General features: G+C 66.9%; 14 protein-coding genes across 31 annotated transcripts in view; 5 read left to right on the top strand and 9 right to left on the bottom strand.

Annotated features, from left to right (window-relative positions):
- Positions 1–2,362, bottom strand: part of TNFRSF18 (TNF receptor superfamily member 18) — a 2,785-nt gene extending 423 nt beyond the window's left edge. Inside the window, exons 1-5 of the mRNA XM_036307609.1 lie at positions 2,163–2,362; positions 1,330–1,449; positions 424–511; positions 107–309; positions 1–36 (exon numbers count right to left, since the gene is read on the bottom strand). The exon at positions 1–36 is cut by the window's left edge and continues 423 nt beyond it. Coding sequence (XP_036163502.1) covers positions 1–36; positions 107–309; positions 424–511; positions 1,330–1,449; positions 2,163–2,319 — 604 coding nt within the window. The 5' untranslated portion in view covers positions 2,320–2,362. The remainder of the gene's footprint in view (positions 37–106; positions 310–423; positions 512–1,329; positions 1,450–2,162) is intronic.
- A 5,513-nt stretch (positions 2,363–7,875) lies between these two features.
- TNFRSF4 (TNF receptor superfamily member 4) lies at positions 7,876–13,994 on the bottom strand. The gene is made up of 7 exons (XM_036307524.1): positions 11,599–13,994; positions 11,238–11,360; positions 10,795–10,896; positions 10,500–10,566; positions 9,880–10,076; positions 9,629–9,754; positions 7,876–9,553 (listed from the first exon to the last, which is right to left on the bottom strand). The coding sequence occupies exons 1-7, from the start codon at positions 11,975–11,977 to the stop codon at positions 9,483–9,485; spliced, it is 1,065 nt and encodes a 354-aa protein (XP_036163417.1). The 5' UTR covers positions 11,978–13,994; the 3' UTR covers positions 7,876–9,482.
- Positions 13,995–14,184: 190 nt separating this feature from the next.
- SDF4 (stromal cell derived factor 4) lies at positions 14,185–24,896 on the bottom strand. The gene is made up of 7 exons (XM_036307507.1): positions 24,773–24,896; positions 22,263–22,613; positions 20,646–20,782; positions 19,872–19,985; positions 15,768–15,926; positions 15,295–15,470; positions 14,185–14,597 (listed from the first exon to the last, which is right to left on the bottom strand). Exons 2-7 carry the CDS (start codon positions 22,565–22,567, stop codon positions 14,421–14,423), a joined length of 1,068 nt encoding a protein of 355 aa, XP_036163400.1. The 5' UTR covers positions 22,568–22,613; positions 24,773–24,896; the 3' UTR covers positions 14,185–14,420.
- A 33-nt stretch (positions 24,897–24,929) lies between these two features.
- On the top strand, positions 24,930–27,075 carry B3GALT6 (beta-1,3-galactosyltransferase 6). The gene has a single exon (XM_036307508.1). The coding sequence runs from the start codon at positions 25,075–25,077 to the stop codon at positions 26,068–26,070; it is 996 nt and encodes a 331-aa protein (XP_036163401.1). The 5' UTR covers positions 24,930–25,074; the 3' UTR covers positions 26,071–27,075.
- Positions 27,076–34,406: 7,331 nt separating this feature from the next.
- On the bottom strand, positions 34,407–38,994 carry C1QTNF12 (C1q and TNF related 12). 2 transcript variants are annotated; one of them, XM_036307511.1, is made up of 8 exons: positions 38,339–38,994; positions 36,344–36,460; positions 36,156–36,267; positions 35,924–36,075; positions 35,447–35,555; positions 35,060–35,159; positions 34,807–34,885; positions 34,407–34,629 (listed from the first exon to the last, which is right to left on the bottom strand). In XM_036307511.1, the coding sequence occupies exons 1-8, from the start codon at positions 38,504–38,506 to the stop codon at positions 34,531–34,533; spliced, it is 936 nt and encodes a 311-aa protein (XP_036163404.1). In that variant the 5' UTR covers positions 38,507–38,994; the 3' UTR covers positions 34,407–34,530. The 2 variants fall into 2 exon arrangements, with proteins under 2 accessions (XP_036163404.1, XP_036163405.1); XM_036307512.1 differs by having other exon boundaries at positions 35,060–35,144; positions 38,339–38,991.
- Positions 38,995–42,330: 3,336 nt separating this feature from the next.
- On the bottom strand, positions 42,331–58,587 carry UBE2J2 (ubiquitin conjugating enzyme E2 J2). 3 transcript variants are annotated; one of them, XM_036307513.1, is made up of 7 exons: positions 58,435–58,587; positions 52,780–52,910; positions 47,789–47,829; positions 44,386–44,488; positions 44,166–44,304; positions 43,520–43,600; positions 42,331–42,956 (listed from the first exon to the last, which is right to left on the bottom strand). In XM_036307513.1, exons 1-7 carry the CDS (start codon positions 58,447–58,449, stop codon positions 42,672–42,674), a joined length of 795 nt encoding a protein of 264 aa, XP_036163406.1. In that variant the 5' UTR covers positions 58,450–58,587; the 3' UTR covers positions 42,331–42,671. The 3 variants fall into 3 exon arrangements, with proteins under 3 accessions (XP_036163406.1, XP_036163407.1, XP_036163408.1); XM_036307514.1 differs by lacking the exon at positions 58,435–58,587 and adding an exon at positions 56,697–56,867; XM_036307515.1 differs by lacking the exon at positions 58,435–58,587 and adding an exon at positions 53,103–53,930.
- Positions 58,588–59,846: 1,259 nt separating this feature from the next.
- SCNN1D (sodium channel epithelial 1 subunit delta) lies at positions 59,847–66,186 on the top strand. 3 transcript variants are annotated; one of them, XM_036307497.1, is made up of 13 exons: positions 59,847–59,961; positions 61,600–61,973; positions 62,847–63,054; positions 63,137–63,327; positions 63,507–63,595; positions 63,679–63,842; positions 63,948–64,046; positions 64,198–64,315; positions 64,524–64,602; positions 64,684–64,741; positions 64,883–64,947; positions 65,067–65,142; positions 65,290–66,186. In XM_036307497.1, exons 1-13 carry the CDS (start codon positions 59,944–59,946, stop codon positions 65,602–65,604), a joined length of 1,854 nt encoding a protein of 617 aa, XP_036163390.1. In that variant the 5' UTR covers positions 59,847–59,943; the 3' UTR covers positions 65,605–66,186. The 3 variants fall into 3 exon arrangements, 2 of the variants coding, with proteins under 2 accessions (XP_036163390.1, XP_036163388.1); XM_036307495.1 differs by having other exon boundaries at positions 59,873–61,973; XR_004967293.1 differs by having other exon boundaries at positions 59,874–61,973; positions 64,549–64,602; positions 65,290–65,430.
- Positions 66,187–66,615: 429 nt separating this feature from the next.
- ACAP3 (ArfGAP with coiled-coil, ankyrin repeat and PH domains 3) lies at positions 66,616–82,294 on the bottom strand. Of its 2 annotated transcripts, none has more exons than XM_036307489.1 (24): positions 81,697–82,294; positions 78,251–78,308; positions 77,314–77,433; positions 77,126–77,179; positions 75,769–75,827; positions 74,905–75,088; positions 74,394–74,438; positions 74,192–74,287; positions 74,032–74,106; positions 73,590–73,601; positions 72,924–73,036; positions 72,785–72,836; positions 72,511–72,611; positions 72,328–72,439; positions 71,894–72,102; positions 71,749–71,818; positions 70,901–70,995; positions 70,625–70,827; positions 70,381–70,485; positions 68,990–69,097; positions 68,682–68,902; positions 68,349–68,458; positions 68,114–68,224; positions 66,616–67,972 (listed from the first exon to the last, which is right to left on the bottom strand). In XM_036307489.1, exons 1-24 carry the CDS (start codon positions 81,741–81,743, stop codon positions 67,825–67,827), a joined length of 2,508 nt encoding a protein of 835 aa, XP_036163382.1. In that variant the 5' UTR covers positions 81,744–82,294; the 3' UTR covers positions 66,616–67,824. The 2 variants fall into 2 exon arrangements, with proteins under 2 accessions (XP_036163382.1, XP_036163383.1); XM_036307490.1 differs by having other exon boundaries at positions 67,825–67,972; positions 68,990–69,088; positions 81,697–82,293.
- A 177-nt stretch (positions 82,295–82,471) lies between these two features.
- PUSL1 (pseudouridine synthase like 1) lies at positions 82,472–85,413 on the top strand. 2 transcript variants are annotated; one of them, XM_036307510.1, is made up of 9 exons: positions 82,472–82,633; positions 82,828–82,885; positions 82,994–83,181; positions 83,334–83,483; positions 83,587–83,757; positions 84,412–84,466; positions 84,544–84,715; positions 84,830–84,934; positions 85,045–85,413. In XM_036307510.1, the coding sequence occupies exons 1-8, from the start codon at positions 82,557–82,559 to the stop codon at positions 84,931–84,933; spliced, it is 975 nt and encodes a 324-aa protein (XP_036163403.1). In that variant the 5' UTR covers positions 82,472–82,556; the 3' UTR covers position 84,934; positions 85,045–85,413. The 2 variants fall into 2 exon arrangements, with proteins under 2 accessions (XP_036163403.1, XP_036163402.1); XM_036307509.1 differs by having other exon boundaries at positions 84,827–84,934.
- On the bottom strand, positions 85,410–97,082 carry INTS11 (integrator complex subunit 11). Of its 2 annotated transcripts, XM_036307498.1 has the most exons (17): positions 96,926–97,082; positions 93,567–93,664; positions 92,978–93,051; positions 90,822–91,050; positions 88,949–89,047; positions 88,837–88,871; positions 88,471–88,609; positions 87,994–88,058; positions 87,589–87,778; positions 87,253–87,336; positions 86,909–86,998; positions 86,670–86,832; positions 86,447–86,554; positions 86,289–86,350; positions 86,016–86,158; positions 85,800–85,929; positions 85,410–85,679 (listed from the first exon to the last, which is right to left on the bottom strand). In XM_036307498.1, the coding sequence occupies exons 1-17, from the start codon at positions 96,951–96,953 to the stop codon at positions 85,605–85,607; spliced, it is 1,812 nt and encodes a 603-aa protein (XP_036163391.1). In that variant the 5' UTR covers positions 96,954–97,082; the 3' UTR covers positions 85,410–85,604. The 2 variants fall into 2 exon arrangements, 1 of the variants encoding a protein (XP_036163391.1); XR_004967294.1 differs by lacking the exon at positions 85,410–85,679 and having other exon boundaries at positions 86,675–86,832.
- A 63-nt stretch (positions 97,083–97,145) lies between these two features.
- Positions 97,146–100,388, top strand: LOC118655573 (ceramide-1-phosphate transfer protein). Of its 2 annotated transcripts, none has more exons than XM_036307517.1 (3): positions 97,146–97,231; positions 98,905–99,079; positions 99,163–100,387. In XM_036307517.1, the coding sequence occupies exons 2-3, from the start codon at positions 98,907–98,909 to the stop codon at positions 99,683–99,685; spliced, it is 696 nt and encodes a 231-aa protein (XP_036163410.1). In that variant the 5' UTR covers positions 97,146–97,231; positions 98,905–98,906; the 3' UTR covers positions 99,686–100,387. The 2 variants fall into 2 exon arrangements, with proteins under 2 accessions (XP_036163410.1, XP_036163411.1); XM_036307518.1 differs by lacking the exon at positions 97,146–97,231 and adding an exon at positions 97,356–98,072 and having other exon boundaries at positions 99,163–100,388.
- On the top strand, positions 100,368–106,098 carry TAS1R3 (taste 1 receptor member 3). 6 transcript variants are annotated; one of them, XM_036307488.1, is made up of 8 exons: positions 100,368–100,603; positions 102,144–102,387; positions 102,469–102,769; positions 102,857–103,639; positions 103,762–103,965; positions 104,111–104,231; positions 104,435–104,985; positions 105,074–106,098. In XM_036307488.1, the coding sequence occupies exons 1-8, from the start codon at positions 100,396–100,398 to the stop codon at positions 105,452–105,454; spliced, it is 2,793 nt and encodes a 930-aa protein (XP_036163381.1). In that variant the 5' UTR covers positions 100,368–100,395; the 3' UTR covers positions 105,455–106,098. The 6 variants fall into 6 exon arrangements, with proteins under 6 accessions (XP_036163381.1, XP_036163380.1, XP_036163378.1 ...); XM_036307487.1 differs by having other exon boundaries at positions 104,435–104,991; XM_036307485.1 differs by having other exon boundaries at positions 104,435–106,098.
- Positions 106,065–118,208, bottom strand: DVL1 (dishevelled segment polarity protein 1). Of its 4 annotated transcripts, XM_036307493.1 has the most exons (16): positions 117,938–118,208; positions 112,414–112,483; positions 112,196–112,317; positions 111,961–112,064; positions 111,608–111,746; positions 110,844–110,937; positions 110,704–110,773; positions 110,477–110,616; positions 110,314–110,390; positions 110,143–110,210; positions 109,847–109,999; positions 109,104–109,235; positions 108,803–108,970; positions 108,524–108,727; positions 107,901–107,939; positions 107,275–107,412 (listed from the first exon to the last, which is right to left on the bottom strand). In XM_036307493.1, exons 1-15 carry the CDS (start codon positions 118,105–118,107, stop codon positions 107,929–107,931), a joined length of 1,722 nt encoding a protein of 573 aa, XP_036163386.1. In that variant the 5' UTR covers positions 118,108–118,208; the 3' UTR covers positions 107,275–107,412; positions 107,901–107,928. The 4 variants fall into 4 exon arrangements, with proteins under 4 accessions (XP_036163384.1, XP_036163385.1, XP_036163386.1 ...); XM_036307491.1 differs by lacking the exon at positions 107,901–107,939 and having other exon boundaries at positions 106,065–107,412; XM_036307492.1 differs by lacking the exon at positions 107,901–107,939 and having other exon boundaries at positions 106,065–107,412; positions 109,922–109,999.
- A 3,466-nt stretch (positions 118,209–121,674) lies between these two features.
- On the bottom strand, positions 121,675–126,194 carry MXRA8 (matrix remodeling associated 8). Its single transcript, XM_036307499.1, has 10 exons — positions 126,056–126,194; positions 124,756–124,776; positions 124,344–124,643; positions 124,115–124,216; positions 123,548–124,018; positions 123,149–123,307; positions 122,939–122,978; positions 122,763–122,839; positions 122,547–122,627; positions 121,675–122,440 (listed from the first exon to the last, which is right to left on the bottom strand). The coding sequence occupies exons 1-10, from the start codon at positions 126,192–126,194 to the stop codon at positions 122,415–122,417; spliced, it is 1,416 nt and encodes a 471-aa protein (XP_036163392.1). The 3' UTR covers positions 121,675–122,414.
- Between the last annotated feature and the right edge of the window lie 2,512 nt (positions 126,195–128,706).

Below are 128,706 nucleotides of genomic sequence, written 5' to 3'. Positions count from 1 at the left end.
GCAGCTGGGCCGGTGCCTCCGGGAGCAGCTGGGTCTCTGTGGAGGGCTGCGGTCAGTGGTCAGCGGGCAGGCCAGGGCCCGCCCCCTGCCCCAGGGCACAACTGACCTGGGGGCCACACACGCTGCCTCCTCAGCTGCCAGAGGTGCAGGCCGAGCTGGGCCACCACCAAGACCAGGACGCAGGCGGCCACGGCCAGGACGGCCGTCAGCGGGCAGCGCGGCTCAGCGGGCGGCGGCAGCCCCGGACTGCACACGGCGTTGTGCGTCTTGTTTCCAGGGAACGCGGTGCGAAGGCCAGCCCGGGAGCAGCTGGACACACGGACACAGAGCTCTCGTCAGCCCTCAGCCGCCCGGGGCCACTGGGCCGGGAGGGACAGGAGCCCCCTGCCCCCAGGACCGCCCGGAAGACCTGCCAGCACTCACTCGGCCCACGGAGTGCAGCGGCCCTCGCGGCCCCCAGAGAAGGTCCCGGCGGCACAGTCGACACACTTGAAGCCGAACGTGAAATTGCCTGGAGACAGACAGATGGACAGGAAGACAGGTGGACAGGCTGCGGGGCTGCCGGGGGGTGTGGACCCCGACACGCATCCCCCAGACAGAGGGCTCCAATGCCCACGGGACCAGGGCCTGGAGAAGCAGGGCCGGTGTGTGCTCGGCTTAGGGCAGGCATCTGTCGGGGAGGCAGTCTTGGGGGGACCCAGAGGCCGTGGGGGGACCGTTGGGGGCTGCGTGGAGGTCCCCTGGGGGGACATGAGGAGGAGTAGAGCAGCGTGAGGTGGGGCCAGAAGCAGGGAAAGCAGGGGCCTGGCCAAAGCCAGGCCAGGCAGGCCTTGCGCTTGGTCCAGCGGCCAGAGGGCAGGAGGGGAGGGGAGGGGCTGAGGCTGGCGCCCCAGTTGACTCAGACCCTGCCACTGTCCAACCAGCAGGGCTCCCCTCAGTCTGCACCCCCAACCCCTCCCATCAGGTAAACTGGCCCCAATAGGGTTTGAGCTGTTCCTCCCCAAAAGGGGCTGACCCCAGATGGGGCTCAGGGGCAGGCTGTCCCCACACAGATGGTCAGGGTGGGTGCAGGCCCTGCGTGTGGTCAGAGCCAGGCCTGAGGACCGACAGCCCCTGGACACCCACAAACACCGCCCCCCCTGCTCCTTGGACCCGCCTCGAGGGGCCCAGGCTGGGCGGGGGAAGGACTCCCTGAAGTGCACTGACTGGGGCTGTGACAGCCACACAGGACGCTGGCGCCACCCCCCAAGGACATGCCCACGCCCCCCGTGGGTGAGCTTCCTTATGCCACTCGAGCTCCCACGCTGGGCTGGAGCGGCGCAGACTTACCGTAGGCCTTCGCCCCCTGGCCGGGCGGGCAGGGGTGGTGCTTGCAGGTTGTGCAGTCGGGGTCTGCACAGTGGAACTCGGACTGGATGCACGTGCAGCGCCCCTCCGGGCAGGCCTCGGCTGGGCAGGAGACAGGACAGCCCTCTCAGCAGCGGGGCCGAGCCCCCCTCCACAGGGCGCCCCACTTCTCCCGCCCTCCAGGGCCAGGGGGATCAGGGCAGGGCAGCCCCCACTGTCCGACACCACCAGGAGGCAGAGGGCACCCGGGACCCTTGCTCCGTCCGTCCAGCTGGGTCCCTCCCTCCTGGACACCCACTCCTCCTAGGAGGCCTGGCTGCCCCCCCCACCCCCTCCCGCCCTGAAACTGCTCACCCAGCGCGGCCAGGAGCTGTCCCTGCTGGACAAGGGAGTCGCCCCTGCACTGCCCCAGCGGCTGCCCCACCAGCCAAGACCCCTCAGGGGGTGTTTTCCCTTTGATATCTGACCCCAGGCTGGCGCCGGCCACCTGCCCCTGCCCCTGCCCACAGCCCAGAGCCACAGGTCCGAGTCAGGGGGCGGGGCAGACAGGGCGGCCGCGACCCCAAGGGGGACAGGAAGTGTCCTGGGTGGTGACCAAGGACCCAGTGCGCACTCATAGGAACCGGGACCCTCGCCCCGGGCCCAGCCTCAGCCACCGGCGGGAGCGGCGCACTTGCTTCCTGGGGATCGCGCTGGGGCCCAGGCTCCCGACCTGGGAAGGTGGCCCAGCGCCCGCCGCGCCTCTGCGCCCGGAGCCGGCAGCCCCCTCCCGGCCCCCCGACCTCCCCGGCCCCCCCCCCACCCCCCCGCCTTACCCGAGGCGCAGGAGCCGCAGCAGCGCGCGTCCCTCCCGGCCCCGTGCAGGCGGCGGCCGGGCCCGCAGCTCGGGTCCCCGGGGGAGCTCCGGCCCAGGCCCAGCGCGCAGAGCAGCGCGACGCCCCACAGGGCGGCCCGCGCGCCCCTCGCGCCCATGGCCCCCAGCGCCGCAGCGAGGCGCGGGCTTTGAGGCGCCGCCCGCCCCCACGGGACACGCCCAGACCCCGCCCCGCCGCCCGCACGTGGATGGAGGAGCCCTGGTGCCCGCGGGACCCTCAGCACCGAGACCCAATCCCCGGGGCGGCCCGCGCGGACCTGGCAGGGGCTGTGCAAACGGAAGGCGCGGCACCCAGTGACCCCGACGTAGCGGGGACCCTGGTGATGAGGGCGCGGGGTGCAGGCTCTCGCTGGGACGTGCGCCCCGGGGTGGGGGTGGCGGTAGTGGGCAGGCTGGGCGTGGGTGGGGGCAGATCTGTCCCTGCCCCTCAGTTTGGCTGTGAACCTAAAACTTCTCTGAAAAACAGTCTCTATTTTTTTCTTGTTTAGAGAGAGAGTGGGACAGAGAACATCGATGTTAGAGAAACACATGGATTGGGCGCCTCCTGCATGAGCCCCGACCGGGCCCAGCGGGGAGGAGCCTGCAACCAAGGTGCATGCCCTTGACCGGACTCGAACCCGGGACACTTCCGTCTGCAGGCCGACGCTCTAACCACTGGGCGAAACCGGCCGGGGCACAAAGTCTATTTCTAAACTATTTAGTAGAGCCCGCCAGTGTGGCTCAGTGGTTGAGCGTCGACCTATGAACCAGGAGGTCAGGGTTCGATTCCCGGTCAGGGCACATGCCCGGGTTGCAGGCTCCATCCCCAGTGTGGGGCGTGCAGGAGGCAGCTGATCCATGATTCTCTCTCATCAGTGATGTTTCTCTCTCTCCCTCTCTGAAATCAATGAAAGTATTTTTTTTTAAAAAAGAGAAAAATTAAAATTAAAAAAAATGTAGTGGAGCCCTCGCTTGTTTGGCTCAATGGATACAGTGTTGGCCTGTGGACTGAAAGGTCCCCAGTGGGTGTCGTGCAGGAGGCAGCCGATCAGTGATTCTCTCTCATCATTGATGTTTCTCTCTCTCTCTCCCTCTCACTTCCTCTCTGGAACCAATAAAAATATATATTTTTTAAAAAATGTAGTGGAGCCCAGCACCTGACCACTTGGAGTCCATTGATTGAAGCTTGAGGCTCGTGTGGGGGTGACCTGGGGGGGTTCCTAAGTGTTTGTGCCCTTTAGCCCAGAACTGCCATGCAGGCAGCCCCAGCCGGGTGTGGGCAGGGCAGACAGAGGTCTGAAATGTTATCTATGCAAAACCTGTGGCCACCAGGCCTGGAGCGATGAGGTGTGAGCAGGAGGGCGACAGGGAGGGCTCCGGATGTGGGCGGCAGATGGAGCCCTGAGTCATGGAGGGTGGGCAGTGTCCAGAGGTGGGCTCAAGAGGGGACCCCCATGCTCAAGACGGACCTGGCCCAGGACTGTTCCCTTGCTGCACCCCTTGGCTCCTGGCTGAACCCCTTCCCACCTCCCGCTTCCTGGGGAGAGGGATGGGCAAGGGCTATACATATATGTATTCCTTGATTCCAGAGAGGAAGGGAGACGGAGAGAGAGAAACATCACTGATGAGAGAGAATCATTGATCGGCTGCCTCCTGCACACCCCACACTGGGGATCGAGCCCGCAACCCAGGCCTGTGCCCTGACCGGGAATTGAACCGTGACCTCCTGGTTCATAGGTCGACGCTCAATCACTGAGCCACTGGGCGGGCACAAGCACGGGCTTTTAAAGCTCTCCTGGGTTCCCTGGAGGGAGTGGGGTAAAGTCCCTGGTCCATGAAGCCTCCAGTCCCCAGAGCCCACACCTGCCCTGGACATGGCCACACGCACCAGGCGTCAGCACTGAGCTCAGCACCCAGCAGCCTGGGAACCCGACTGTGGGTCAGGACGAGCACCCACACACGCTTTCTGGGAGTTAGGAGGAGCCTCCTCCCCGGCTTGGCCAACCAGATGCTTGGTGGGGTTGCAGCAGCTTGGGTGCCTCCACACCCTGTGGGCTGTAGCTGCAGACACTGCCCGTGGCATAGAGCCCCAGGGAGCCGGTCACCCCTCCCAACCTCAGGATCCTGTGGGGAGGGCTGGAGAGGAGAGGCCAGGCACTGGTTGAAGCTCGAGGCACCTGAAGCCTGGACCAGAGGCCTGTCTGGTTGCAACTCTGACTGCTGAGCAGTCCAGCCCAGATCTGCTCAGACAAACCGGGCCATCCTGGAGGCTGCGGAAGGCTAGCCTCAGTTTCCCCCAGTGGACTGAAGGGGTCTGGGGCCCCACCTCCTCCGGGAAGCCCGCCTAGATTGCTCAGCCTCATTTCCCAGCCCTTCAACTGAAGCTCAGGCACAGGGAGCAGGTGAAGGCTGCTGGGGATGCTGGGGCGGAGCAGTGGGGTCTCAGGAATGTGCCCCGGGCGCACCCCCAGGCTGGGGTGTGGCTGTGACATGGGCAGAGCCAGGAGACCTTGTTCAAACCCCCCAAGCTCAGCATGGGGCAGCGGTTCCTCTTCTGGGGGAAATGATAGGCTCAGCTCTTGTTCCCAAGTCCCAGGATGCATGAGCCCCTCGGAGAGGGGTCTCTCGGGAAGCATGTCAAACTCGCGGCCCGTGGGCCACATGCAGCCCACAACACATATTTCTGCGGCCCAGCCAATATAACGGTATGTAAGAAACGCTTTAATAAAAATTTCATAACTTGCCCTGACTGGTTTGGCTCAGTGGATAGAGCATCGGCCTGGGTTCGATTCTGGTCAAGGGCATGTACCTGGGTTGCGGGCACATCCCCAGTGCGGAGTGTGCAGGAGGCATCTGATCGATGTTTCTCTCTCATCGGTGTTTCTAACTCTCTATCCCTCTCCCTTCCTCTCTGTAAAAAATCAACAAAATATATTTTAAAAATTTCATAACTTAGTTTTTACAATATCCTGTTATACATAATCTATATATATAAAAGCCTAAGCAACCGGCCAACCGGCCGACCATTCGCCCATCCGACTGGTCGCTATGATGCACACTGACCACCAGAGGGCAGACGCTCAACACAGGAGCTGCCAAGCTGCGGTGACTTGGCAGCTGCAGTTCTCGAGGTGACACACCAGCCTGATTCCAGGGTGAGTCACCCAAGAACCGCCCTCTCGCAATCCAGGACCCCTCGGGGGATGTCAGAGAGCTGGTTTCGGCCCCATCCCTGCAGGCCAGGCCGAGGGACCCCACCGGTGCACGAATCTGTGCACTGAGCCTCTAGTTATTAATAATGGACTACAACATCTGCTAAGGACTGATGACTATAATTGTGCTGCATTCATTTCCCTTACCCACAGGATCACCATTTCTCTCCACTAACACCAGCAGCGAATGTTCTAGCAGCCGATGGCCACGTTATCCGTCTTGGACTGACGTGTTTGGTGTGAGCAACAGGAACTATTTCACTTTCAGAGAACAAGAAAAAGAGGTTTATTTGCGTGACGCTTATTAATTTGTGCCATTATTTAGTGTCTGGTAAGAATGTTCAAGAAAAAATATTAATTTTAATTTAAATGTTCTATTATTTTATGTTAACAATCACTCATCTACTTCAGCCCTTTGTATTCAGCATGTCTCTATCGAAATAAACCTACGTTTCTATGAAAATTAAAGGGTTTTTTTGCGGCCACATACACTTAACCCTTGTTTGTTTGGCCCGGGTTAGCCTTTGAGTTTGACATGCTTGCCCTAGGGCAGCGGTTCCCAACCTGTGGGTTGCGACGCCTTTGGGGGTCGAACGACCCTTTCACAGGGGTCGCCTAAGACCAGGGGTCCTCAGGCTACGGCCCGAAGGCCACATGCGGCCGCCGAAAACATGTATCCGGCCCGCGGGTGTCTTTGCCGCTGCTGCCTGTCCTGCGTAGCAGCCGACGCGTCCCGGGCCCGCAGTGCGCATGTGTGGGATGCCTGAGGGGCAGGGAACTGGCCCCTGTTTAAAAAGTTTGAGGACCTCTGCCTAAGACCATCAGAAAGCACATATATAATTACATATTGTTTTTGTGATGAATCACTGTGCTTTAATTTTGTTCAATTTGTAACAATGAAATTGGGGGTCACCACAACATGAGGAGCTGTATTAAAGGGTCGCGGCGTTAGGAAGGTTGAGAACCACTGCTCTAGGTGACTGTGGTCCCAGCTGCCAGAGGCTCAGAGGGGAAGGCGAGGCCAGGGGTCCGGGGAGCCCTGAGATCTCTGTTCAGCGCTGGTGGGGGTGGTCTGAGGGCTGGGACGGAACTCGGGGTGCAGGTGCTCCAAGTGGGCCTCCTGCCTCTGCTCATTCTATTCGCCCAAGGATATTTCTCCATTGATTTTTAGAGAGAGTGAAAGAGAGAGGGAGAGATCGAGAGAAACATCGATGTGACTGGTTACCTTCTGCACATGCCCTGACCAGGGCCCGGGCCGGGGAGGAGCCACAACCAAGGTGTGTGCCCTTGACCGGAATCGAACCCGGGACCCTTTGGCCTGCAGGCCGACGCTCTATCCCAGTGATGGCGAACCTTTTGAGCTTGGCGTGTCAGCATTTTGAAAAACCCTAACTTCACTCTGGCGCTGTGTCACATATAGAAATTTTTTGATCTTTGCAACCATAGTAAAACAAAGACTTATATTTTTGATATTTATTTTATATATTTAAATGCCATTTAACAAAGAAAAATCAACCAAAAAAATGAGTTCGCGTGTCACGCGTGTCACAGGTTCGCCATCACTGCTCTATCCACTGAGCCCACTGGCCAGGCTGCCCATTCTGAAGGCACGAGGCCAGGTCTGCGTGCGCACGCCACTCGGTTCTGGGAAGCACCCGTCCGCTGTGGCCCAAAACCATTCGGTAAATCCCGGCGGAGGGTGCTTGTTGGACCAGGGGCTGGACTGCGTCCTTCGGTCCTTCTGGAAGCAGGGACGGTTAGAACCTTCTGGAATGGGCTCATGGGGGAGGGGGAGGGGGCAGGGCGAGCTGGGCTGGGCAGAGATGTGCAGGGAAAGAACAGGCCCACTAGAGAGGCGGGCGGGGCCGAGCCATGCCCTCACCTGGGCCCCACGGAAACGCAGGCGGGTTACGTGACTGCACGGCGGGGAGCGCAGCCCTCAGCGGAGAATGACGCCAGAGCGCGGCAGTGCCCGCAGCTTCCTTCCTGCCGCGGCCGCGGGCCGGCCTCCGGGGCCTGTGGTTTCCCAGGGGCAGCAGGGCACTGCTTATGGCTCATGAGCAGTCATATTTTCTCGCTTCACAGAAGTCGCCGTGTTCGTGGCTGAGAGGGCCCCACGGGGGAGTCTGTCGTCACCAGAAGGGCTGGGGGCAGGGAGAGCGGGGCCTGGTGGGGACACGCCAGGGGGTGCCCATGGGCCCCGGGATGGGAGGGCACAGCTCAACACCCCGGCCTGGGACGCAGGCGGGGCCCGGAGAAGAGCAAGTCAGGGGTTGTCAGCAGAGCCAGGCATGGACCAGGGTGCGCAGAGCAGTGGTTCTCAACCTTCCTGATGCCGCGACCCTTTAATACAGTTCCTCATGTTGTGGTGACCCCCAATTTCATTGTTACGAATTGAACATAATTAAAGCATAGTGATTATTCACAAAAGCGATATGTAATTATATATGTGTTTTCCGATGGTCTTAGGTGACCCCTGTGAAAGGGTCATTCGACCCCCAAAGGGGTCGCGACCCACAGGTTGAGAACTGCTGGCGTAGAGCCATGAGAAGCTAGGAGTAGCTGGGCTGGGGCGGGTTTGGGGAGGACCCCCAAGGTCTGGCCCCTCCTTCAGGTCCCACTTAGGAGCCACTGTTCCCCTTTCTCACTATGGGCGCTCAGTGAGCTGCCGGGAAAATGATGGCTCCCTCCCTTTGCAGCCAGAGGTTCCAGGGAGGAGTCAGAGGTTTGAGAAGAGAAAGGACAGAGGCCAGGCCTGGGGGCAACTTCTGGGAGAAAGCTGGCCCGGGTGGGGCGGTAGGGAGGAGGGGGCACTGAGGCTCCGCCAGCGCCAGAGCGAGTCCTCCCAGCTGCACGCACTGCGGCCAGGGCCTGTGTGCACCCCGAGGTCCCTGCGGCTCCCTGGCAGGACACCCAGCAGATGGCAGTCCTGGTCGGCGGGACTGGGAGGGAGGGGGCCACGGGGGCCGAGCAGGTGTCCCTGAGCCGGTCTCTGCCAAGTGCACCCCGTGGGCTCCCTGGAGGTCTGGCCTCCACGCCCCCACAGGTACTGGGGCGTTTCACTTCTGATTCCCTCTCGGCAGCTCCTACGTGTTTGCGATGCCCACGGTCGGCCCCACCTCCCGCCGCGGCTTGTGGTCTCGCTCACCTCAGTGTTTCCACGGCCGGATCCCGGCTTCCTGTCACGTTCTGCCTCCAGTTCAGCGGAGGCGGCGCACACAGGAGGGACGCTGAGGGGGGCGCCTGCACCCCCAGGACGCTGCCCAAGGGGCCACACGGTGGGCGGTGTAGCCCGTGCCCGCTGCGTGCGCGAGTGCCGGCCGAGTGCTGCCCGCGGTCCCTCTGAACGCCACACCGTCTCCATCCACCTGCCGCCCGTGGAGGCCTGGGTTCCCCTTGGGGACCTTCCACTCGCATCCCCCCAGCACTCGCTTCCCTCCTGCAGGACTGGCAGTGTGGCCCCACGAGGACCTGGGTGGCGTGGCCCTGGGGTGGGAGGGGTGCGGGTGCCCACACACTCAGGCCGCAGGCGTGGTCTGCGGGGCCAGGAGGAGGAGAGGGCAGGGGCTCTCAGAGGAGCAGATGCCACCTCTGAGCCCTTTGGGACTCGCCAGGACCCCAGCCCCACCCCTTGCACTGGGGCCGCAGGCCCCTCGCCCTCATTTAGGATCTCGATGTCTGACTGCCAGTCCCCCACAGGTACTGGGCTGGCTCACCAGAGCCCCTCCCACACCCCGGCCTCAGAGGCTGCCAGCCAGGGTGGTCAGGTCCCAGGCCCCAGGAATGCCAGTCCCAGCCACAGGCACCCAGACAGAGACCCACATTTGCCAGCAGCGTTTATTGGGGTTACCACCTGGGTGGGGAGTATGCACGGCATACATAGTGGGCCCAGGTGCCGGCCCAGAAGCACCGAGAATGGTGCGGGCAGGAACAGGCCCTGGGAGCCAGACACAGGGGTGACGGGGGGATGAGGTGACAGCGATGGGGTGATGTGTACCATGGGGGGCGGCCTGCGCCTGGGGATACCCCACCACCTGGCCTGGGAGGGCGCAGCCGCCCCAGGGACGTGCTCAGAGCTTGGCCAGCGTGGAGTGGGCGTCCGAGTGCTCCTCCTGGATGGGCTTCCGGCAGCTGTGGCCTCCTGGGCAGAGGAGAGGGCGGAAGTGAGGCCCTCGGCCTCGGCCTTCAGGGGTCGGCTGGGCCGCGCTGCACTCACCGGGGGGCTTGGGGGCGGCGGGCGGCCTCCAGACGCTGTAGTGCAGGAGCAGGACCAGTGCGGCAGCCACAGGGGCCAGCAGGCCCAGGCCCAGCGCCAGGCCCAGGACAGCAGCCAGCTCAGGGCCTGCGGGGAGCAGCGCTGTAGTGGGGTCCACCGCGGAGGCCAGGGCAGCCCCACCCACCCCCACGTCTCCACCCACCCGCCCTCCCACCCCTAGGGCCCTGCTGGGGGAGGCCGGGGGCTCTTACCCCTGGGGGGCTCTGTGGGGGGGCTGGTGGGGGGCTGTGAGGTCAGGGTCCAGGGGGTGGAGGGCTGGGTGGTGGAGGGCCGGGCCGTGGCACCCCGGGTCCCCACGGGCTGGCTGGCAGGGGGTGTCCTGTCCTCACAGACGGCGTCAGAGCTGCTGCTGGCGGCGCGCAGGGTGTGCTTGCCCTCTGCGGTGCAGCTGAGGGCAGAGGGGTCGTCAGCCCGGCCCGTGCCCCCTCCTCCCGATGGATCCCACAGGCCCGGGGCTGGGCCAGGACTGTGGAGACTGCGTCCCTGCCACCCCCAGCCTGGCCCCACCCTCAGGGTCTCCAGGGCCTGCTCACCCCACATCCCTTCGCTCACTCTGCTTCCCACTGGCTCCTCCCAGCCCTTCACCCCAACCCCTGCCCCACCATGAAGTCCTAATACAGCTCCCAGCCGTGGCGAGAGGACCTCCCACAGTCCCGGGTCCTGTGCTGGTCTCCCCGCTCCCTGTGCAGCCCAGCAGGGAGGCCCGAGGGCCCGGATGAGGCCGGGCCAGGGCTGAGCAGGGCGATGCCACCATGGGGGATGTGGCTCCCAGGTCCCAGGGGTCCGAGCCGTCCAGTCCCAGGACACTCACTTGGTCCAGGGTTTGCAGGCCTCGTTGTTGCCCGGGGAGAAGTGTCGGGGGGGGCACGGGGCGCAGTCTGTAATGAAGACGAAGATGAAGACGGTGGCGGCCGGGCTGTGCAGCTGGGCTCCCCCCCCTCAGCCCTAGAAGCCTTCCTGCCTGCGTCCCACCCACTGGCCCCGGCCCGCAGCCCCCACCCCGCACCCCATCTTGGCATGGCCTGTGGGGCGGGCACGGGGGGCGGTCAGGAGTGCGGGGAGTGGGTGCAGCGTGTGATGGGGACATGCCCGCCTGCCCAGCTCACCGACTCCTCGCTTGAAGCCCCCGTGGGGCTGGGTGCCGGGCCGGCAGCTGCACACGGTGTCGTTCGTGGTGGTGCACGCCCGCTTGGTCTCACTCCCACTTCCTGGAGGCACAGGGGGGGCTGCAGGACCGGCCAAGGCCCAAAGCCCCTCCCTCAGGTCCGCAGCCCCAAGGCCAGTGGCTCCTCATTCCCTCGGCCCCGGACGCTGCGTCCGGCCCGGCCACGTGGCGCGAGGCCCGTGGCTGCCTGGCTCCCTGCCCACCTCGTCCAGCCTCCAGGACTCCCCGTCGCCACGTGGCCGGCACATTCCGCCCCCCTCGGTCTCCGCCCCTGGGAGGAGGGAGGTGCCCGGGGACCCCCGGCAGAGCACCCTGCTGTGGTTTGGGGTTTGTGGCTGGGGCTGGGGCCCCGGGGCCCCCTCTGTCTGTGGTTGGGGGGCTCACGCTGGTTGCACTGCGTGCAGGGCTTGCAGGGCTCGTAGTTGGTGGCCTCGTTGTAGTGGCCGGTTTCGCACTTGCTGCACCTGGTTTCCTGGGTATCAGTGCAGCGGCTCTCCATCCCGAACCCTGTAGGCGTTGGGCTTGCGAGGCCTGGCTGGTCCCAGGTCCCTCACCACCCTGAGCGTCACCCACCCTGTCACCCCGAGTCCACGGTCCCACAATACCCGCAGCCCTTCACCTCCTGCGTGTCTGCCCCACATCCCCATCCCTGTGTCCACGTCCTCCTCAGGCCCCTGCCCTCACCCTCCGCCCCATGTCCTCCAAGTCCCCGTCCCCGTCCCCTGCCCCACGGCCAGCTGCTCACCTGGCGGGCAGTCTTGGCAGCACTTGCTGCCCCGAGGGTAGGTGTTCCCAGGGCAGGCGAGCTTGGCCGCGGCGCCCAGCGCGAGCCCCAGGAGCAGGAGGGCGGACGGAGGTGCCCGGGGCCGCTGAGCGCCCACACACATCTTTGCCTCGGCAGCTGGGCAGGAGTGTGTGTTTTCCTTGCAGGATGTGGCTATAAAGGCTGGGGGAGGGGCGGGGAGGAGGCGGAGAGGGGACTGAGGACACCCCTCAAGTACCTCAGGCTCAGCCCTCCCAGCCCGTGCAGACCTGGCCAGAGGACCCCAGTCTCCGACCCCCCCAGGGCAGGTCGGTCCCCGCCGTCTGGTCTGCACCCACCCGCACACCAGCCCTCCCAGCATGCCAGGCCTCACTCTCACAGAAGGTGCCCTGAGCACACCAGGAGCCAAGGCACAGCCAGGAGACAGGCCCCGGTCAGGGCCTCCTTCAGCCAGGGCTGCGGGAGGGATCCCGGCTCCAGGGCTGGAGTCCTCGGCCAGCGGGGCGGGCAGTGGCCAGCAGTGTGGCTGCAGCCGCGGGAGCAGGTGCCTGTGTGCAGCCCCGTCTGGGCCCGGAGGTGTGAGAGGCTGGTGTCCCCAGGTCCACACGGGAGCCCTGACCCCCAGGGTGGCTGTACTTGCAGGTGACTGAGGTCAGAGGAGGCTGTAAGGGTAGGGCCTGGCCCCACACGACCGGCCTTGTTGCAAGAGACCCCAGGAGAGCCACAGAGGGACGGCCGGCCACGTGAAGACATGGCAGGTGGCCGCCTGCCCGCCAAGGACGCCACGGGACCAGCCTGGCTGACACCCGGGGGGGGAGCCCCGACGGGGCTGGGGCAGAAGCACCTCATCCAGGCCCCATCCCTGCTCCCGGGCTGGCCGGCCAGACCCAGCCGTGCCGCCGAGCGGGCCCACCCTCTCCGGGCAGCAGGTACAGCCTGGGAGCACGTGTGGGCTGTGTCCCTGTGTGCGAGGCGTGTCCCTGGCCCACGTGCTAGAGCGTGTGGCTGCTCCGGGAGCCCTGGTCGAGGGCGCGCCCCAGCTCCCCAAACAGAGAAGACGGACGGACCAGCCAACTGTCCCGGGAGCCTCAGACAGGGCCTGGGCAGCCCCAGGACAGGTGGGCGCCAGGTGTGTAAACGTGGAGCACACACATACACATGCATGCACACGTGCACGCACCACGCACACGTGTGCACACGCACACAGGTCTGGCATTGCTGGGCGCCGGCGGCTGGGGCGGCACGGCTGGTTGTTTTTGTACCTTTTAAGTCGTGCCGTGGCCCAGGCTTACCTACTCGACAGCTAATTTAAGGAGTTTCCCAGAGAGGAGCCTCCCACAGGACGAGAGGCCCGGAAAGTCCCTCCTGCCGGCAGCTCAGGTAGCAGCAGTTCCCGGCCCACCTGCGGGAAAGTCCCCAGGCCACGGCGGCCACGCAGGCTCAGCCCTCCGGAGCCTCTGAGGGAGAAGGTCCCCACGGGAGAGGGCAGCCTGGTGGGTGTGTGCGCGTGTGCGCGTGCCCCATCTCCTGGGACGGTGAAAACGCCTTTTTCTTGCCAAATACAGAAAACCGTGGCCTCCAAAGCTGCTGTGACTCGGGGTCTGGGGCAGCACCCGCTCCTTCCCAGGGGCCTGCATGGGGCCCTGCCCGAGGGTCTGTCGCCTGAGGTCCCCACGCCTGGCCCATGTGTGGGGCGTCTGCTCACAGGTGACCCGTGGGCACTGACAGCGGCCCGTCACTGCTGGCCCAGCCTCCAGCCCGGGGTGCAGCTGATCGGGTGCTCACACCTGCTCCCCCCGACCCACCTGGGCCTGGCCCCCACCTCCCTCCACATGAGCTCCCCCACCACCACCTCCTTCCTTCCACCACGAGCTCCCAGCTCCCGACAGATCTGAAAACAGCTTCTGCTTTGTCTGTCTGCAAACCCAGGTGTCAACTCGCCCGTTCCTCGGTGGCAGCCCCAGCCCCAAGCTGCTCAGAAGTGGGCCGTGGCAAGGGCTGGTCACACGGCTGCTCCGGCGCCCTCTGCTCTGAAGTGGAACCTTCACAGGCCAAGCCACCCAGCTGGCCAGAAAGCTGTGCCCTGAGGCACCACAGCCATGAGGAGGGGCCAGCGGTGGATGGGGTGCCAGGTGTGTGGGCTCGGGGGCCCGCAGTCACAGCCTCACAGCCTGATCCCCCCACACACACACACCAGCCAGAGCACGGGGCACGCTGACCCTAGCAGGGTCTGGACAGCTAGTGCCACAGGGTGGACTGCAGACGACAAGCTGGCCCATAGCGGCCCGCAAGGCCCCCCACTCCCCTAAAGCAGAGCCCAGGGCTCAGCCTTAGATGTCCCCACAACCTGGACTCCCATTTCCTCCTGGCCCCTCAAGGGCAGTTCCCAGACCTGCTTCCCTCTCCCTGGCATGGCCCCCATCCTGTCGTGGTTCCTGCACAAGACACCCCACTCAAACCCAGGGTTCTAACCAACCCCACCTCAAAGCTCAAGGGAAGCCAGCTGGCTACAGATATTCCAAGTTACCATTTATGCGTTTTTGTCCCCCCAAAAAATGAAGCTGGAAGGAAGAGAGACTACACTTTAAATAATGCATGTGGCTCTGGCCGCAGGTCCATGACTCTTGGGGACGGAGGGCAGCTCTGGCCGCGCTGATCCCCACGGAACAGGTCACCGCACCCGGCCACGCAGCCCCCAGGAACCCGGAGCTGCTTCCACGCGGGTGAGCTGCGGCCCGGGGTCAGTGCCCTGGCGGCTCCAGTTCTCGGAAGCGAAGAGCAGCGGGTGGGCGGCCGGGCCCCGCTCAGAACTCCTCGTGCACGCTGCGGGCGTAGTCCACCAGCTTGCTGCCCGTGAAGAACTCGCTGTACTTGAGCACCTCCTCGGGCTCCAGGTGCTGGTTCTGGTTCTCGTCCGCGATGGCGATCATCTGCTTGGCCTCGTTGAGGGCGTTGTACTCGTTCATGGGATCCATGTACTCCTGCAAGGACACCGCGTCAGCACCGGCCGCACCTGCCCGGCCGCCGCCCAGTCCGCACCCGAGGGCCCGGGAACAGCCAGGCGTCACAGCCACAGTGAGCTCCGCCTTCTCTCCAACACCCTGTGGACTGGGCTGCAGGACGGGTGCGGGAATGTTCTGGAAGACGGACACAGGTCTGGCGATGGCCCAGGCCATGAGGGTGCGGCCTCTGTGGGCTCGGGGAGAGGGTGGGGAGGGGAGGCCCTGCCAGGATGGAGCAGGGGCTTGTTGGTCACATGGACGGGGCCTGAATGGTCACAGGACCCCGAGCTGCCCCAGCATCACAGGGAGCAGAGAATTCTCAAGTAAAATGAAATGACTCATCACAGTGAAGGAGTGCTCACAGCACGTACACCGCAGGTTCCAGCCACACCGTGCCCGTCCACCGAGCCCCCGACGGGCCGGCTTCTCAGAGCCAGGACTGGCCATGTCACCCGGGACACCCAGACCCAGGGACGGGCACGGCCGCCTTCTGGGAGTGAACGCTGGCGATGCTGGTTGGGCCCCCCGGGAGCCCATGGCCTCCGCTCAGGTTCCACCCAGTGACCAGTGACCAGCCACGGGAAGCCACACCCACGCTGCCTCCTGCTCAGGACCATCTTGCAGGTGGCTCGCTGGCCACGGGCAGGCCCCCAGCCCCCACGTCCCCCACGCTCACCTCCAGCTCTGCCATGGTCACGATTCCGTCGTGGTTGGCGTCAATCAGCTCCTCAAACTCCTTCCGCCTGTCCCTCACCCAGCTGTCGTCCATGTCCTGGCCACGCTGGTTCTCCACGGTCCCCACGGGCAGGGAGATGAACTCGGACAGCGAGAGCTGCTTGTCGCCGTCCTGGTCTGGGGAACAACGGGGCGCTCAGCCTCGGGTGGGCACAGGAGCCCCAGGGCCACGAGGAGAGCCAACCAAGGGGTTGTGCTGCCGGATTTTCCGTTTGTGACGTTTCAGACTGAAGCTGAACAGCCGTGCCTCCCGGGGACTGGGGACCTGGCTGAGGCCATGTGGCGCCCACCAGGCTGTTTTCCTTCAGAGCCCAGCCCGAGACCACCCCGGCCTCCCCGGCTCAGACAGCAAGCCCCCCCGCGGGGCCTGGCCGCCAGCACGAGGGGCTGTGGCCTGGGCAGGGCCAGCCTCACCCAGGTCCCGCACGATCTCCTTGACCATGAAGCGGAGCATGCCGCGGCTGTGCTCGGGGTGCAGGAAGGACAGGAACTCCTCCTCGCCCAGCAGCAGGTCCGGCGGGGGGTTGTCCGCCTGGTACCAGCGGTCCTTGAGGTTCTCCAAGACTTCCTGTGCTGCGAGCGAGAGGCACCCGTGAGCATCCCGGCACAGACCCCGCATGCGTCACCCCGCATGCGTCACCCCGCACGCTCCCAAGTCCCGAGACGCTGCCTGAGTGCTGAGGCCACAGGCCCTGCCCCTCAGAGAAGAGTTCAGCCCCAAACTCCCAACACAGATGTCCTCCCCAGACACAGCCCCGAGTCTCGGACACAGACACCCCCACATGCAGGGGCAGCCCCCCATGGGCACAGGCCTCCACCGATGCTGGGGCAGCCCCCAGCCTGCTGCTAGGCCACGGGACACACCCTGACGAGGGCACAAAGCAGGACTCTGACCCTTTCCCTCCTTCCCAGGGGCCGGGCGCTCTGCAGCCCCACCGGGCCCCAAGCCCGACCCGTCTCTGTGGGACAGCGGGCACCGGGCGAGAGCGAGGAGTGCACGGAGGGCCTGTGGGTCGGTGACCATCTGGCTCCAACAGCAGGAAGCGGCCGGGCGCAGGGGTCCCCCGCCCCAGCCCCACCGCTGTCAGCAGGGAGCAGGGCCGCCCACACGCCCGTCGCTGGCGTTCACTGCCCTCGGAGGACAGGCCCCGAGCCAGAGCAGCTGGCGGTGCCGCCGGCCCCACTGCGGGGAGTGGTGGGCGGCAGGCTGCACGTCTCCCTGGAGCCTGTGCTGCGTTTAGGGCTGAAGACAAGCAGGTCACACCCAAAGCCAATGCGGCCAGCACACAGGCTCCCGTGGATGTGGCCACAAACACGACGCTTCAACTTGCACAGAAACGCAGGCTCATTTCCACGGAGACAGGCCGCACACAAAGGGCTGAGGGAGACGGGTCATCGTTCACATAAAATAACAGGACCTTTTAATAAGAATCAGTACTTCTTGACCATTAACCTACCAGGCACTGCATAACTGCACAAATTAGTAAGCGTCACGCAAATAAACCTATTTCTCCTGTTCTCCAAAAGCGAAATATTTCCTGTTGCGCACACCAAGCAAGTCAGTCCAAGACGGACGACGTGGCCATGGGCTGCTAGAACATTCGCTGCTGGTGTCAGTGGAGGGAAACGGTGGGCCTGCGTGTGAGGCGCGTGGGGAAACGAACGCAGCACGATTATAGTCATCAGTCACTAGCGGACGTCGTAGTTCGTTAATAATTACATATATCAGGATATTGTAAAAATTAAGTTACGAAATTTTTATTAACACGTTTCTTACACACGGTTATATTGGCTGGGCCGCAAAAACATTCGTTGTGGGCGCCTGTGGCCCGAGGGCCGCGAGTTTGACACACGTGCTCTAAGATGAGATCCCTGGGGCTGGGGTGGCCTGACGCCCAGTGGCAAGGCCCTTATGTGAGAAGACACACTAGACAGACTGACGGGGCCTTGAGCAGGGACGCCCACATCCAGAGCTGGAAAGTGCCTGGGACTGGCCTGCTCCGAGCGCGAGGGAACGGCCCTGAGAGGCGCCCCCACCCGGCCAGGTGTGACCGCAGCCTCAGGAACCCAGCGGGGGCCCACCCCCTTCCCAGGGCCCGCCCCCCCCCCCCCCCTCCATTCCCTCCCCGACCGGAAGGGAAACAAGGGACTTGTCGAACAGGCAGGAGAGCAGAGAGGAGAGGAGCGTGAGGGGCAGGCAGGGGGCAGAGTGTGGAGCTCGCAGGCACCTCCAACCCAGCTCCCTCAGCAGGGGGGGCCTGGACAGGCCGCCAGGGCGCTCCCCACCCCTGGGCTCCCCACCCCTGGCGGCAGCAGCAGCAGGAGAGGCCCCACGACCCAGGTGCCTTCGGGCAGGGCCTGAGCCACAGGACACACGAAGGGACACAGTCCACGGGAGAGACGGACAAGCACCAGAGAGAGAGCACAGACGGACCCTGGACCCGGGTGCGGGGCGGAGCTGGGAGACCAGCAGCAGCCGGGAGAGGGCGTGGCCGCCGAGGGGCTGAGCAGAAACAACACAGGTGTGAGCGTGAACCCCCGCGTCGGAGGCCCGTCTCTAAGTCTCACCTCAGCAGAGGGAAGCGGGAGGAGGAGGAAGAAACGGAAAGGTGGGGGGGCTTCACCTCGCTTGTTACGAAGATGCGGGCTGGCTCCCAGAACCCGCCGTGAACAGACGCTTCAGCGGGCCGCGCGGCAAAGGTTCGCTGGCAAGCCCGCCGGATGGAACGGGAGGATCCCACCAACGCTGAGGCCTCCGCGGGAGACAGAAACGAGGGGGCACCTTCTCACTGACCTCAGGGGCCGGCTCCACCCCCACCCGCACCCCCACCAAACAAACGCATTACAAGGGAAGAAAAACTGCAGACCAGCATCTCTATAAACACAGGTGCAAAATCCTCAACAACCATCAGCCACGTGACTCCAATGGGGTACGGAGCAGTGATGGCGAACGTTTTGGGCTCAGCCTGTCAGCATTTTGAAAAACCCTAACTTAACTCTGGTGCCGTGTCACATGTAGAAATTTTTTGATCTTTGCAACCACAGTAAAACAAAGACTTATGTTTTTGATATTTATTTTATATATTTAAAAGCCATTTCACAAAGAAAAATCAACCAAAAAATTGAGTTCCGTGTCACCTCTGACACGCGTGTCATAGGTTCACCATCACTGGTCTAGAGAGTCACCCCCACAGCCAGGTGGGACTTATCCCAGGTGTGCAAGGTGGTGTGCACCTGAAAGTCAGCCCCGGCATGCTCACGGGACACTGGAAGCTCTCCCGCCAGGGGCAGGATCAAGAAGACAGCCTGTCCCGCCTCCTCAACACCACCCTGGAGCTCAGCTCACACATCAGGGCAGACAGGGAAACAGAGGCCGGGGTTGGGGAGAGGACACAGCTGTCTGTTCACGACGTCACAATTGCCTGTCAGCACCTAGACCAGCGCACGGCCGCAGCAGGGCCGGGGGAGGCTGACACTCACGTCAGCTACTTTCCTGGCACCAGAAGGCAAGCCAGGCCGCAGGGCTGATGGCAGAGGGCCTGCCAGGAACAGCAGTGCCCAGGTCCATGGGGGGCAACAGTGGCCCCGGCAGCCTCCTCAAAGCAGAGGATGGAAGAGTAACAGGGATACCACCGAGGCTGTAACACGCTCCACCCACAGCCAGGGCCCACGCCGGCAGGGACAGGGCGGCAGGGACAGGGCCGCAGGGACAGGGCGGCAGGGACAGCGCCGCAGGGACAGGGCCGCAGGGACAGGGCGGCAGGGACAGGGCGGCAGGGACAGGGCCGCAGGGACAGCGCCGCAGGGACAGGGCCGCAGGGACAGGGCGGCAGGGACAGGGCCGCAGGGACAGGGCCGCAGGGACAGGGCGGCAGGGACAGGGCCGCAGGGACAGCACCGCAGGGACAGGGCGGCAGGGACAGGGCCGCAGGGACAGGGCCGCAGGGACAGGGCCGCAGGGACAGGGCGGCAGGGACAGGGCGGCAGGGACAGCGCCGCAGGGACAGGGCCGCAGGGACAGGGCGGCAGAGGTGCCTCTGAGGAGCATGCGCGTCCGTCCAGGGAAGACGGCACCATAGCCCTGGGGCCACAGCGGGTGACGACCCAGCAGTGAAGAAGGAACAGGGCCGACAGGCACCACACGGCACATTCAAGGGTCCCACAGCCCAACATGAGCTGCGGACACACCCAGGGGGGGAAGTGGGGGGAGGCAGCGGCCAGTGAAGGGTGCAAGCTCAGACCCCCATCGCAGTGAGACGAGTTCAAAGGGATGGCCCTGACACCTGAGGGGGGCGGGTCTGTCCCCCCAGCTCCCACCAGCGTCCACGCCCAGGCAGGTGCCCACCTGGTATTGGGTTCTGACCCCACAGCGTCCCCCCCTGGTTCTGACCCAGTGTCCCCTGCACAGCGTCCCCCCCCCCGGTTCTGACCCAGTGTCCCCTGCACAGCATCCCCCCTACCCCCGGTTCTGACCCAGTGTCCCCCCCCCCAGGGCGGCGCCCGGGGCCTGGCACTCACTCTCCTCGTCGACTTTCAGCTCCTGGTTGCTCTTTATCTTCTCAGCAACTTCCCTCTCGTCGTGGCCTTTGCTCACCAAGAACTTCACCTTGTACTCATCCCAGGACACGCGGCCTGAAAACGCAGGTCGTCCTGTTAGAACGTCTAACAACACACACTTTTAAAAAGATGCTCTATTTCTTAAAAACATTTTTATTGATTTCAGAGAGGAAAGGAGGGAGAGAAAGACAGAAACATCGATGACAATCAGCAGCAGGCTGCCTCCCGCACGCCCCCTACTGGGGATGGAGCCTACAGCCCAGGCCTGTGGCCCCAGGTTCAGTTTGATGCTCAACCACTGGCCTCGCCGGCCAGGCTGCGAGAGGATCTTAACAGACTCGTAAAAGACCTGTCTATCCCGGCCCGCGTGGCTCAGTGGGTGAGCGTCGGTCGACCTATGAACTGGGAGTCATGGTTCGATTCCTGGTCAGGACGCGTGCCCGGTTGTGGGTGACCCGCAGTCGGGGTGCATACCGCAGGCCACCGGTGGTTTCTTTCTCACATCGACGTCTCTCTCACTCCTTCCCTGTCTCTCAGAATCGATAAAATCCCGTGCACGCATGTGGAGGCAGACGCACGCAGGCGGCCGGTTCCAACCTCTCCCAGGCCCTCCTGGCCAGCAGAGCGAGCTGGGAAGTGGCCTCTCAGGCAGCACCCCTGGGGCCCTTCCGGCTCTCCCGTCCTCCGTCCTGGGCCCCCAGCCCCAGCGGGCTCAGGGCTGGGTGAGGGCAGTACCGTCGCCGTCGGGGTCCACCGCGTGGAAGTGCGCCCTGCTCTCCTCCACGGCCTCCTGGAAGTGCTCGGCCGTCTTCTCCACGATCCAGCGCTGCATCTCCTTGGCACTGATCCTCCTGTCGCCGTTCACGTCCACCCTGCGGCAGACGGGCCGGGTCAGACCGGGCCTGGGGCCCTCAGCCAGGACAGAAGGACAGAGGATGGCGGGGGCTCCACAGGCAGCTATGAGACCACCACGAACAGGGACACTGCACCCAGTGGGAACGTTGGGGACGGGGTCGGGGAGGATGCCGGGGACAGCGGGCGGTCGGGGACGCGGCGCTGTGTCTGCAGCTCTGCGTCACCCCAGCAGGCTCGGGCCCTGGGCAGGCGAGTGGGCTCCCCACGTGCTGCTCGATGGTAGACTCACACCCAGCTCCACAGACACAGACCCTGGGATGGACCAGAGTCCCGGGCACAGGACTGGAGGTGAGACGCCAAAGCAGGTGGAGGACAGGTGCTGATGCACCAGCTGGTGACACGTGTGCGCGGCTGCACACGCGTGCGCACACACACACACCCAGAGCAGTGCGCACACGCACCCCCACGGCAGCCACCCTGGACAGCAGCACCCTCTCTTGCAGGAGAGACCAGCTCCCTGGAGACAGCACTGAGGCCGAGGCAGGGACAGACGACCTGGAGCGCCTGGTCGAGTGAACTGAGTCAGCCTGTTCACATCCCTGAGGGGGCCGTCGGGCAAGGCTCACCGGGGTGGCTGCTGTCCCGTCAGCCCCGACTCCTGGCAACTCCTCTCCGCCCTCCCCCCCCCCCCAGGCCTCCTGAGCACTGGACCTCGAAGGCCCTGGTCTGGCCGTGGCCCTCTCCCCAGCGTTGCACCGAGTGCCCAATCTTCCCCTCGATGCCCAGGGCAGCGCACGATGGCCCGGCTCCTGCTGTCTCAGCTCCCTCTCCTGCAGGGACTGCAGGCGGCGTCCAACCCCCCTTCAGCTGCTGGGCCCCCATCAGTCTCCCAGTAATGAGCCAAACCTGCCCGCCGCCTTCAGCAGGCCCAGCCCGGCCCTCCTGTGTCTGCAGGCCGGGGCCCCATGCCCTCCATCGTCTCCACCCTTGCCAGCCCCTGCGCCTGGTCCCGCTGCTTGTGGAGGGCATGGTGTGCGCCAGGCCTCACTCCCTATCACAGGAATTTCCAGGCACACGTGCCCAGCACCAGCTCGCAAGCCCACTCGCCGTCAGCTCTGTGCACCCGCAGAAACTGAAGCCTTCCCCACACCTCCCGGTCGCTGAGGCCTCATCTAACTGGACTGCGACCTGCTGTGACCACTCCCATGACCTTTCACCACCACACACAGGGCGCACGGGGTGCACGGAGCGCACGGGGTGGGCCCTGCTCCAGGCCATCCCACAGCCCTCCCAGCTGTCAGGCCTCTCGCTCTGGCCTCTCGCCCCTCCTGGCCCAGCCTGCTGCTCAGGCTCACGTCCTCAGCTCGACCCCTGTGACCCTGCAAACTCTCCGAGCTGTCAACCAGGAGCAGTCACGGCCTCCCTCCGGGGCAGTCAGGATGGACCAGCAGGGCTGCCGGTGCCCCGCCCCCAAGGTGCCCCGCCCACGGCACCTACTTGGAGAAGATGACCATCAGCTTCCTCCTGCTCTTCCGAGGCTCCGCGTCCTCCTCGAACCCGTCCGTGTCCTTCCCCAGGAAGACCTCCTGGTGGAAGTCCTTGTTGAGGTGCCCGTCCATCTCCAGCTTCACCCCGTTCAGGTGGTCGGGGGGCAGGATCTCATTGTCCTCCCTGTGGCCGCCTCTGTCCCGGGCAGACGAGTGGTTGGCAGGCCGGGCAGACGTGTCCATCAGAAGGACGAGGCCCAGGAGCCAGAGGCAGCGAGGAGCCAGGCCGCAGCCGGGAGCTGGCCTGGACGCCATGGCCCGGGGTCCGGCCCGCGGGGCGGCCTGCGCGTGTGGCCAGGAGCTGGGGAGAGAGGAGAGGCAGGCGAGGAAGTGAGACCACAGTCCACGGCCACAGGCCCCAGCGAGTGCTGACGGCCCTCAGAGAGGACGCAGAGCCGCTGCTGGACAGACCCCAGCAAGAGCTGGACTGAAGAGCCGGCCTCTAGGCCACGCAAGGAACGGTGCTCGCTCCCACCTCCCACTCCATGCCGTCGCCATCCCTCCCGGCATCGAGCTGACCCCACAGTCCGGGGAGCCCCCTCGAGATCCCCACTCAGCCCCTGTGAGCTCTGCGACCCCGGCTAAGCCGCCTGGCCTCCTCGGCCTCCTGTCCCCGTGAGAAGGAAGCCCCCCCCCCCCCAAGGCTCTGTGAGGAGGGGCCTGGAGCCAGCAAACACCCAAACCGCCCGCAGGGCACCAGCCCCTTCCCACCTCCCACCACGATGACCCCTATGCGTTCTCTCTCACTCACACACACACACACACACACACACACACAAGCACACGAGTGCGCACGGGCACACCCAAGTCGGGGACAGAGCCCCCCTGGACCTTCACACGTCACCCAAAGGGAACTCCAGCTCCTCCTGCCCCTTAACCGGCTCCTCTGCCAGCCTGCCCACCTGGCGAACACCTACTGGTCCCTCCAGGTGCGGTGAGGCCCCGCCTCCTCTGACAGGTTCCCAGGGAGGAGCAGGGGGTGGGGGTGGGGTGGCCTGGGCACACTCCCCTCAGGCCTGGGTCCTGCCAGCAGCCAAGTCGGGGCACGTGGGGTTCAGGAACCAGGGAGCCCCCCCCCAGCCTGAGGGCACACGGGACCGGAAGGCCAGCGGCTGCCCCCCCGCCTGGCCCCGCCACCACTTGCTTCTCGGACGCCTTCGCCACCTGCTCCCGACGCACCGAGGGCCTGAGCCTCTATGTGCACCTTGGACCCGAGCGCCACGGGGCCTCAGCTGGGTCTCGCTCTGAGTCATTCCTTCGAGGGAGCGAGTCCCCGAGGGCAGCCTGATGTCCCCTTCCCAGGTCGGTGGGGCCTGCGCCCTCCCCACCCACCGAGCCCGCCGGCTGCCCGGGTGCCCTGGGCGTGACCAGCCTCGAGCCAGTTACTGGAACTTGTGTTTGTCCTGAGGGCATGGGACCCCATGTCCCCCAGCTTCACGCCCAGCACCCGTCTCGCCGTCCACGCACAGAGGGCACCCGTCCCGCTGTCCACACAGAGGGCACCCGTCCCGCCGTCCACGCAGAGGACACCCGTCATGCTGTCCACACACAGAGGGCACCCGTCAAGCCGTCCACGCCCAGCGGGCACCCGTCCCACCGTCCACGCACAGAGGGCACCCGTCCCGCCGTCCACGCACAGAGGGCACCCGTCATGCTGTCCACGCACAGAGGGCACCCGTCCCGCCGTCCACGCAGAGGGCACCCGTCATGCCGTCCACGCACAGAGGGCACCCGTCCCGCCGTCCACGCCCAGCGGGCACTCAGCCAGGCCGAGGGGTAAAGGCTGGAGTTCCAGCTACACCTGCGCCCTGCAAAGTGCACCTTGGACACCCCAGGGCCTGGGACCCAGAGTGTAACCCGAGCGGAGGCCCGACAGCCGGGCAAGCAGCTGGGGCACAGGCGCCAGGCCCCCCAGGGGGCGGCGGTCCGGGGGGGCCCCAGGCAGCCTCCTTCCCACGGGGGAGGCCCCCGCCCGGCGCTCCCCGTCCCCCCCCCCCCCCCCGCTGTCCTGGCGGTGACAGCCCCGCCCCCTAACGGGCTGCACTTCGCTCCCGACAAGGTCAACCCGCCGCGACCGTCCCCACGGGCGGCGCCCGGGCATCTACACGGCGCTTCGCAGAGTCGCCCGGGGACAGCGGCGCAGACGCGGGGAGGCCGGCGAGGCTCCCGCCCTCGGCTCCAGCCTTTCCCGGTGCCCCCCGTCCCCGCCGGAGGCGACAGGCCGCGGCCGCCCCGGGGTCCGTCCCGCGAAGCGTTTCCTGTCGCCCAAACGCCAGCGCTGGTTCCACGGCTGCTCCCCGCTCGGGAGGCGCCGGCGGGCGTCAGGTCTTCACCGAGCCCGACAGCGGGCGTCGCGGCCCCCGAGTCGCGGACGAGGACGGGGAGGTAGCCCCGCGCCGCCCGCGCCCCTCGGCCCGTGTCCCCGACACCCGGCCTCCGCGCCCCGCGCCCCGAACTCACCGCCCGGGAGCCGCCGACGCTGTGACGCCTCCAGCCGGACTCGGCTAGGCCGCGGCCATCTTTCTTCCGGGAAGGGACGGGGCTCCGGGCCGGGGGCGGTGCGACCTCGCGCGAGGACGCCGGCGCCGCCATCTTGCCTCCGGGCGGAAGTGGCCGAGCGGTCCTCCCGGAGCGACCAATGAAAAGGCTGCGCGGGGTCACGTGACGGGCAGCCGGCCCACGTGACGGGCGGCCGCCGGGCCCGCAGCCTCGCCGCTGTGGACCGGGAAGCCTCCGCGCGCTCGCCGGCGGCCCGGCGCGCCATGAAGCTGCCGCGGCGCGCGTGGCGGCACCGGACGGCGCTGGGCCTGGGCGGCCTGGCGCTGTGCGGCGTCGCGCTGCTCTACCTGGCGCGCTGCTCGGCCGAGGGCCCCCGCCCACCGCCCGGCCACGGTCCCGGGCCCCCGCCCGCCGGCCCCGCGCGCGACGCCGCCTTCCTGGCCGTGCTCGTGGCCTCCGCGCCGCGGGCGGCCGAGCGGCGCAGCGTGGTCCGTGGCACGTGGCTGGCGGCGGCGCGGCGCGGCGGCCCCGGCGACGTGTGGGCGCGCTTCGCGGTGGGCACGGCCGGCCTGGGAGCCGAGGAGCGGCGCGCCCTGGAGCGCGAGCAGGCGCGGCACGGGGACCTGCTGCTGCTGCCCGCGCTGCGCGACGCTTACGAGAACCTCACCGCCAAGGTGCTGGCCATGTTGTCCTGGCTGGACGAGCACGTGGCCTTCGAGTTCGTGCTCAAGGCCGACGACGACTCGTTCGTGCGGCTGGACGCGATGCTGGCCGAGCTGCGCGCCCGCGACCCCGCGCGCCGCCGCCGCCTCTACTGGGGCTTCTTCTCGGGCCGCGGGCGCGTCAAGCCGGGGGGCCGCTGGCGCGAGGCGGCCTGGCAGCTCTGCGACTACTACCTGCCCTACGCCCTGGGCGGCGGCTACGTGCTCTCCGCCGACCTGGTGCGCTACCTGCGCCTCAGCCGCGACTACCTGCGCGCCTGGCACAGCGAGGACGTGTCCATGGGCGCCTGGCTGGCGCCCGTGGACGTGCAGCGCGAGCACGACCCGCGCTTCGACACCGAGTACAAGTCCCGCGGCTGCAGCAACCAGTACCTGGTGACGCACAAGCAGAGCCTGGAGGACATGCTGGAGAAGCACCAGACGCTGGCGCGCGAGGGCCGCCTGTGCAAGCAGGAGGTGCAGCTGCGCCTCTCCTACGTCTACGACTGGTCCGCGCCGCCCTCTCAGTGCTGCCAGAGGAAGGAGGGCATCCCCTGAGGCCGCTGCTGGCATGGAGGGGTGGCCGGGACCAACGCCACCCCGGCCGGAGTCCCGCGGGAGCTCCGCTGGTCTTACACCAGGGGAGCTGACCGGTCCGGCTGGCTCTCTGGGATGAGTCCAGCACTCGAGGGGACCTCGTTTGTGTGGGCACTGGTGGGGCTTCCCAACAGATGCCATGCAGCACGGACAGCTCCTAGACCCCAGGTCCAGTCTGCACCCAGGGGCGCACACCTCAGTGGCTGTACCTACCGTCTTGCTCAAGAGCCTCTTGTTCTGGGGCTGGCCAGGGCGAGGCGTGTCCAGGTAGAACCGTCCTGCCCCTGGGTTCCGGCCAGCATTTCGCTGGACTGGGAAGATGCCCAGCTTTGGGTGTGAGTCGGGAAGAACCTCCCGGGTCTGCAGGGGCTTAGAGACCATCATCCCCCCGCCCCCCTTGCCCTGTCCTCCTGCTCTCAAGTCCCACCAAAGGCTGGAGCTGACCCGCACTTGCAGGCACAGCCCTGCGTGTTCTGGGTGGACAACATCCTGTCCTGCATCCCCCGTCTGCACCGTCCACCTCGGAAGTCCCTGACCGGAGAGCCGTGACGGCTGTGAACTGACCCCCCGCAGGCCCTGCCAGTTGCGACTCGGCCGCGTGTTGCAACCCAGTGGCGGTTGGAGAACTGCGGTGGGTCCCTCCCTCTTGTCTTCTGTCTGTTGGTGTCGCTCGTGTGCAAGTCCCAGATCGAACCTCGTTTTATGTGAATTAGCTCTGGCCCGTGTCTCCCGGCAGTGAGTGTGTGGTAAACGCGGCTCAGCGCCTGCCTGTGACGTGTTTATAAATATCGTGCGTGTGTGTAGATGGGAGCGTCAGCTGGGAGTGTGTGGTCTCGGTGTTTTTTTAAGTTATTTGAGAAGCTGTTTCTATCAGAACTTGGAATTCGTGGATTAGTCTGTTTTGACAGCTGGAGCTATAGACCCGTGGCTGCATGTGTGTTTAAACACGGAAGAATTTGAAAACTGCCCATTTCTCTTTTCCGTTTACACATAAGTCAGTCCTATTGTCTCTTTCTGAAAAGACTCCTTTTAAGGCCTCCCTGTGGCCGGCTGCACGGGGGCAAGCGCTTCTCACTCTCGGGCTGTTGTTGCGCCCGTTCCGGGAATCGGAGCCCCTGGAATGCTGAGGTTTCCCGAATCCTGTCTTAAGGACACAGGCGGTCTGGCCGGCATGCGCTCTTGGAGAAGGCGATGGTGTGCACCGGCCGGTCGCCTCGCACACCCCACCATCCTGGGACTCCAGGCTTCCCGCTTCCCGGCAGTGGCTGGGATGCCTCCTCCAGGAATTCACCGGGAGAAGAGGTCACAGGCCGCCCGCTCCCATTTCTACGAGGTTCTTGCACCAACAAAGTCCCCGAGATGGGGACAGATGGGTGCTGCCAGGGTCGGGGAGGGGAGCGGTGTTGGGGGGGGTACCTCCGAATATCGGCCCGAGTGACATTGTCCTTCGGCTTTGCACACTCCACCCTCGGGGGGCCTGGGCCAAGGGGCGCCCGTCTCCTTGCATCGTTTCTCACAACTGTGTGGGCGTCTACAGTTACCTCAAAGTTAAGCGTTTAACTTTAAAACAGGTATCACATCACCAAGTCTAATAAAACAGGAGACAGCGTGTGACGACGGGTGGAGGTGAGGGATGCAGCTGGGAGCGGCCAGGAGGGTTCTCCCCAGAGTCTCGGGCGCGGCCTGCCGAGCCCGCGTGTCCTCTTCTGGCCCCTGGAACTGCAGAGGCGACTCCGTGGCCCGTGGCCCTGCCGTCGTGGCTCTTTGCTCAGGTGGAGCCCTAGTCCCTCCAACTCTGGGTGCTGTGGGGACTTCCTGGGGCTCAGACCCCGCAGCCCCTGGCCGGGCCCAGCTCCTCCTCTTCCCCGGACTCAGCACAGACCTGTCCAGCCTCTGGGCTGGGAGTATGGGGCCCTGTTGTGGCCACTGCCCAGCCCCTACGTCTGTAGGTCGGGCCCTCGCTCCCCGCTGGCTGGGTCACTGCCCAGGACCTGAAGGGTCCGAGGGGCGGCCAGTGCTCCTCTCCGCCCAGCCGCCGGGCACTCTGTCCACAGTGTGATGACTTTTGCCGTCCGGGGCCCAGGACGCACATGGTGGACAGGCCTCCAGCAGGGACCCAGGAAACTCAGGTTCAGGCGCGGGGGGCGGGGGGGGGGGGGGGCGGACCAGGGAAAACAGTTCCGAGTCTGTCCATGTGCTCGCTTGTGCCGGCACCTGGTTCCGGGGCCGGGAGGGGCTCCGGTGGTGCTTCCCCCATCAACTGGGTTCACTGACATCTCACCCCCACCCCCACCCCCATGCGTCCAGGGAGCAGGGGAAAGGCCTCCCTGTCCTGGCACCATGGCCGCCCCTCTGTCCATTCCCCAGGCCTGGCCTCGGAGCTAAGTCAAACCCAGTGGGTCTCCTTGTCTGAGACCCTGAGGCGCTCCCCTCCTCGGGGTCACCTCCCAGCCCCTGCACGGGGACTCCCCGCAGCCCTGGGAGCTGGAGTAGGTCGCTTTGTCCATCACCTGGCCCTTGTGGCCACACCCCCTTTTGGGGGGGCCAGGGTGGGCTCACACCCTTAGCTCTGCTTCCACAGAAAGTGCTCCTCACAACCTCACCCTTTCTCCACTGTCCCCCCCACCCCAGCGCCCTCCTCACTCCCAGCCCTCCCTGACCCCACGCCATCTGTGTGGGCCCGGCTGGCTCCCCCAGCCTCAGGCCTTGAGACGCGCAGCGTGCACTGGGCAGGCACCCCAAGCCTGTGGGTGCTCCCGCTCTGCCCCGGGCCAAGACGGGCAGGATTTCAGAGGCCCATGGCCATGGCGGGAGCCTCGCAGCCCCACTCCCTGGTGTCCCCTCGACCCACATGGGAAGAGGTGACTCAGCAGCTCCTGTGAGGCAGCGGCAGGGCCCCCAGACCCGGGCCGAAGTCTGGGCAGCGGTGCAGCCCTGGGTCCCGGCACCAGCAGGCACCCAGGGCCGGCCAGCCCCACCCGGCTAGCAGGGTCCTGCAGAGAAGGAGGCCAGGGAGGGGCGGGTCTGCCCAGGCAGCTCCTGGAGACCCAGCCTTGGCAGCAGCTAAGGGGGGGCGAGAAGGCTTCTGCCCTCCCCTGGACACACTGGGGGTGCGCGGGGCCATCTCAGTAAATGTGGGGGCCCCCGGCAGTGGGGAGCGTCACGGGTCTCCACAGAGGGGTCTCCCCTTGAGCCTGGAGATGAGCGCCACCCCTGCCTGGGATGGGGCTCTGTAGCTGGAACCCCGGGGGGCTGGCAGAGAGGGGAGGGGGCCAGCGAGGGCAGCTGGTGGCCTAGCCTCTCCGCAGATCACGCCCCCCCACACACACTGTACCCACGTAATAGGTGGTGCCCCTATGGCTCCGGCCCCAGGTCCCTGTACTTTCCCTGCACAGGGTCCCAGTGCCCGCCCCCAGCCCGCAGGGTCCACCAGGGGCTCAGTGGCCATGGCACCGGGTGAGCTGAGGCTGGGAGCAGCTGGGCCGCAGCGGGTGGCCTGGGAGCCCAGTGGTCAGCGCCCTCCTCCAGAGCAAACACCACAGGCAGTGACCGACCTCGTGGCCCAGCAGCAAACAGGAGCCCAGGGAGGCCTGGGTCCAGCTCCACCTCCGCTGACCCAGGGCTGACCACCCTGGGACCCGAGGAACAAGAGACCCAAGCCCTGGCCCCTCCTTCCAGTGGTGGAGGCTCTCGGCAGCCCAGGCCCCTCTCCCCCAGGGCCCTGCTCCCCCTGCCACAGCTGCCCACCTGGTCCTGACGGGGAGCAAGTGAGGGGCAGGTGGCCAGAGCTGGGGGACCCAGAGGAGGGATGGAAGGCGTGAAGCATGTGCTGGGGCCAGGCCTTGGCTGTGGGCAGGGGGTGGAGGCCAGGGAACTGCCCCTGGAGACACTGCTTCACCCTCTGATGCCTGTTCTTGTTCCCGCCGTTCCCACTGCCACCCCCTCCTACACCCGGTTCTGGCAGAGCAGCCTGGAGGGGCCCCGGGCGCAGGCGGGGGTCCCGCTGCCCTCGTTGCGCCCCAGGTGCGTGTGTGACACGCCGGCTGTTGCAAAACTGATGTTATCGCACCAGAAGAGCCCGTGAGTCACCGCCTGAGAGCGGGGCTGCACCCCAAACTCTCCCGAACAAAAGCCCTTTGTCCCTAAGCCCCCCCTTCCTCGCCAGCCGCCTGTGCACCATCAGACACGCGGGCGAACGTGGGCAGGACCAGCTCCTCATGCCTCAGCCCAGCTCCAAGGGTCGGGCCTCAGAGACCCTGGGCTATGGAGACGCCCGGCTGCGGGAGACCCTGGGCTATGGAGACCCCCGGCTGTGGGAGACCCCGGGCTGCGGGAGACCCCAGGCTATGGAGACCCCGGGCTGCGGGAGACCCCTGGCTGGGGGAGACCCCGGGCTGGGGGAGACCCCAGGCTATGGAGACCCCCGGCTGTGGGAGACCCCGGGCTGCGGGAGACCCCGGGCTGGGGGAGACCCCTGGCTGGGGGAGACCCCGGGCCTCAGAGACCCCAGGCTATGGAGACCCCCGGCTGGGGGAGACCCCGGGCTGGGGGAGACCCCAGGCTATGGAGACCCCCGGCTGTGGGAGACCCTGGGCTGAGGGAGGCCCCGGGCCTCAGAGACCACAGCTCCTGGGTCCGCTCAGGTTGGGGGGCTGGAAATCAGCTTCTCATTGACCCTGGGCAGTGCCCTGAAGCCATGCAGAGCTCGGGGCCAGAGTGCACACTGGCCCAGCCCGGTCAGTGAGTGAGGGCCCTGAGCCACAGCACCCCTGCTCCCGGCCACAGCCCAGACCTGTCAGCTCTTGGCACAGGGCCCGAGGCCTCAGGCACCATCATGCCCCTGCTGCCCCTGGGAGCTCCTGCCAGGGCCCCCCTCTTCCCGGGCCCCTCCACCAGGGTTCCCCAATTCCCGGCCCTTCTGCCAGGGTTCCCCACTTCGGGGCCCCCCAGTTCTGTGGCTGCCAGCAGGTCACCAGCAGGATGGGCAACTTGGCTGGACCAATGCCAGTGGGTCCCCCTGATGCGAGAACCCCAGCTCAGCTAAGAGCCAGGTCTCAGGGGGAGACAGAGGGGCTGGGACCCACCCACATGTCACACAGGCAGGCAGGACCCTGCAGCTCTCTGAGCCGAGGCAGCATCACAGCCCCCAGGGACGCGTGGGGTTGGCACGGGGAGCCAGAGACACAGGCCCAGAGAGAGGAGCATGGACACATCCGCCCAGGCACCCCGCCCCCCAAGCCCCTCCTGCCCCCAGGCCATGCTTAGTCCTGGGCCCAGGTCACAAGAGTTCAGGCTGGTGTGGGTGTGAGAACCTCCTGGCACAGACAGCCCAAGGGGTCCTTGGAGCAGACTCCCCTCCTCCTGGTCCCAGACCCAACCCAGGAGGGCAAGGTCGGGCCCGACACCCAGCTCTGGCCACAAAGGGCCTGCCTGTCCTGGTACAGGTACCCTAGGGCCAGGCCCCATGGACAGTCTTCTGCAGGCCTCGCCCCGACCTGTGCCAGCCCACAGCCCAAGGGGACCATGGGAGCTGGGGCCGGGCAGCCTCTTGCTCCCAGCTGGGACCCCCCCCCCCCCACCTCCCCGCTCCTGCCACAGCCTGGCGTGGGGCCTGGCGGTTCATCCTCGGCTGCTCCTGCCCGAGAGGACGTTCCAGCTCCTGAGCCAGACGCCCACAGTCCTGTCTGCACTCAAACCGGACAGCCGCCGAGGGTGCTGGGGGCAGGCTCCAAGCCAGTACAGACCCCCTGCTCCCAGCACCCCAGGGCCACCTCGGGGCGAGGAAGGGCCGATCAGGTGCAGCCTGGCTGCAGCCCCAAGACCAGGGTTTGGGGAGCACCTGGCCAAGGGCCTCCCCGAACCCCTAGCAGCAGCCCCTCAGCCCCTGGCAGGTGGCAGGTCAGACGGAGGATCTGGGAAGGGAGCCCTGGGAGGGGTCGACAAGGTCAGCCAGGCTCCTCCCGCCGCTGGGGGGAGAGCAGACGCCGGTCAGGGGTCAACCTGAGGCTGGCTAGCTCTGTTGACCACGTGGCTCTACCACAGCCAGACGCTGGGGCCGCCCCACAGCCCAGTCCACAAGCAGAGGCTGGCCAGGGAAAGAGCCCGCCCCAGGCTCCCCACCCCGGGGCCCCCAGCACACCCCTGCCTCAGCAACAGCAGGTCGGACCCCTGCTCGGGCTGCGTGGGCAGGACCCCGGGCCCAGGCCCCCTAGGGGGCTCCAGACCCGCTCCTGGCTCCGGGGAGCTGTCAACACCGCAGTTTGGTTGGGCCTGGAAGACGGTGGGACTTAGATGGATGATGAGGTGCAGCTCAGGGTGGGGCCTTTGGGGGCTCACCCCTTGTCTGCACTAGGGGACCAGCCTGTGTCTTTCAAGGCTGGTCTGAACCTGGGGCCCAAACCCCAAGCCCTGGGCCTCCCAGTTCACACCCCAGGACCTCCCTACGGCAGCAACAACCCCGCCTGGTCCCCCACCCCTCGGCCCTGCACCCCAGCTGTGGGGGCTGGAGATAGCACATTCCAGGGGCGTCCCAACGACGACGTGGTAATGACCTGCGATTAGGGGCCAGAGACCAGAGACGAGGATGGAGGCGAGACAGAGGCAGGTGGAGTCGGGCGCCAGGACGCCGCTCCCCGACCTGGCCACCTGCCCGCCGCGAGCTCCTGGGGCGGCCTGGCCTCGCTGCCTCGTCTCTCGTCTCCTCGTCTCTCGTCTCTTGTCTGTCTGCCGCTCTCTGCAGGCCTAGCCGGCCTCCGGGTCTGGGTCTCCATCTCTGTCATCACAGCCCCTGCAGCAGGTCTGGATGGGGAGGCGAGACCTGCCCCGTCCCGGGCGAGGTGGGTCGGGGGCCTGGCTGCCGCTGATGGACGCAGGAGAGCGCCCCGGGGCGCCAGGACGCCAAGAGGCCCAGGCGGCTGAGGGTCTGGCTGGTGCTACCCACGGTCCCTCTGCACCCCCATCAGCTGGCAGCCCAGGGCAGCCCCTCTGTAAACAGGCTCGCAGCCCCTATGATGGGAAGTGGGGGCAGGGACCCACTCCCCTGCCTGCCCTGCACGCCCCTCCTCTGCACCCCTCACAGGGACCACAGCCCCACGCCCCGTCGCAGGCTGCAGGGCATCCCTACTCCGCCGGCCAGCCGGCCGGCGCCTACAGTTGCTATGAAGCAGAGACACCCCCCCTGACTCCCCCAGCCCCTGACGCCACCCTGGGGGGACCAGGGAGAGAGGTGGGGACGGGTCAGTGGCCAAGCCTGGCGCGGCACAGACCAGCAGCGCCCGCCCGGCACCAGGGCTCTATTGCCTCATTACCCAGCCAGGCCAGCAGGATCTGGGGGAGGGGCTGGGTAATGGCCTTCCGACTCCAGCCTCTGAGCCTCCGCCTGCCCCCCTCCCACGCCTGCCCCCTGAGCTGCAGACGGACAGAACCCCCGCCCAGGCCCTCCCCCCGCCCTGCCCCCATCTGCAGGACCAGGATGCCTTCTCTGTCTGCTCTGCCCTGGAACCAGGGTCTCCAAGCCTTGCTGCTGTGGAGCTGAGCTGCCACTCCCCCCCCCCCCGGGGTGTCTCCTGTGGGGTCAGGGGTCAGCCTCATGCTCCAGGGGGAGCTGCCTGCCGGGGCCCAGGTGCCAACCAGAGATGGTATCTCCACGGCTTTGCCGGCTTTGCCGAGGCCTGGACATCCCAGGACCAATTTACATTCTTTGGTCTCGGTTTGCTAGAGCCAAAATGGGGTGGGGGCAGGGCCCTAAATCCACAAGACCGGAGGCCGGGTCATGGCTGCCCAACCTGGGGTGGTTCTGGCCCCATCTTTGAGGTGGCGGGGGGGGGGGGGGGTTATCCACCTGGTGTGGCCACCACCAAGGGGAAGGTGGCAAGAAGCTCTGTGCCCCGCTGGTCTGGGCCAGACAACCTGCACGCAGCCCCCCGCACGCAGGTCCACTCAGGGTGCAGTCCCGTGAGTGGCCCACACACCGCTGCTCCCAGACCCACAGCACGTGCACTGGCTGCTCTGGGACACCTCGTGCCCAAGGCTGGGCCCATCTGCGCCCAGGGCCCTATGGGTGCCCGCGGGCTGCCTCCAAGGCGGGGCCAGACCCGGGTGACGAGCAGAGGGGTGGTGTCAGGCAGCAGGCCGGCCTGAGCGGGGACCTGGACGGACACCTGTCTTTGTCCACCGGGTACGATGGACCCCAGCAGGTGCAGAGGCTGCGGGACCACAGACTGCAGGACACTGAGCCAGACCATCCAAAGCAACGCCCCCCTACGCCACCCCCCATCCCCATGAGGACACAGGCGGCAGAGAGGGCTGGAACTCTTTATTGTGTGACCACACTTTTAACAGAGGGCAGAGGGATGGGCCACCGGCAGCTCCCATGGCCCCAAGGGGCCTCTCCATGCAGCTCCCCTGGGGCCGGCCGTGTCCTCACGTGCCCAGGAGGAGGCCGGAGAAGCTGGAGCCGCTCTGGACGGTGAGGGGCGCCCCGGAGCCATTGTCCACGAAGACGGAGGCGTACTGTCCAGCCTGCAGACACCCCACAGTGGACGTCACCACCCACAGGGCCTGCCCACCCACGGGGAGCGTGAGGAGCTCCCACCCCGGGCTTGTGGCGTCCCGGGGTCCTGAGTGGCCACATGGCCCGTGTCCATCTACGTGCTGAGGCTCAGAGGCACGGACCCCTCCTGACCGCCCCCCCCTCACCTGCAGCTGGAGCAGCCCCTGGACCAGCACCGTGAAGATCCTGCCGCTGCCTTCCAGGCCCGAGATGGCCTCCAGCGACCTGGACACGGGGCCCAGGGTGAGGGCACCGCTGGCCCGAGGGCCTGGACCCCACCCCGGGCTCAGTGCCGTCCCGTGTTGGGGGGGCCCCTCCACTCTCCACGGGCAGGACGGTCCACACTCAGGCACCCACCCAGCCTCCTGCGACCCCCGGCATCCAGGGGGCCCCGCTCACGTGTGACGATGGCACAGGCTCTCGATGCAGATGAGCACCCGCACTGTGTCCCGGGCCCGGGCCCGGCCCTGCAGGCCCCTGCGGTCTGTGGAGACAGCGGCTGCAGCCCTCGGGGAGGACGGAGCGGAGAGGCAGGCTGGGGGCGGGGCGGGGGGGGGGGGGGGCAGGGGGGAGAGGGGGGCTTCGGGGCACACTGCCCAGGACAGGCCCAGGAGTGGCTGCTGGTTGGGGGCGGGTGGGCGTGGGGCCCTGTCCAAGCCCCCAGTGGGGGCCGGGTTTGGAGCAGGAGGCAGCTCTGCGATGGGACCCAGGCCTGGGACTGCGATGCCAGGGCCCACCTGGGTGAACCAGCCCCCCCCCCCACACCTGCTGGCCCGCCCCGCTCACCCACGTGCAGGTTGGCCGAGAACTGGAAGATGGCGGTGACCGGGGCTGTGAACCGGCCGGAGGCCAGGCTCAGGCCAGAGCCCCGCAGGAAGGCGCCCGGGGCAGTGGGCTGCAGGGACAGCAGGGGAGTGTCTGGCTGCAGGGCCTGGAGGAGGCGCCTGCAACCCACAGCCCCAACCAGAGCACACCCAGGTGGGTGGGACAAGGGAACTGCCATGCCTCTGGCCTCAGGTCCCGGGGGCGGAGGGCACCCAGGGAGAGACAACCCCCGCCCGGCACCTTGGGCCCCACTCACACGCCTGGTGCAGGAAGGTGGCCTGGGCACACAGGTCCTAGTCCTGACCAATGGTGGCCACTCCCCCAGCCCCCCCCTGCGTAGAAGTGGGGGCCGCCCCAGCATCCTGCCCCCAGCAGGGTCCCCAGAGACACCCAGGGCTGGGGGACCCCGGGCACCCCCCCCGCCCCCCGCACACTCACGGCCTGGAAGCCCTGCAGCTCCACCAGCGTCTTCTTGTCCACCTGCACCGGCCCCTTCAGCCGGCAGTGGAAGGCCTCGGCCACCAGCTGCCCGCCCGGCCCCTCAGGCAGCAGCGAGCCCCAAGCCCCCGAGAACCGACGCTTGGTGGCCTCTGTGGGGACAACAGGAGGTCAGCAGGTTGGGGTCACCCCCAGAGCCTGGGGGACCCGCCTGAGCCTCGGGGCACCTCACCTCTCAGCATCTCCTGGAACTCCCGCAGCAGAACCTCCTGTGTGACTTCCGCACCAGCGGGCCCAGGAGGTCCCGGGGGGCCGGGGGGGCCGGGGGGGCCGGAGAGGCCTCGCTGCGGGAGGCAGGAGGCTGTGAGGGTCCCAGCGGGAGCCACAGCCCCCCCGCCCCAGGCTCAGACCCAGGCTCACCGACTTCTTGTCCCGGCCCCGGCACCGTTTCTTCAAGGCCCCGTCATCCGGCCGCCGGACAAAGTTCAGCCACGTCCTGTGGGCGTCTGAGAACTCGGGCCCCGAGGCCTCGGGCAGCTAAAGGGCCAAATGGCAAGGCGAGTGTGCTGACCTGGGCCCCACGGGGTCCTTCCTGCCGCCCCAGGGCAGAGCGGGACCCTCAAGCCCAGGCCGCCTCAGGCAGCACTTGGGACGAGGGAGCAACGAAGGCCATTCCTGGGGACTCGGACCAGGACTCAGGCAGGGAAGGGCTTGGGGCCTTTTGAAAGCCAGGCATGGCGTCCGGACACCTTGGCTCTGGCTCTGAGGGGTGACCTGTCCTCTCTGTCCGCCCAGTTCCCAAGCGGAGGGCACGCCATGCACACACAGGGCAGCCTCGTGTCCCAACAGGGGCTGGGCCTGGCCAAGGCCGGCGGAGGACAGGAGCCCGTTTGCCAGTGTCTTTCTGAGAGGCCCAGGGCACCCGCTCAGCTGGGGAGCGGACGGGCCCTGCTCCTCAGGCTCGGACCCAGGCCCCACTGCCGGCCTCGGCCTCCTCGCTGTTGGAGGAAGGGCTGGGAGGGGCAGTGCGAGCGGCCTGAGCCCCGCCCTCTAACCACCTCGGAAGCCCAGGCCAGTGGGAGCAGCGGACACCCCTGCCCGCGTCTGAGGAGACCCACGCTCGGTGGAGCGTGGCTGGAGGGAAAGCCTCCGTCTCCCAGAAAGTCTGTGCGGATGCAGACAGGAAGCCCAGGAAGTGAGCAGACGCGGAGCAGACGCTGGCCAGGGGGGCAGCCCCTCCCACACCCCCGGGAGCCGTCCCAGGCAGAGCCCCAGATCTGGGCCCCAGGGGGTCCGGCCCCAGGTCCCATCGTCCACCGTCAGCCCTCAGCGCCAGACCCAGCAAGCGCCAGGCAGCGCAGCCTCCGCACAGGCTTAGGTGGGCCCTGTCCTGGGGGGCTGGGAGGGGCAGGTGGAGAGGGATGCCGCCCACCCCGACCTGGGCCACAACCAGGAAAGAGAGAGAAGCCAAGAACACGCCAATGTCCCCCGATTTCTGCCTGTGTCCCTGGCCACCACTGACCCTGGCTGTGCCTGTGGTGCCCAGGAGCCTAAAGGGTCCAGGGAGAGCAGGGGTCCGAATGTGGGGAGGGCCAGCCTGGGTCCCGGGCCACCTGGCGAGGAGGCCCCCATGGAGGCCCCACCCGGGACAGAGGTCCACCTGTCTGTCCCCAGGCCGCCCCGTGCACTGGCTGGGCGGCAACCACTCTTCCCCGGCTGGCGGGGCCCAGGGACTCAACGGGAAAACGGGGCCTCGGGCTCCATGGGGCGCGTGGGCTGAGAGCAGCCAGGCTGGCCGCCACAGAGACGCCCTTGGGCGGCAGGAGGCCGGGATCAAAGGCAGCGGGCTGGCGGGGGGCCTGTCCTGGCAACCGCCGCTCCCCGCCCAACCCACGGCCCAGGGGTCAGCTCCGAGACCCCTCAGAGGTCCTCAGCTGAAGACAGAGAGGCTGGGGCTGAAGCAGGTGCGGGGCTTAGGTCCGAGGGACAGACTCGGGCAGTCCAGGGCCAGAGGGCATCCCACCCAGAGGCCGAGGTGGGGGGTGGGGGTGGGGCAAGGACCCCCGGGTGCTCAGGTCCAGGCTGGCCTTGGCCTCTCCACCCGGAAAGGTGGGGCAGGTTCCCACCAAGGAGCTTGGGCAACCCAGGAACCCCCCCACCTCCTGACCGGGATTACACCCAGAGGCAGCGGGAGGCTGGTTCAGCCCCACTGGGAAGGCGCTCCCCTCCCCGCCCCCCTCCCAGGTCAGCGGAGGGCCAGGTGGCCGAAGCCCCACCCCACCGGACGGGAAGGGGCCGGAGAGCCCAGCGGGCAGAGCACGGGGTGGGGGGCCGGCGCCCCGCTAGGCGAAGCCCCCACGCGAGCGGCGCCGCAGGGGTGCGCACGCCCCAGCCCTGTGCGCCGTCTGCGCGTACCTTGGGGGAGCCGGGCAGCCCCTCGCCGTTGGCCACGGTGGCGTTGCGGGGTTCCGCGCGCGGGCCGGGCTGCCGCAGCCTCTTCTGCTCCCGCCGGGCCCCGACGGCCCCGAGGAGCGCGAGCTGCGGCCAGAGGAGGCCCACGGCCGCGGCCCAGGCCCAGCGCATGGCGGCGGCAGCGGCTCAGCGCTTCGCGCAGGGGCGCCCAGGCGTGCTCATGGGGGCGGCCCGGCGGCTCAGGGCCCCGGCGCAGAGGAGGCGCGGCCGCGGGGGCCGCCTGGCCGCCGGGACATGTCTGTGCGGATGCGCCGGGCGCGGTGGCAGGACGGGCGGGCGGATGGCGCGGACGAGGCGGCCGGACGGCTCCTGTCCCCGCAGGTCGCCCGCGCGGCTTCCCCTCCCGCGCGCAATGCCCTCGCTGCCCGCGCCGCCGCCAAATAAACCCTCCCTCCTCCCCAGCTCGCGGGCTCCAGGGGGAGGGCTCACACGGTGATCCGTCAGCAGGCTCCCAGCCGGCCCTGGGCGTGGACGGGTCGGGCACCCCCCTGACCACGCGCTGGTGGCTCCCGCCTCCCCAGACCCTCCCACGCGCTTTGGAAACAGCCTGCACCCCCTTCCCAGGAGGCGGACTCACCCTGGGAACCGTTAACAAGGATCCGCCCTGCCCCCCACGGAGCTAAGCTGCTGGCCCCGCACAGCCACCCCGTCAGGGCGGGGCGAGGAGCCCAGGGTGGAGACACCCCCCCCCCCCCGCCCCCGCCCCAGCTCACAGCCCTGTAGGCTCTTCCTCCGACCCCTCAGGCAGGCTCTGCGAGGTGCTCTGGCCCTGCTGGGTCCTGGTGGTGCCCCAGGGAGAGGCAGGACCTGGGAAGCAGGGCCGCTGGGTCAGCGTTGTGCAGCCTGGATGCCCTATGACCCTATGACCCTGGGTGCTGCTTCTCCAGCAGGGAGGGGCTGGCTGACCTCAAGGTGTGACCAGTGGCCCCTCCTCTTGGGGCTCAGAGCCAATCCTTACTGCCCAGGGGTCTGCACTCACCCTGCTCTCCCCCAGGAGCTGCTTGCCCTCCAAGCCAGGGGAGGCGGGAGACTAGTCCCCGGTCAGGCCCCGTGGAGGTCAGCACCTGCCAGAATAGCCCCTGGCCTCCACGGCCCTCGGCCCAGGAGAGAACGATTCCCTCCAGCTGCACTGCGCACCTGGGGGGGCGGGGAGGACAAGGGGGGCCTGGGTCCTCCCCTCACTGCCCCAGGAGCAGGCAGGAAGCAGGGGCCAGTTCAGGGTCACAGGCCCTCCCTGGGGCTGTCACTGCACAGTGGCGGCCAGGGGGGCTGGAAGCCTGAGCCCGGACCCCACTGGCAGCCGTCCATCAGGTGGTGCAGACCAATGGTCAGAGCCCGGCTGGCCCCAGCCACGGCTGAGTGCAGCCCCGAGGAAGGGGGAGCACACGGGGCCCGGGGACCGCAGAGGCCGTCCCAGACCCTCTTCAACTTCCAGCCGTCTGCCAGGAGCCAGGGAGGCAGCCCAGCAGGAGACCCAGCCCGGCCACGCCCACGATCAGCCCTGGTCACGCCCATGGTCAGCGCCAGGCCACGCCCATGGTCAGTGCCAGGCCACGCCCACGGTCAGCCCTGGCCACGCCCACGGTCAGCGCCAGGCTGGGCCGCGCCAGGGACAAGCTGCCGGGAAGATGTGAAGCTTCTGCCCAGGGGCACCGTCTCCCTCCTGCTGGGGCAGAGGTGGTCACACCTGGACAACAGCCGGGTCCTTTTTCTTTTTTAAATCTATTGCTTACTGACGTCAGAGAGGAAGGGGGAGGGATATGGGTATAAGATCCACCATGAGGGAGCGTCACTGACTGTGCCTCCTGCACGCCCCACACTGGGGATCCAGCCCACAACCCAGGCCTGTGTCTGACTGGGAATCGAACCGTGACCTCCTGGTTCCTAGGTCAACACTCAACCACTGAGCCGCACCGGCCGGGTGCAGCGCAGGTTCTGTGACCCCTGAGCGCAGCACTGAAGCCTCAGCTCCCTCGTGTCCAGCTCAGACGCCTGGGTATGGAGGAGGGCCCTGGGGCCCCGCCTGGCTGCACCCCAAATGTGGGTGGCACCAGCACGGAGTCAGGAAAGGCAGCCCAGGAGACCCCTCCCCGGAGGCTGGGCACCTGCGTCCCGGGGGCCCGTCCTTCGGAGCCTGCGTGTCAGCGGTGCGACTGGCAATGAACCTGAACTGGACCAGCAGCCCATGCGGGCGGCTCTGCCGCTGGACAGGGAGCCAGGTGGTGGGGGCGAGAGGCCGGGCCTCGAACAGGCCCCGCCCACCGGAGCCCTAGGTCCAGCTCTTGGCTCCAGGCCCTTCACAAGCTGGGAACAGGGAGCCCTCCCTGATCTGTGGGTGTTGGCCAGACCAGCTCAGCAGTGGGGGCGCTGGGCCCTCGAGCTGGGGATTGAGGGTGCATGTCAGAGTTCCAGTGCCCCTCCCCCACGCGGAGGGTCCTTCCAGCCCCCAGCACTGGCGCCACCTGGAAAAGGGCCAGAGGGAGCTGCCAGACCTTCCTGCCACAGCCACCAACTGCCCCCCACCCCCAGGCGACGCTCAGGCCACTGCTGGTGTCCTCACCCACCCAGCTCCCAGCCCAGCCCAGACCCCGGACACCCTGATGCTCGGGGAGGACAGGAGCCCCAGGCACAGCCCCACAGCAGGCCGTCCACCCGGCCCTGGAGCAGGGGTCACTCCAGCCTCAGACCGAGACCTCGGGGAGTCAGCCCCAGGGAGAGACGCGGGAAGCACTTCTCCACGGCCTCGCTCCCCACGAAGACGCCTCACAGCTCCGCGCAGTTTTGGTTCTTCAGGCTTTGCTCCCTCGAGGAGCTGACGGCTGTGCCGACGGGCGGGGACACAAGGTCCAAAGAGGAGTCTGAGGACAGGCAGCTGCCCGCCAGCAGGGACTGCACACCAGACCCAGGGCCGGACACCGAGGGTCAGATAGCTGGGCCAGAGGCACCACTGACCACTGACCGGGGCACAGGGCCAACCCCCCCGCCGAGGGCCTCGCAGGAAGGAAGGAGTGCTGTCTGCTGGGCAGTCCGCCTCCCGTGGGCCTCAGGGATCTCGAGTGTGGAACAGGCACTGACCCCGACTCGCCCTCGAGCGGCTGAGGATGGAGGGCGGGCCCAGCAGCGTGGCCTTCCCACCAGCGTCCACTGTCGGGACGTGGCCTCTGCTGCAGCCGCAGGGCCAAGCCCACAGCCCACCCACAGGCCAGCAGGTGCACTTCCACCCACACAGACACAAACAGCAAAACGTTTAGGAACAAAGACATAAGGAAAGAGCTTTTCACAAGAGCAGGTTAAACACACAGCGGCCGACCACAGGGCGCTTTAAAATAAACGGTCGAACAGCCAACGGGGAGAGTGCACGCCCCCGCGGCTCTGGAGCGGCTCAGTGTCACCGTGGATCCCGGGAACCAGTCAGCACAGATGCAGACGGAGGAGGTCCAGGCCTGTCAGGCCCAAAACGGAGGCAATGCCCGCAGGCTCTGCCCCTTCCTTCCGCGATGCCCGTGCCCATGCGACCTTCCAGCAGGGCCAGTACCCAGTGGACCCGCCCTGAAGGGGGCGGAGAGCCTAGCTTTGGGTCAGCCCAAGGTTTGGACCAAGTGTGAGGGAGCTCCCAGGTGCAGAGCCCGCCGGTCGGTGGCCTCAGCCTCCACAGCCTGGGAGGGGCTCCTGGGCCACCCGGACCCCAGGAGTTCAGAGCAAGGGCTCTGGGCACCCGGAGCTGGGAGGCGGCCCCAGAAGCCAGGAGGCAGCTCTGTCCTGGGTTCCCAGCCGCTTCCAGTACAAGGCGACACCTTGTGGTCACAGTGAGAGGCTCTCCGGCTCCTCTAAGTGAACACAGCCGGCTCCCGGCCGCAGACTGTCTCTGGACAGCTGGCCCGGCCCCACCCGGTGGGTCAGAGCCCAGGGACCAAGAACGCAGGCAGAGCACTTCGTAGGCATTGAGTTTTATATTTTAAGTGATCAAATCTATAAAATGAAAAACAGGTTTACTAAAACATGTCCAAAGACAATGCAGGAGATGAGGTACAGAACCACAGCGTGAGGCCCCTCCTCCGCCCCGAGCTCCACAGCCGAGACCAGGGCGCGTGGGCGGGACTCGTGTCTACGCTCCAATCCGAGCCCCTCACTCTGGTTTTTGTTTTCCTCTTAATGGTTTTAAAAAGCTAACCCCAGGCGTTGGGCGGGTCCGCCCTGTGCGGATGGTGCGTCCAGCCAGCCAGCGTCAGGCTCGGCCGTCCCTCGCTCTTGATCACCTCTGCGTCCGGCGTGCAGCTCACTCCTGTGCTATGCTTCTCAGCACATACTTGACCGTGTAGGCAAAGGCTGCAAACCCAACTATAACAAACAAGTTCGCCAGGGCGCCGCCCAGGAGTCCGTGGTGCCGGTTGGCCTGCTGGAAGCCCGCGAGGTGGGGCCCGGCCCCTGGCGCGTGCCCGTTGAGGAGCTGCAGCCCGTGCTGGCCGTGGTGCGTGTCCCCGTCGGGAACCACGTCGGGTAAGGGCAGCGCCTGGGGTCTGCTGCTGAGCTCGTCCTGTGCTTTTTGCTTCTGTTTAATCTCCTGAGAGAAGCAGGAGACAAAGGGGTCTGAGCAGACCAGCTCCTGTCGGGCCAGGAGGGCCCTGCCCCCCGTGGAGACCGAGACGGTGGTGGCTGTGGGTTTAATCCTGGCGCCCACCCAGTTACAGATGTGGGGGCCAGTGACTTGACAATCACCCAACCTGCTCCTCAGGGCCCAGGACTGAGCCAGGTCCAAGTGACCTGGTCACTGTGGCCTGAGCGAATGCAGCCCAGCCTTCCGCTCACGGCCACCAGGACCAGGGAGCATTCCCAGCTCTCACGCAGGGCCCTCCCCACTCCTGGCCCCAAGACCCCAGCACCCCACGCTGGTGCTCAGCTGGCCAGCTCCACACCTAGGCCCCGTGCCCCTGGCCGCTCCCCAGCTCTGCCCTCCCATCCCTGCGGTCCCGGAGCCTGAGGGGCAGGCCTGCTGCCCGGAAGCAGTGCTGTGAGCTCCCTCGTGCTCTCGCCTGCAGCTGGGATGTGCAGGAGCACACAGTTTTTCTGGAAACAACTGAATCCCGAACCCAGGGAAGCAAAGCTGACAACCACTGCCACGCTCACCTCCACAACTTCAGGAAACAACTCACAGAAGACTTTGTCTTTTAAATTAAACACTAAACTCTGTGCAGCCAGTTGTCTTTTCTAGGAAGAAAGAGAAGGGAAACGTCAACCCAAAGGTTAACTTCAATCCTCGAAAATCCCAAAAGCAGGTGATTTAGTCAAGGGCTGCTGCCCTCACGTTGCTGGACACCCCGACAAGCTGTCCTCCACAGTCAGCTCAGTTACAGTCCCAAGGCTTATCCAAACAGAGAGAAACAAAAACCAGGCTACAGCCCTGGCCGGTGTTGCTCAGTGGATAGAGCATCAGCCTCCAGACTGAAGGTCCCGGGTTTGATTCCAGTCAAGGGCACGACCTGCCCGACCTGCCCGAGTTGCGGGCTCGATCCCCAGCAGGGGGCGTGCAGGAGGCAGCCAATGAATGGCTCTCTCTGATGTCTCTCCCTCTCCCTCCTTCTCTGAAATCAATAAGCATATATTTAGAAAACAAAACAAAGAAACAGTCCACAAGAGGAGTCTGCAGGAAGCTCAGCCGAGAACAGGGGACTCCAGGGCCTATGGTCCTTGGGGAGCAGGGACATGGGCGGAGCCCCCACCAACCAGGCCCTCGCCCCTTCCCCCTCCCCCTCCCCTCCCCCTCCCCCCTCACCGTGAAGTCCGAGGTCTCTATGCTGCCCAGGGTGGGGCCCTTCTCCACCATGAAGCTCAGGAGCCCCGTCAGGATGGTGGAGACGGACCAGGCCGGGTTCCAGGTGTCCGGGTGGAAGTCCGTGATGGACAGACACAGCCTGCAAAACAGGGGCCTTCAACAGAGTGCCCGTCACGGCCGCGGTCTCGCCTCAGCAGCAGGGCAGAGCAGAGCGCCTTACCTCGTATTGCACTTAAATCTTCCATTGGGGGTTATCATATAAATACTAGGAGGTTTAAAGGGGAATTCTCTGGGAAAAATTAGTTTTCCATGGTAATAGCCACCTGCACAGACACAGAGAAAGACGGGTCATGGTCTACAGAGCACCTCCTAGTCTTCACTCGCACCCATCCACCCAACCACATGCTCACAGCCCCCACCTGCTCCCTCCCACCCACCCACCCTCTCCAGGCCCCACCTGCACCCACCCCACCCACCTGCTCACAGGCCCCCAGCAGTGCCCACCTGCTGACCATCCCGGGAACACAGGCGGCCAGCCCCACGGCTCCCGCATGCCCCTCGCCCCCTGCACCCACCCACAGCGTGTCTGCTGAGGTCACCTCTCCAGGCCCCCTCCCCACCCACCTGTTCCTCCTCCACCAAACTGCACTCTGCAGCAGGCAAGCCTACCCTCCCTTCCCACCTTAACAACAACAGAAGACAAACTCTGACCCCCACACCGTCCAATTCCTGCCACCTGCCCCCATCTTGTCCCTGGGAGCATGTCCAGGCTGCCATCTCCCCAGATCACATTCCATCATGGCCCCCCCAAGACCTGACCTCGAGGTCACAGGCCTCCCCACAGCACGGGGTGAGACCACGCCTGACCCTGCCTCCTCGAGCCCCCCCCACCCACTTGGCGCCCCCCTCCTCTCCTCGCCCGAGGTGCAGCGCCCAGCTCTCTGGCGCTCTCCCCTGGGGCCTCACCTGACTCACGTGACACGGGGAGACCGTGACGGCTCTCCCTCCGACTGGCACCTCTGCCTGGAACCTGGACCCCGGACCCCTCTCCAAACCCAAGAAAGGTCCCAGACGGACTTCTGCCCCTTTCCTCAAACAGCAACCCCATCTCTCAGCTGTTCAGACCAAAATCTGGGTCCCCTGCACCCACCACTCCCACTCTGTCAGCAAACCCTGCCAGCCCCCCTCCAGTGGGTCCAGAGCCGGCACTTGGCTGGCCTCACCGTCTCCACCCCCCCACGCAGCTCGAGATCCACCCGTCCACCCCCCGGGGCCTCACCCTCACTCTAGGGCAGCCCCCAAGAGCCTGTTGGAAATGCCGAGCCTGGGCCCACCCCGAACGGGATGTGTGCGCGTGTACGTTCACTGTGGTTTGAGGAGCGCTGCCTGTCCTCAACCCAGGCACGGTCCCGCCTCCAGGCCTGGCACACGCCATCCCAAACAGCCAAGGGCTCTGCCCTAAGGCCAGGCTGGGGTCAGGCCTGCACCGCCCTGTCTGGCTGCAGTGCCCCAGCCGCCTCACGCGACTGTCCTTCGCCCCCGAGGGCCATCTGTGGGGCCAGCTCCACAGGCAGACACGCCCGCCCACGAGGCCGCGCGACACGGCACTCACACTCACACCCACTAGGAAGGCCCTGCCCCCCTCAGGAAGCGACCTGACGGCGAGGACAGCCCCTGTGAGCGCAGTGGAGGGCGTGAGGGGCCTGCCAAGAAAACTGACCTCAAAGCACACACACCAGCCCAGCTCCTCCCCATCGCCCACCCCATCGCCCACGGAGAGACCAGAGCAGCCCAGGGCCCTGAGAACCCCCAGTGAGAGCTGGCCACACCGCTGTCCTCAGAGGCCGTGCAGGGAGGGGACAGCCCACTGCAAGGCCACACGGTAATCCCTGAGCCTCCACACACGCTCCACACCACACAGGGAGCTCCGGGAGAGCCTGGCTGAGGGGAGCCTGAGAGGGCCTCCGGGGCGGGAAGGGCAAGGCGGGGTGCCAGACGTGGACCCGTGCCAGCAGCTTGCACCCTGCATTCCAGTGTCGAGGGCGACCAAGCCACAATGGGAGGGAGACTGTGGGGGCAGCTTCGACTCCCTTTGCAACTCGGTCAACAGTCTGTGGGCCATGGACTCGCAGACGCCTGCGGCCCCACCCAGGCCTGTCCCCACGCCTCTCCCTCCAGACACACGTCATCGGGCAGAGGGACTCCTCCCACTTTCTTCTTTTTAAAATTGTGAGTGATCTACCCTCGAGGTCCTTTGCCTTCCGTGTAAGTTTCAGAGTAAAAACTTGAGAAGAAGCTTGTGTGTGTCTGGGTTTGACGGGAGGGGTGAGGTCTGCAGACCAGCCCGGAGATTCTGTGGCAGCGCCAGCAACGGGCACACAGGTGTTGACCGCAGGGCTGGCTGTGCCCAGAGAGAGCAGGACAGTGGGGCCCGAGACAGGGATGGCGTAGATATGGGAGACGGGGAGCACGGTCAGAACGCCCAGGAGCCAGAGGAGGAGCAAGGGAAGGACAGTCACCCCCTCAGGGGCCACAAAGGCCCGACTCAGAGCCCAGACAGCTGTCCCTCCTGGACGGACGGACTGAGGCAGCAACTCGGCTGGTCCCATGGAGACCCTACTAAGAGCAGTCAGCAGAGGGCAGCCCTGAGCTGAGCTGAGCTGAGCTGAGCTGAAGGGACTGGCAGCTCATTCTAGCCAAGCTCATTAAAAACACACTCGGGTTTAATCAGCATCTTCACACGGCCGGGCACTGCTCCGAAGCCCATCTTTCCAGAGTTCCAGGAACCCCACCTGGCAAGCCATCAGTGAGCCACACCGCTGCTGGGCACTGGGATGTCCCCCTGTAACCCCAGCAACATGCCCACCCCACAGGTCTGCTTCTGGACACGTTTCCTGGGCAAACCCTCCCAGAAGGGGACCCTGGGCCGTAGAGAGCCTCCCTCCCGCTCAGCTGCCCATGCCTGACGCCAGCATGCTCAGACCTTCTCTACAGCACAACTCTTCTCGAGTGGAATCTCATACAAACCCCACACAGTGCTCTAGCCAGGACCTAACAGTGAGAAAGCGAAAGCTCTGCCCACCTGGGCACAGCTGTGCCCTAGTCCCAAGCTGATGCTCCCAGACACAGCTGACAGCTGCAAGGTCTGCGCTGTAAGTGACACCGGCACCCTGATGGCATCAGCAGGAGCCAGGAGAGAGGCAGGCCCTGCTGACCAGGCAGGTCCCAGGGCCTCTCTATGCCTCAGTGCCCTGTCCACACAAGGGGCCACCCCTGAGCCCCAGGACGGGCCAGAGAGAGCGGCCAATACACCTGTCTTCCCCTCGACAACACCCCCTTCAGAAACAGCAAGAGAACCGGGCAAACTGTTCACCTGGCCCTGACCCCGCTGACCCCGGAGCCTGGGCACCACCCCACCACGGACAGACGGTCCCTGGGACATGGTCCCTGAGACACGCACAAAACCACACTCTGAGCAAACTCCCCAGGACTCGGAGAAACACGAGCATGAGCTCCCAACGAGACCACGTGGAAAGAGGGCCATTTACAAGGGAAGGGCACTGGCAGCAAGAGCTGCCCAAACCGCACTCCCCTTCTCCAGCCCGAGCAGCGGCTCGACTTACCTTCGTAAGGAGTCATCTCAGGGCCTCGGACCACATAGTGCCTGAGGGAGAGAGAAAATTAGCTGGCTTTGGGGTGCCCAACTCCCCCCATCTGAGCCACCCCAAGGCCAGGGTTTGCAGGGCCACCAAACCAGACACCCGCAGGCAATCCATCAGTGACACTGAAGGTCAGGGGCTGACCAGGGAGGCCCTGCGAGGCCCCCAGGCTCTGGGGCAGCCGGCCCTTCGTCACCCATCTTCTAGGTTTCCACAAAGCACTTTGCCTCCACAATACAACGTGAGAGTAATCCTCTCTGACCATTAACGTCAACTGACACTTTTAAAAACGTAATTCCCAGCCTCCGTGAGCACCACTGAAGGTCCGTGTTCCTTGGGTGCCCATATCCCCGCAGAAGGCGAGACGGGACAGCCGCTCAGGAGCCGGCTCTGCTCAGGGTCCACGTCCCACAAGAATCGGACTCCACCGCAGAGGAGCTGCCTCGAGCAGAAGCCACGGGACAGCCTGCCATCACCACCGCCTGCACCTGGAGCCCGGGCTGCGCACACGTCCACTCCCCAGACCCAGGGGAGGCTTCAGCTCACACCAGAGGGGTTTGGACTTAAGACGCTCAGACGGCAGAAAAGCACGAAGGAGAAAGTGGAGGTAAGATAAGCAGCAATGCCAGAGCGGACAGACCTGCCTCCAACCACCTCCTCCCCCTCCACACACAGCCTGTTACCACCACCATCAGACACCTGCTAACTCCTGGCTGATACGATAACACACTCACACACACTGTGATCCTACGTCAGAAGACCAGGAAAAGCCCTCAAAGCTAAACACATGACACGTCCAGGAGTGTGGCCTTAATGCCAGTTGCTGCTCCAGTTCCTGGCCAAGCTGAGCACAGGGAGAGGAGAGAAGCAAGTGCAGGGAGAGCCCACAGCACTGGGTGGAGGGAGGGCCGGGCAGCACTGGGTGCAGGGAGAGCCCACAGCACTGGGTGGAGGGAGGGCCGGCAGCACTGGGTGCAGGGAGAGCCCAGGCAGCACTGGGTGGAGAGAGGGCCCGCAGCACTGGGTGCAGGGAGAGCCCACAGCACTGGGTGGAGAGAGGGCCCGGGCAGCACTGGGTGCAGGGAGAGCCCACAGCACTGGGTGGAGAGAGGGCCCGGGCAGCACTGGGTGCAGGGAGAGCCCACAGCACTGGGTGGAGGGAGGGCCGGGCAGCACTGGGTGGAGGGAGGGCCGGCAGCACTGGGTGGAGGGAGGGCCCGGGCAGCACTGGGTGCAGGGAGAGCCCACAGCACTGGGTGGAGGAGAGGGCCGGGCAGCACGGGGTGCAGGGAGAGCCCACAGCACTGGGTGGAGGGAGGGCCCGGGCAGCACTGGGTGCAGGGAGAGCCCACAGCACTGGGTGGAGGGAGGGCCGGGCAGCACGGGGTGCAGGGAGCGCCCACAGCACTGGGTGGAGGGAGGGCCGGGCAGCACTGGGTGCAGGGAGAGCCCACAGCACTGGGTGGAGGGAGGGCCGGGCAGCACTGGGTGCAGGGAGAGCCCACAGCACTGGGTGGAGGGAGGGCCCGGGCAGCACTGGGTGCAGGGAGAGCCCACAGCACTGGGTGGAGAGAGGGCCCGGGCAGCACTGGGTGCAGGGAGAGCCCACAGCACTGGGTGGAGGAGAGGGCCCGGGCAGCACTGGGTGCAGGGAGAGCCCACAGCACTGGGTGGAGGGAGGGCCGGGCAGCACTGGGTGCAGGGAGAGCCCACAGCACTGGGTGGAGGGAGGGCCGGGCAGCACTGGGTGGAGGGAGGGCCGGGTCAGCACTGGGTGAGGGAGGGCCGGGCAGCACTGGGTGAGGGAGGGCCCGGGCAGCACTGGGTGCAGGGAGGGCCGGGCAGCACTGGGTGCGGAGAGCCCGGCCAGCACTGGGTGGAGGGAGGGCCCGGGCAGCACTGGGTGCAGGAGAGGGCCGGGCAGCACTGGGTGGAGGGAGGCCCAGGCAGCACTGGGTGGCAGGAGAGCCAGTGCAGCACTGGGTGGCGGGAGGGGCCGGGCAGCACTGGGTTGAGGGAGGGCCCGGGCAGCACTGGGTGCAGGGAGGGCCCGGGCAGCACTGGGTGCAGGGAGAGCCGGGCAGCACTGGGTGGAGGGAGGGCCCGGGCAGCACTGGGTGCAGGGAGAGCCGGGCAGCACTGGGTGGAGGGAGGGCCCGGGCAGCACTGGGTGCAGGGAGAGCCCGGCAGCACTGGGTGGAGGGAGGGCCGGGCAGCACTGGGTGGCAGGGAGGGCCGGCAGCACTGGGTGCAGGGAGGGCCCGGGCAGCACTGGGTGCAGGGAGAGCCGGGCACACTGGGTGGAGGGAGGCCCGGGCAGACTGGGTGAGGGAGGGCCGGCAGCACTGGGTGCAGGGAGCGCGGGCAGCACTGGGTGGATGGAGGGCCCGGGCAGCACTGGGTGCAGGGAGAGCCGCACAGACTGGGTGGCAGGAGGGCAGGCAGCACTGGTGCAGGAAGCCACAGCACTGGGTGGAGGAGGGACGGGCAGCACTGGGTGCAGGGAGGGCCCGGGCAGCACTGGGTGCAGGGAGGGCCCGGGCAGCACTGGGTGCAGGGAGAAGCCAGGCAGCACCTGGGCGGAGGAAGGGCCCGGGCAGCACTGGTGCAGGGAGAGCCGGGGCAGCACTGGGGGGAGAGAGGGCCTGGCAGCACTGGGTGCAGGGAGGCCCACAGCACTGGGTGGAGGGAGGGCCGGGCCAGCACTGGGTGCAGGGAGGGCCGGGCAGAACTGGGTGGAGGAAGGGGCCCCGGGAAGCACTGGGTGCAGGGAGAGCCGGGCAGCACTGGGTGCAGGGAGGGCCGGGCAGCACTGGGTGGAGAGAGGGCCTGGGCAGCACTGGGTGCAGGGAGAGCCCACAGCACTGGGTGTAGGGAGGGCCGGGCAGCACTGGGTGCAGGGAGAGCCGGGCAGCACTGGGTGGAGGGAGGGCCGGGCAGCACTGGGTGGAGAGAGGGCCTGGGCAGCACTGGGTGCAGGGAGAGCCCACAGCACTGGGTGGAGGGAGGGCCGGGCAGCACTGGGTGCAGGGAGGGCCGGGCAGCACTGGGTGGAGGGAGGGCCCGGGCAGCACTGGGTGCAGGGAGAGCCGGGCAGCACTGGGTGGAGGGAGGGCCGGGCAGCACTGGGTGGAGGGAGGGCCCGGGCAGCACTGGGTGCAGGGAGAGCCCACAGCACTGGGTGGAGGGAGGGCCCAGGCAGCACTGGGTGGAGGGAGAGCCCACAGCACTGGGTGCAGGGAGAGCCCACAGCACTGGGTGCAGGGAGGGCCCAGAGCACTGGGTGGAGGGAGGGCCCGGGCAGCACCAGCTCAGAGGACGGACAGGCCTCATCCAGGAAGTGCTGCTGTTGTCTGCCGAGTGGCCGGCCACTGCAGTCTTCCCACGCCTGGGGCCTGCAGCCTGGGACTCTGGGGTGCCAGGCAGAGGTGCCCATGAGACCCCCAAGCTGGAAACACTGGGCGCGGGGTCTCTAACGGGCTCCCGGGTGGAGAGTGTCCATGAGTCCACGGGGACAGGAAGCTGTGCCTGGTCTCCTATGGACTCTGCCCTGTGCTTTTTCACTGTAATAAACCGTAACAGTGGATCCTCTTAGCAAATGATTGAATCTGGGGACCCTGACTCGATGGGGTGAGGGGTCCCTGCATCTTCTGTGTCCTGGGGGCCACACTTGCTTTTGGCCATTATTTGGGGGCAGGGAGAGCCCTGCGGGGACACTGCCTCCCCACTCACGCCGAGGCCATCACCCTGAGAACCCACACCCCACCTGCCAGCGCCCCCTCATCTGTAAGCCAAGGAAGGTGGGCCAGATCCCCTGGACACCTGTCCCATCTGGAAATACTTTTTTTCTTTAATCCTCACCCAAGGATATTTTTCCCACTGATTTTCAGAGATAGTGAAAGGAAGGGAGGAGGGAAGAGAAAAAGAGAGAAACATGGATGCAAGAGAGACATCTCGACTGGTTGCCTCCTGCATGGGCCAGGGATTGAACCTGCAACCAAGGTAAAGCCCTTGACCAGGAACCGAACCCACAGCCCTTCAGTCCACAGGCAACAGTCTAACCACTGAGCCAAAGTGCCCAGTTGGGCCTTGGCCAGTGTGGCTCAGTGGATAGAGCGTCGGCTTGCGGACTGAAGGGTCCCGGGTTCGACTCCGATCATGGGCACATGCCCGGGTTGCGGGCTCGATCCCCAGTGGGGGGTGTGCAAGAGGCAGCCGATCAATGATTCTCTCTCATCATTGATGTTTCTATCTCTTTCTCCCGCTCCCTTTCTCTGAAATCAATAACTTTACAAACTGCCCAGTTGGAAAATACTTGTTTTTAACTTGGTTAAATCTCTTTCCTCTGGATTTTTTTAAAAAAGTTTTAGTTCCTTTTTAAGATTAAAATGTAAAATATTCTTCAAACAAAGAGAAAACGCTTCTTAGCATTTAGCCCTACACCTCATTTCTCAAAATCCCCAGTCACCCTGCTAAGGGCAGCCTTTCGTAGAGGCGTGCAGCCTCCTGACCCACTTTCACACAAGGAAGGATTCCGAGGAAGGCGTGTGCAGAGGCACACAGCCCACAGCACCTGCAGGCCAGTGCAGGGCCCGCCCCTCTGTCCCACTCCCCCGGGCAGAGCAGGCTCCTCCACAGCCAGGAGCAAAGGGCAGAGGAGACACGAGAGAGGAACTCCCCCAGCAGCTGTGAGCTACACCAGAGCCAACCGTGGGTTCCCAGACGCAGTCCTCTCCCGGAAGGACCCTTTCTAACCCCCGCGGCCGGGGTCAAGGACAGCCCGCCGTGTCCCAGCTGCCGCCATGAGGAATGTCTGCAGGCCTCCCGACGTCCACCAACTCTGCCGATGGGCGCAGGAGCCCCTTTCCGAGCTCCGGGATGGGAGTCCCAAGCCCCCCACCAACGGCGGGAACCTGGGTGTGTCAGGGAGGGTGACTGACCACGCAGGGCCTCACCATTCAAGAATATTGGAAGGGAGGGGCTCGGCACAGATGTAAGGCACTGGGTCTTTCTTGATCCGAAGGTAGTCCTGTTTCAGTCGCTGGGTGGCTGTGGTTGGAGCTCTCTTATTGCTGTTGCTGCTCATCTGTGGAAAGTAAACACGTGTATTCACCTGGGACCAGGACACAGCCCACGGTGCCACTGCCCAGAGCCCAGCAGCCATCACTCGTGCACGTCTCACACGGCCCCAGCTCCAAGGCTGCGGCTGTCCCGACTCACCCACCCCAACAGCGCAGGCCACTCGGTCCTGTCCCACCTGCCCTGCCACAACGCTCACTTAGCAGCCTCAGGTGATCCAATTTCAAGCAGCCGCCGGTGGGTGTCTGAAGCCGGACCGGACCCGGGTCACTGCACACATCACTCAGCTCTGTGCTCCATGACGACACAGCACTCAGGACGCACCCACCAGCCCCTGCAAAACCCCCCTTTGCACCCCCAGCACGGGCAACAGAGGAGCAACGAGCCTCTCTGGTTCTGGAGAGACGGGACCCGTGAAAGACTCAGGTGCATGTGCTGGGCAGGGCAGAGGCCTGAGGAAGCCCTGTGCCCAGGACGGCCCGGGTCACGGCGTCAGGAGCAGAGACGGTGGCGAACAAGGTGCCAGGGAGGCCAGGCCAGGCCTGCTCCAGAGGGTCTCAGGCCCAAGCGTTCAGGTGCGTCAGGATGGACGGGGCAGCAGGGACAGACAGGACGGCGTGGGAGAGGCAGGACGTGCAGGGCAGCACCAAAGGCAGTCACTCAAGAGAAGAGATGGCCTGGGGCAGGGAGCCCTGGGACACCACAGCTGTGCCCCAGAGATGGGGAGACAGGGCGCCCCACGCTCACCGGCACCAGAACAGCTCCAACCCAACTGCTTCATCTACTAGAGTTTCTCATAACATAAGTGGAAAGGCAGAAAGTCATGCTGCTAAAAATGAAGTGTGAAAGCCGCTGGTCCAGAGTGTGACCGACAGCAGGGGCACAGGGTGTGCAGGGCAGGAAGGAGGGAGCACCGGGCTCGGGGTGGCAGAGTGGATGTGGCAGCGGAGGAGGAGCCTGCCCTCCCGCTCACCCCACTCCACCGCCCTCTGCCACCCGGTGTTCCAGCTCATCTGCCACAGCACTGGACAGCGGTGGCCGGGCTCTCTCCCCACTGGACCTCCCTGTCCCTACAAACCTGAGGTCACCCACCCCCACCATGCCTGCCCTTCCAGCCTCCAGCCTCCACACATGTGTTCCCTAGGGTCAGCCATGGGCTTGCTCCCTCCCTCCCTCCTGCCTCCGCGTCACCTCATCAGAGCTCGAACCCGCCCCAGAGCACCAGCCCCACAGACCACAACCAGCTTGGTGTGCTCGCTCCACACCCAGGGCCTCCAGCAGGGCGCCCCAGGGGTCCTCTGCGCGCACCATCACCCACCCCTGCTGCTGGCTGAGGTCCCTCGCCCTCAGAACCCTGCTTCCCTCCCTTCCCCTTTCCCCCCAACTCACCCTGGCCTCCTGGCTTCTCGTCCCTCCATTTCAGTCCTGCCTGGACACGAAGTCAGGCTAACTTGGTCACCGCAGTTCTGACCACAGTCCTTGAGGACCCCCTACAGCCAAGCAGATAAGCGCCACGCCACCCCTCCCCTGCCCACCAGCCCCTCTAAAAGCCTCCAGCCCCCAACTCCCGAGCTCCCGAGGCCACGGAACCGCCTCGGGTCCAAAGCCCTTCTGATGAGCACACGGCTGCCCGGGAGCCCCGTCTCCTGGCGGAAACTCACCTTGGCCCTGCCCGGTGCAGCTCAAAAGCCCAGTCCCTCAAAAGCCTCCACTCTCTCCTTCACTGACCACCCCCGGCCCAGCTCCATACGACACAGCTGCCCGCCAGGCCCCAGCAGACAGCTGTGTGCCAGGCGCAGCCACAGACCAGCCTGGAAGGCGGCGTTGCCCACACGGCGCTGCTCCCAAGCTTCTGCCCGGAGATGCCCAGGGCCAGGTGGCTCACCTGGGCCAGCACCTGGCACCAAGCACAGCCCCCACAGGGTCTGCTCGGCTCCCTTCACGTTCGCCCTGAGGTCGCACTGTGTGCACAGAACTACGCACGGTGGCTCCAGTGCAGCCGGGCCTGCACCCGGCGAGGGGCCGCGCCGGACACTCCTGCAGGCTAACAGGCGGCCACCAGGCACCACTGGCCATGCCTGCCCAGCACAGGCTGCCCTCTCCCTGCTGCCTCCACAGCCCTGAGCTTCCAGGTCACGTTTATGACCCAACTGCTCAGCTGGCACAAGGAAGGGCTCCCGTTTCCGTTTCCGCACACAGAACAGTGCTCTCCGGACCCTCCAGGGGCTGCCGGGAGACGGCTCCCACTGTCCCCTCCGAACAGGCGCAGCACCTGCCCACACCCTGGCCCGTCTCAGGCTCCCGCACACCAAGTCCCCCAGACCGAGCACGTCAGGTGTGTTACAAGGAAGGAAATCTCTGAAATCAATAAAAATATATTTTTAAAAAAGAGAGAGAGAGGAAGGGAGAGAAATAGAAACATCACTGACGGGCTGCCTCCTGCACGCCCCACACTAGGGAGGGAGCCCGAAAACCAGGCGTGTGCCCCGACCGGGAATCGGACCGTGACCTCCTGGTTCCTAGGTCCACGCTCAGCCCGAGCCATGCTGCCTGGGCCTCTCGCTCTGGGAGAGGGAGGGAGGGAGAGAGAGAGAGAGAGAGAGACCGACCCAGTATGGGCTGCTCAGGAGCACAACCAAAAGCTGAAGGAAGGCAACCACCTGCAGGACGCGAGTCCCTCAGTCGCACTGGACGGACTGTCCAGCATCTGTTCACCTGCTCTGCTCCCGCCCGCGTCCACGCAGCTCAGGTGACAGCGTGGCATGAGACCTTGGCCCGACAGCCGGACAGGCACGTGACCTGCGGGCCCCGGACTGGGAGGGAGGTCTCTCCGGTCGCCACCGGGATTGCTTCAGGGCTGGCGGGGAGCCCAGGCCACGGAGGCCGCTCCGCCACCACCCGCGGACCTGCCCGCGGACGGCGCTGCCAAGACGCGCAGGTTGTCAACCGCAGGTTCTGGGCACCGAGACCCCACCCGCCCGGCGCCTGCACACGGGACGCTCCCGCTGGGTGACACCCGCGGGTCCCTCTCCAGACGCCGGAGGCACCGCCTTTCCCGGCCGGCCGCGCGCTCGGGCACCTGTTGGCGCTCCGCCCGCCGGGCTGCTGGGTGCCGGGCCGCTGGGTGCCGGGCCCCGCGCTGAACGGCGGGGAACGGGCTCTGAATGGGGACCCGCCGAGCGGCTTCCGGCGGAAACGCAACTAGAAGTGGACGCCGGGCCAGCGTCCGGGCCGGCACCGGCCACTCGCCGGAAAGGAAAGCGAACCCGACACAGACGAGGAACTTGTCCGCCGGGACCGAGTCCCGCTCCCGCCCGCACGGCCGCCAGGTGCCTTCGAGGGGCCGGGCCCCGGGACACGCCTTCCGGGGGCTCAGGAGGCCGTGGGGCTCTCGTCGTCAGGGCGGCGGCGGCGGCTGAACGGCCCCCTGTGGCCGCCCCAACGGATCCCGGACACCCCGACCCCAAGCGCTAGGGCGGCTCGTCCCGCGGGGCCCACCGGCGCGCCCCGACCGGGTGCCTTTCTGAAAGGGACCCACCGTGCGGCCGGCCAACCAAACGCCAAGTTTCCCGCAGGACCACCCCGGCCGGCAGCCCCGGGCGCCCGCCGTAACCGACCTCGGGTTCCGCGCACGGACGCCCCGGGCGGAGCCCCGCGAGCGGCAGGCCGGGCGGGGGTGGGCACCCCGGGGCCCCGCGCCCCTGCCCCCGCGCCCCGGCCCCCGCGCCCCGGCCCCTGCTCCCGTGGATGGACGCGCGGCCGAGGCCCCGCCGCCGGTCCGCGGCGCACTCACCTCTCCCCGCCGCCGCGCGTGGGCCGCCGCCGCGCTCAGGCTCGCCGCGGTCGAGGCCGGAGCAGGAGCGGAGAGGGGGCCCGCGCCGGAGAGCCGCACCGCCGGACCGAGCCCACCGCCCCGCCACAGCGCCGCCGCCGCCGCCTCAGCTTCCAAGATGGCCGCCCGGGGGCGGGGCCGTCCCCGCTTCCGGTTCCGGTGCGCGGCTCGCTCGGCGGCCGCTCTAGGCGGCCGGGAGGCCGTGGCCCGCGTCTCGCTGCTGCCACCCTCCCGGCGGGGGCGGGGACTCGGCGCGTGCGCACTGCGGCGGCTCCGCCAAGCGGCCCCCGACCCCCGGGGCAGGTGCGGTCCGGGCGCCCTCGCCCTCCCGGCCTCCCTCCGCCAGAGCCCCGTCCCGCGGGGCCGTCATCGGACCAAGGGGTCCCGGACCCCCCTCTCCGTACGCTTCTCCCCGGGACTCCGGCCCAGGAGGACGCGCCGTCCGAGAAAGACAGGCCCAGATACAGGGTGACCCCTGAGACCCTGGGGCCCGGCTTCCCACCCGCCGCCTTTCCAGGGTCCCCCCGACCCCGCCCGGCCAGTGTTGCTCAGTGGTTGAGCGCCGACCCAGGGGCCCAGAGGTCGCTGTTCGATTACAGGTGAGGGCACGGGCCTGGGTTACGCGTGATGTTTCTAATCGATGTCTATCCCTCTCCCTTCCTCTCTCTCTAAAAATCAATAAAAACATATTAAAATCTTCCCCTGGCCGGTGTGGCTCAGTGGATAGAGCGTCGGCCTGCGGACTGAGGGGTCCCAGGTTCGATTCCGGTCAAGGGCATGTACCTTGGTTGCGGGCTCATCCCCAGGAGGGGGTGTGCAGGAGGCAGCTGATGGATGTTTCTCTCTATCCCTCTCCCTTCCTCTCCTTAGACAATCAATAAAGTATATTTTTAAAAAACACATATTAAAATCTAAGAGGGAAAAAAGGCTCCTCCCAGTCGGCTGGGGCCCAATTCTTCTGCCCACTGAGCAGAGAAGGGCCAGGCGTTGGAGGGCCCTGGCCCATCCGTGCCCCAAACCGGCCCACGGCCCCTGAGAGTCAGTTCCTGGGTGCCCGCGTCTGGCCCCTGCCGGAACCTGTGCCAGGTGGGGTCCACTGTGGGCACATCTGCCCGGCCCCTGCCCATGGGGAGAGCTGTTCTCATAAAAATACGTCCACTGTTCCCGACCGAAGTTTCCACCCAGCCCATGAATAGGGTCTTTATGCACCGTGGACAGGCACAGAGGCTCGCTTCCGCTCCCACGGTCCCCTCCCTGGCCCTGGGGGAGGGGAGGCAGAGCCGGGCCACCCCAGTGAGTGGGTCGAGGGGAGGGGAGCCCCAGACGCAGGGCACCCTCGCCACCATGGGGAATGTTCAGAGGGTGGCAGACAGGTGGCAGGGGAAGGTTGTCTGGACAAAGTGGGGGCTGGGTGGCAAGGCCAGCATACTGCCCACCACACCCCCTCAAGGGGCAGCCAGGAGAGGACCATGTGGGGGATGGGGTGCCCCCCCACAGGTTGTGCCTGGGAAGATGCTGCATCCTGACTGTGAGGCAGAAGGTAGTCGTCGGCTGGGACAGATCCAGAGGGGCCATTGCTGTGCAGGGCCACATGGCTCTCGGGGCAGGCTGACTGACCCAGGACAATGAATGGTGGACACCAAGCACCGACGGGTCCAGCCCTGTCCATGGGCAGAGGGTGGGCGGGCGGGCAGCTCACCTGAATCTGGTGCATCCAGGGCCCCTGAGGCAGGACCTGAGTGGCTGCCGGGACTGTTCGTCATCCCTCAGCCGTGGGAATCAGCTCGCTCACCTCCTCTCCCTGCACCTCTTTCCTTCTGGGGAGGCTGGGGGTTCCCCTCTGCACAGGGAGAGGCACCTCCACGTGGAGAGGAAATGGGCTCCGAGAGGCTGAGTAATTTGGGAAAGATCACAGTGTCATGGTCATGATTCGCACCCACACCCCATGAGTCCAGGGCCAGCCCTGCCCCCAGCACGACTTCCCTCTCCCAGGCGTCACCGGTAGCATCCACCGCCTTCCAAAGCCATGAGGCCGGTGACCTCCCCCTCCCCAGAGCCAAGGGGCCCAGCACGGCCTGGCAGGCCTCAGCACTGATTTGGGGTGCGGTGCCAGGGACCCAGGGCCTGCCCTGGGGAGGAGGAAGCATAGGGCCTGAGCTGATCCCTCAAACCTAGGCCCAGGCTGCAGTTCTGGTCATCTGGGACGGTGAGGCCTCTGGGTCATCCTGGGGTTGTGTTGGGTGCCCCAGTGGGAGCACAGATGGTGGGTCCCCCTGGGGGTGGGGCATTGGGTTGTCCTACCTGCAGCACCCCACCTGGCCCCACACGTCCACACTTGGGCCCAGGATTTCAGCCTCAGAGACAGTGTCATTTGGGCCATGAATGTGGTGTGTGTTGTTAGCATGTGGTGTGTGGTCTTAGCATGTGTGTGGCCATGACGTAGCATGTCTCCTTCATGGGTAATAGGGCATGTCAATGCACATGGTGTGTAGTCTCAGTGTATGGGGTATGTCCTTAGCGCCTGGTGTGGCATCGTAGTGGGTGGTGTGGTCAGTGTTGGCCTCAGTGTCCGATGGGGAGGCTGAGCCGGGTGCCTTGGGACACCAAGCGCCATCTCCACACCCAGGCCCCAGGTGGTCCCGTAAGTAGGGCCCGTCCCAGTGGCTGGCTGGCTAGCCCTGGGGGACACCTGGATTCTGGTTACAGAGGCCCCTGCCCAGCAGCCCTTGGCCACAAACACCTGTGCTCAGACCTGGCGGAGTGAGCCGGGCCGGCCTGGCAGGAGGAGAAAGCAGGGAGTTGAGGGGCCAGGACACACATGGTCTGCAGAAGCAGGAAGAGCAGGTGTCTCACCTCAGGGAGATCTGACCTTAAGGACCAAGAGGTCTGCTCAGGGGGTGCAGATCTGGCATCCACGCGGGTCCCACGCCAACGCAGGCCTCTCCCCTCCCGCCAGAAACCTGAACCTCCTCATTCCCAGCTGGGGTCAGGGTCCCAGGCACTCACCCAGGGGAGGGACCCCATCTCTGTTCCCAAAGGCTTCCCCTTCCGTGTCCAGAACAGGCAGGGCTGCCCCCGGCAGCTGGCCCCTCCCCAGCACCTCGCCCCATGCAGCCTGTTATAAATAGGAGGCAGCCCAGCCAGTGTTGGGCCACATCCCTCTGTCACCTGCCGGAGCTGCCGCGGTCCAGCCACCTACCCCGGGAGAATGGAGGCACCTGCACAGGTACCTGATGTGGGGCCCTCGGGCAGCGTGTCCTGGGGTCTCCCCAGCCTGAAGTGGAGGGAGGTGTCCCACGTGTGACCCTGAACCCACACGCATGCACACGCACACGCGCGCGCACGCACACACACACACACACACAGGGCGAGGGCAGGAGAGCCACGGAGCCCCCACTGACTGTGGGCTTGGTGTGTGTGTGGAGCGTGTTTGTACACATTCGTGTACATGTGTGACCGGGGAGCCCCCTGCTCCTACTGTATCTGAGGTGTCTCGGAATTCGTGCCCATGTTTGCCCAGTGCATCATGGGCAAACCGTCTCAATCCCCAGAGCTCCCCTCTGCCCCGGGAGGCCCGTGGGGGTGGGAGTGGGCGGGGCTGCAGGGAGGAGGGAGACAACATGGGTGCTGGAGTCAGAAGCCCCTTCCGGAGTCCTCTGCCTCACCTGCAACCCACGGCTGAGGGCTCAGCATGTTCGTGGAGAGGGAGACACAGGTGTGGGCAGAGCTCTGTGCCGTGTGGCTCCCACCAGCAGGACCCCCGGGTGGCACGTGCTCCTGGTGGCAAGGCAAGTAGGGGGCCCACACACCGAAGGCCACAGGAGGGGGAGGCCCACCCACCCCACCCCAGCTGGCTTGCTGGGACACGCATGTTCTCAGAGCACATGGGAGCAGCCCGCTCGGCATACCTGGCAGCCGTGTGCTGGCTGAGCCCCAGCAGCCGCTTCCCTCGGCTCAGCCCCCTCCCCAGGCAACCCCAGCCGGTTGGTGGAAGGGCCCAGAGCCCAGACGCCTGCACCCAGTCACTGGAGGCCTAATGATTCAGACCCGATGGGGACAGTGCGGAAAGTCCGCTGGAGGCCTGCGCCGTGACTCAGTGTGCCCAGGGCAGCAGGTCTGGCCCGCTCCGGCCTGCGTCTGTGCACTGGGGTGTGGGTCTGGGGACACGGACCTCCGGGGCAGGACTGGGGCCAGGCAGGCCATGGCTCTACTCCCGGGGCCTCAGGTCACGACCACTGGCTGGCCCCTGCCCACTTTTCCTGAAGCCCAAGGCCCAGCTGGGTGGACCATGCCCCACCCTCGGCCCACAACCCTGAGCGGCACTCAGGCCTGACCCTTGGCCCAGACACGGCCGACCTGCCTGGCTCCGTCATCCTAGCACAACGCGGATGTGGGGAGTTGGGGGAGGCCATCGAGGCCCAGAGTCAAGCCTTCCAGGTCCCCCCGATATTGGGCTCCTGGCCCACGGACAGGACACAGTCTCTCCTCTGAGCAGGTCACCTGGCCTCCTCCTGCCCACAGGCCCTGCCCCACCTGGGGGAAGGCAGGCAGACCCCCGTGCCCTGCTCTCTCTGCCCCCACCGCCCAGCTCGGCTCTGCCCTGATAAGACACGCCTGGGGAGGCGGGGTGGGGCCATGCCAGGCATTGTGGGCATGGCTGCGGGTCAGTCCCAGCGTGGACAAGCCTCAGATGGGGCCTCTTTCGAGCTTCAGCAGGTGGGGCCCTGCCCCTGGTGGCCGAGGGGCACATCTGTCCTGGGAGGTCCCAGGGACAGAGACTGGAAGCCCGCCTGGCCAGGGTGGAGAGGCCTGGGTGGGGATCCGGCTGGGTCAGGCCCCGCTGAGGCCCGCTTCTCGGACGCAGGCTGGCGCAGTGGCCCAGGCAGCTGGTGTGGGACCCAGGACCTGCAAGTGCCCCCAGGCCCCGCCACCGCCCCCCATGGAGGAAGGGCCCGGGGAGCCGCTGGTGGAGCTGCCCGGCTCCTTCAGGGAGCTGTTTACCTTCTTCTGCGCCAACACCACGGTGCACGGCACCATCCGCCTCATCTGCTCCAGCCAGAACCGCCTCAAGACGGCGTCCTGGGGGCTGCTGTTCCTGGGTGCCCTGGGCGCGCTCTACTGGCAGTTCGGGCTCCTCTTCGAGCAGTACTGGCGCTACCCCGTCATCATGACCGTGTCCATGCACTCCGAGGGGAAGCTCTTCCCGTCCGTCACTCTGTGCGACATGAACCCGCACCGGTGAGGCCCTGGGGGGTGCGCTGGGGGCCAGGGGCCGGGGGCCGGGACCAGGGTTCCTGCATCGCCCTAGGTGTGCCTCGGTTATTATTTTTTTAATATTTTTTAAATTTTTTGTTAATCCTCACCCAAGGATATTTTTCTATTGAGTTTTAGAGAGAGAGGGAGAGACAGAAAGAAATACCGATGTGAGAGAAACACATGGATTGCTTGCCTCCTGCACGTGCCCTGACCGGGGCCTGGGCTGGGGAGGAGCCTGCAACTAAGGTACGTGCCTTTGACCAGAATCGAACCCAGGACCCAGAATCGAACCCAGGACCCTTTGCTCTGCAATCCAACGCTCTATCCACTGAGCCACACTGACTAGAGCTTAATATTTTTTTTTTTATTGATTTCAGAGAGGAAGGGAGAGGGAGAGAGGGAGAGAAACATCAATGATGAGAGTCATCTATCGGCTGCCTCCTGCACGCCCCATACTGGGGATTCAGCCCACAACCGGGGCATGTGCCCTGACAGGGAATCGAACCTGGGACCTCTTGGTTCCTGGGTTGACGCTCAACCACTGAGCCACACTGGCCAGGCGGGTGCCTGGGTTACTGATGACTCCACCTCGCCCACCCTGTGTGCAGCCAGGACCTCTGAGACCTGACGCAGGGGTGGGTCTTAAAAAGGAGAAGGAAGAAACAGGCACAGCTTGGTGTGATCCGTGCCACCTGGCAGGCACCTGGGCCGGGCAGCCAGGAAGCATGAGGGGAGCTGGGCGGGGTCTCCAGTCTGGGCATCCCAACACAGGAAGGGGCTGCTGTCTGGCCCCAGCGGCGCCCTGGGACTCATGTGGGGGGCCTGGGGGTGACCGACCCGGCTCGCCCCTCTCAGGCCCAGCCCAGTGCGCAGACACCTGCAGGCCCTGGACGCGTTTGCCCAGGAGAACATCTACGCCCTCTATCAGTTCAACCTCAGCACGAGCGGGGCCATCCCCCCCGTGGAGGATCCGGGCCCGGTCCCCGCCTTCCAGCTGGACCGCAGGGTCCGCCTGGAGCGGCTGAGCAGCCCGGGCAGCCAGAACAAAGTGGGCTTCCGGCTGGTGAGTGTCCCTGGCGGGCGCAGGGGTGGGGAGAGCAGGGCCGGGGAGAGTCTGTGCTGAGCCGACCCCCCCCCCCCCCCAGTGTAACAGCACCGGCGGCGACTGCTTCTACCGCGCCTACTCGTCGGGCGTGACTGCCGTCCGAGCCTGGTACCGCTTCCACTACGTGGACATCCTGGCTCTGCTGCCCCCGAGCCCCGAGGGCGGCCACCAGAGCCACGGCGGCCACTTCGTCTTCTCCTGCCGCTACAACGGCCAGGACTGCCAGGCCCAGTGAGTGGGCGGGGCGGTGGCCGTCCTCCAGGCCCCACCCAGCGGGCAGGGGCGCCACCCGTGGGCCCCGCCAGCGGCAAACAGCTCTGGAGGGAGATAAGGCAGGCCTGGCCCTGTGGGCCACAGGGGATGGGTGGCGGGGGAAGGGGTGTGCCATCTGAGTGTGGCCCTGGTTCCAGGCACTTCCAGACGTTCCACCATCCCACCTACGGCAGCTGCTACACCGTCAATGGCATGTGGACTGCGCAGCGCCCGGGCATCACCCACGGTGAGTGCCAGCCCAGGGCGGGAGGGGGGGGGGGGCGGCAGGGTGCCCCCCGGCCTGGCCTCACCCCGGCCTCCCTCCCGCAGGGATCAGCCTAATCCTCAGGGCTGAGCAGCAGGACGACCTCCCGCTGCTGTCCACCGAGGCGGGCATCAAGGTCATGGTCCACACGCGGGACCACACGCCCTTCCTGGAGCACCGGGGCTTCAGCATCCGGCCCGGGACGGAGACCACCATCGGCATCCGAGAGGTGTGTATGGGGGGGGGCGGCAGGCAGAGGAGGGCCAGCCTCCCGCGTCCCTGCCCAGCCCTGGGGTCCAAGGGCGGGCGGGTGGAACTGAACCCCTCCCCGCAGGACGAGGTGCACCGGCTCGGGAGCCCCTACAGCCACTGCACGGACGGCGGGGAGGGCGTGGACGTCCCGCTGCTGTACAACAACACCTACACCAGGCAGGTGCGCCCGGGCTCGGGGTGGGAAAGGGCTGGGGAAGGGGGCGGCCGGTAAGAGGGAGGTGAACCGGGCCGAGGCAGGCCCTCGGGGAGGGATGGCTGCTCCCCCCCCCGCCCCCTCGGGACCCCAGCCCCGGTGCCCTGCTGCCCCCCAGGCCTGCCTGGTCTCCTGCTTCCAGCAACTGATGGTGAACACCTGCTCCTGCGGCTACTACTTCTACCCCCTGCCGGCGGGGGCCGAGTACTGCAGCTCCGCGCGGCACCCGGCCTGGGGTGAGCCCGCCCCGCCCCACAGCCCCATGGCCCCGCCCCAGTCCCGCCCACAGCCCTGCTGCCCCGCCCACAGCCCCCATAGCCACGCCCACGGCCCCGTCCCGCTCACCTGCGCTGGGCCGCACACCGCAGACCTGTCAACCCGCACACCTCCGTGGCGCACCCCTAGGTCTCCCCTAACGGATTCCCCTGTGACCCCGCCCCCCAGGCCACTGCTTCTACCGCCTCTACAGGAAACTGGAGACCCACCGGCTTCCCTGCTCCTCTCGATGCCCCCGGCCCTGCAGGTGAGCGAGGAGTGCTGGGGTCAGAGGTCACGGCCTGGGCACCACAGAGCGGGCGTGACGTGACGGGTCTGTCTTCCCTAGGCAGTCTTCCTACAAGCTGTCAGCGGGGAGCTCCAGCTGGCCTTCCTCCAAGTCAGGGGTGAGCCCCGGAGGGCGGGTGGGGTGAGGGCTGGACAAGCAGGCTGGACCCGCCTCCGCCCCGGCGGTCCCTGCCCTCCCACCGGCCTGCAGTGCCTCGGGGGCTGGGAGGAGCAGCGGTCACAGGGAGCCTTCTGTGCAGGACTGGATCCTGGCCGTGCTGGGCGAGCGTAGCCCCCGGAGCCCTGGCCGGAGCCCGAGACCCAGGTGGGTGCCCTCCTCCTCCTCCGGAGGTCAGGTCATGTCCTGGCCCCTCCTCCTGCCAACCTCACCCCTCGGTGCCCCGAGGTCCAGGGCCCAGCCCCTCCCATCTCTGCCCCCCCCAGGAGCAACGTGGCCAAGGTGAACATCTTCTACCAGGAGCTCAACTACCGCACGGTGGACGAGACGCCTGTCTACTCGGTGAGCCGGCAGGTCCGAGGGCTGGGGAGGGGCAGCAGCCGGCCAGACACGGGGTGCCCGCCAGGCGTGGGGTGCCGAGCGGCATGGCCCCACACAGGAGCGCGGGGGCGGAGGCGCCTGTGCAAGCTCATGTCTGTGATGCCACAGGTGCCGCAGCTGCTGTCGGCCATGGGCAGCCTCTGGAGCCTGTGGTTCGGCTCCTCCGTCCTGTCCGTCCTGGAGCTGCTGGAGCTGCTGATCGACGCCGTGGCCCTGGCCGTGCTGCTGGGCTGCCACCGGCTCCGGCGCATGCAGGGGTCCCGGCCGCGGGCGGCCCACACCAAGCCAGAGACCAACCAGGTGCCCGGTGACTGCGGGCATGACGCCACACGCCCAGGGGCCCAGCCGGTGATGCCTCCCGGGGTGCTGGCTGGAGTCTCAGCGGAAGAGTTAGGTCAAGTGTGGGTCCCCCAAGACTCCTGACACCTGAACCAGCCGGAGCTGAGTCTGATCCTGGGGGCTGTGGCTCAGTGGGCTCTCCTGGCTTCCCAGGGGGGCCTGCCCAGCACCACAGGGGTCCCCTGGCGGCCAAGCAAAGCCTCGGGCCCAGGAAGCAGCAGCGTGGAGCCCAAGGGCTGGCTGGCTGGCTGGCAGGCAGGTACGAGGGCGCCCAGCACATCAGGGCCTCTCACTGGTGCAGCCACGTGCCCCATGGAGGCCTCGCGGTTCTCAAGAAGCCCAGGGCAGGGAGGAGGAGTGTCCCCACCACTCTGATTCCTATGTTCCAGGAGGGACTGAGCACCTGTGCGTGTGTGTGTGTGTGTGCACACACTCATACATGTGTGTGTGCATGCATGCATGTGTTTGCCTTCATGTAAATGTACATGTAGGGGGTGCCTCCACATGGGAGCGTGTCTGTGTTTGAATTACATGTTTGCCTGTGTCAGCATGTCTTCCCACACCTCAGCTCGCGGCAGGTGGGAGGGAGGGCAGGGCCAGGCCGAGGCCTCGGTGAGGCTGGGCTGCTTTGTAATAAAACTGGGAATTCTACCTGGTGCTACAACACGCGAGGCCTCCCCGTCACCTTCTGGGGTGAGCTGACCCCTCGGACTGCACCTCCACACGCCTGGAGCCACAGACACTTTGTGGGCTGGGGGACAGGAAGACTGAGAACGGGGCCACCTTCAGGGCTAGGGCTTGCCCAGGGGACAAGACCCGGCCCAGACCATCCCTGCCAGGTGGCATCCACCCTCACTCCTACCAGGAGCCACAGTCCAGGCCAGAGAAGAGCAGAGGGGCCCGGGATGGGAGCTGGGTGTCAGGAGTCAGTTTTCATCAGAGAAGACCCCCATCAAGCCCCTGGGTTCTGCTTATGGCGACCTTGTGGGGCTCTGGTCCTACCCTACTCAGCCACCCCTCCACGAAGGCAGGGGACCCAGAGACCCCCCTCCCCGGCTGAAACAGCGGAGTGAGGCAGGTGAGCCACTGACGGCAGCGGGTGCAAGCGGCATTTATTACTGAGTGATCTGGAGTGGGCGGTCCCAGCAGCCTGAGGCCCAGGCGAGAGGCACTGACAGGCAGTGGGTGGGGCAGAGCTCAAGCAGGAAGAGAGGAAGGAGTTAATTCTGCTCTTTAGGGTCACAGCCTGCAGGTGAGGGTCGGGGGGGCCGGTCAGTGCCCGCCTGGCCACCCATGGAGCCTCCTGGGCAGCCTTTGCATAGAGACCAATGGGCTGGCCTTGGCCCGATCCGGGACCCAAGTTGGGGAGAGGCCCAGCGCCACCCCAGGGCTCCAGGAACGGGGACACAGAAGGCAGTGTGGGCCCTGGGGAGTGAGCGGAGGGACCTGGGACCCATCAGAGGGCCTTGCCCGGGCGGCAAGCTGGCGAGTGGGGGGCAGAGCTGCAGGGGCCTCCCCCGGCAGACAGAGCTAGGTCAAGGTGTCCTCCCGAGTCCAGAGAAAGAGGCGAGACAAGCGAGAACACAGGGCCGCAGAGAGCCCCTCCGCCCACGGGAAGCGGCAGATGCAGGCGCAAAGTGCCAACGTCCTTTATGCACCTGCTCCGGGCCCAGGACTTTGGAGGAGGCAGGGCCGGTCTAGGGCTGCCCGGCATGAGGCTCGCGCGGCCAGCCACACGGCCTCGGGACGCCTGCGTCCAGCCAGGGCTGAGACCCCCTCCCACCCCCAGCACCCGAGAAGCCCAGCTGGGACGCTGGGGTTGCTAAGTGAGGTACACGGGTTGATTCCCTGGATGGGCTGCCCCTTCTGCCCTGGCATGGGGCTGATGGCCAGCCACCAGCCTCAGGGGGGCCTGGTGCAGGGGCTCCGGGGGTGGAGGGGGGACCCAACTAGCAGGTCAGTGTCTGGGGCAATAAAGGGGGGCACACGGTGACACAGGCCTCTGGACAGAGGGACACAGGTGCCCTGGGCCCCGGGTCAGAGGGACACAAAAGGACATGGGCCCTGGGGACGGGGTGGTAGGGGCACCGGAGCCTTGAGAGTGGTTTGCGACAGGAGCAGCCCAGGCCCCGAGGGAGTCACCTGAGGACATAGGGTCAGCACCTCTGGGGAGACGTGGGGCTTCAGGAGACGCGGGGCTAGGGTCCCTCCCCTGCCCATCCGAGGAGGACAGAGCAGGCTGCGGGCCGGACGCTCCGGAAATGGGCCAGGGGGCCGGTCTCACCGCTCCCAGGCCCGCCCGCCCTAGCTCTCCTCCAGGTGGAGGCTGATGAACTCCTGGATGCACCTGCGGTACTGGAGCTCCGTGGGGCTGCTGCCCGCCAGGGGGCCGGGCTGGCCCGGGGACGCCTCCGCCTCCCGCATCTCCTCTGCCATGCGCGCCAGACGCAGCCTGAGGGCAGCGCAGAGTGAGGGCCCCCGGTGCCCCCGGCGCCCCGCCCCCTCCCCCAGGCGGCCAATCCCCTCTAAGACACCAAACCCCGCCTCACTGCGCCCCGCCCCCTCTAAGACACCAAGCCCCGCCCTCGCTCACAGGGTGACGATGTCCGCGTTGGCCTCCTGGATGGCGATGCTCAGCGGGTCCTGCTGCTCGTGGTCCAGGGCGTGTTGGTCGGCGCCCCGCTTCAAGAACAGGCAGACCTGGCTGCGGGGCAGAGGAGATGAGCTGGGGTGCACCCAGGCCACACGCCCCCCCTTACCCCCCACTCACCCCTACCTCCCACCACCCACCCCCCGCCAGGGAAACAGGACGTGCACCTGCGACTCACCCGGTGCGGCCCAGGAGCGTGGCGTGATGCAGGGGCGCCCGGCCCCGGCTGTCTCTTTGGTTCACGTCCGCCCCGTTTTGCAGGAGGAATTCGCAGACGATTAAGGAGCCCTAGGGAGCGGGGAAGGCCATGCTCAGCCCAGGGGATGGTTGCTAGGAGGGTCCCGGGCACCCCTGCCGGACCGGGCACCCCCACCGGACCGAGGACTGAGGACCGAGGACCGAGCCCGGTCTCCAACAGGGGCCTGGGTACAAGCCACCAAAGGGGTAGAAGCTTGAAGAGGCCAACAGGTTGGCGCGCACCTGTGTCCGGCGCCAGCCCAGCCCTGCTCACCCCCAGCACGGCCTGCACCAGTGGCGTCTTGCCCTCGTCCTCCGTGTCGGCCCAGTTGACCTCAGCCCCGTGGGCCAGCGCCGCGGCCAGCGCGGGAAGATCACGAGTGCGAGCCGCGCGGTGCGCCAGGAGCCCCGGGTGCAGCTCGCGCACATCCGCCAGCCCCCAGGCCTCCGCCTCTCCATCCGCCTCGCCGCTGGAGTCCTCGGACTCTGCGCCTTCTGCCAGGAGAGGGGTGCGGTCAGGGCGGTGACTAGGCCACGAGTGGGCGAGGGGGAGGGGGAGGGCTGGGGAGGCATGGCACCCACCCTCCTCAGCGACGCTGTCCACCACGGAGCCCACGCCGAAGGCCAGGACGTCGGAGCTGCCATCGGAGCTCCCCCCTAAGCCACTGTCGCTGCTCAGACCTGCGGGATCCGTGGGCAGAGGGGGTCCTGAGTATCCCTGACTCCTCCCCAGACCCCAACCATCCTCCAGGGGGTGCCCCGGGGGGCAGGGGGCGTCCTGCTAGGATGGGAGGAAAGGGGACAAAACAAGCCACGGGCAGGCCCACATGCACCCGTCCTCAGGCAGGTCAGCCCGGCAGGATGGGGGGGGCGTGTGGGGCTGTGGGTGCTCAGCCCTCCTTGTGGCCAGTGCATGTGAGGAGGTCACTGCTCAGGGATGGGTCTTGGCCAAGCCCTGGAGGCGGCCCCAGGCAGCACCAACCGCCTCAGCCCAGCTCAACCAAGGGCAACCCCAAGAGCCCCAGGCTCAGGGATGGTGAGGCAGCGCCCCCTGCTGCCCGCGGTCACCCAGCCAATTCTTGGCCAAGGGCCCTGCCTCTGCCCACACTGCCCGGAAGCCTCCACGCGTGCCAGGAGGTGCTGACCACCCGTTAGCAGGCAGCCCTCAGGGGAGAACTCCAGGTACGGCAGTTGCCCCCCAACCCCGAGAGGGGTGAGAAAGATGTGTGTCCAGAGTTTTCCAGGCCCCCAGCACACAGGTGCACACAGACACACACAGAATACACCTGTGTGCTCACCCTGACATACACCTACTCCTGTGCGCGCGCACACTCACACACACACACACTCACACACACACACACTCACACACACACACACACACTCACACACACACACACACTCACACACACACACACTCACACACACACACACACTCACACACACACTCACACACACTCACACACACACACACACTCACACACACACTCACACACACTCACACACACACACTCACACACACACTCACACACACACACGCACACACACTCACACACACTCACACACACACACGCACACACACTCACACACACACACACTCACACACACACACGCACACACACGCACACACACACTCACACACACACACATACACACACACACTCAGGGGTCATAACCTTCGTCTCCAAGTCGATGCCCTAGTTGCTCCCAGCCCCTCAAGGTACTATCCCAGCCTTAGGCCCGCTTGACCCCGTTCTCCCCATTCCAGACCAGCCTCCCACGACACCACCTCCAAGCCCTGTCCCTCCTGACAATCCCCCAGCAAATGGCCACATGTCCACCCTCCCAGGGAGCCCTGCCTGGTGCTGCCCTGCAGCCTGGCCAGGGGAGGGCGGGCAGCGGGGCCGGGGGAGGGCGGGCAGCGGGGCCGGGGAAGGGGTGGGCAGCAGGGCTGGGGTGCTTGCAGCACTTACTGCGTGGACCAGCCGCAGCAGCCCCTGCATCAAAATAGGAGAAGAGGGAGTCCAGCTCGTCGGGGCAGAAGAGGGAGTCCCGCCGGAACCTGCGCTCCACAGCGCCTATGCACAGGGAGACCAGGCGGTCACACTGGTCCCGTCTCCTGCCCGCCCGCCCTGGCCTCCCTGGGGTCTGGCCTGGACCCTGCTGCAGCCCTCCCCCAGCCCCACGCCCGTCCAGGTGAGCCAGAAGCCCGCCCACCTGAGGACAGAGCCGCCACAGAGGGCAGGACAGGCTCCATCCGGACCTTGCGGCGGGCAGTGGGGGGGCGGGGCGAGCTGTGGTGGCCGGGGCACTTCAGGGCCCGCCAGCGCCGAGGGGCCTCCCGGGCGGGTGTGGAGGGCGGCTTCCGCAGGAACTTCTTCTCCACGTACTTGTCCTTGATCCAAGCCTCCTTGTCCTGCCTGGACCGAGGTGGACATGAGGCCACGCTCAGGGCTGGGGCTTGCCGCCCCCTCCGCGCTGCGCCCACCTCACCTGGGGCTGCTGGCTGTGGGCTTCCTGCTGCCCGGCCCCTCACACTGGGCCTCGTAGATCTGGTTCACAGTGCTGTTTCCCAGCTCACACATCAGCTGGCAGGAGACAGGGTGTGTGGGCCTCAGCCCCGGCCTGCAGACACCCCCAGCCTGCAGACACCCCCAGGCCTCAGCCCCAGGCTGAAGACAGCCCCAGGCCTCACCCCCAGGCCTCAGCCCCGGCTTGCAGATACCCCCACGCCTCAGCCCCAGCCCACAGACACCCCCAGCTTGCAGACACCCCCAGGCCTCAGCCCCGGCTTGCAGACACCCCCAGGCCTCAGCCCCAGGCTGCAGACACCCCCAGGCCTCGGCCCCAGGCTGCAGACACCCCAGGCCTCAGCCCCAGGCCTCAGCCCCAGCCTGCAGACACCCCCAGCCTGCAGACACCCCCAGGCCTCAGCCGGGCTTGCAGATACCCCCAGGCCTCAGCCCCAGGCCTCAGCCCAGGCCTCAGCCCTCTGGCTTGCAGACACCCCCAGGCCTCAGCCCCAGGCTGAAGACAGCCCCAGGCCTCACCCCAGGCCTCAGCCCCGGCTTGCAGACACCCCCAGGCCTCAGCCCCAGCCTGCAGACACCCCCAGGCCTCAGCCCCAGGCCTCAGTCCTGGCCTGCAGATACCCCCAGGCCTCAGCCCCAGCCCACAGACACCCCCAGACCTCAGCCCCAGCCCACAGACACCCCCAGACCTCAGCCCCAGGCTGCAGACACCCCCAGGCCTCAGCCCCGGCTCGCAGACACCGTGGCTTGCAGAACCAGCCCCTGCACCCCACGCCGGCGGCTGGCAGCCTGCGATGGGCCCACACACACCTTCAGCAGCTCAGGCTCCCATGAGTCCAGCGTCAGGGACCGCACCTTGGAGCAGTGGACACCCAGGCTCCTAGACAGTGGGGAGGCAGGGGGGAGTCAGGGGCGGCTCGGCCTGGCGCCCCTGCCCGGCCGCCCACGGGCCCACCTGTGGATGCCTGAGCACTCGATGCAGAGCAGCACACCCAGGTTGATGCTGGCCCAGCGGGGGTCCGGCTGGCCGCAGTCGCCGCACTGGCCGTTGCCAGCCACGCCCTGCATGCGCTGCAGCACGCTCTCGCCCTTGGCGCCGCGCTCCCGGGAGTCCGTGGCCGAGTCGATGCTGCTCGTGGAGGGGGACGCCGTGCGGTCCAGCCTCTAGGGACAGGTGAGGGGCCACGCAGCCCCTTTGGAGCTCCAGCCTTGGCTCCCCCAGCGGCCCCCACCTCCTCCCCAGCTGGAGGCACCAGCATCGGCCTGGACCCTGAAGCCAAGCCCATGCACACACGTGTGCAGGCACACTCACGTACACATGCCCACACACGCACATGCACGCGGGCACTGCCCACACACGCACATGCACGCCGCCCGCAGGGGCCGCACCTCGCTGTAGCAGCTGTCCGGGCTCTCCCGGTAGGCGGAGGCGATGCTGGCTTGCACGGCCTGGACCCAGGCCTGCCGCAGCTTCTCGGAGTCCGCCTGCAGCATGCAGCTCCTGGGGATCGAGGACGTCAGGCCGGGCAGACAGCCCCCCTCCGGCCCCGCCCGCCCGCTGGGCGTACGCACTTGGTGGGCGACACGACCTCGAAGCAGAACCTCCGCTCGATGTCCTCGCACGGCTTCACGGAGCACAGGCGGAGGTCGTCCACCACCACGGTCAGCACGTCCTGCGGGCAGAGCACGGGCCCTCGAGCTCCGCCCTGACCCCCACATGTGGCTCTGCCTGCCTCACAGGCCGTCCGAGACCCACGTGCTCTCTGTCCCCCGCCCACTCAGGCCACGATGCCCATGGCTGTCCCCGGCCCACGCCGGACCCAGGAGGGGAGGGGCCTGCACGCACCTTCAGCTTCTTCTGGTAGACCAGCTGGCTGTTCTGGATGGAGAACCAGCGCCTGGGCAGGGGGACAAGCCAGGAGGGGTCAGGCAGGCCAACCTCACGTCCGCCCCAGTGCCCTGCCCCCCAAGAAGGACCCCCTCACCGGTTCCATGTCTTGAAGGCGTTGCTGGCCCTCTTGAAGAGGTAGCCCTCCATCACCACCCCGCTAGGCGCGTCCACGTCAAACTCCGCTTTGGGCTCATCGTAGGAGAAGTCCTGGGGGTGGGAGCCGGGCCCCCATGAAGGCCCACCCCGACCTGAGCACGGCCCTGCCCCAAATCTCCTGGGGGCAGGAGTCACTCATCCCCGCGGGGCTCGAGCCTAGAGCCCAGGCCCTGCCCCCACCCAGCCCCAAAGAACAGCAGGCTGTGCGAGGAGGAAGGAAGCTGCCCCCCACCCCGCGTCCCCATTCACGCTGCCAGCTGGGCCCGCTCCCAGCGACAGAGCTCCATTCACCAGGCCGGGGAGACACTGAGTGTGTCCTGTGTGTGGCGGTGGGAGCGGAGGCCCAGCCACCTGCTGCCCTGGCTGAGTGGGGGCAGGGAGGGACAGCTGCTACCACTCCCACGGGGGACGCTCCCGCTCAGCCCGTGTCCTCGCTGGTGCCAGCCACGGGGTAAGGGTGCGTGCAATGCCCACAGGTGCCTGGGAGGTGTCCTTGGTGCTGAAGTGCCTCGGCAAGGGAGGGCGGAGGCCCCACCCACGTGGCCCTCCCTGTCCTCTCCACCCCCCCCTCAACCCCCCCCTCCCAGGGCGAACGCCCACTCACCTGCAGCAGTGTCTGGGCGGAGCAGAAGGGGGTGGGAGGAGAGAGAGAGAGAATGCCGGTGAGTGCCAGCCCCCCACCTGCCCAGGCTCTCAGTGATTCTGAAATGGCAGCTCTGCCTGCAGCCCACTCCGCCCTGGGCAGTGTGGGGGCAGCGGTCTGGCAGGTGACCAAAGAGGCCCCAGTAGGAGCCAGCGCCTGAGGCCCCAGAGGCAACCCCTGGCCTTGAAGGAAGAGGGGCATTCCCTGGCCTCTGCCCACCCCTGCCCTGGCCACCCTCCCGCCCTGCTCCGTCACGCTGAGGCCCTAAGGATGGGGATCCCTGCAGAGTGGCAGGCCTGGGGGAAGGGATGGAGCGTGTGTCTGTGTCAGGGGCCTCCCAGGTCAGCGGGACGGGGTGCCCCTCGCACCCCCAATCCCCGGTGCAGGGCGGTGGGGGCCTCACCCGCTGCTGGATGGCAGCGTGCCTGTGCTCCATCTCCCGCTTCTCCACGGCCGAGTCGATCACCAGCTGGTCCAGCTACGGGAAGGGGCGTCAGGGAGGGAAGGGACCCCTCTCCCTGAGACCCTGGCTGGGTCCCTCCCCTCCCCCGCCCCAGGCTCACCTCGGCCGCCAGCTTCTTCATGTAGGGGTCCAGCTGGTGCAGCAGGCTGTAGCCCTGCTGGAAGAAGCTGTACTGGGCGTGCATGAAGGACAGCATCTGCAGGTGGGAGGCGCAGGTGAGGCCCCCCCCCATCCCGGCACACCTGCTGCCCAGGCCCGAGCTCCAGGGCAGTGCCCCCGCCCACCCCGCGCCAGGTACTCACAGAGTCCAAGATCTCAAACTTCTTCTTGGCCTGGAGGACATTGATCTGCCAGGGGAGGGGTGAACCGGGAAAGGGTGTCGGGTCGAGGCAGCCCACGGCCTGCACCTTGCCACCGAGTCTGCTCGGGCTGCTTGTGGTTCCCTGAGACCCCCAGCTCATCTTCATATCCCTGCCCTTGGGCCAACCCCATCCTCCCACGGTCCGGGACCCTTCCCAGGCCAGGACGGTGGGTCCCTCCCACGGGCAAAGTCAGGAACTCCCACCCCTGCTCCACCCTCAGCAAGGTCTCCCCGGCCTCCACCTGCAGCCGCAGCCGCGGGCTCGTCCCAGCCCTGCCCACCGCTGGGGCTGCCCCCCACCTGGTCCCTTCCCAAGACCTGACATCAGCTTTCTGGAGCCAGAGGCACCTCTCCTGACGTCAGCTCCGTCCGTCCTTCCGTCCGTCCGTCCGTCTGCAGGACCACCTCCCACCCCACTCCAGGACCCGACCCCTCCGTGCCCAGCGGCTGACCTGGAGCACGTAGTCGAGTGCCAGGTGGCGGAAGCACTTGCGGGTGAGGGTCAGGGCACCGGTGGCCTCCTCCACCTCGTGGGGCCGGTGCCTGGGGGCCTGGGCGTTCCTCACCAGGGACAGCTCCAGGTCCTCCCGCACTTTGTCAAACTGCTTCTTGGTCTCCTTGAACTTCCGCACGTCCCTGGGGGGGGGGGGGGGGGTCAGGTCGGGGGCTCCCAGGAGGGGTGGACATGGGGCCTCCCCCTTCCTGAAATGCCCTCCCCGTGTTCCCAGCCCCACTGCGTGCTCCTGGGCAGGGCCTCCCTTCCTTGCCTCCCTGCCTGCCCCCCCTGCAGCCATCGAACTGGGTGTCCCCCTCATCCCCCTCCCTGCCTCCCCCTTCTCCTCCCTCCTCGTCTCCTCAAGGCCCCCTTCCCTGACCCAGGGCCCACCCTTGCCCTTCACCACCTCAATCCTAAGGTCAGTGCAACCTGGGGTGAGCCCAGCTTCAACCAGATTCCAGACTCAGGCCCCCAACTTCAATGTGACATCACTTGGGGGGCCCATAGGCACCCCAACTGCACACACAGGTGCTGAGCCCAGACCCCCACCAACCCGCACCTCCTCCCACCACCACCCTGACTCCTCCCCCAGTCATGCCCTCACCCCTTGCCCGAGGCCCTCACCTTACCCTCCAGCCCTGACCCCTCCAAGCCTTTGCCCACCCTGAGCCCCCACCCAGAGCCTGAGGTCTGGGGCCAAGGCCCCTCCCAGACAGACCCCAGGACCCCCCAGATCCAGCACAGAAATCACCATGGGCCCCTCCCGGGCTCGGAGAGGCTAGAGCCCCACCTTGGGGTCCGGGGGCCTCGAGCCACTCACTCTTTGATGAAGTTGTGGAGCTGTTGCCGCACGGACCTCTGGGCCTGGTCAAACAGGATCTGGGGGGGGCACAGGACAGGGGGGTGTTAGTGGTCTGTCCCCACATGACCCCAGGGGCCAGGCCCCCATCCCTCTCAGGTGAGAACCAGGGAAAGTCCCACCCAGCCCAGCCTGGGCCCCAGCCCATCGTCCCCACGGAGCCGGCCTCACAGGGTCAGGGGAGCGGTGGCGGCCCCAGGCCTGGGTCGGCGCCCAGAGGCGACAGCTGTGACCACCTGCCCACGTCCCCTCCTGGCTCTCGGCCAGACCAGAGGCCAGAGCTGTCCCAGAGGGGCCCCTCTTCTGCCCCACCCACAGGGCACCCTCCTCTGACACCCCCACCTCCGACCCTGAGACCCCACCTCGGGGAGGACCAGCCCTGAGGTAGGAAGGATGGGGTCTGAGCCGGAGCTCCCAAGGACTGGCCTGGGGGCGGGGGCGGGTGGTGTGGGGAGCTGAAGGGCTCTCGAGCACTTAGGGCAGTGATGGCGAACCTGTGACACGCGATCAGAGGTGACACGCGAACTCATTTTTTGGGCTGATTTTTCTTTGTTAAATGGCATTTAAATATATAAAATAAATATCAAAAATATAAGTCTTTGTTTCACTATGGTTGCAAATATCAAAAGAATTTCTACATGTGACACGGCACCAGAGTGAAGTTAGGGTTTTTCAAAATGCTGGCACGCCGAGCTCAGAAGGTTCGCCATCACTGACTCAGGGGATCCAGAATCAGGGGCCAGAATCAGGCCTGTCCACGCGGGGGCCTGTCTGCAAGCAGACAGACAGACAGACAGACAGGGCAGGACGTGCTGTTCTGAGCTGGTTTATTTCTGAACTTCCCCTGGGGGGGGTGGGCCCTTGTTTAGTCTGGGGCTCCGGTTGCCAGGCCACTGTCCAGCCACCCACGTGTGCCTCCGGCCTGTTCCGTGAGGCCGTGCTGGTGGCCCCGAGGGCTGGAGGTCATCCAGACCCGACGGGAGCAGGGAGGCCAGAGTCACCAGGGGCCGGGGGGGGGGCAGCCTGGGAGGTGCTTTCGCTGCACGCACGGCTGGAGAGCTGCCTGGTGGGGGCCCTGGGTGACCCTCCACAGCGTCTCCCACCCTGAGAGCCCGCTGCCCACAGACCTGGGCTGTGTTCCCCGCCCCCCCCCGTCTGACCCTCACCTGGGACACGAGAGCCTCGCAGCGTCTCCCACCCACAGACGGAGGGAGCGCGGCGAGGGCCCTCCCAGAGCTGGCCCCGCCGGCAGCCTAGCCCCTCGGACAGGCCCTGGGACGGGCCCTCATGTGCGCCACCCCCCCCCCCCCAGGCTCACCATGTGGTAGTTGACCATCTCCTGCAGGCTGTCTCCAAACCGCTGCAGACACTCCTGGGGGGCAGGGGAGACCCTCACTCAGATGGCACAGCCATGCTGCCCGCACAGATGCCCACGTGCTCCCAGGGCCTGGGGCCCCTCCAGGGGCTGCCTGCCCCTCACAGAGGTCAGAGATCAGGGGGCCTCACCGAGATGACGGTGTCTCCCTGGCATTGCTGAGACAGGTCGCGCACCCCACTCACGAAGAGCCTGTTGGTGGTGACGTAGGCCTTGCCGGCCTCGATCATGCCACTGCACAGCTTGACCAGCTGCGGACAGGACGGGGGCGTGACACTCAGGCCACCGGCCTTCGCCGGCTGGGGCAGCGAAATGCAGCTCAGGGCCCGGCAGTGCCCAGAACACAGCTGCCCAAGGCTGGGGGACCCCGCTGCCCGCACTCCATCCTGAGCCCACTGGGCGCTGGGTCAGCCTAGTGCCACCTGGGCCTGGGCTCCAGAGCGGGAGGTCGGAGCCGAGAACCCAGGGCAGGTGGGCACGTGGGCCTGGCCAAGGGCCAGCGGGAGCAGCCACCGAGGGGGCTCAGGAGTGTGTCCCTCCCTGCTCCCCCTAGTCCCCCGGGGCCCCCAACCTGGTCACTTAGAGCCACAGCCTCCCAGCGGCTGTCTCTGGCCCTGAAGACTCACTAGAGCAGCGGTTCTCAACCTTCCTGAAGCCGCGACCCTTTAACACAGCTCCTCATGCTGTGGTGCCCCCGATGTCATTGTTACAGATTGAACGTAATTAAAGCACAGTGATTCATCGCAAAAACGATAAGTAGTTATATATGTGTTTTCCGATGGTCTTAGGCGACCCCTGTGAAAGGGTCATTTGACCCCCAAAGGGGTCGCGACCCACAGGTTGGGAACCGCGGCACTAGCGGGAACGCACCAGGGCCCACCCCCACCTGACGGGAGACCCAGAGGCACACACGTGTGTGTGCAGCGTGTGCACCGGGGACGGGCATGGCAGGTACAGCTGTGGTGAGGGGACACAGCCACATCCTGTGCACGCACACGGGCCGCACACACCAGTGGCCGGGCTGGGGGCAGGGAGCGGCACTGGAGCCCCCGCACCCCAGCCCCTCACCTTGTCCAGTTTGGCCTCGATCTCGACCACATCTGTCTCCACCTCGTCGATAGTCGCCCTGCAATGGGAAGAGGTCGGCCAGGGGTCAGCCTGCAGCCAGCTGCCCTGACCCCGTGTCAGGCAGGCTGGACCTTCACCTCCCCATGCCCCTCCCCACGGGGCTGCTGGACCAGAGCTGCTTGCTGCTGTCGGCTGCCCCTCGGCCCCACGGCCCTCAGACAGGCCAGGAAACGGAAGCTGGGAGAGGCCGCCGCCTGGCAGGAGGAGGCAGGACAGGGAGACAGAGACCCAGATCCCGCTGACTCCAGGGGGGCCCAGAGCCACACAACCCCAGCCAGAAAGAGGCCCTGTCCCATGTGACCTCCCTCTGGGGTCGGGCTGCTGCGGCCCCGGGTAGAGAGGTCAGACGCGTCTGAGGACAGAAGAGGGGCCGGAACCCCAGTGCAGGTGCACACGCCGGGCGGGGCCAGGGCAGCCAGCCACCCCTGCCCAGCCCAAACTCCAACTGGGCTCCCCCAGCCTGGTGGCCCCTGCAGCTCGCTGGTCTCAGCCAGAACCTCTCTCTGGCTCCCTCAGACGCCCCAACCTCCAAACAAGAAAGAATGGCACCATCTGCCAGGAGAGGAGTGGGTCAGGTCCCGTCCCCGTCCCCGTCCCCGGCCCCCCCCCCCCCCCCAGGGCAGCCTGACAATGAGCTCTCTCGGGAGGGGCGAGGGGAGGGGAGAGTTAACACATGACGTCACCGAGGAGCCAAGGACAGGAGAATCCCCGGAAGGCAGAGGCAGATGGATCAGGCACGTGACCCCCCCCCCCCCCCGCCCCAATGCTCCGGGAACAGGAAATAGGGAGATCAGGCCAGTATCCTGGTGCCCCCCACCCCCTCAGCTGGCGAGCTGGGCCCATCTGGCCTCCTGGGGTGAGGGACAAGGGAATGGGGCTCAGGCCAGGGCGGGAGGCAGGCCTCCTGAGACAGGCCTTGGGCGGGGTCAGGCAGAGGGGAGGCGGCAGGGGGAGGGGCGTGCTCCAGGATTTCCCAGGTTTGCTGGGGGCAGGACCTGGTCCCTCAGGTGGGGTGGGGCTCAGAATGACCTCCAGGAGGAGAGGGGGGGGGCGGGGGCAGGGACCTCGTAAGGTCCCCACCTGCCACCTGGCAGGACACGGCTCCCCTCTGAGCAGCCCGTCCCTTCCCGAGGGCTCAGGGGAAGACATCCGGAGCAGAGGGGTTGGAGGGGGTGACTACTGTCCCGGCCCGGCCCCCCAGGTGCCCACAGCCCCCCCAGGACTGCCCGTCCCAACGGCCCGAGTGTGGCCCAGGAACCCTGACCTCTGCTGTGGCCTCTCGCGTCCCCTCACAGTCCCTCCTGAGGCAGGGAAGGCCCACCCACCCCGAGGAGGATGCTGCAGGGGGAGCCCCAGCACCCCGAGGGCCCTGGCAGCTGCACAGAGAGCTGCCACCGGGGCCTGGGCGCCTGGTCCCTGAGCGCAGCAAGGGAGGCGCTGCACCGGAGCCTGGGCCAGCCCCGCTCCCCAGCCCTTAGGACCAGGGCCCTCTTCTGTCCTCCCTCCAAAATGTCCTCAGCAGCTTGGAGGACGGGGAGGAGGGAGAGGCCGGTGGTTCCCCCACCAAAGCCATGACTCAGTGCCTGACGCCCCACCCAAGGGAGGGGGCACCAAGTACAAGGGGTGGGCGGAGGCCCGGGCCTGTCTGGGTGAGTCTGGTCCCCCGAACCACGTGCATGGGGCTGTGGGGCTCCCCCAGGCCAAGAGCACACAGGCCGGCCTCCACTCCTAGGGCTGGGGTCACATGGCCCCACATCACTGACCACATCCTCCTGGCCGGCCGACCCTGACTGCCTCCTCCAGGCCCACCTCCAGGAAGCCCAGGTGACATCCTCAGCTGCAGCTGAGCAGATGGGGGGCCTCAGGGCGGCCTCACACCCCCACTCATCTCAGCCCAGCCCGAAACCAGAGCGAGGCTTCTGTGGCCCAGGGTTCCGGGGAACCCACTGAGCCCCCACCAGGCCGGGCCGGGCACTTCCACGGGCAGCCCCTCCCTGCCGGGAAGCACAGCAAAGCCACCGCACCCACTGCAGGAGCCACAGGCAGAACAGGCTGGTGTGGGAGGCCAGGCCCAGAGGTGACTGGGTGCTGGGGCCCCGGGCCTGACCGGGCAGGTGGGCCAGGACTCCTCCACGCAGGCGGCTCCGTGGGCGGGGCCAGGACCCAGCCAGCTGAGGCCCCGTGCACCTCCCTCCACCGCTGGGTCCCGGAGGGCAGGGGGCAGAGGTGGGGCAGAATCTCGTGTGCATGGTGCATGGACCCCTTGCTCACACCCCTCCCTCCGCCCAGGGCTTGGGCCACTCTGGCCCGACCAGGCCCCTCATCCCAGCCTCCCTGGGGAGACGGTTGTGCAAGAGGCTGCTGCTGGGGGCTGCACGCCCACACGGGCCCCTTGTTGGCACCCCACGGGACCCACACTACACGTGACCAGGCGCTCTGTGCACAGGGCACAGTAGACAGCTCCTGGGCCACCCCAGGTGCCTGTGTGCGGCGGCACAGTGCACACGCGGACACACGTGCAGACGCGTGTCCTGGGGCTGGGACTCACATGAACAAACTAACATGTGTGTTTAGGGGCAACACTCGTACCAGCATGAAAAACACACAGCACACGCCCACGTCCACGCCAAGAAGCCACAGGTGACACGTGGTGTGCTCGCGCCCAGGGCTGGTGTGCACACATGGGCCCAGCAGGCCAGCGCAAGGGTTTGGCTCACCCCCACGTTCACACCCCGGCTCTGGCACCCCAAGGCAGGGGGCAGACGCGTGTGCACCTGGCACATGGGGCGCGTGTGCTGCACACGGGTGCGCACGCCTGCTCTCCCAGGAAGCACCGAAGACACGCACCCTGGACGGGCCACAGCCCAGAGCCTCGGACCCAGGCTGCTCAGCCCCGCCCCCGCCCCCACCCGGCCCTGAGGTCACCCCTGTCAAGCAGCCCCGGCCCCACGTGGCTCCGGCTGACTGTCCCCCATGCGCAGCGCTGGGCACGGCGACCCGGACAGAAGGCAGGACAGGCGGGCCCCGCTCACCCCGACAACCCGGCCGGAGCGGGGCCGCAGGGCCAGGGAGGTCCCGGCCCCGTGCGGGTGGCCGGCACGACGGCGCCCGCACAAAGCGGGGTGGACACTCCGTGGGGAGGCGGCCCCGCCCCACGCGCGCCCCTCGGTGCGAGGTGACTCGCAAAGGGGCATCTTTTGTTCCGTCTGCTCGTCCCGGGCGCTGCGGGCTTTGTCCGAGGCGGGTCCTGCCGCTCCCGTCCCCGGCTCGCGCGCCGGACACAAAGGGGGCGCCGCCGCCTCCCGCCCGCGCCCCTCCCCCGGCCGCCCCGCTGTCCCGAGGGGGCGGCCCCCCGGCGGCCACCCAGGGCGCGCCCGCGGGCGCACCTGAAGCGCGGCGAGTCCTTGATGCACTCCTCGAACTCCACCGTCATGGCTGCGGCGCGGCGCTCACTGGCTCCAGGACCGCGGCGCCCCGAGCGGCATCCTCGGCGGCCCGGCCCGCTCGTCCGCCCGCCCGCGCCGCGCTCCGCGCCCGCCCGCCCCGGAATGAGGCCGCCGCGCCGCCGCCCCGCCCCGCCTGTCACCGCCGGGGAGCGTCGCCAAAGTCCGCAGCGCGCGGGCGCCGCCCGCTGTCACCGCCGGGGAGCGTCGCCAAACGCCCTGCCCTCCCTACGGCCGCGGGCGCGCGCGGCTCTGCTTGCCCCGACGATCCACACCCCCGTCCCAGGCCGCTCCCGGTCGGGAGGGAAGCGGGCTTAACAGCAGCGGGGCGTCGGAGCCGTCGCCGGACCGCCAGGCGCGGGCACGCCCTCTCCAGCCATCCGGCCGTTGAGCAATTAGGGGCGTTTGCAAAACCCGCTGGGCGGGACCTCGGCGGAAGCACACGCCCCGCGAGGGTGGGCAGCGGGCAGTGGGTGGGCAGCGGATAGCGGGCGGGCAGGTGGGCGTCGGGGTGCGCGCAAGCGGGGGTGTGCAGGTCGGCGCGCGGTTCGAGAGAGCGGCATCCGAGGCAGCAGCCCGAGGCGGGCCCCCGCGCCCCGCAGCGAGCGGTACTTTGCACCCGCTCCCTAACTGGGGCCCCGCCCTCGGCGGTCTTGGGGCGGGCGTGTCCGGCTGCGAGGCGGGGCAAACCCAAAGCGCAGGCGCGGAGCCCCCGGGGCGTGGCCGGACTCGGTGCGCACGCGCGCGGGCCCACGTGCGGTCTCCGCTCCACCGGGTTCCTCTGGGTCCGGTCCCGCCGGGCCATGGGCTCGGGCCCGGCCGCAGGTTCGGTGCGGGCGCGCTACCTTGTGTTCTTCCAGTACCTGGGCACCGACTTCAAGTATGTCCCCGACCTCGCGTGCCCGCAGCCCACGGGGAAGCGCGGGAGCTGGTCCCGAGGGCAGCGGGCGCGAGGAGAGGGCGGGAGCTTCGGGTCTGCACTTCCGGCCTCGGCCGCTCCTGGCCGTGGTGGCCGCATAGGGAGGGGCCGGCGGGGCGGGCTCCTCCCGCTGACCTACCCGCCTCTGCCCACAGCGGGAGCGCGGCTGTCAGGGGCGCCCAGCGGGCCGTCGGGGTCCAGAACTACCTGGAGGTGAGCGGGCTGTGGCCTGGGCGGGGGAGGGCGACCGGTGCCGGAGGGGGCGGATCTCGGGGTCCTCGCCCCGCACTGCCCGCCCAGCCCCGGCGGCTGTCCCCGCAGGAGGCCGCCGAGAAGCTGAAGTCGGTCGTGCCGGTCAAGTTCATCATCTCCAGCCGCACGGATGCTGGGGTCCACGCCCTGAGCAACGCCGCGCACCTGGACGTGCAGCGCCGCTCGGGCCAGCCGCCCTTCGCCCCCGAGGTCCTGACCGAGGCCCTCAACACCCACCTGAGGCACCCCGCCATCCGGTGAGCACCCCCTGCTCTGACCTTCGCATCCACCGCCGGTAGAGGCGGGGTCAGGGAGGACTTTGTGTCTGGACAGACTCCCTCGGGGTATTGGGGAGATACCAAGGGGACACGTGTGTGGGGGGTGTCATTTCCCCGTGTTCCTCCCACAGGGTCCTGCAGGCCTTCCGTGTGCCCAGTGACTTCCATGCCCGCTACGCTGCCACATCCCGGACCTACTTGTACCGCCTGGTCACCGGCTGCCCCCGGCACGACCAGCTGTCCGTGTTTGAGCGAAACCGATGCTGGGCCGTGCGCGCAGAGTGAGTGGGGGTGTGGCAGTGGGGGGGCGGGGGGGGGGGGTGAGGGGGCGGGCCCCACCTGGCCTGGCCACTTCCTCCTGGCCACTCACCTGGCTCCCTGTAGCCGCCTGGACGTGGCTGCCATGCGGGAGGCTGCCCAGCACCTCCTGGGGACACACGACTTCAGCGCCTTCCAGTCGGCCGGCAGCCCCTCTGCCAGCTCCGTGCGCACACTGCGTCGAGCCTCCGTGTCCCTGGACCCCGCCGGTCCCTTGGTCCTGCCCCAGGAGAGCAGGTGAGGAGAGCAGCCTGTGGGCTGTCTGGGGGCCACGGGGGCTGCATGAGGCCCAGCGCCTTCCCCGAGGGCAGTGCAGAGGCAGGATGTGTGGGCACCCGCTGGGGGCGTGCTGGGCAGTTGGTGCCTCCCCCCAGGCCGGGGACCAGGCCGAGGCTGCTTTCCCTGAGGGCTCCCAGCCCTGCCGAGCTCACTGCTCAGGGTGGGTCCTGGCAGCTGCTGACACGGTCCTGCTGGGGGAGCACCAGGCATTGGTTCCGGCCCAGCCTGACAGTTGGTTCCACTGCCCCCAGCACTGTCCCACGGTCACATGGCAGCTGCTGACTTCTAGAACCTTCCTAGTGGGGGCCAGCTCTGGAGGGAGGAGGGACTTCTGCACGGTCAGCCTTAGACTCACGTTAGAGCTGATGCCAGGACCTTAGCATCTCCCGAGGCCCTGCTCCCCAGCAAGGCCCCCAGAAGGCTCTGCTGCCCCTCCCTCTCACAAGGGATAGTTGTCTGGTTTTACAGCTCCCTTAGGAGGCCCCTGGGGCGGAAGAGAGGGTGGGTACGTCTCTGGGCCCTCTGCCCTGCCCAGGCCCACTTCCCTTCTCTGGGGCCAGACTAGGCCGGGCTGCCCTGTGGCCCCGACATCACAGGTGCCTGTGTCCCCAGGAGGTTGCAGTTCTGGAGCTTGGAGTTTGAGAGCCAGTCCTTCCTGTACAGACAGGTGGGCTGTGTGCTGGGGCCCTCCCGGGGGGAGGTGGGAACGCGGGCCCAGGTGGCCGGCTCAGCCTTGGGTTGCAGGTGCGGAGGATGACAGCGATCTTGGTGGCCGTGGGGCTGGGGGCTGTGACCCCGACTCAGGTGAAGATGATTCTCCAGAGCCGGGACCCGCTGGGCAGGCACCAGACACGGGTGGCCCCCGCCCACGGCTTGTTCCTGAAGTCGGTGCTGTTCGGGGGCCTCAGAGGCCTTGGTAAGCGGTGCCTGGGAAGGCCCCTGCTTGTACCCACTGACGGGCCCCACTCCAGGCTGGGTCCTTGTGGGAGGCGGAGCCCGTGCTGTCACAGCCCTCATCTCATTCTAGCAGCTGGGAGTCCAGACTGTGCCCAGCAGGAGAGCCAAGGACCAGGGGGCAGGGAGGCTCTGGGTTCGCCAGAAGACTTCAGGCTGGAGACCAGCGGCCCGGAGTGAGGTGCCCATGCCCCTTAGGGCCCAGCCCCCTCAGCCCACACACCCCCGAGTCCCCAGTGGGGGAGGGAGGCTGAGGGGGGGCTCCCAAGCTGACCTAGGATCTGTCCACAGGTCCTGCCTCCAGCAGTCCCAAAGCTTCTGGCCTCGAGGTTTGCAGGCTCCATAGCACAGAAGCCACAGGTGGCCCCCAGGTGCCGAGCCAAGGCCAGAGCACCCGTGGCTGGCTCGGCCTGGCCACTGGACCTTGCCTAGCTCTACATGCCATGCGCCCTGTGCTGCCAAGCACTCGGCTGCCTGGGGCCACAGCCGGCCTCCTGCTCCCCAAGCCCCCAGCACCCTGGGTGCCCATCTGCCCCGGTGGGCAGCCCTGGGCGTAAGTGCAGGAGACAGGTGTGAGCACCAAGACGGAACACAAGCAGCCTTCGGGTCTGTTACTGGGACTAATATCCCGGCGCAGACAGAAATAAAACGTGAAGAGGTCTTCAGAGTTATTTATTTCTTCCACCCAAAAGGCCACTCAGGCAGACACGTGGCACTGGTGTTGCCCCCCATGAGGCTGTGGCCTGCTGAGGGCTGCACGTCCACAGAGGGAAGCCCAGGGCAGACACTGTCCTGCAGTGGAAGCTCAGGGCCCCTGGCTGGGCGAGGGAAGGGCAGGCAGCCTGCAGCGGTCAGCTGCCTCCGCTGGGGGCGGGGGGCAGGCCCTTCTTGAGCAGAGATGTGAGGTAGCTCCCCAGCTCTTCGTCCTACAAGGGGACACAGGAGTCGTCGTCCCGTCCTCCCCACCTAGGCAGCCCAGGCTGAAGGGGTGACCCCGCCTGTCCTGACCCACTGCCCGGTGCCAGCTTCCTGGGTCCTGCACGTACCTGGTAGGTCCAGGAGACCAGCAGCACCTTGGTGCCTGGGTCCTCGGAGTGGGCAGCAGCCTGGATGAGGATGGACTCCACGGTCACCGAGCCGTCGGGGAGGTGCTGCACACAGTGGTCCTTGAGGAGGCTGCGTGGAGACACGGTCAGGCCCCGCCTCCTGCCTGAGAGCCCTGCCGCCCCCGCCCCACCCCCCCTCGGCCAGGCGGCACCCACCTCTTCAGGTGGCTGTAGACGCGCGCGGCCGTCTCCTGCTCCTTGCGCGAGTCGTGCAGGTGCACGCGGCAGGTGAAGCGCAGCTGGTGCTCGGCCAGGCCCAGCTCCTTGAGGGCCTGCTCAGAGGACACCAGCCGGAAGTTCTGCGGGGCAGGGCGACGTCAGAGCACGCCAGAGCCCGCGCCCACCGCGCACTCACGCTGTCCTTCATGATGAGGGTGCCGGCAGGAGCCCCTAACCCCCCCTGCCGCGCCCGCCCCGCCGCGCACTCACGCTGTCCTTCATGATGAGGGTGCCGTGCAGGAGCCGCGGCTTCTTGGCATCGGGGAGAAGCCCTTGAGAGAAGAGCAAGGGATCAGAGCCGCCAGGGCCACCGCCTGCCTGGCTCCGCCCCCTCAGACTCCGCCCGGGAGCATGCCTGCCCCACCTACCCTGCGCCATTTCCCGCTTTAGCAGCCCCAGCGAGATGCCCACGGGGATGCTGGGGCTCGTGGGCAGGGTCACGGTCTCGCCATTGGCCGGCATGTAGCAGCTGACTCCTGGGCCAGGGGCAGAGAGCACATCAGATCGGGCTGGCCAGCCCCGCCGTGCTGACCCCGTGGGGCCCTGCCCGCACCTCCCCCTGTCCCCCCCACCCCCACATCGGCTGCCTACGGAACTCCTGCTCGATCTTCTGCTTCAGGAACTCCATCTTCTTGGCCTCCCCGTGCACCAGCAGCACGCTCTCGGGCTCCGCCTGGCCCACCAGCTGCATGATGCCCTTGGCGTCCGCGTGGGCGCTGAAGGACATGTACTCCACCTGCATCCGGATCTCCAGCTGCAGCGGCACAGGGCACAGGCCGTCAGCACCCACCCAAGAGGGGCCCGGGGAGCCGGGGCAGGGTGGCACTCACCACTTGCCGCCCCTCCATCTCCAGCTTGCGCTGCCCGCTGAGGATCTTGTGGCCCACGGTGCCCTGCACGCAGTAGCCGGGCATGATGACCTGCAGGCAGAAAGGCAGAGCTGCTAGCCGCCCGCACGGCCTCCAGCTCCAGCTCAGGCCTGAGCACCACGGCCCCAGCTCAGGAGGGGATCCTGATGCTAGACGGGCAGAGACAGTGACGTCTGCACTGCCTGGTCGGACACTGGGCCCAGGTACTGCACCCCTCCTGACAGCAGCAGTGTTGCCAAGCCAGGGCCCTGCTCCCCACCTCTGCCCAATCCCCGGCCCTCCAAGGAGCCATCTCAGACCCTCACCATGTTCTTCTCATTCCCGGCCCACTTCCGGAAGATCTGCAGGGACTGCCCGGCGTGCAGCATCCCTGGTGTGGCGAACACGACCTGGGGTGACCATGGGGCAGTCAGGGCGGCCCATGCCACACCTGACCGAGAACCAGGCTCTGAGCACACCTGGTCCTCGCCCACCATCAGGGCCTCCTGCTCCACCCACACTCCCTCCCGCCCGACACCCGTCCCCTCCAGCACCACGTGCCCCACTCCATGGGGGTGGGGGGTCCTCACAGGCAGGGACCCCTGGCAGGCCCCAGACGAGGAGGAGGAACGCGCTCCCACCCCTCCGGGCCAGGGCCTCACCATTGGGCCCGGGTTGTCGGCAAAAGCTCGGTCGAAGGCCTTGATGTGCTTGAACTCGAACATGTTCCGCTGGACGAAGGTCTTCCGGATCTTCTGGTTGGTCCAGGTGATGAAGAGCTTGTAGTAGTGGTTGGCCTTCTCCGTCAGGCCCGTGGAGAAGTAGATGGGGGCCTTCAGGTTCATGCGCTCCCTGTGGACAGTAGGGGCCGCCATGGAGGAGCCACCAGGGCCAGACCAGCATGTCCTCCCCAAGCCCTCGGCCTACAGAGCATCAGGGCTGACGTGTGTGGAGACCTCAGTGCAGGACGATGGTCCCATGTGCTGTTCTGGGCTCAGGTTGGCCCCACAACCCCACTCGACCGCCCACTCAGACCAGGGCTCCCAGAAGCTGCCCGCTGCACCCACCAGAAGGTCTCCAGCAAGATGCAGAGCTCCTGAGCGCGGCCCAGCGCAAACACGGGGATCAGCACCTGCAGTGGGGCAAGGCTGGCGTGGGTGGGGGCCCTGGCCACCGGCTCACCCAGGTGGCACTCATGTGCACAGGCCCAGCAGCAGTCAGGTGGCTGGGCAGCTGCTCCCTGTGGCCACCTTCCTGGGCAGCTGTTTGAGTCCAGCCCTGCTGGCAGTGCCTATGCCGGAGGCCACGCTCACTGAGAGGGCCCCTGCATCCTGCCCTCCCACTCCTGCCTCCAGCCACTCTCTATCCCCAAGGGACCCTGGTGGACACTCTGGCCAGCCCCGTGGTGGGACTGAGATGAGGGGAAACCAGTACCCCAGGGGGTCAAAGGGCGTTTCTCTTCCCAACAGCAGGGCCTCCTCCCGGCCCAGGACCAGCACCGTCCGACCTCCCGCCCTGCCGGCTGCCCCCGCTGCGGCCGCTACCTTCCCGCCGCGTTCCACCGTCTCGTGGACCTTCTTCAGGAAGTCCCGCTCCCGGCAGCGCTTGGAGTCACGGATGGTCGTGGCGTACGTGGACTCTGTGATGAGCAGGTTGGGGCGGCATTTGTCAATCCAGGCGGCTCTGGAAGAGTGGGCGTGGCCTGAGGTGGACAGTCCACACGGCCTCCAGCTGGGAAGCATCACGCCGGACCCAGCCCGCTCGCACCAAGGCCTCCAGCACCCGATGGGCAGCCTCCTCTGCACAGGCCCAGCAGCAGTCAGGGCAGCCCTCGGGGAGACAGGAGGCACTCTGCCTCGCTCGGGGGACATGGCGGGGGGGGGCACTGGAGGAAACCACCGCCTACTCACCCCAGGTGCCGGTCCGGGGTCATGTTGTAGTCGCCCTGCAGGGGAGCAGCTCTCAGGAGAGGCCTCCTCTCCCCGCCCAGCAGCCCGCCTGTGCCCCGAGGGCGCCACTGACCGTGTAGACCACCGACTCCGAGCCCACTTTGATCTGGAACATGGCTGCCCCCAGCACGTGGCCGGCGTAGTAGGCCTTGATCTGCAGCTCCTCGTCCACCTGGGAGCGGAGGGCCGGGTCAGGGCTGTGGCTGTGTGTGTTGGGGGGGGAGGGGACCGCAGAGGGGCTGGGAGGCAGCCGCACAAGCAGATGGCGCCATTCTGCGCCTGTCATCAGTTCCTGTCTCTCACTGAAGGGGCCAGTCCTCAACCAGAAGCAACTCAACCCAAGAGATGAGACAACAGGTAGGAACAAGAGCCGCAGCAGCTGGGGCCCTGCCGTTCCCACATGCAGGCTTCCCGAGGGAGGACTGTGACCAGCACATCCCCAGAGAGAAGACAGGACAAGTGCTGGCAAAGCCCAGCGGCCTGGTTCCGTGGTTGAGCATCAACCTATGAACCAGGAGGTCATGGTTTGATTCCTGGTCAGGGCACATGCCTGGGTTGCAGGCTCGATCCCCAGTACGGGGTGTGCAGGAGGCAGCTGATCAATGATCATCTCATCATTGATGTTTCTATCTCTCCCTCTCCCTCTCCCTTCCTCTCTGAAATCAATATAAAAAATGTTTTTTTAATCAATCCAGCCCTGGCTGGTGTGGCTCAGTTGGTTGGAGCATCATCCCAGATACCAAAAGGTTGCAGGTTTGATCCCCAGTTAGGGTGCACATGGGAGGCAACCAATGATGTCTCTCACATCAATGTTTCTCTCTCTCTCTCTCCCTCCCTCCCTCTCAAAAAACAAAACAAAACAATAAAAACATATCCTTGGGTGAGGATTAAAAAGGAAAAAGAAAAGAAAAACCCAAAAAAGGCAACGAAAAAAAAAGGAAGAACAGAGCAGGAAGTTACAGGAAGCGAGTGGTGACGGCACAGCCACGCCCGCTGCCTTCTGAAACGTGGGGTCTAAGCTCGCCTAAAGGACAGGGCATCAGACTGGGTCTTACAAACCCCGACCACACGCTACTTAAAAGAGCCACATTGGAAACACGACGAAGGAAGAGGGAAAGCGACAAAACGGAAAGAGATGTTCTATGCAAACATTAACCAAAGGTGGGAGGTGGGGATGGTGTCAGGAAACAGACTCAAAGACGAAAAGCATTAAAGACAGAGGCCCGCGGCACGAATTCGTGCACCAGTGGGTCCCTCGGCTGGCCTGCAGGATCGGGCTGAAACCAGCTCTGCGACATCCGCCGAGGGGCCCTGGATTGTGAGAGGGTGCAGGCCAGGCTGAGGGACCCCAGGGTGCAGGATCAGGGCCGGGGAGGGACATGGGAGGCTCCAGGGCTTGTCCGGCCCATCTCACTCAGTCCGGATAGGCTAGACCCCAGCAGCAAGCTAATGTGCCAGTCAGACATCTGCCCCCTGGAGGTCAGTGCACATCATAGCAAGCAGTTGAGCAACCTTAGCATATCATTAGCACATTACGCTTTGATTGGTTGAACGGACGACCGGACACTTAGCATGTTAGGCTTTTATTATATAGGATAAGCATACACACTTCACATTGACAGAGATTCAAACAGGATAAAATGACCCAAAATGTCTAGGCACCTAACACTAAGCAAAACCCAGACTCTAAGGAAACAGACAAACCCAACGTCTCTGACAAATGCTGCCCACTGACGCCCTCGCCTGCTGCCAGCCCTCCCTCCGTCTGACCCTGACGCGCGCACAGCAGTGACTGAGATGGAGCCCAAACCCCTCAGCCCAGCTCCGTCCAGTCCCTGCCTCCCTGGCCACCACACCAGAGCTCTGCCCTGCTCAGACGCAGGAGTGCCCACCAGCCGCCCTCTCGCCTGCTGCCCCCTGGTGGCCCCCAGGCCTGACACACTGACCTGAACCGTCTGGTGGAGGCGCACGGCCACCACCTTCTTCATGCAGTCCTTGATCATCTGGGAGGTGAAGAAGTTGGCCTCGCCCTTCTTGTCCACGGCGATCTTGCGGTAGTCCTCCAGCAGGATGGGGCAGATGGCCTGGGTGGGGTGGGTCATGTAGATGGGCCCGTCGTAGCCCACCATCTCGCTGAAGTAGGGCAGCGCCCCGCAGTGGTCCAGGTGGAAGTGGCTGGGGGTGCAGCAGGGTCAGCGGCCACTGCACCCACCCCTCACAGCCCCTCCCTGCCAGCTCCACTCGGATCACCGCGCCCGCCCATCTGTCCTCCATTCACTCACTCACTGAGGGCTCCCTGTGCGCCAGACACGTCCTAAGTCAGTGACGGCGAACCTATGACCCCGTGTCAGAGGTGACACGCGAACTCATTTTTTTGGTTGATTTTTCTTTGTTAAATGGCATTTAAATATATAAAATAAATATCAAAAATAGAAGTCTTTGTTTTACTATGGTTGCAAATATCAAAAAATTTCTACATGTGACACGGCGCCAGAGTGAAGTTAGGGTTTTTCAAAATGCGGACACGCCGAGCTCAGAAGGTTCGCCATCACTGGCCTAAGTGCTGGGGATGGGGAACAAGCAAACAGACAGAAACTGCTGTCTCCCTGGACCTTACGGTCTAAACATCTACTCAGCAATGAGCACACAGTTACGGTGTGTGTCCGACAGCGGCACGTTCTTGAAGGAACAGAGAGCAGCTGAAAGGACAGTGCAGCAAGAGCCACCCCCTCGCCGGGCCCATGCACCGAGGCGGAAGGAGCGGGAGAGCCAGGACGAGGCCTGGAAAGGCACCAGGGCAGAGGGAACAGCGGTGCCGTGCTGTCCACAGCTGAAGCAGATGCGGGGTGCGAGTCCTCGACTTGGAAGTGACGCGATCACAGGAGCCTCAAGCAGCTGAGGACGGGGCACAACACAGGGCACCTCTGGCTGCAGTTGGGGGGTGGGGAGGGGGACCAGCAGGAGGCTGGTGTGAAGGTCAGGGTTCTGAGGGTCTGGATCCCTGGAAGGTTTGTGACTGTCTGGGTGGAGCATGAGGGTTCAGCCAGGCGGTGGGATGAGGTCAGGGCAGGATGAATGAGGTCGTATGGAAAGGCCTTCAAGGATTGGGGGGGGGGGAGGGGGCCAGTCGCAGCCCACCATCTGGAGGCTGGACGTGGCGTCATCTTCCTGGGGCGCCTGGGCTCTCACCCACAACACTTGGGGGGCATAGCACTGTGTGTCCCCCTCCCCCGGAAAGCTGACGGCAGCCCACCAAGCAGCAGCCATGAACACCTATGACCACACACACACACACACACACACACAGACACGGACACGGACACGAACACGGACACCACCTCCAGGGCCAGCATCCAGAGGGAGGACCAGGCCTGGGGTGAGCCACAAAGGAACCGGGACAGAGCCTGCCCAGCGACACCCCACAGCCTGAAGCCTCCGCAGGCCAAGCAGGAAAGGCTCAAGCCAGCCCAGCCCAGCCCTGTCCCCCAGCTACGTCCCTAAGCCCTGTCCTCCAGCCCTATCCCTCAGCCCTGACCCCCAGCCCTGTCCCCCAGCCCTGTCCCTCAGCCCTCTCACCACAGGCCTGTCCCCCAGCCCTGTCCCTCAGCCCTGTCCCCCAGCCCTGTCCCCCAGCCCTGTCCCTCAGCCCTCTCACCACAGGCCTGTCCCCCAGCCCTGTCCCTCAGCCCTATCCCCCAGCCCTGACCCCCAGCCCTATCCCCCAGCCCTGACCCCCAGCCCTGTCCCTCAGCCCTGTCCCCCAGCCCTGTCCCCCAGCCCTGTCCCTCAGCCCTCTCACCACAGGCCTGTCCCCCCAGCCCTGTCCCCCAGCCCAGTCCCCCAGCCCTGTCCCCCAGCCCAGTCCCCCAGCCCTGTCCCTCAGCCCTGTCCCCCAGCCCTGTCCCTCAGCCCTGTCCCTCAGCCCTCTCACCACAGGCCTGTCCCCCCAGCCCTGTCCCCCAGCCCAGTCCCCCAGCCCTGTCCCCCAGCCCAGTCCCCCAGCCCAGTCCCCCAGCCCTGTCCCCCAGCCCTGTCCCCCAGTCCTGTCCCCCCCAGCCCTGTCACCACAGCCCAGTCCCCCAGCCCTGTGGCAGGCGCCCACCTGATTATCACACAGTCCAGGAAGTCGGTCAGCCGGCCGTTGCGGGTGATGTAGGAGAAGTCTGGGAAGCGCCTCTGAGGAATCATGAGAAAGCGTCAGAACCCTTTCTTCGAGCCTTTCCGGCTCGGCTGTGGAGGCTGCAGGCTGTGGGGTGTCGCGGGGCAGCGGCTGCCTGGGTCTCAGGTGACAGGCGGGGCAGCCAGTGCTCCAGGAAGCAGGACACCAACACCCGGATCCGGCGGCAGCACCAGGACCACTGCCTGCCCACAGCCTCTGAGCACAGGGGTCAAGTGCCAGAGCCAGCAACCGAGCCCAGCCCACCACACACAGCCCTGCAGAAGCCCACAAGCCCTTCTCTGGGCTGACCGACCCCTGCAGGACACCCCCTCTGTCATGTGTGGTGGGGGCTGCCCAGGAAGGCAGTGGCCCCAGACCCACCTGCCTCCTGCACTGCCACTTGCCAAGACTGTCCCCCTCCCATGGGTCGGAGCCTGAAACCCAGGTCCCCCAGGTCCGCGACAAGGGCCAGGCTGGGGGGCAGGACCTCCCAGCCCCACAGGTGCCCCGGCTGCCCGCCCACCGGACTCACGTCATCGTTGTAGCCCATGTGCATCCCGCAGTCCAGCATGACGTTCTTGCCCCCGATGGAGACCAGGATGCAGCTCCGGCCCACGTCCTGGCCAGCGCCTGCAGGGACAGGGCCAGGGAGGTGCTGCCACACCCTCCCCTCCCCCACCGCTCTGCCCCTCCCCGAAGGCCAAGGCCCAGTGCCTGTCCCAGGCCCCGGGCACACTGGACCCCTGGCCTGCAGAGCCCTCCAGCTGGGAAACGACTTCATGACGGCGGCGTGGACAACATGTGAGGCGAGAACACGCCACACCCACAGCAGACAGGAAGGAGAAGGCGCAGGGAGGGGACAGAGCGCCAAGTCCTCCACGTGGGTTCTGGCCTGAGGGCCCTCCCTCTCTCCAGCCTCAGGCCCAGCCTCTGCTGCCCAGGCTCAGGCCCAGGCTCGGGTGGAAGGAGGCTGCAGCCACCTGCTGTGACCCCCCCGCCACCCCGCTTGAAGGCCAAGGGCGGAGGAACGGGTGCTGGGCTGGCACGCCCGCTGGGGGCCTCCCCTCCTCCTGAAACCTGGGCTGAGACCCTCCCCCAGGTCGGTCTTCTCCTGGTGGTGCCACTGCAGAGGCTCCCAGGCGGCTCTGGCCTGGCCACAGGGAAGCACGGCCCCAACTGTCCAGCAACAACCCCCTGCTGTGACCAGACCTGAACCTGAGTCCCATCCACTTCCTACTGCCCAGCCTTGCCCGCTGCTCCAGCCGCCACAGGGCACATCCGGGTCACCTCCTAGGGCCATCTGTGGCCTCGGGGCCGGAAGGAAATGGACACCACCTTGTACGGCCTGATAACAGCAAATGACCAGCGTCCTGCCGGCTACTGACCCTCTGCTGGCACCTCACACACAAAGGTGACAGGACCATGGCCAGAGCAAGAGGGCACTGGTCCTGGAGACGCTTATCCCCATGGCAACAGCAGGGATGCCAGCCAAGAGCTCTGTGAAGCCTCAGGCAGCCCAGCCACAGGTGGCGGCCGGGAGGTCTCTTACAGGCTCCTGTCTCCACCAGGACGGCCGCCCGAGAGCAGTGGTCACTGTCTGCGCCCTGCCGTGCCCGCTCAGAGGCCTCCAGACATTTGTGGGCGGGGAGGGGCCACCCGTCTGGTGGGATCCACCTCTGCCCCTGACGCATGGCTCCTAAGCATGGGCCAGGGACGGCCTTCGGACCCCAGAGCCCAGCTCCTAGGCCAGTGATGGCGAACCTATGACACGCGTGTCAGGTGACACGTGAACTCATTTTTTTGGTTGATTTTTCTTTGTTAAATGGCATTTAAATATATAAAATAAATATCAAAAATAGAAGTCTTTGTTTTACTATGGTTGCAAATATCAAAAAATTTCTATATGTGACACGGCACCAGAGTGAAGTTAGGGTTTTTCAAAACGCTGACACGCCGAGCTCAAAAGGTTCGCCATCACTGTCCTAGGCCCTGGCGGCCGGCCCCCAACGACCACCTCAGGGAGCGTAACTGGGCGGGAGATGTGGGGAACAGAGTCCGGGCACCCATGGGGGCAGGACCCAAGAGAAAAGAAAGGAGACGCCTGTCTGCAGGGAGCTCAGGGTCCGGGCAAGGAAACGGACAGTGAGCACATAGACGAGACACGCCGAGCCCAGCAGGTGGAGGTGAGTGCCAGGAGGGTAAGGTGGGCAGGGAAGGGGCCACAGAAACTTCCAGAACCATGACAGGCTCAAGACTTCCCAGCAGGGTGGGACGGCAGGGGGGAGGCAGGTGTGCAAAGGCCCTGTGGCCCAGGTGATTTCGGAGACTGTACCTGGCCCAGGTTGACCAGGGAGCCCACAAACAAGGCAGAAAGTGGTGAAGAGAGACCGTGGAGAAGTCGTTTTGGTGACGAGGCTGCGTGACCGTGGGGGCCCACCCAGGTGCAGACTGGGGTCAGGGAAGCAAGGAAAAGGGAGGAGGGAGGAGAGTGCTTGTTGACAAAACGGGCCAATGGGAAGGGGGCTGGAGGGAGGGCTCCGCCGAGTCCCCTGGAGATGAACTGGGGGCAGGGGCAGGTGTGGGGCCAATGGCTGGAGGGGCCCTGCGCCAGCAGCTACAAGAGGCCGTGGGTGTGACATGCCCATGGTGGACTGAGGTGTGTGCACTCCCCACACCCCCCACGAGGGCAGGGGCAGGGGCGTTGGCTGTGCCATGCGGCAGTCACAGCTCAGCGTCCCAACTGGGGGCGGGAGGACTCTTCCGAGGGAGCAAGGACGTGGAGGTACGTGGGACACCGTCCGGGGAGCTGCTCCCGACACGCAGCCCAGTGGAGGAGGCAGGGGCGGGGATAGGGCCCCTGGTGCGAGCAGGGGAGATGCCGGGAGAATCCGGGAGGGTGGCCGGCAGACGACGGCCCCACTTGTTGCTGGAACCCTGGACTCTGCGTCACCTTTCCTCCCTTGCACTGTTCTGGACAGTTCAGGCTTTTCAAAGTGCACATGCAGCCCTGGCCGGTGTTGCTCATGGGTTAGAGCACCGGCCCAAGCACCGAAGGGTCAGGGTTGGTTCCTGATCAAGGGCAGGTACCTGGGTTTCAGGTTCACCCCGGCCCCAGCAGGGGTCCCGGGGGAGGCAGCCAGTAGCAACCAGCCAATGTGCGTGTCTCTCTCCCCCTCCCTCTCCCCTCCTTTCCACACTAAAAAGCAACGGAAAAAAAACACCCTCAAGTGAGGAGTAATCAAATAAACGTGCACATGCATGTCTTTTTCAAGAAGCAATGCTATTGCCGTGGCCGGTGTGGCTCAGTGGATAGAGCGTGGGTCTGCAGACTGAAGGGTCCCGGGTTCGATTCCGGTCAAGGACACAGGCCTGGGTTGGGGGCTCGATCCCCAGTGGGGGGCGTGCAGGAGGCAGCTGATCCATTATTCTCTCTCATCACTGATGTTTCTATCTCTCCCTCTCCCTTCCTCTCTGACATCAATAAAAATATATTTAAAAAAAGAGAAAGAAAAGAAGCAAAGCTATTTTTTTTAACGTCACGAGGTCAAGTAAACCAAGGGCTGGACTGAGGGTGGACCCCCAGGCTGGGGAGGTGGGACCTGCTGGCGAGCGGGCGCGAGGCAGGCGGAGCCGGCGGGCGGAGGGGGGCGGGGGGCGGGTGCAGCGGCGCCGCGAGCGGCCGTCCCCGCGCGGAGGGAGGGATGTGCGCCCAGCCCGGCCCTCGGCGGCCTCGTCCTCATTTCGCTGGTAGGACCTGGGGGCGCAGCAAAGCAGCGGAACAGGACGCAGCCCCAAGGCCGTCCCCGAGCGGCCACAGCTGCGGTCCGGGAGGGCGGCCCCCGCGCCCGGCCCCGCCGACCACCGCCCGGCCCGCCCGGCGCCCTCACTCACCCAGGGGCGTGACCCTGATCTCGGGCATCCTGCCCGGCGCTCCCGGGCCTGTCGCCTCCGCGCTCGCCGGACAGGACCCCGGTCGCCGGGACCCGAAGCGCTACACGAGAGCGCGGCTTGCGGTGACGCACTGCGCAGGCGCACCCCCGCCTCCACGGCGCCCACTTCCGGTGCGCCCGCCGGAAGTGCGGGCCGCGCATCCTGATTGGGCGGCGGGAGACCCATCCGGAGCGGCCCGGCGGGGGGGCGGGTCCGGTGGCGGCGGCGGCGGCGGCGGCGGCGGCGGCGGCAGCCTGGGCATCGCAGGTGAGCTCGGGCGGTAGGCGCGGCGGGCGCGGGTGGGCGCTGGGAGCCGAGCCGGCGGGCTGGGCATCGCTGCGAGGCGGGCGCGGGACCCCGGGCGCGGGAGGGGGCGGCCGAGGAGCCGGCTCCCCGCCAGCCCGGACACGGGACCCCGCACCCCGGGACCCTGCCCCATCCCTGGGCCTCAGCGGGAGCAGCATCTGCCCAGGAACGGCCCCCACCCCGCCCGAGCCCGGCGCCACCCGGCGCCCCTTTCCCGGGCGAGACTTGCAGGACTTCCTGGACCGGACTTCGCTCCCACCCTCCGGGCCTGGGTGCAGGGGCGGGTGTTGCCTTCTCCTGGGAGACCGGAGACCGCGGTCAGCCATAGGATTCGGGGCTCGGTCGCCCTCCCGCTGAGCTCGGGCCGAGGGTGCCCCTGGGGGAGCCCTGGCCGTGTCCTGCACCACCTTCCAGAGCTGGCCGGCTGCCCCGCTCAGCTGCACTGCCCTTCCTGCTTCCAGGCTCTGAAAGGCTCCTGGCAGCTCCTGTGGGCTGCTGGCCTGGGCTCTGGCCAGGAAGGTGGCCCTGAGACCATCTGCTCAGTGGGCAGACAACTGAGGCGCTGGGGGTGGGGTGCTGGGGGTCTCCAGAGGGACATGTGTCTTCCTGGGGCCTGGCCTGGCTGCCCCCACACCTGAGACGGGTGAGCTCACCTCTGAGGGCTCCACCCCATGCCAGGCATTCAGCCCCACCCTTGGGGCCTGCAGGGCCTCAGACCCACTGAGTCCAGTCAGCCTGGCTGGTGGACAGGGCAGGGCGTGCTGACCCTTTTTGCCCAGAGGTGAAGGACCCAGTCAGGATGGTGAGTGACCTGCCCACAGAGTGGGAGGCAGCGCCTGCACAGGCGCCCAGATGTCCGGTTCCTGGCTGCATAGCGTGGGTGGCCTCCCTCCCTTGCCCGGTCCCCGCAGGGCACCCAGCACCAAAGGCAGGGGAACCCCCAGGCCCATGGGGTGAGAGCTTGTCCCGGACTTGAGGTGAGATGCCGCTGAGAGCCACACTTCAATGCCGGCCCTCGGCGCCCGGGAGGCAGGTGCGAGGTGCTCAGTGGCACCCACTGGATGTGTGGGTGCTTGGGTGTTTGTGGAGCGACTGTATGAACGCAGCAGAATCCAGGGCAGGAAAGGACCGGTGTCTGCCCCTCCGTCCAGCACACGCTGACCTGCAGCCTCGGTGCTGGCTTTCAGGGTGGGGGCAGCTGTGTGGGGGGGAAGGGCCAGGCTGCCCAGCCCCCTCCCGGCCACCGCACCTCACTTCACTGTCCTTTTCCTCATCCCCTCATTACCCTGCCGGGATTTCCCGTCTTTATTGTTGCCTCACCCGCCCGCACTAGAATGTTGCCCTGACGAGGCTGGGCGGTTTGTCTCTGTCACTGACACCCGAGTGCCCAGACCACCTGGCTCTGGGTGGGGACTCAGCACGTATTTCTCCACGTTCTCGTGAGAGAGAGACGGACAACACCCAAATGAGCAGGGAAACCCGGCGGGAGATACCTGTCTGAGGGACAGGGAGAGGCCATGCTGAGGTCTGTGGGCCCCTGTTCAGGGTCAGGTGGGTGTCAGAGAGTGAGGCGGGCTCTTGGGGAGCAGTGGGACCCCAGCTGTTTCTCTCCTGCTCCTGCCCTGCCCCCAAAGGAATGAGCCAAGTCCAGGGAGACAACCCCAGCCCCACCTCTGGGCAGGTGAAAATGGACGACTTGGAGTCGGACTTCAACCTGAAGGTCGTCCTGGTCAGTTTCAAGCAGTGTCTCAACGAGAAGGAGGAGGTGCTGCTGGAGCACTACCTCGCCGGCTGGCGGGGGCTGGTCAGGTGCGTGGGGGCCGGTGCCCGGTGGGGCTTCCCCGGCCTCGCCCCTGGGGCGGGGCCCAGCGTCTGCCTCCCCTCCCTTGCAGGTTCCTGAACAGCCTGGGCGCCATCTTCTCCTTCATCTCCAAGGACGTGGTGACGAAGCTGCAGGTGATGGAGCGCCTGTGCAGCGGGCCCCAGCGGGACCACTACAGCAGCCTGCAGTCCATGGTGGCCTACGAGGTGGGCAACCAGATGGTGGACCTGGAGCGCCGCTCCCGCCACCCGGACTCGGGCTGCCGCACGGTGCTTCGGCTGCACCGGGCGCTGCGCTGGCTGCAGCTCTTCCTGGAGGGCCTGCGCACCAGCCCCGAGGACGCGCGCACCGCCGTGCTCTGCACCGACTCCTACAACGCCTCGCTGGCCGCCTACCACCCCTGGATTGTCCGCCGGGCCGTCACCGTGGCCTTCTGCACGCTCCCCACGCGCAAGGTCTTCCTGGAGGCCATGAACGTGGGGTCCACTGAGCAAGCCGTGGCCATGCTGGGCGAGGCCCTGCCCTTCATCGAGCACGTGTACGACATCTCGCAGAAGCTCTACGCCGAGCACGCCCTGCTGGACCTGCCCTAGGAGCCAGCGGCCCGGCTCCCCTGCCCCGGAGCCGGGCTGGGCAGCCAGGGCCCCTCAGTCCCACCGTGGAGCTTTCTGGGGGCGCCCGGAGCAGAAACGCCGCTGTTCCCCGCCCGCGGAGCTTGTGGGGAGCCATGGGCCTGGCGCAGCCCCCGTGGGCAGCAGACGGAGAAGGCGGGCACCGGCCAGCCGGGTGGGCGGGTGAAGGGCAGAAGGAGGGAAGGTGGGGCAGGATCGGAGTTCACACCAAAGCCCAAGAGGCTGCCCTCACCTGTGAGTCCAGTCTGCGAAGCCGGAGAGTCCCAGGTCCCCGGAGAGCAGACTCCTCACCCGCCGACGATCAGCGAGTGTGCTGCTCGGCCGTCAGGGTCCTGGTGTCGGTGGCAGGTGGGCTGCCTGTGGCCCCTCTAACCAGGCTGGCTGTCCCTGGGGCAGGGAGGGAGCCTGGGCAGCATTAGCACTGCGTCTCGTTCCCTGCCCCCCATCTCCTTAGCCGGGGCCCATATACCCTCCACAAGGCAGCGGGAGCACAGGCTGCCCTGCCTCCAGCTCTGCACGGCTGCAGCCTCCTACAACCACGCTGCTCCCCCAGGCAGCTGCTTGTGAGTCTGCACAGCTCAGCCCGGGAGCCCCCGCCTGCTGGGCCCGCTGGCCTCCCTGGCACCCAGCACTGCTGCATCCCCTCTCCCTGCCCCGTGCTGCCCGTCCCCATGGAGCCCAGAGACCCAGGATGCACAACAGAGCGGGCCTGGACCTCTTGCCTGACGGGCTGGCAGGTGGGCTCACCCAGCCTGGCCTGCCCACTGGCTCTTCACTGTAACCTCAGGACCCTGGTGCCACAGCTTTGCCGTGCAGCGCTCGCACACGAGTGTGAGCACGAGTATGAGCTCGCGGGGACCCTTGAACACTGCAATACGGGTGATAATAAATTACAGTTACAGAAGCATATTCTGCACTCCGGGATGGGGGTGTGGCGTGTGCCCCGCATCTGCTTACCAGGGAGAGGGGGCGGCTGAGCCCACAGCCAGGACTGCAGGGCCAGGCAGCCACAGGGAGAGTCAGCCCCGCCCACCATGGTCGCACCTCTATCGAGGTCACAGAACTATCATTTTATTGGTGAGAAGACAGAGCACCTGAGGGGCTGAGCTGGGCGGGCGGGGCCTGGGCCGGCCCAGGGGGGTGGGGCTGCTCTGCCACACAGTGTCGGGAGGGACCCCTTGATCACTGCGCCCCAATATCAGGGCCCCAATGCAGTGCCGGCTCTGCTGCTGCTCCCACACCAAGCAGAGCCGAGCCCAGGTGGTGCCAGCACAGGCCAATGACTGTAGGACTGGCTGGGAGAACGGCCCGGGGGCCACAGGGGCCAGGGCGCAGGCTGCACGTGTGTGCAGGTGCACGCACGCATCTATTGCAGTGTGTAGCATGGAGGTGCAGGAATCCACTGCATGGGTGTGCAGGTCCAGCGTGCTGTGTGTGTGTAGCACGGGTGTGCATGTAAAATGCACTGCATGCGTGTAGCATGGGTGTGCAGGTCCAGTGCACTGTTGGGGAGGGGGCACCTGTGGGTGTCATGTGCGTGTCCTGCGTGTGCCGAGCAGTGTGGGCCCTCCCCACAGGCCAGTGGAGGCACTTCCTGTAAACGTCTGCCCGGCCCAGCCAGGGCTGAAATGCCTGAAGCCCCTCCCCCAGCTCCTCTGGGTGCACCTCCCCTCCCAGCACGGGGTCAGCGGGGCCTGGGTGCGGGTGCGGGGGAGACGGCGTTGCCACCACCCTCTGCACACCTGGTGCGGCCTCAGCCGCTGCTGCCCATTTGGTTACAGCTTTTCTCCCTCCTTTGCATGCAACCCCCTGAGGGCCCAGATGAGTGCCCTGTCCCCAGAGGGAGGCACCTGCTCTGTCAGGTACCCAGAGCCGGGCAGGGCACAACCATCCACAGGCCTCCCAAAGCTTCCAGGCCACCAGCCCTGGTGGCGGAACCTCCCAGACCCCACAGTTCCCAGGCACGCTGAGAGGCATGGCCCCACCCCAGCCACAGGTGGGTGGGCAGGGCCCCCCGGCCCCCCCTCAGGCTGCCCCTGGGATGCAGATGGAGCCCCTCCTGACTGCGGATGGCCCTCCCCAGGGTGGGAGAGACCAGTGTTCTGTGCCTACTCCCGAGGCAGGGGCCGCTCCAACCCCCTCCCACAGGCAGCTGGAGAGCCCAGGACCCGCGGGCAGAGAAATCCTGGGTGTCCCTCCTCCCCTCCAGGAGTGGGTGGGGTGAGGGGCTTGGGCACCAGCAGGTAATGAGGTCACGGGCAGTAGCTGCTCAGAGCCTGCCTGCCCAGGTCACTGTCGGCCAGAGGGCCTGGTCGCATTAGGATAACAGACCCTGACGTGTGCAAACCTCAGGCCCAGGGGCCCCTGGGGCTTGGCAGGTGAGGAGGGTTTTGCTAAACAAATCCTCCACCCCTCCCAGCCTGGCTCACCCTATCTGGGCCCACCCACTGGCCGTCCCCATCAGAAGCCACCACTGCCATGTCCGGCCTGGCTCTGCTGGGCCTCTCGGTTCTGCTGGGCCTCGGGGCAGGGGCCCCGCTGTGTCTGTCCCGGCAGCTCAGGATGCAGGGGGACTACGTGCTGGGGGGGCTCTTCCCCCTGGGCGCCGCCGAGGACACGGGTCTGGGCCCCAGGACCCAGCCCAACACCACCCTGTGCACCAGGTAGGGAGCGGGGGGAGGGGGCAGGCGGGGCGCTCCCAGGAGGGATAAGGTGTCGTCCCCTGCAACCCTGTGTGGCCCCAGGTTCTCATCGCTCGGCCTGCTCTGGGCACTGGCCATGAAGATGGCCGTGGAGGAGATCAACCGGGGGTCGGCCCTGCTGCCCGGCCTGCGCCTGGGCCATGACATCTTTGACACCTGCTCGGAGCCCGTGGTGGCCATGAAGCCCAGCCTGGTGTTCATGGCCGAGGCGGGCAGCTGCGACATCGCCGCCTACTGTGACTACTCGCGGTACCAGCCCCGCGTGCTGGCCGTCGTCGGGCCCGACTCCACGGAGCTCGCCCTCATCACCGGCAAGCTCTTCGGCTTCTTCCTCATGCCTCAGGTGCGCCCCTGTCTGTCTCCCCCACACCCCTCCCCCCAGGGAGCCCCTGCCCCCATCGGGACACACCTCCCCTCCTGGCCGCTGCAGGTCAGCTATGGGGCCAGTGCGGACCAGCTGAGCAACCGGAAGGCCTTCCCCTCCTTCTTCCGCACGGTGCCCAGCGACCGCGTCCAGGTGACCGCCGTGGTGGAGCTGCTGCACGCGCTCCAGTGGAACTGGGTGGCCGCCGTGGGCAGCGACGACGAGTATGGCCGGCAGGGCCTGAGCCTCTTCTCCAGCCTGGCCAACGCCCGGGGCATCTGCATCGCCCACGAGGGCCTGGTGCCGGCGGCGGGCGCCCACGGCCTGCAGCTGGGCGCCGTGCAGGGGCTGCTGCACCAAGTGAACCAGAGCCGCGTGCAGGTGGTGGTGCTGTTCTCCTCCGCCCGGGCCGCCCGCGCCCTCTTCAGCTTCAGCATCCGCTTTGGGCTCGCGCCCAAGGTGTGGGTGGCCAGCGAGGCCTGGCTGACCTCGGCCCAGGTCCTGTCCCTGCCCGGCCTGGCCCAGGTGGGCACAGTGCTGGGCTTCCTGCAGCGGGGCGCCCCGATGCCCGATTTCCCGTCCTACGTGCAGGCCCGCCTGGCCCTGGCCGCCGACCCCGCCTTCTGCGCCTCACTGGACGCAGGGCAGCCGGACCTGGAGGGACACATGGCTGGGCCCCGCTGCCCGCAGTGTGACCGCATCTTGCTGGAGGATGTGTCTGCCGGCCTCCTGCACCACCGGGCCTTCGCAGCCTACGCGGCCGTGTACAGCGTGGCCCAGGCCCTGCACAACACGCTGCTCTGCGACGCCTTGGGCTGCCCCCCACGGGCACCTGTGCAGCCCTGGCAGGTGAGGACGTGGGAGCTGGGCCGACCCCGCTTGTGCCCAAGGAGAAGGGGCGGCGAGAGGGGAGGCCCGGGTGCCGGTAGCTGGCCCCCCGTTCCCCACCCACCGCCCCACACCCCTGCTAGCTCCTGGAGAACATGTACAACATGAGCTTCCGGGTGCGCGGCCTGCCGCTGCGGTTCGACGCCAACGGGAACGTGGACACGGGCTACGACCTGAAGCTCTGGGTGTGGCGGGACCCGGAGCCCGAGCTGCGCACAGTGGGCGGCTTCGATGGCCGCCTGCAGCTGCAGCTGCCCCAGATGCGCTGGCACACACCAGGGAACGTGGTGAGTGCCCGGCCGTGTCCCCACCGCACAGCCGCTCTGGAGCAAGGCCTGCCCCATGGGAGGAGCAGGGGGCGAGGGGGGTCGTCCCCAGGCTCTGGGGGTGCACCCAGCCCAGCGAGGCCTGAGTCCGAGGACCCTGCTCCAGAGGCCCGTGTCCCAGTGCTCGAGGCAGTGCCAGGAGGGCCAGGTCCGCCGGGTGAAGGGGTTCCACTCCTGCTGCTACGACTGCATGGACTGCAAGGCCGGCAGCTACCAGCGCAGCCCAGGTCAGCCCCTCCCCGGCCAGCCCCTCCCCCCGGTGTGTGTGGCTGAGGCAGGTGTGGGGAGGGTCCTGCCGGGTGAGGAACACGTGGCCAAGAGGGTCCTGGCGTGTCCTGGCTCAGAGGCTGACACCCAGGCCGAGCCCGAGGCAGAGGCCAGCCCAGGGGAGCCGTGCCCCAGCCGTGCCCTCTCTCCTCCCGGCCCACAGACGACCTCTTCTGCACCCCGTGCGCCCAGGACCAGTGGTCCCCCGACAGGAGCCTGCACTGCTTCCCCCGCAGGCCCAGGTGCCTGGCCTGGGGCGAACCGACCGTGGTGCTGCTGCTCGCGCTGCTGGGCCTGGCGCTGGGCCTGGTGCTGGCGGCCCTGGGGCTTTTCGTCCGGCACCGGGACAGCCCCCTGGTGCAGGCCTCGGGCGGGCCGCGGGCCTGCTTTGGCCTGGCCTGCCTGGGCCTGGTCTGCCTCAGCGTCCTCCTGCTGCCCGGCTGGCCCAGTCCCGCCGGCTGCCTGGCCCAGCAGCCGCTGCTGCACCTCCCACTCACGGGCTGCCTGAGCACCCTCTTCCTGCAGGCGGCCGAGATCTTTGTGGAGGCGGAGCTGCCGCCCAGCTGGGCAGACCGGCTGCGCGGGCACCTGCAGGGGCCGCGGGCCTGGCTGGCGGTGCTGCTGGCCGTGCTGGTGGAGGCGGCGCTGTGCACCTGGTACCTGGCGGCCTTCCCGCCGGAGGTGGCGATGGACTGGCAGGTGCTGCCCACGGAGGTGCTGGTGCGCTGCCGGGTGCACTCCTGGGTGGGCTTTGGCCTGGTGCACGCCGCCCCCGGCGTGCTGGCCTCACTCTGCTTCCTAGGCACCTTCCTGGTGCACCGCCAGCCAGGCCGCTACGACGGTGCCCGCAGCCTCGCCTTCGCCATGCTGGCCTACTTCATCACCTGGGTCTCCTTTGTGCCCCTCTTCACCAACGTGCACGTGGCCTACCAGCCCGCCGTACAGATGGGCACCAGCCTCCTCTGCGTCCTGGGCATCCTGGCCACCTTCCACCTGCCCAAGTGCTACCTGCTGCTGCGGCAGCCGGCGGGCAACCCCCCCGAGTTCTTCCTGGGAGGGGGTCCTGGCAGTGCCAGTGGGCTGGGTGGCAGCAGGGGTGGAGCCCATGACCCAGCGACCTCACCCCAGTGCACCCAGACCTAGTTACTGCAGAGCAACCTGCAGGCCCACCTCTAGGCCCTGACCCCAGGCTGCCTGCTGCCCGTGACCCAATGACCCCTGGGCCTGCGCTGGGCCCTGTGAGATATCACCAGAGTCAGGCTGTCCTGTCCGTCAAGGCCTGCCCAGTGACCCTGCTGGGAAGACGCCAATAGAGGGCTCCTCAGGCCCAACCCACACTGGGGACTCCGGGAAGCCCACAGCTGGGCCACCTGCAGGTCAAGCTGGGCATGACTCACCAGCGGGGCCTGGCCTAGGCGCCCCCCCCCCCCAGCACCCCTCCAACCACCACTGGAGTGGGAGGTGGGCGAGTGGCTACAGCCGCCCTAACCATGGGCCCCCGTGCAGGACAGAGGCCACTTGGGGCGGGCACCAGCTTCCTTCTCTCTCCCTGTCTTGGCCGGAGCGGGTAGAGTGGGGTCAGCCCACCGCCAGCACCGCGGACAGAGCCTGGCGCGCGGGGGGAGGGGGGATTCAGGACCAAGGCCAGCGCCCGCCGCCAGGACCCCTGGAGCCAGAAGCCAGCACCACGGACAGAAGACGCCCCGCCAGGACCTTGCCAAACGGCTAGACCAGCCCCACCCCAACCTACCAGGGGAGCTGGCAGGAGAAAAGAGACACAGGCCACGCGCCAGTCCCATAAAATTAAATGCTTTTTAGTGTTTAAAATAGCGTTTACACAGAAGCAGCTCTATCAACTATCCCGACGACCTCTGACTCGGTACAGTATCTACACCGCAGACGCGATACGGTATCCACATTGCAGACACGTGCAGGCCAGTTCACTGGGAGGAAGCGTGTGGGGGAGGGGAGGAAGGGGCCACCTGAGGTCAGCAGGGAGGGCGGGCTGGCCCCTCTCCCCAGACCTGTCCCTGCAGCAGCTGAGCATCCGTGGGCCACAGTCCACTCCTCCCGTGCTGAGATGTGCCCCTGCCGTCTCCCCCTCACTGGCCCCCCCACTGTCAGACACTCCCTGTGTCTCTGCGTTCTCTCAGACCTGGCGGTGGGGGACACAGCTCTGCTCCAGCTGGTGCGGGGCTGACCTGGCCACCACCTCCCACAGGACTCAGGCCAAGAAATAAATAAATAAATTACACCCCGACCCAGGCAGCCAGGGAGGTCTGGGGGCTCCCGTCCACCCCCAACATGGCCCCCCCCCCCCGTCTGAGCAAGAGGCCTAGGGCCTGCACACTGGGTGACCATAGCGACCAGGCCCAGCAGCCACCTCTCAGCTTGGCCTGGGGACCTGTATGCAGTGCTATGGGCATACGGGGGCCCCTGAGGCCCGTGCCACCGGGCAGGGCAGGTCCGCATGGACACAGAGGCCCCCAGGTCCACATGGACACAGCTGCTCAGACCAGGGACAGACGGGCTGCTGAGGCCAAATAAGGGGGCTCGGGCCACGTGCCCCCCAGCCCTCCAGCCTGCCCCCACTCTGTCCAGCCCAGACCCCACAGCACGGCCCCTGGTGCACGTGGAAAGCTGCCTGACCCCTGACGGCCACAGCTAAGGCGAGGCCACACAAGCTCCTGGGGGAAGCAGGACCCCCGTGCCCCCACCGCACGGCCGCTCGGAGGAAGGCACCCGTCCTCGGTCACATGATGTCGACGAAGAACTCGCAGGGGTTCCCCATGGCCTTCTGGAAGGACTGGCGGCTGCCTGTCAGCTCTGGGGGGACAGCGGCCAGCTCCCGGACGGGGGGCCCCCCAGGCGGCCCGCCCACCACCGAGTACGCCTTTGTCAGAGGGTGCAACGGGGGGAGCCCCGGGGCCGTGGTGGAGGCCTGGCTGTGCGGGCTGCTCCCACGGCTGAGCTGGCTGGCGGGACGCTCCCACCAGCCGCCGCCCCCTGCCCTGCTGGGGGCCGTGTGGTCGGACTCGCTACCACTGCCCCCGGCTCGGGGCCTCTGGTGCTCCTGCTCGCGGCCCAGGGCCCGCCGGCTGCTCCCGCCCGCGCTCCGCGTGGACCCGCTGCTTTTGCTTCCTGAGATGGAGAAAGGGAAGGAATGGCTTGTCAGTGCCAGGCCGGCCTCTCCCAGAACTGACCACTGCCCGGCACCCAGGCAGGGCCTGGCGGTCCCGAGCGGGGAGGGAGAGGGGCAGCCATGCAGACACCAGGGCAGGAGCAAACCCGCCCAGAGACGCAGGCACAGCTGCAGCAGGCGGGGGGGGGGGGGGGGGGGCAGGCAGGGACACTGGGGCCAGCTTGGTGCCCCCACACCTCACTCCAAAGCCTGCACCGAGGGCCTGGTCTTGCCCCTGAGAAACCGAGGCACCCGTGAGACCCCGTGTGCCGGCTCCCATTGGCCAACCTGGGCCCCCCACCCTGAGACCCACCTTCCATCGGACCCTGGGGCCCTGGCTAACGGCTCGGCTCAGCCCTGTCCCGGGTTCTCACAAATGCCGGGAACCCGAGGGTGCCGGCCGGCGAGGGACACGCCAAGAGGGAGGCCGGGCAGGGCCCTGGCTTACCGGCCCCGAGGGTCCATCCGCTAGTCCTTCAGTCTAAGGCTTGCTCAGCACAAAGCAAGGGATAGCACGAGTTACACACCAGGCCCGGCCCGGCCCCCACGCCGCCTGCTCTCCTACCCGACATGCCCGCCACGGCCTCCCCTCCGGCACCGGCCTCTCCTGCCTGGGTCAGGCATGCCCACCGGCCTCACTGGCCTCCACGCAGCTTCAGGCCAGTTTTCCTCATGGAACGTCCCCAACCCATGTCCTCAGCTCCCCACATGCCGTGTGGGGACATGGTTACTGGTGACGGGCTGCCTCTGGCTCCCAGCTGTCTGTCCTCCACTATGTTCTGGGGCCCCTCTGCACTCCCCCAGCCCAGGCCACCACCTGCCCTTCCCTCACCATCTCCTGGTTTCCTGCCTCTGCCCCACCACCCCCAGAGCCTCCAGGTTCCTCCTCCCCACCTCCCTCCACCACTCATCCCTTACAAAGGGAGCCCACCCGAACTCCAAGCACAGAGCAGGCGGGCACGTAGGGGAGAGGGGCGGGCACACAGGGCAGAGGGGCAGGCACGCAGGGCAGAGGGGCGGGCATGCAGGCAGCAGGCAGTAGGGAGCGGGCACCAGTGGGCAGGCTCTCACCTTCACTCTGCTGACTCCCAGCACTGCCACTGCCGTAGCTGAAGCCAGGGTCCTGGTACGCGGGCGGGAAGCAGGGCGGAGGCCCTGGGTACTGATAGGGGTAGCCCTGCCCCAGGGGCCAGGGAGCCGGGTGGGGCAGCGGGGCCAATGTGTCCTGATCCGAGGCCCCGCTGGAGCCGCTGTTGAGGTTCAGGGCCTCGAGATCTGGCAAGAGGGGAGGGCGAGTGAGGGTGGTGTGGGCAGGCCCCCCAGGGACCTCGGGCCCCCAGCCCCACTCACTGCTGCACAGGTCCCCGAAGACGTAGTAGCACTGCTCGGAGAAGGTGACCTTGTTCACGGTGTGCCGCAGGAAGCCGCGCTTCAGCATGCTGCTGGCGTACTTGCGCGCCTCGCGCCGCTCCTTGAAGCCCTCCACGTGCGTGTACAGCCAGTCCACCACGTCCGCACCTGCGGAGGCTCGCGTCAGGCAGGGGTCCAGCCGTGCATGTGGGTGCATGCATGTTTGCGTGTGTGTGCACATATGTGTGTGTGCAATGTGTGCACACCGCCTGCACCGCCCCGGCATCCAGCGACCACTCACCGATGACGGCGTTGGCGATGGTGATCTTGAGCCACATGCGGTCGCGGATCTCCAGCCCCGAGTCGGGCAGCTGCATGGCCCGGACCACGGCGCCCATGTCACTCTTCACCGTCAGCGGCGCCTCCTCCAGCTCTGCAAGGCACGCCCCTCCTTAATGGACAGGCCACCGCCCACGGTGCCCACTGCACCCCCTCCGAGGCCGGTGCCGTGGAGACCCCCAGGCGAGGGGGGGGCAGTCTCCTCCTCCTGTAGGTGCTTCCATAGGATCTGGGCACGAACCAGGGTGAGGCCGCCCCCACCACAGCCGCGCGCGGACATCAGCCCCCCCCCCCCTTCCTCAGGCTGTCAGTCGTGTTAGAGGCAGAAAGCAGATGGGGCTCCACGCAGGCATGCACACACATGTGCACACCTACATGTGCGCGTGCACATGCACACATGCACGCACATGCACACACCCACGCACACACATGCACACACCCGGGCACGCAGTGGCCTACCCTGCCACAGAAGACCCTGGGCAGGGACGCAGGCTGGCTCGGCCCCTAGGGCACCTCCACCCCCACCGCACAGGACGTGCATGGGAGGAGCATGGGCCGGAGGCCACCTGTCGGCCCTGCCTCCGACCGCAGGGGCCACAGCAGCAGGACGCTGAGGCTGGCAGGGCCCTCGGGTGGGACCGCGCCAGGTGGCACCTCGGCCTGGTCCTGGTGCCTCAGTTCCCTGAGCTAAGAGCTGCCACTTACGTGGGGCGCCGGGCACAGAGCTGGTTAGTGAGGAGGAGCTGGTGCGAGTGACGGCGCTGGAGCAAGGGCTCGTACCGTAGCGGGGCAGGGCTCCGGTCAGCGCCGCCGTGTGGGATAGCCAGGCGGCCGGGTCGATGGGCCGAACAGGGTCAGCTGGGGGGCCGCCGCACGGCAACAGACAGAAAGACGGACAGATGGGGAGGACGTGGAGCACAGGGCAGAGGAGAGAGGCGCTCAGGCTGGGCTGGGCGCCCCACTCCCACCCCACCCCCACCCGCCAGTCCATGATCACTCACCCCTGGGGACGGTGAAGTAGCTCCGGGGGGTTGGGTCCCAGCACTTGGCCACCGTGAGGCTGATGGGCCTGCAGGGCAGGAACGGCCGGTCATGTGTGCGAGGCCCCATGTGACCGTCAAGGCCTGTGTCCCCCACCTGTCCCCCCGCCCCCCGTGTCCCCCACGCCTCACCCCGTCTGGGACACAATCTCCCGCAGCACGCGCACGGCATCGTCGTTGCTCATGTTCTCAAAGTTGACATCGTTCACCTGGGGGACAGGGGTTCAGGGCGGTGGGTGGGGGTGCTGACCTCCTGGCTCCCCAGCCGGTCCCGGTGCCGGTGCCGGTGCCCCACCTGCAGCAGCATGTCCCCGGGCTCGATGCGGCCATCGGCAGCCACCGCCCCGCCCTTCATGATGGAGCCGATGTAGATGCCCCCGTCCCCCCGGTCGTTGCTCTGGCCCACGATGCTGATGCCCAGGAAGTGGTGCCTCTCTGGGGGGGGGGGGGAGCAGTCAGCAGCCCAGCCCAGGGCCCCCACAGCCCCGGACCCCACGCCGCCCCGGGCACCGGGCACCTCACCCATGTTGAGCGTGACGGTGATGATATTCAGGGACATGGTGGAGTCGGTGATGCTGCTGAAGGACGAGGCCTGCGGGGCGGGCGCAGGTGAGGGCGGTGCTGGCAGCACAGACCCCGCCCCCCTCCCGCCTGCTACCCACGCGGTCCGCCTGCCGCAGGCGCTGCTTCCGCCGCCGCCGCTTGTGCTTCCGGATAAGTCGGGACGAGGTGCTCTGCTCGGTGGAGCTGCTCAGCCTGGGGTTGCAGATGTCGGGGCATGGGGGTCAGGGGGCACAAAGGTCAGAGGTGCAGAGGTCAGGGGCCAGAGGAGGCTGCAGGGGGGAGACACTGCCTACAAACAGGCATCCCACCCCCTCCACGTCGTCGAGGGGAGGGGACCGAGGTGGCAGGTGAGGCAGGTGGTGTCTGTCAGAATCAGCTCCTGGCTGCATACACCCCGCCCTGCACGTGTGACACACGCAAACCCACACCCACGGGGATCACTGCTTCCAGGTGAACATGGAGACACAGGCAAACACCAGGTAAGCCTTCACGGCCTCCACAATGGACACACTCATGTGTGTACCTAGTGCACACGGACACTCACCTGCGTGCGCACATGTATACAACATGCACATACACTCATGCACACACATGCACGACCCACACACCCATGTGCGCGTACACACATGTATACAACATGCACACATGCCTGTGAAACGCCCATGCCTGTGTGCGTACACATGACACACACCCCACGCACCCATGTGCACACACGTGCCCATTTGCGCGCGCACCCACAACACACACCGTGCACTCGCACGACCACAACACCCATGCACGCGTACATGCCCACACGCATGCCCACACGCGCCTGCACATGCACCCACGCGCCTACACACATGTCAAAACACATCGCGCGCACCGGCTTGTGTTATCATCCTCATCGGAGTCGATGAAGCTGCTGGACTCGAGCTCACTGCTCAGCAGGGTGGAGGTGCTGTCGGGGGGCAAGCCCAGGTCCCGCCGCCGGTCCCCCCTCGGGTGCCCGTTGGCCCGGGTGGCTGCGGAGACAGAAGGGAAGTGAGCCAACGACGGGGCTCCCGGGGGTCACGGCGGCCCCTGCTGACCTCCAAGCAGGGCTGCGTGACTAAGGGGCTGCTGGAGGAGGGGTCAGATCCTCGAGACGTCGGGCCTGGGACCTCTCCCCAGGCACCCCCTGGCCGGGGCAGGAACTCGTGGGCAGCAGGGACCTGGGTGGAGGGTGCGGCCTGTTACCCTCCTCCCGGTTCCGGCGTCGGGCTCGCTCGCGCCGGTGGCTGACCATGGACTCGGTGCCGGTCTCGTTGTCCATCCCGTCACGGCTGCTGGCCACGTTCGGGCTGTACCAACAAGAGCGTTGGGCAACGGGGGCCCTTCGAGGCCCTTGCCTCCCCCCTGCCTGGCGAGACCCTGGCTCCACCCACCTGCTCAGCTGCCCACCCCCCAGCAGGCAGGGCCCCAGGGTTCTTACTGGAAAGAGGGGGGCCGGGAGTCCCCGATGCCCCCCATCCGCTCGAGCGGCGGGGGCAGGTCGGTGTGGCCGTCGGTGGCCTGAGAGCCCGAGTCCGAGTGCACGCCCTCCGCCAGGACCAGCTGCGAGGACAGCGGGGCTCAGAGGTGCCCGGGGCTCAGGCGACCAGCCTCGCACACTCAGCCTCACCCCCACCCCACCCCGGCCCTCAGGCTCACCCAGGAGACGACGCGGCCATTGAAGCAGGGCAGCCTGGCATTGTCCGCCGAGATCTCCTCCTTCACCACCCTGCGGGCAGACGCTCCGTGAGGCCCGCACAGGGCCCTCCCCAGTGTGCCCCGGAGAAGCCCCCCCCCAACCAGGGCGCCCAGCTGTCAGTCTGTGCGGATGTCCCGCCCACCGCAGTCTCTTCCTGGGGCTCTTGTCATCCTCCTGAGGGCCCCTTCCAGGGCCCAGTGCCAGGGGCCAGACCTCCGGCCCTCAGCACTGGGCGTCACCACCTGCAGCACCTGCACCTTGAGTCCACCTTGCTCTCTGCGCGCGCCATGGGGAAGAGCCGCGAGGGAGGGGCTCTGCCTGGTTTCTCCTCCACACCCCTCCCCCGAGCCCAGCACAGGGCCTGGGTCACAGCAGCCTCAGCCAGGACCCCACAGACACAGGCGGGTCGAGAAGGCACAGTACACGCGCCCCCACACGCACGTGCTCTCCGAGGGCAGGCCACCTGCCCCCCCAGGGAGACAAGCAGACCCCCCGGCTGCACCTGCCCAACTACAGACCTGAGAGGCCAGCTGGGCCCACCAACAGGCCAGCCTCAGAGGCCAGCGAGCCCCTCCCTGACCGCTGCAGTGGCCACACCCAATGCACAGCGAGCAGCCAGGACTATTTCTTTCTTTCATTATTATTTTTAAATATTTTTATTGCTTTCAGAGAGGAAAGGAGAAGGAGAAACATCAAGGGAGAAACATCAAGGATGCAAGAGAGCCCTAACCAGTTTGGCTCAGTGGACGGAGCATCGAACTGCAGACTCAAGGGTCCCAGGTTCGATTCCGGCCAAGGGCATGTACCTTGGTTGCGGGCACATCCCCAGTGGGGGGTGTGCAGGAGGCAGCTGATCGATGTTTCTCTCTCATCGATGTTTCTAGCTCTCTATCCCTCTCCCTTCCTCTCTGTGAAAAATCAATAAAATATATTTAAAAAAAAAAAAAAAGGATGCGAGAGAATTATGGAAATTATGGATCGGCTGCCTCCTGCACGCCCCCCACTAGGGACCCAGCCTGCAACCTGACCAGGAATTGAACCATGACCTCCTGATTCATAGGTCGACACTCAACCACTGAGCCACGCCAGCCAGGCACCAGGCCTATTTCTTTTTTTTTTTTTTTTTTTAAATATATTTTATTGATATTTTACAGAGAGGAAGGGAGAGAGAGAGAGAGAGTTAGAAACATCGATGAGCGAGAAACATCGATCAGCTGCCTCCTGCACATCTCCCACTGGGGATATGCCCGCAACCCAGGTACATGCCCTTGACCGGAATCGAACCTGGGACCTTTCAGTCCGCAGGCCGACGCTCCATCCACTGAGCCAAACCGGTTTCGGCCAGGCCTATTTCTTAATGTTGCCCCTGGTCAGGTGGCTTGAGGGTGGGGGAGGGCAGGAGGCAGAGGCCAGGGCAACACTAACTGGGAAGGAGGCCCATGACCCCTGGGTTCAGAAACAGGTGTGTGTGGGGGTCAAGGGCCAGGTTCAGAGAGGTGAGGGGGACAGCAGCCAGCACAGGACAGGCATGGGCTGTGGCCCAGACACACCCCACACTGCGGCCCCTGGAGGCCCGGGGAGCAGGCCAGGCGGGTGGGGGCCTGCAGCAGGAGGGCCCAGACGCCCCTGGAGCCCAGCCCTGCCCAGCACAGCAGCATTCCCAAGCCAAGACCTGAGCCCAGGGGAGAACAGGCCTAGGGCACCGGGAGGAAGCAGGCTCCCTCAGCGAGTCCTGGGCAGAGCAGGTGGCAGGAGCCCCCCGAGCTGGCACCCCACACTCCCGACCAGGGAGCAAGGCTTCACACACAGGGAGGGGGCCCTGGACCCTGGGGCAGAGGAGATGGAGGAGACAGGGCCAACCTGGGGGGAGGGGGCACCCGCAGGGTCCTGCGGCCACCCTGACGCCTTCCAGGGCCAGCCCCACAGGCGCCAATAAGCTGGGCACCTCAACCTGCAGAAAAGGTCTTTCTCAGGCCCCCACCCCCCAGGAAGAGAGGCCCCACGTCTGCTGCCCCCACTCAGGCGCCACAGCCTGCAGACCTGAGCGGCCAGGGAGGCCGTGACCTGGCCCAGACCCGAGGTGGTCAGCCCAGGAAGACCTGGGGTGGGCCGGGGACATGGGGGCTCTGCCAGCTGCAGCTGACTGACCAGGGACGGGGGAGAGGAGGGGGTGGGGGCCAGAGCACGGTCTCTGAGACCCGGTCCCCACACAGCCAGGTGGCCCCTCCAGCGGCCTCCCTGCCTCACCAAGCTCCCCCCTTTCTGATTCACCCACAGGGAGGCACCCTCCTTCCACGGGCACCCGGGCTCCCTCAGAGGCCCAGGAGCACCCACCTGCTCCCACTGCCCACCTGGCCAGGACCTCTCCATGACCCACCATCAAGGGCTGCCTGAGGCCTCAGGGCCCCCCACTCAGCACAGAGGCCCTCCCAGCTCCCGGAGGCCCTGCTCCCCGGCCCTCGCCAGCCTGAGGACCCCGTCCTACACCCCCGTCCTACACGCGTGACAGAGCATCCTGCCGTCCCCCTGGGGGCGGGGCAACAGAGGCTCCACAGGCCCAGCCCCTTGGCCAGGACGGAAGGGAGGAGGCCAGAGATGGAGGAGGAGACGCCGGAGCCCCCAGGACAAAGGGCACAGGCAATCCTCTCCTCGGGGAGGGCCCCACTGCTGGCTGGGAGCCCAGGGGGGGCGGTTGGGAAAACACCTCCCAACAACCCTGAGCCCCCCGCCCCCCCCCGGGCCGGCCTCGCTGGGCGGAGAGCGGACCTCGCCGGGTGGACAGCGGACCTTGCCGGGCGGACAGCGGGCCTCCGCAGCATCTCCACTGAGGCCGCCCAGGCACCCCTGGTGGCTTCTTGCCCTTGACCTCAGAATTGCTGGTGAGATCCCAGTGCACCTGCAACTGGTGGCTGCCCGGCCCCACCCGCCACCCCTGCAGACCCACCCTGGGAGCCGAACGTGGCCAAGGGCCCAGGAGGACCCGAGGGGCCAGCCCCTCCCCGTGGGGCAGCTCTCAGTGCGTCCCCAGGGGCACGGGGTCCCCCATCCTCTCTTCCCGCCACAGAGCAGGAAGTTGGCAGAGAGCTTCCCTCACGAGGTGGCCCGCCGTGGCCAGGACAGACACTCAGGGAACTCAGGCCCAGCCCACAGTGGGGGGGGGGGGGGGGTGGAGCAGGAGGCCCAGGCTCACCAGGATGCTCCTCACAGCCCCCCAAGTGAGGCCGCCCTGTCATGGACCTGCCCGCCCTCCCCACACCTCCAGTTAGGTCCGCTAGGCATCCAGGTCTCATTCACACTAAAGTGTAACCGATTACTCCTCCCATTTAGCCCCCGAATAAATGGTTATAGGACAGGCAGGTCGTGGGGCTCTGCAGACAGATCTCGGGGGCAGGGGAGAAAGGAGGCAGCTGATGGGGGTCTTCGGTGACCCGGCCACCAGCCAGCGATCCGGGGAGGAAATAAGCGAGCCCGTGCTGTCTGCCCACTGTGCCTTCCAGCGTCACCCAAATCCACTCCCCTGCTGAGCCCCCTCAAGCTCAGAGCTGCCCCTGCCTCCCAGCCGGGTCCTGCTCCCTCCCCTGCACCCAGCCATTTCCAGGCCTGTAGAACTCGTGCTGCTCCAAAACCCCACAGTCTGCCCACCCTCCTCCCCATCCAGGGACCCACGTGTCCTGCAAATCCCCCCGCAGGCCGGCCTCTGCCGGGCGTGCATGTGGGGTGGGGGGCTCTGCAGCTCGTGGGTGGCCCCCATGGCTCTGGGACACAACAGCAGGCCCCCAGAGCCCGGTCCGAGGGCGGTAAACTGGGGCCTGGGCACATGCCTGGCCACACCACAGGCTCTGTGCTGGCTTCAGTTCCTGACAGAGAGCATGTGTGGCTTTGGTGATCTTCGTTAAAGTAGTAAACCAGGTTACCCCTGGCTGGCGTGGCCCAGTGGTTGAGCATCAACCTATGAACCAGGAAGTCAAGGTTCCATTCCTGGTCAGGGCACAGGCCGGGGCTGTGGGCTCAAACTCTCTCATCGTTAATGTTTCTATCACTCTCTGCCTCTCCCTTCCTCTCTGAAATCAATAAAAATATTATATTTTAAAAACAAGTAAGTAATAATAGACTAAGTTTAAAGCAAAAGTGCCCGTTCACAGAGCAGACGGTCACAGCCACAGCAGCCCAGACCCGAGGGGCAGCGACTGTGAGGTGGCCCAGCGAGGGCAGCGAGGGGCACAGGATGCCCCACCTGCAGAACCTGGCCCCACGTGGCTCCGGAGCTGAGCCAGCAGGAAGGCCAGCCACACAGGCCCCGGGCGTCCTGCCTCCAAGGCTGCCAGGGACACGCCCACCCCTCTCGGCCGCCCCTTGGTTTGGGGGGGGGGGGGCGCGCGGTGGGAAGGGCAAGAGAGTCCAGCTGCCCAAACATCCCTCAGGTCCTCCAGAGCTGCAGAGCAGCCCCGGCCCAGCCCGACCTGGCCTGGGCGGCCCAGGGCCCGGACCCAGCACAGAATCCAGGAAGTGGCCTCAATGTCAAAGTCCCCAGACACGGCCCCACACAAGGACATGGGCCGCCTGAGGGCCGCCGGGCACACCTGCTCAGCCCAGGGCTCGGCCCCCCTCCCCAGCACGGCCGAGCCGGGGACTCGGGTTACTGGTGGCTGAGCCGGGTCAGGCCTGGAGCCCACAGCCCGCCTCCTGCTCCCGGCCCCAGAGGCCTGGCCAGCGGAGTGGGAAGTCTTCTCTCTCCACAGACGGCCACCGCCAGGACCAGGAGCTGGACGCTGACCAGAGGCAGCTCCCAGGACACCGAGTGCTGTGTGGCTCAGCGGGGACAGAGTCCCAATGGCAAGCAACCCCAGGGCGGGGGTGGGTGGAGTGACCCTTGACCTCTGCCCTGACCTCGGGAACGGAGGAGGGGGCCAGGGGTAGGCTGTCCTGAGCCTCCAGAAACTTGGACAGGCCCCAGCGACCGACAGATCCGTCCCCGTGCCAGGTCACCTGGCTTCCCCCCCCCGCGCTAACCAGGGGGCCCACTGCCCCCACCTCCGCCCCTTCCCCAGCGACGCTCAGTAGATGCTCCTGGGACTCCGGCTCCATAGGTCACAAGCTCTCCGGGACCTGCCCGCCCACAGCGGGGCCAGGGGCCCCGAGTCTGAAGGTCCCACGATGGGACTGCGGCGTCGCCCTGGGCCACAGACGTGGACCCGCAGGTGACACACTCGGGCGCACAGACCAGGCCCCGGGCGGGCGAGGAAGCCGGGACGCGCGCTGCCCACCGCCCCGAGTTCTCCGGCTGCTGGGCTGGCAGTCAGGGCCCCGTGCCTCCCGCGCACGCGGACAGGTGGACACACACCATTCGGGGCGGAGGGCCGGCCCGGCTCAGTCCCCGGCCGCCCCCCTCCCCGGCCCGGCCCGGGTCACAGTCCCCGGACCCCCGGCCCGGCCGGCGCGCAGACAGGTGCCGACCCGCCCGCACGGCCCCGCGCGGCCACTGACCCGAAGTCCTGGTCCATGGACTTGAAGAAGAATTTGTAGGCGTGCACCGGCCGGTTGCTGAGCACGTTCTTGAAGTCGGCCAGCGTGACGCGCTCGGGCGCCACGGGCAGCTTGACCAGGTACGGCGTCTCCTCCTCGTCCATGTGGTAGATGATCTTGGTCTCCGCCATGGCGCGGCGGCGGCCCGCTCCGCGGTCAGGCCCGGCCCGGGGATCCGACGCGGGCGCCTCCCCGCCGCCGGCCTGCGCCCCGCCCGCCCGCCGCTCCCGGCCTGGCCGCCCCGGCCCCGCCCGCCCCGCCGCCCCCGGCTCCGCGCGCGCCTCGCCTGCTGCCCAGCGGCCGGCGGCCGCCCATCCGCCCCGGCCCGGGACGCACTGGGAGCGCACCAGGCCCGGCCGCGTCCGTGCGCCCCGCCGCCCCCTCGGGCCGCGCAGTTCCAGGGACCGCCCGGCGGGGCTACGCGCGGCCCGCGGGGGGCGCCCGAGAGCGCGGCGGGGCTGACGTCACGGGCGCGCGCGGGAGGCGGGGCTGCGCACGCGCGGGAGGCGGGGCGCGCGCGGGAGGCGGGGCCGCGTGTGCGCGCCCGGCAGCCTCGGCCGCGCTCTCCCCGGCCCATCCCCGGCCCCCAGCCGGGCGCACGGGGCGCCCACGACACACTCTGGGCCCAAGCTGTCGCGCGTGGACAGACAGGGGTGCGCCCGGGGCAGGAGGTGGGTGGGGGCGCCCCACACGACGCGCCCCGAGCTGTCGGAAGGGACCCCCCCCCCCCCGGAGCGTCGTTGAACGGGACTCCGGCCCTCGGGAGAGCTCCCTGCTCTGTGGGGCTGAGGCCCGAGGCTGCGGGGCCTCCAAGGAGGCTGAGGACTGTCGCCGCTGGGACACCGGTAGCCTGGCGCCCCGCGCCGCCCGCTTCCAGCTCCGACATAGCTCCCCTGCCGGTGCCCACGGGACTGAGAAACACGAGCCAAGTGAATGTGGGGAGGACTCGGGCGTCCACGTGATGCCGGGGTGACAGCGGGGGGGCGGGGGTCACCACGCAGCTCTAGGGCGCATGTGTGCAGCGGCGCCCAGGCAGCAGGTGAAGGGTTCCCCCCCCCCCCCGCCCCCGGCCGCTGTCAGTCAAACCAGCGTGATGTCCTCCCTCGAGGGAGACCCTGAGCCGCTGCCCCGGGAGGAGGCACTGGAGGGAGCCCCACTGGCGAGAAGAACAAGAGAGGGGATGGGGGGCTGGAGCCTGGAAATCACTCATCTGCCGGGCCCTGACCCTCGGGCCCTGGGCCAGTGCAGGAGACCCCACCAGGCCACTGCTGACCGGAGGCGCCCAGGCTGGGGACCACGCCAGGTCAGCCTGGACCAGGGGCCCTGACCTCCAGTCCCCTTGGCTCCGGGAGGGGTACCCGCTCGGCAAAGCCGGGCCTTCTCCCCTCGGGTCTCGGTTTCCTCGGTGGAAACCTGAGGAGCCAGCAGGATGGCCTTGGAGGGAGGGCCCGTCACAACTCTCAGCTGGCGTCCAGGAAGGAGGGAGACAGGGCCTCCCCTGAGAGCTCGTGGGGTCCAGCTTCCTCTACACCAGACCCACAGATGGGGTGGCCTGATCCCCCGGCTGCACTCCAGCCCCCAAGGCTATGTCCCGCCTGACAGTCCAGGTCAGAAGAGAGCCGCTTCCAGCCCAGCCCAGCCCAGCCAATGCCACGGTGGTCAGGCTCAGGCCCTGCAGGGGTGAGTGCGTGGCCAGGGCCTAAGCCCTTCCAGGCGGGGCCTTGCTCAGTAGAAGTGGTGGCCACTGTGGGGCCAGGGGTCAGCGGACTGGGAGGGAGGCATGTTCTCAAACCACGGGTCCCGGCCAGCCTCCCTCCCTGCCTGGGCCACTGTGGGTCCCTGTGTGTGTGTGTGGGGGGGGGGGGGGCAGCTATTTGAGCCATCGCCTGGGCGTTTTACCACGTGACAACCCTGCTCACGCCAGAATCTGGTCTCCGGTGAGGACCAGAGGTTAGGACTCCCACCCAAGTTCCCACCTCGCTCTTCCTGGGCGCCTTTTAACACCACCACCGCCCGGCCAGTCTGGCTCAGTGGTGAGCGTCGACCTAAGAACCAGGAGGTCACGGTTTGATTCCCGGTCAGGGCACACGCCCGGGTTACGGGCTCGATTCCCAGTGTGGGATGTGCAGGAGGCAGCGGATTCATGATTCTCTCTCGTCATTGATGTTTCCCTCTCTTCCTCTCTGAAATCAATAAAAATATATTTAAGAATAAAATAACCAGCTCTGACTGGTGTGGCTCAGTGGATAGAGCGTCGGCCTGCGGACTGGGGGGTCCCAGGTTCGACTCCGGTCAAGGGCATGGACCTGGGCTGCGGGCATATCCCCAGTGGGGGGCGTGCAGGAGGCAGCTGATCCATGTTTCTCTCTCATCAATGTTTCTAACTCTCTATCCCTCTCTCTTCCTCTCTGTAAAAAATCAATAAAATATATTTTTTAAAAAATTTAAAACTAAAATAACCACTCAAAGCCTCTGAGAAATCAATGACCTCCAAGCAACCACCTTACAAGGAACAGGTGCTTCTACCTGCTCTGCCTCCTGCAGGCTGTGGCCTGGGGCGGAGGGCTGCCTCGCCCGCTGCCCCCGATTCTGGGACCTGCAAAGTAATACATCTTTCGACTTTACTTCCTTTGTGTGAGTTTATTGACACGGCGTCTTCATGCAAACAGCCCAGAGCTTTCCCTTCCCCGCCTGGGAGCTCGGACGTCCACCTGTGTGGGGGGCTGCTGCCTCCTCCTTCAGCAGGTCACACCCCAGCCGGACGTTTCCCACACAAGCAGGCTTCCGGCTCCCTGCTGTCCTGACCGGGCTTTGGAGGATGGGGTCAGGGCTGGGGAAACACAGGGCGCCTTCCTACCGCAGCCCCTCCCCCAGGGGTGTCACACCTGCACCTTCTGCAGGTACCCTGCTACCTCCACCTGTCACCCCCACCTGTCTCCTCACACCTCCAGTCCCACCTGCTTCCCAGAGGACTGAGCTACCACCACCCCTTCTGTCCTCACATCCGCCAGCACGCTCCCCTCCCCCCACCTTCATATAAACCCTCGGAGCCCGGCCAGCGTGGCTCAGTCATTGAGCATCGACCTATGACCCAGGAGGTCAGGGTTCATTTCCCAGTCAGGGCACAGGCCCGGGTCGCGGGCTCCATCCCCAGTGTGGGGCGTGCAGGAGGCAGCAGATCCATGATTCTCTCCCATCATTGATGTTTCTATATCTCCCTCTCTCCCTCTCCCTTCCTCTCTGAAATCAATAAAAAAAATATTTTTATAAAAACACACAAAACAGCCCTGGTCGGTTTGGCTCAGTGAATAGAGCCTCGGCCTGCGGACTGAAGGGTCCCAGGTTCGATTCTGGCCAAGGGCTCATGCCCGGGTTGCTGGCTTGATCACCAGTGGGGGGCGTGCAGGAGGCAGCCGATCAATGATTTTCTCTCATCGGTTTGATGTTTCTTATTTCCCTCTCCCTCTTTCTTCCTCTCTGGAATCAGTGAAGAAATATATTTAAAACACACACACACACACACACACTGTCCCAGCCGGGCGTAAGGGCTGAAAAATCCCGAGGTCCCTCTTCCCAGGACACCCCACCCAGACCTTCCACTCATGGGTGATGATGGGGGCTTCAGATGAAGGAAGGGATTTGGGGTTCCAAGGCCCAGGCTGCCCCTGGGAGGAGGAGGGGGCAGCAGAGGCCGTGTCTACAAGTCAGAAAGATCTTTATTGTGATGTGGCCATTCCCCAGGAGGAGCCGGCGGTGTGTCCTGAGTGGCTGCAGGGGCCACTCTAGCACCACCTTCATTCTCCTCCGTCCTCGGACAAAACAGAAGCCAAATGATGCCCCAGCCCCAGACTCCAGCCCAGGGAGGGGCCCAAAGTCACCCGGAGCCCAGGGACCGTCAAGGCAGCTTATTGCAAAGGAGGCTGGAGCGGGGTGGGGAGCGGGGATGGGGCCCAGGCAGCCCCGGCGGCTGGCGGCCGCAGCGAGGGGCATCAGTCCGGGCAGGGCGCGCTGTCCTCAGTCCCCGAGCCAGCGCGGGGCCGCCTGGAGCCAGAGGGCAGCTCCGCCCAGGAAGGCGTGAGGAAGGGGCAGTGCCAGCCTCAGGCTGACCCAGCTCCCAGGCTCCCGGCTGCGCCCCCTGCAGAGGCCTGGCGAGGCCGAGGGTGGACGTGGGTGGGCTCGGCGGGCCGGAGCGGGCTGGCCGGCAGTGAGCGCTGCAGGGGGCTGCTGGGGGGAGGGGGTGCAGCCGCAGAGCAGGCAGGGCCGGAGAAGCCCACGGTGGCTCGTGAGGGTGAGGCGGCTCCAGGGGAGGGCTCAGGACAGGACAGCGGGACCAGCCGCTGGAGCGGGACGGGAGCGGCAGGAGCGGCCGCTGAGCCAGGAGACGCGCTCCCGGACGGACAGCTGGCGGGGCGGGGCTGCGGCCAGCAGGAGCCCCACCTCACTTGCCGTACTCCTTCCTGAACTCTGCGAGACAAGGGCACGGGGTGGGCGGCCGCCCCAGCCTCCCTCCCTCCCTCCCTCCCGCGGGCGGCCCGGGTTCGGGGCAGAGGTCTCCCTCCGGGCCACACACCTTTGTCCAAGTCGATGTGCTTGGCGGGCGGGGGGCAGTGCGCCAGCGCGGCCCTCTCCTTCAGGATGTTGTTCTTGTAATCTGGGGGGGCGGGGAGAGAGCGGTGAGCCCTGGAGGTGCCTCCCCACCGCCGCACCCCCGGCGTGTGCGTGTGTGTGCGCGCGTGCACATGTGTGGGTAAGTGCGCGTGCCCGTGCCCGTGTGGCGGCGCCTCACCTAGCTGGATGTCCTCACTCCTGTAAAAAGCCTGCTCCCCTGTGGCCACAGGAAACTCCGCCAAGTTCACGTCCTTCCTGGGGGGGGGGGGGGGGAGCAGGAGGGGGGTGGAGGTTAGGACGGCGGGAGGCTCCGGCCGGGCCGGCCAACCCGGACAGCGGGCGGGGGGCACTCACCCCTTGGACTTCGCCGACTTCTGGTCCGAGTAGTCGTAACCTGGGGAGGGAGACTCGTGTCGGGGACAGTCTGCCCGCCCCCAGCTCCCCCAGCCCCGAACCCCCCACCCAGTACCCAGGCTCACGGGGCGCCCCTGGTCCTCCGCTCAGCCAGGCACCGCCGGCCCCCTCTGCCCCAGAGGCCCCCAGCCCCGCCGCCCCCGCGCTCACCCCCGCGCCGGCGCTGCCGCGTGGCCAGCACCACAGTGATGAGCAGCAGGAGGAAAAGCAGCAGCGTGGCCAGCACGTAGCCCAGCTGCTGGAAGAAGTGCGCGCGGCCCTCGGGCACGATCACGTTGATGACGCTGCGGTCGCGCGCCAGCGTGGGGTCTGCGAGAGCCGCGTGGGGCGGGTCAGGGGCGGGCTGACAGTCGGGGCGTCCTGACCCCAGCCGCCCGCGCTGCGCCCCGTGGCCCTGGGAAGGGACAGGCGGCCGCCGCCCATGGGGCCTCCCTCGCTGACCCCCGTCCCTCCCGTGGGGCGGGGATGGGCCGGGCGGGCTCCCACCAGCCGGACCTGGCCGTTCCCAGCCCTTAGACGTTCCCCGGGAGCCCGGGGCGGCCTCGGCACCTGGGGCGGGGGCGCTGCCGTGGCTGGAGCCGTTGCCCGGCGAGCCCCGCGGGGGCGGCGGGGCGGCGGGCGCGGTGACCGTCAGGTGGAAGATGCGGCGCTCGTGGAGGCCGCAGTAGTGGTGGTGCAGGTGGCAGGAGTAGGTGCCCTCGTCCGCCGGCTCCAGCGGGTCGATACGCAGCGAGAAGTCCCCGCGCGCGAAGGCGTCCGCCTCCACCGACACGCGGTCGCGCAGGACCGGCGGCCCGTAGGCGCGGCGCTCGCCCGACGCGTAGAGGTCGAGCAGGCGGTCGGCGCGGTCGTGCGGGACCCCGGGCAGCTGCAGGTCCCAGTGCGCCACCTGCTGCGCCTCCTCCAGGTGCCGGTCGGTCCACACGTGCGCGCGGTTCACGCAGGTCAGGAGCGCGGGCGCGCCGCGCGCCACCACCAGCACCTCCTTCTCGCCGTCCCAGTGCGCGCCGGCGGCCCGGGCTGTGGGCGCAGATCGCTCAGTGGGGGCGGGGGGAGAGTGGGGGGGGCGGGGAGACGGAGGGGGGGAGGGGCGTCCCGCGGGGCCAGCGCACTCACGGTTGTCGGTGACCTCCAGGCGGATGGCCAGGTTCTCGTAGAGGTGGCAGTAATGGTGGTGCAGGCTGCAGGTGTACAGCCCCTCGTCCGTCTCCTCCACCGCTGCGCACCGGGCGGAGAGCAGCCGTGAACTCCCGCCCGCGCCCCCCGCCGTGAATCCCCGGGGCGCCCCGCACCCCCCCCCCCGCCCGCGCCCCCCGCCGTGATCTCCCGCGGCTGGAGCGCGTACCGCGGATGAGCAGCGAGAAGTTGCCGTCGTGGAAGGCTGAAGGCGACAGCAGGAGGCGGCCGCGGTCGCGCGGCTCGTACACGCGCTGCTCGCCCGCCGAGTACATGTCCACGAGGCGGCGCGCGGGGCCGGCCGGGCCGCTCAGGTCCCAGTGGACCACGCGCTGCCGGTCGTGCAGCCGGTCCTGCGTCCACACCATGCGCGGGCTCTGGCAGCGCAGCACGGCCCGGGCGCCCGCCGCCCCGCTCACCGCCGCCTCCGACACCACCGAGCTGCCCGCTGCGGCGGCCCCCGACGGCCCTGGGAGAAGGGGGTCACTGAGGCCGGTGCGACGCAGGGGCAGGGACGGGGTGGGGCTGGCCTGGCGCGGGGACAGGAGGGGACCGTCGCGGGGCCCGGGCTGGCCACTCACCTGAGCACAGGACGGCGGCGCCTGGAGGCACAAGAAGAACCAGTCAGTGGGGAGGGGTGACCTGGGCCTTTACATCCCAGGCACAGCCCGGGGAGGGGCACTGGCCCTTGTCCCCCCCACCTTTCTTAATATATATTTTTTATTGATTTCAGAGAGGAAGGGAGAGAGAGAAACATCAATGATGAGAGAGAATCATGGATCAACTGCCTCCTCCTCGCCCCACACTGGGGACTGAGCCCACAACCTGGGCATGTGCCCTGACGAGGAATCGAACCCTGACCTCCTGGTTCATAGGTCGATGCTCAACCACTGAGCCCCGCTGGCCGGGCCCCTTGTCCCTTCTGTAGGCCCCACTGAGGTGGGTGCTAACACCCGGTTTATGGGTGGGGATAAAGCCGGAGAAGCCAGGAGGACACAGGTGAGGTCTCTTTAGCCCGCACGGCACAGGCACCTCTCCCACAGCCCCCCTTAATCTCCCACCCAATGCAGGGGCACCATGCCCTTCGGGGTGCGTGGTGGGTGGTGGATTCGACTTAGACCCCACTGGCTGGCCCTGGAATGCAGGCTTGTCAGCAAGGCCCCCCCCCCCCCCCAGGGGACGGAGGCTGCCAGCAAGGCCCCCGGAGCCTGGGCACCAGGGAGGCTGGCGTCTGGGGAGGCAGGCGTTGCACCTGCCGGGGCCGCGCACAGGACCTCACCTGGGAGCCACCCCCACCCCCAGAGCTCGGGGCTGGAGCCTCTGGTCCTGAAGGGCAGGGTCTGAAGCACCAAAAGGCTGGACGTGAGGAGCGACCCCACACCGGCCACCTCACAGCCAGGCTCCTGCTCCGCGCTGCGGCTGGGCGCCAGGACGGAGGAATGTGCCGGGTCAGCAGGCCAGCTCGGGCGGGCTTGGGGGGTGGGGGGGTGCAGGGAGCCAAGGAACAGACCCTGCAAGCCCCACAGTCCCCAGGCCCCACAGTCCCCCGCGGGCTCCCCTCCCGCCCACAGGGAGCATAGGCTGGGGGCCCCCTGCCTGAGGGACCCAGGCCGCTGCCTCAGCCCCCTCCCCCCCCACCCCCCCCACCCCCCAGCCCTCCTTGGCCTCTGTCTCCAGGTTCCGCGTGAGGAGGGCGTTTGAAGGCTCACACCCTCCCGGGTCCCGGGGCCTCATCATCCCTGAGGTCCCCCCTGACTGTCCCCTTCCCACCGGGCAGCCCCCGCACTGGGCTCGAGCTCAGGCAGGCGGCTTTGCCTAAAACCACACTCCCTGGGACGCACTGGTGGCTGGCGCCTCCTGAGCCCCACACCCCGCACTCACTCTGCAGAAGCAGAAGTTTCCAGAGTAAGACGCGGGCCCGCAGCTCCATGGTGCCGCCGCCAGCCTGGCTTTGTCTCCCTCCCTCCAGCTCTAACTCTCCAGAAAAACAGCCCGGCCCCCTCCCCCTCGGCACCGCCATGACATCACGGAGCTCTGGGCTGGTCGCGGGCTGCAGACCGCCCCCTCGCTCTGCCCAGCCCCCTGGCCTCCCCCACCCTGGCCGGCCCGTGGGGAGGGGGCCCTGTGGCCACTGTGCTCCAGACCCTGAGGGCGTCAGGCAGAGGGGGGCCCCTCTCTGGCCCGGGTCCTGGGGAGGGGTGGCAGCAGCCCAGCCCTTGGAGGACGGGAGGGCTGAGGGTGAGGTCCCGATGATGCCTGTGGGCGGCTGTGACATGTGGGGCCCTTCTGGGGTTGCTGCGGGCTGGGGTTCCGCAGTGAGCACCCCCTCACCCCACCTCTGCAGGGGGGACACTGCCCAGGGCATTCCCCCTTGTGGGCAGCCTGGCCCCTGCCCGGGGTGGAGGCATCCGGGCAGGGACCCCCAGGGATCCAGGCTGCCAAACCGCTGGCTCTTCCGTTAGCCTGTGATGACCCCACATTTCTTCATCTAGGAACCGGGGATCAGAACAGCCCAGCCCTGGGGCGGGGCCTGGGCACAGCATGAGGCCCTGGTGGTTTCCACGCATCTTCACCCTCCACAGGAGCCGTGGAGTAAGGGGGGACCCTGAGCACTGGGGGGGCCAGTGGGGAAGCAACGCCCACCTCTCTGGCCTGCCCCCCAACATCTGCCCACCATCCAGGGCAGAATCGGGGTCCCTGAACTCAAACCTGGGTTACACAGCTCCTAGGAGCACCCCCACCCGGAGGAGAGGGGAGGGAGAGGGCACGGGAGCCCCCCCCAGAAGGCACTAATTTGAAACTGGGAAAACCTACAGAGTCACATAAACAAACGGGAAATAACAGAGCAGCGCCGTGTCCCAAGCCCGCTCCTTCTAGTTAAGCAAACCTCAGAGGAGAGAACCAGCCGGAGCCACGGGGAGCCCACAGTGCATTCCTCCGCGGCCGTGCGGCTGGGGTCGGTCTCCAGCTGTCCCTGGTGGGCTGGGGTCTCGGCGTGAACCCTGCCCTGGTCCCCACGTCCTCAGACAAGTCAGGCGCCCGGCCCAGCTCCGGGCGGCGGAGGCCAGCGCCGCTGCAGAGGGGACGGGGTGACAGGAGGGAGCCCCCAACCCACACCCACAGACCTAACGGAGGTTCCTCAGCGGGTCCAGGCCCTGGGGGGCAGGGCCCGTTTTCCAAACTTGAATCGAACAGGCTCCCCTCACCCCCGGCTCCTCCCGGGGCCTTTCATTCTGGAAAAACAAGCCGGCCTCCACCCTGGGCCTCGAGGCCTGGCCTCCCTTGTTTTTCTAACTGGTTTATATTAGTGCTGGTGGCTGCCCCCCCCCCCTCCGCCTGCGCCCCCGTCTGTTTCTCCATCTCTGTCCTCCGTCCCGCCTCTTGGCCGCCCTCTCTCCTGCGTGGAGGGAAGACGCCCAAGCAGCTGGAGAGAGGCAGGATGGCCTGGGCCGGCCACTCGATAGAGGGGACCCGGTTACACCCTAAACTCCTGCAGAGCCTCCCCTCCCAGCAGGTCCCCGGCCCCGGGCCCTCTGTACTGAGGCTCCCTGGGGTCCTCCTGCTGCAGACCCAAATGCAGGAAGACGTCTGCGGGGGGCGCCCCTGAGTGCACCCTGACCCCCTCGCCACAGCGGGCAAATTGGACAGAAGCAGCCAGGGCTGCAACCCCTCCTCCTGCCCCATCCTGTTCTCTCCGCTGAGGCCAGCTGAGCCAAGAGGAGCAGCAAAGGGCTGCACGCCCCACCCCCACCCCGCCCGTCCTCCGTAGGAAATGGCACAGATGTGAGCAGAGCGCAGCAGGACCAGGCCACTGCCCCTCCCACAGCCGGCTGAGCCTCCACTCCTTCTCCAGCGCCCAGACTGCTGGCCAGGCCTCAGCTGACCGCTCCACCTGGGACGGAGCAGACCAGGGCAAGGACGCTGGCAGCATCCCCACAGTCCCGCGTGGAGCTCAGGCCGAGCCCCCCCAGCCCCGCACCCCCACCAGAGCCCTGCAGCCACCTCCCTTCCCTGGGGGGCGGGGCTGAGCAGGGGTGTCAGCGGCAGCCGGGGTGAGAACCAGACTCTGGCTCCCGCTCCCGGGACTGGGACATTCCAGGCAGCCTGGCTCATCGGGAGGAAAACCACAGGCGCTCAGAGAGGCACCAGACACTCTCCCACGTGGTCACACCTGCTGTGCGCTGAGCACCTACTGTGCGCCAAGCACCTACTGTGCGCCAGCAGGGGAGGCAGCGAGCGGAGGCCAGGCTCCCGCTGCTGGAGCCGTTAGGAAGGGCAGACCTGCCCGCTGGTCAATGCGATCATTCCATGGGCGGTGAGGAGTGCTGTCCGGGGGCAGCAGGGCCACCTCCCCGACGACTGGCCGCAGTGGCCTCTGAGGGGGCGACACCCACAGTAAAGGCCCAGGGAACCCCTCCCAGGGGAGGGAGGGGGAGCCGTGCTGTGGTCTGGCTTCCTCGCCAAGGCCACTCAGAGGGGAGCCGGGCCTGCAGGGACTGAGGGGCCGGGATGTGGGCTGTGATGCAGGAAAT

The sequence above is a fragment of the Myotis myotis genome, unplaced genomic scaffold (assembly GCF_014108235.1).
Source record: "Myotis myotis isolate mMyoMyo1 unplaced genomic scaffold, mMyoMyo1.p scaffold_m19_p_48, whole genome shotgun sequence".
NCBI classification, from domain to species: Eukaryota; Metazoa; Chordata; class Mammalia; order Chiroptera; family Vespertilionidae; genus Myotis; species Myotis myotis.
The sequence above is the reverse complement of the archived record's forward strand: the minus strand, read 5'-3'. Positions and strand labels throughout refer to the sequence as shown.

Coding starts and splice junctions, on each gene's coding strand:
- INTS11 (XM_036307498.1), bottom strand. CDS start 96,953: ATGCCCGAGATCAGGGTCACGCCCCTGG. Junction 86,833..86,908: donor AGATGGAGGGGCGGCAAGTG/GTGAGTGCCACC, acceptor GTGCCGCTGCAG/CTGGAGATCCGGATGCAGGT. Junction 86,555..86,669: donor GAAGATCGAGCAGGAGTTCC/GTAGGCAGCCGA, acceptor CCCCTGGCCCAG/GAGTCAGCTGCTACATGCCG.
- UBE2J2 (XM_036307513.1), bottom strand. Junction 44,305..44,385: donor AGATTTAAGTGCAATACGAG/GTAAGGCGCTCT, acceptor CCTGTTTTGCAG/GCTGTGTCTGTCCATCACGG. Junction 42,957..43,519: donor TGTTTCCTGAAGTTGTGGAG/GTGAGCGTGGCA, acceptor TGCTTCTCTCAG/GAGATTAAACAGAAGCAAAA.
- C1QTNF12 (XM_036307511.1), bottom strand. CDS start 38,506: ATGCGCTGGGCCTGGGCCGCGGCCGTGGGCCTCCTCTGGCCGCAGCTC. Junction 35,556..35,923: donor AGCTGCAGGGCTTCCAGGCC/GTGAGTGTGCGG, acceptor CTGTCCCTGCAG/CCCACTGCCCCGGGCGCCTT. Junction 34,886..35,059: donor AGCCTGTGCCATCGTCACAC/GTGAGCGGGGCC, acceptor CCCCGTGTCCAG/GTCGCTGGAGGCCATCTCGG.
- PUSL1 (XM_036307509.1), top strand. CDS start 82,557: ATGGGCTCGGGCCCGGCCGCAGGTTCGGTGCGGGCGCGCTACCTTGTG. Junction 82,886..82,993: donor GGGTCCAGAACTACCTGGAG/GTGAGCGGGCTG, acceptor CTGTCCCCGCAG/GAGGCCGCCGAGAAGCTGAA. Junction 83,758..84,411: donor GTCCTGCCCCAGGAGAGCAG/GTGAGGAGAGCA, acceptor CTGTGTCCCCAG/GAGGTTGCAGTTCTGGAGCT.
- TNFRSF4 (XM_036307524.1), bottom strand. CDS start 11,977: ATGCTGGGAGGGCTGGTGTGCGGGTGGGTGCAGACCAGACGGCGGGGA. Junction 10,567..10,794: donor GGGCTTCAAGCGAGGAGTCG/GTGAGCTGGGCA, acceptor TCTTCATTACAG/ACTGCGCCCCGTGCCCCCCC. Junction 9,755..9,879: donor CCCCACAGAGCCCCCCAGGG/GTAAGAGCCCCC, acceptor TGCTCCCCGCAG/GCCCTGAGCTGGCTGCTGTC.
- DVL1 (XM_036307491.1), bottom strand. CDS start 118,107: ATGGCGGAGACCAAGATCATCTACCACATGGACGAGGAGGAGACGCCG. Junction 112,318..112,413: donor ATGGCCGCGTCGTCTCCTGG/GTGAGCCTGAGG, acceptor CTGTCCTCGCAG/CTGGTCCTGGCGGAGGGCGT. Junction 107,413..108,523: donor TGGGAGTCAGCAGAGTGAAG/GTGAGAGCCTGC, acceptor TCTCCATCTCAG/GAAGCAAAAGCAGCGGGTCC.
- LOC118655573 (XM_036307518.1), top strand. CDS start 98,907: ATGAGCCAAGTCCAGGGAGACAACCCCAGCCCCACCTCTGGGCAGGTG. Junction 99,080..99,162: donor GGCTGGCGGGGGCTGGTCAG/GTGCGTGGGGGC, acceptor CCTCCCTTGCAG/GTTCCTGAACAGCCTGGGCG.
- B3GALT6 (XM_036307508.1), top strand. CDS start 25,075: ATGAAGCTGCCGCGGCGCGCGTGGCGGCACCGGACGGCGCTGGGCCTG.
- ACAP3 (XM_036307489.1), bottom strand. CDS start 81,743: ATGACGGTGGAGTTCGAGGAGTGCATCAAGGACTCGCCGCGCTTCAG. Junction 75,089..75,768: donor CTCCACAACTTCATCAAAGA/GTGAGTGGCTCG, acceptor CCCCCCCCCCAG/GGACGTGCGGAAGTTCAAGG. Junction 71,819..71,893: donor GAGTGCTCAGGCATCCACAG/GTGGGCCCGTGG, acceptor CCCACTGTCTAG/GAGCCTGGGTGTCCACTGCT.
- SCNN1D (XM_036307495.1), top strand. CDS start 61,426: ATGGGGCCTCTTTCGAGCTTCAGCAGGTGGGGCCCTGCCCCTGGTGGC. Junction 64,316..64,523: donor CGCGCGGCACCCGGCCTGGG/GTGAGCCCGCCC, acceptor CCCGCCCCCCAG/GCCACTGCTTCTACCGCCTC. Junction 64,603..64,683: donor CGATGCCCCCGGCCCTGCAG/GTGAGCGAGGAG, acceptor TGTCTTCCCTAG/GCAGTCTTCCTACAAGCTGT.
- MXRA8 (XM_036307499.1), bottom strand. CDS start 126,194: ATGGCGGTGCCGAGGGGGAGGGGGCCGGGCTGTTTTTCTGGAGAGTTA. Junction 124,644..124,755: donor CGCCGCCGTCCTGTGCTCAG/GTGAGTGGCCAG, acceptor CCCTTCTCCCAG/GGCCGTCGGGGGCCGCCGCA. Junction 124,217..124,343: donor CTTCTCGCTGCTCATCCGCG/GTACGCGCTCCA, acceptor CCCGGTGCGCAG/CGGTGGAGGAGACGGACGAG.
- SDF4 (XM_036307507.1), bottom strand. CDS start 22,567: ATGGCGTCCAGGCCAGCTCCCGGCTGCGGCCTGGCTCCTCGCTGCCTC. Junction 15,927..19,871: donor GCTGAAAGTCGACGAGGAGA/GTGAGTGCCAGG, acceptor TCTCGCTCGCAG/CACAGGAAGTCTTGGAGAAC. Junction 14,598..15,294: donor TGACCATGGCAGAGCTGGAG/GTGAGCGTGGGG, acceptor GTGTCCTTGCAG/GAGTACATGGATCCCATGAA.
- TAS1R3 (XM_036307482.1), top strand. CDS start 100,396: ATGGAGCCCAGAGACCCAGGATGCACAACAGAGCGGGCCTGGACCTCT. Junction 100,604..102,143: donor CCTTGAACACTGCAATACGG/GTGATAATAAAT, acceptor CACCCCTCCCAG/CCTGGCTCACCCTATCTGGG. Junction 104,232..104,434: donor CAGCTACCAGCGCAGCCCAG/GTCAGCCCCTCC, acceptor CCCGGCCCACAG/ACGACCTCTTCTGCACCCCG.